The 144179-nt window shown below is 38.3% G+C and overlaps 1 protein-coding gene and 1 pseudogene across 4 annotated transcripts; one reads left to right on the top strand and one right to left on the bottom strand.

The window, feature by feature from the left end:
* Positions 1-34724: 34724 nt before the first annotated feature.
* On the bottom strand, positions 34725-36924 carry LOC306648550 (small ribosomal subunit protein uS7m-like; annotated as a pseudogene). Its single transcript has one exon. The product of its transcript is annotated as a small ribosomal subunit protein uS7m-like (transcript).
* Positions 36925-58076: 21152 nt separating this feature from the next.
* Positions 58077-143665, top strand: BLM (BLM RecQ like helicase; the record flags this gene model as incomplete). 3 transcript variants are annotated; one of them, XM_079126793.1, is made up of 21 exons in its annotated part: positions 58077-59378; positions 60355-61067; positions 62827-62989; positions 67709-67836; positions 71716-71848; positions 72167-72828; positions 75095-75286; positions 78253-78371; positions 79087-79200; positions 88206-88304; positions 88518-88666; positions 115198-115304; positions 116279-116439; positions 121620-121815; positions 125071-125261; positions 129397-129544; positions 133371-133570; positions 134013-134205; positions 136969-137091; positions 139120-139321; positions 142950-143665. In XM_079126793.1, the coding sequence occupies 21 exons, from the start codon at positions 59281-59283 to the stop codon at positions 143125-143127; spliced, it is 4269 nt and encodes a 1422-aa protein (XP_078982919.1). In that variant the 3' UTR covers positions 143128-143665. The 3 variants fall into 3 exon arrangements, with proteins under 3 accessions (XP_078982919.1, XP_078982920.1, XP_078982918.1); XM_079126792.1 differs by having other exon boundaries at positions 59281-59378; positions 136969-137109; XM_079126794.1 differs by lacking the exons at positions 136969-137091; positions 139120-139321; positions 142950-143665 and having other exon boundaries at positions 134017-134192.
* Positions 143666-144179: the final 514 nt, after the last annotated feature.

Genomic DNA, 144179 nt, shown 5'->3' with positions numbered 1-144179 from the left:
GCCTCATGCATGCTAGGTGAGTGCTCTACCACTGAGCCACAACCCAGCCCCAGAATATCTTTATTGAGGATAACTTGGGCCAGACACTGAGGAAGGCTGTTGGTATACACTTTATAAATGACACAGATGTGGTCTCTCCACCCTCATGGAGCTGTCTGTCTAGGTATTAGTCAAAGAGTCATAAAAATACACAATGCCAACTGAGATGATTGACAGAGGAAAAATACAGAGTATATACAGTGAACTCTGATCTGACTGGAAACCAGAGAAGAGATTTTTAGGCTGGGATGTAGTAGATGAGTGAAATTAGCTGATCCAGGAGGAGCGTGGGAGAAGGAGATGATAAAAGGATTGGAGGAGTAGGGAGTGACACATGTCTATAACCTAGCAATTTGGGAGGCTGAGGCGGGAGGCCAGCTTGGGCAACTTAGTAAGACCCTAAGCAACTTAGTGAGACACTGTCTCAAAAAAATAAAAAGGACTGGGGATGTGGCTCAGTGGTAGAGCACCCCTGGGTTCAAACCCCAATGCTGAAAAAAAAAAAAAAAAATGGAGGGAAGAGATTCCAGAGTAGAAAGGACCTGAAGCAGGTAAGTGGGAAAGGATGAGGCAAGCTGGATAGAAATTAGATTTTTCCTCTGTCCCATCCTTTTTGTGCCCAGCTCTTCTCCAGTTTTGCTTGCTTATTTGTTTGTTTTTGGTATTAGGCATTAAATCCAGGGGTGCTTAACCACTGAATCACATCCCCAGCACTTCTATTTTTCACTTTCATCTCATTAAGTAGCTTAGAGCCTCTCTGAGATGTTGAGTCTGGTTTTGAATTTGCAATCCTCCTGCCTTGGCCTCTTGAGTAGCTGGGATTACAGGCATGAGCCACTACACCTGGCTATGCCAAGTCTTCTGTCTCATTCTGAGGGACTTCAGCACCTCCGCGCTCTCTCTCTCTCTGATTAACCTCTTTAGTTTCCCTCTTCTCCCAGGACCATGTGTTCTGCAGGCTAGATCTTGCATGTTCCTTTTCTAACCTGACTGGGAGTGTCCCAGGGGCTTACCCAGTTGTTTCTCTCCTTTCCCATTTTTTTTTTTTTCCAATACCCACACTGGGGATTGAACCCAGAGGTGCTTTACCACTGCCATATCCCCAGTCCATTTTATTTTTTACTTTGAGACAGGTCTTGCTAAGTTGCTGAGGCTGGCCCTGAACTTGTGATCTTCCTGCCTCAGCCTCCTGAGTTGCTGGGATTACACTGTGCAGGCTGTCAAACTATCACTTCTAACAGACTTCCGATCCCAGAACTCTCCCCTGTGATCCAGGTTTATGGATTTATTAACCCAATGATCGCCTCCATGTGGATACCCTGTTCTCCATCTTAAACAGCAGATAGTAAAATTTGAAAATGTAAGTCTCGCTTTTGTTGAAAAATGTAGAAAATAATACAAAGCCTTCTTTTTTTCCCCCTTGATTAAAAAGGGATCAAATAAAATAAAGGATCTTGAACAGAGCCTAAGTATGTGACCAAGACCTATGAAACTTGCTGCAGCTGGTGAGTTGTGAATAGCCTTTCTTTGCCGATAAGGAAACTGAATTAAACAAAGAGCTTTGATTAGTTGACTAATGGAGTTGAAGCAAGCTCCCAGTAAAGTTAAATTTAACTCTGCCCTTCTCTAGATCCCTCTGCAGACTTCCTCTTTCACAATTCTTTCCCACTCAGTGAAACTGGATTGTTGAGTGTGGGTGATGGGTATGTGAGTGGTCTGTCCCACTATTTTTCTGTGCATGTTTGAAATATTTCATAATGAAATTTTTCTTTTTTCCCTAGGAACCACTCCATCTTGATTTATTGATCAATGCTTATGTGCAATATAATCCTTAACTTCCTGCTTTGAGAGAATTGCGTGGACTCATAAAGTGGGTGATCTTGCAGAAAATCAGGTGATATGGGATACAGAACTGTGCTCTGAAGTTGCAAGTGACATTATCAATGAATTATTTTCCTCTTTGCTCCTTTTCTTTGTTCTTCTAACCATATGTGCATGTGTGCGTGTGTGAGTGTGTGTGTACTCCCAGAATTTCTGAGCAGGGAGGAAGTGGTTCAATCTGCTCGTTTCTGAGCAGCTGTTGGTTTTTAGAATAAAGAAGTGGTTCTGTCTTGTCTCTGATTCTGATGCAACATGAGACTAGCTTTCATCCACGATGTCTAAATTTAAACGCCTGTTTTCTCCCCCTGTAAAACTTAATCCTCTCCCTCCATAATATTGTAGGAGAAAAAAATTTGGCTTTCCATGGTGTTTAGATTAGATCTGCAAGAACAACTTAAGTGGTGAGTTAAGAAACTTCAAGGATAGAATGCAAACTGGCATGGAAACCTAATGCAGTTCAGAAAACTGCATGTGGCAAGGACAGCACCTGATTGATGTAGGCATCCAGGTCAGAAGGGCAGCGCACTGGAACAAAATCGGCCCAGGACATGGTTGGGGTGCATCTGAAGACTCACTCCTCTTAATTCTTCCACCATAACTCTGTTCCCTCCCACGCTTCTTCCACTCTTGTCTTCATCTCAGCAGAAAAAGATAATCTCTCTTGATCAAAATTGGAAGCCTATCATAGTATAGGTTTGCACATTCCACCTGTTTTGTTTAAATTTTTATTTTTATATACTTTCAAACACACAGAAACTTTGCAGTAACAGCATAAAGAACCACTGAAAAGCATTTATGCTGGTCCTACTTTTATTTTCTCCCTCCCCACCCCCCACTTCTCTCTCTCTCTCTCTCTTTCTAAGTCTTGCTGGGGTTTTGGATTTTTATTAATCTTTTCAAAGAGCCAAATTTTATTTTCACCCATTTTGTTGGTTTTTCTATTTCACTGATTTCTGCCCTTGTTTTTATTATTTTCTTTCCACTGTCACTTTGAATTTATTTTTCTTTTTCTAGCTACTTGAGGTGAAATACTAGATCATTAATTTGAAACTTTTCTTCTTTTATAATATAATGATTTAAAGCTATAAACCTCTCTCTAAAATCAGCTTTACCTGCATCTCATAATATGGGTATAAACAGCAAGACCCTGTTTCAAAATAAAAAATTAAAAGGACTGGGGCTGTAGCTCAGTAGTAGAGTACCCCTGGATTCAATCCCAGTACTGGGGGGAAAATGTTAAAATGAGATCATTAGCGTGGGTTCTAGTACAGTATTACTGGGTCCTTATAAGAAAAAGAAATTTGGACACAGACACCAACAGAAGGAAGAAGATGTGAAGGAACAGGGAGAAGATGGCCTTTGGAGGGAACCAACCCTGCCAATTTCGTGGTCTCAAATGTCTAAACTATGAGAAAATGTATTTCTGTTGATGAAGTCACACAGTCTTTGGGACTTTGTAACAGCAATCCTGGCAAACTAGTACAGTTAATAAGTGTACACATTTAGGATCGTTAAGTCTTCTTGATGAATTGACCCTTTTATCAGTATGAAAATTCTCTCCTTATCTTAAAGCTTACTTTATTTGATATTAATATAACCACACCTGCTTTCTTTTTTGTTCTTATTCTTTTGTATTTCTTCTTATTTCCTGTATTATGTCTATATAATATATTATACTTTATCTGTCTCTATGTATTTAAAATAAGTCCCTTAAGACAGAATAGATTTGGATAATTGTTATTTATTTGATAATCTTTTTACTTTAAAGTGATTAAACCATTTACGTTTAACACAGCAATTGATATGACTGTTTAAATCTACCATCTTGATATTTTTTACTTGCCCCACGTGGTTTTTTTTGTTGTTGTTCTTCTTCTTCTTTTCCTCCTTTCCTGCCTTCAATTTATCAAATATATTTAATAGTCCACTTTACTTTATTGGTTTTTTAGCTCCAACTCTTTATATGCTATCATCAGTTTAGCAATAAGTGATTATAGCATACACTATAATTTATCACATTCTGCTTAGAATTAATTTATATCAACTTCAATAAATTTATAACCTAAAAAAGAATAATTCTTCCAGTAATCTGAGTTACTCAAGAGGCTGAGGTAGGAGGATCTTGCAAGTTTGAATTCAGCCACAGCAAGTTAGCAAGACATCATCTCAAAAACAGAAAAGAAAAGAAAAGGCCCCTGTCTCAAAATTTAAAAAGGCAGGGGACCATCTCAAAATTTTAAAACTCAGAATTGGAGATGTAGATCAGTAGTACAGCACTCCTGAGTTCAATATACAACCAAACAAAATAAATAAAAAGTAAAAAGAATAATAATTTCATTATTGGGCATAGTGTGGCACATGCCTGTAATTTCAGTGATTCAGGAGTCTGAGGCAGGAGCGTTGTACGTTTGAGACCATTCTCAGCAATTTAATGAAATCCTGTCTCAAAATAAAACATAAAAAGGGCTGGGAATGTAGCTCAGTGGTAGAGAGCCCCCAGGTTCATCCCCAGTAACAACCACAACAAAATAATAATAATAATAGTAATTTCATTTATAATCCCTTATGCTGTTATGTCACATATTTTACTATTACATGTTTTAAACCTTATAATAAATAGTTGCTATTTTTGCTTGAAATAGTTAAATGTCTTTTAAAGAAAATCTCAAACAATATAGTGCTTTATATTTACTCAAATGATGCAAAATTCTTTCCTGTAGATACAATTTTTTACGTGATATTCTTGCTCTTCAGCCAGATGAACAACCATTAGCACTTTTTGTAGTTCAGGTTTGTTGAGAATGAATTTTTTCAGCTTTTGTTTATATGAAAATGTCTACATTTCACGTCATGGCTTCCAAGAACTGTAAGTCCTATGGGAACACAGCCAGTAAGAAAAGATGTATAGCCAGGCTCAGTAGCACACAATTGTAATCCCTCGGGAGGCTGAGGCAGGAGAATCACAAGTTCGAGGCCGGTGTCAGCAACCTAACAAGACACTCAGCAACTCAGTGAGATCCTGTGTCAAAATAAAAAAATAAAAAGGACTAGGGATATAGTTTAGTGGTAGAGCCCCTCTGTGTTCAAACCCCAGAACCCCCCGATACACATACATGCAAAGATGTCAAAGTTCTTAGCATGCTGGTGTGTCAGTTAAAGCAAAGCATCATTTTCTCTTTTTTGATGAGGTGATGAGTGAAAAATGAGAGTTATGACCAAGTGGGTGGCCAATATTGCAGGATACAGTGTTTTTTCACAAACTTGTTGGGTTGGCAAAAAATCTCTTTGTTTTGGGGTTGCAAATCCTCTTCAACCAAAGAGGCAGTTAAAACAGAGATCTGGGATCATTCCATAGCAATAAGGAAGAATAAAGTCACACAGACAGCCCCTAGTGACTCCTCCTCATGAAGCATAAATAACAGCAGTGGTTGTTTCCCCAGCTGCTCTTGGTTTTTGTTTTGTTTTTTACTTGTTAGGGGCAGAGCCATAAGCACCACTGTGCTGCCTCGACACTCCCCACTCCCCACATCGGAACAGAAGTCCTTTTGCAGTGATGGAGTCAAGGTCAGAGATCCCTTTTGTATAGTTTCGATGAAGTTTTTTTTCCCCCTTCCTGGTGAACTTTGATGTATATACCAGCATTAGGCTACAGAGCAGTGTGGTTTATGTGGGATGGTTTCTTAGATTGGGCTTTTGAAAGCAAATATTGAGACCGAAGTCATGTGTAAATGATTTGTTAAGGAAGTGCTCCCAGGAGACACAATTAAGGGAATGGGAAAAAGAAGTAAAAGAAGGGGAAGAAGCCAAGTAAGGACACGAAGTCAGCCAAGTCCTAACCTCAGCCCGACTGGGTTGGAGGGGAGCTCTGAAGGGTAAATTACACTTCAGAGTTTGTTCCATTTTGAACAGGGGAGCTGGGCCCTGGACATAGGGAGGTTGTGCCCATAAATTCTCAGGCAATCCCAACTTCCTCTGTGTGTTGGTGTGCAAAGCAAAGTAGCCCAAGGGTACAAAAGCCATTGGAAACAAAGTGTTCAGTGCATGAGGCCCTGGATTCAATTCCCCCTACACCAAAGAGAAAGAAAGAGAGAAAAGAAGTGAAAAGAAAAAGAATCAAAGGACCCAGAAGCTGGAGAATAACAGAGCAGAAGCGGTAAAACTCGCAGGGTCAAAGGGGAAGTGCCAACAGCATTTGCTACAGCAGAACTTGGGGACAGAAGCCCTTAACACACTTCTTAAAAAATGCTTTGCACTAATTTAGTAAACTGTCATTTAATATGTGATTTCTTTTAAGTTGGTCCCCCGGGGAGTATAGTGGGATGCATCGTGAGCCAACCTATGAATGAATATTTCATTGGTCCTTTGATAATATGCATCTTATACTTGCAGGGACTCTAGGCAAGATCTAGGCTGCTTGAATCAGGTTTCTGCACACATCTTGACCAATTTAATTTTCAAAATCCTATTTTGTCATTTTTCCTCCCACCTTAGCTGAATCTATAGTGAAAGTCTTATTATGTCTGAGGGGATTCACAGACTTTGTTTCCTGTTTGACCTATTCAGTATATATTCAGTTACATTAAAGGACAGGGCTATTTCAAACCTGAGGTATGAAAACTTTTAATAATTCTGATGACGATGGCATATTCTATTTTGTATATGGTGGTATTTCTGTATATCACTGAACATACATTTCTATTTATGTGGTCATTTGGATGAAATAATAATACAATTGCTGGATTGTATGGAAGAATATATTTTGTTTTATAAGAAACTACCAAATATTCCAGCAACTCACGAGGTTGAGGTAAAAGGACCATAAGTTTGAAACCAGCCTTAGCAACTGGGCCAGACCCTGTCTCAAAATAAAAAATAAAAATGACTGGGTATATAGCTGAAGGGTAAAGTACCTCTGAATTCAATTCCCAGTTCAAAAGGAGAAGGTGAAGGAGAAGAAGAAGGGGACGGGGGAAGAGGAAGAGGAAAGAGGGAAGGAAGGAAAGAAGGAAGGAAGGAAGGAAGGAAGGAAGGAAGGAAGTCAGCCAGCCAGCCAGCCTCAGGAACTTAGCAAGGTCCCAAGCAACTTAATGAGATCCTGTCTCAACATTTTAAAAAAAGGACTGGAGATGTAGCTCAGTGGTATATTGCCCCTGAGCTAAATCCCCAATCCCCCCCATCCCCCCCCCCCAAAAAAAAAGAAAAAAAGAAAAGAAACCACCAAACTATCTTCCAAAGTAATAGTACCATTTTGCATTTCCAGCGACAATGAATGAACTCCACCTCCTTGCTAGCATTTGGTGCAGTGTTCTGGATCTTGGCCATTCTAATAGGCATATAGTGGTAATTATTTTTGTTTTAATTTGCATTTCCCTATGACATATATTGTAGAGTATCTTTTCATATGGTTATTTGCCAACTGTTTTGGGGAGGTGCCTGTTAAGATCTTTGGCCCATTTAAAAATCAGATTGTTTTCTTTTTGTTAGTTTTAAGAGCTCTTTGTATATTTTTAATAACTATCCATCACCAGATACGTTTTTTGCAAATATTTTCTCCCAGTCTGTGGTTTGTTCTTGCCTTCTCTTGACAGTATCTTTCACAGATGGGTTTTTTGTTTTATTTTGTTTTGTTTTTTTCCTTTTGGAGAGAGAGCCTAGGCTGGCCTGGAACTCCTGGGCTCAAGTAATTCTGCTTTAGCCTCCTGAGTAGCTGGGACTACAAGAGCACAGCCTGGCTCATGGAACAGAAATTTTTTAATTTTAGGGAAGTTCAGCTTATTAATTATTTTTCTTTCTTTCTTTTTCCTTTACAGTACTAGGTATTAAAGCTAGAGCTTCACACATGCTAGGCAAGTGCTCTACCACTAAGCTATGTCCTCAGCCCTTTTTATTTTTTACTTTGAGATAGGGTCTTGCCCAGGCTGGCCCTGAACTTGTGATACTCCTGCCTCAGTCTCCAGTGCAGCTGAAATTATAGTTGTTGTTTTTTTTTTGTTTGTTTGTTTGGTGCTGGGGATTGAACCCAGGGCCTTGTGTGAAATTATAGGTTTTTACCACCATGACCACACCCAGCACAGTTTGTTCATTGTTTTTCATGGATCGTGTCTTTGATGTCATACCTAAAATGTCATCGTCAAACCCTAGTTGGTCTATTTTCATCTGGGACAACTCAGAAGGCTTCTTTACAAGATACTTGTAAGGCATGTAAAAGTCATTAATGCAAAGATATTTGGGAATTTGTTTCTCCTCATTGTTTTCCCATAAGCACGAGCAACCCAAAAGTTATAGTTGAAATCAATAAAAATACTGATAAATTTATTGGAAGGGTATGTGTTTTGATGAAAGCAATCAATTCACCATGTGGGCAGAATATCAGAAAAGTTATGACCTGAAACCAAGGAACAGATCCATATATGCAAAAGATAATTGTAAGATGACTTTAAAGCCAGTACAGGTTCAGTCAGGTGAACAGTAACCCCATATACCAGTCGGGGTCTTAGAAGAAGAGAGATGACACACTCAAAAGAAGACATGTAAGAGAGGCTGAGGAAAGGGCTCTTTACAAATATATAGACAGGGTTCAAGGAACCGAAAAGGGATGGAACTGGTCATAGATAAAAACTGCCACCACACTTGATAGGGTAAAGGAAAGGAGTGGTTACTGGAATCTAATTAGAAGAAGAGTGCTATGGTTTAGATATGGCTTGACTGTGTCCCCCCAAATGTTCATGTGCTGGAGGCTTTGTCCCCAGTGTGGCAGTGTTTAGGTGGTGCAAACTTTAAGATTCGAGGTCTGATGGAAGGTAATTAGATCATGGAGGCACAATCCTCAGAAGGGATTAGTGATGGTCTTACAGTTAGTTCTCATAAGGACGGGTTGTTATAGATCTAGGCCACACCATGGCTTGGCTCTGTGTATTGTGACACAGCCACAGGGATGTTTACCTCTGACCAAACAGCTGAGTCTACCTGATCTGGACTTTCAGGCCCCCAAACTGTGAGTTAAATAAACTTCTTTTCTTTTCTTTTCTTTTTTTTTTTCTTTTCTTTTCTTTTCTTTCTTTCTTCCCATTCTCCAGTTCTGGGGATTGAACCCAGGGATGCTCTACCACTGCACTATATCCCCAGTCATTTCTATTTTATTTTGAGACAGGATCTCACTACATTGTCATTTGTCCTTGAACTTGCAATCCTCCTGCCTCCACCTCCTCAGTAGCTATGGTTATAGGCATGTGCCACCTCATCCAACTTAAACCTCTTTTCTTTATAAAGTACCCAGCCTTGAGTATTTTGTTATGAAAACACAAAACAGACTAAGATGCATAACTATACCAGAAAGGCCATCTGGCAAGAATTATAGCCTTGGTCAAAGATGTGGCCACTATTGAACCATGACCTGGCTCCTACCCTTTGATCTACAGCAGATGTAAGCTACTGGCCAAATCCAACCTACCAATTCTTGGAAAGGAGTGAAAAGAGAACCTAAAGATTCAAATAGAAAAAAATATTGTATTCTCAACTTCATTTTGGCTTATAAAAATTAGAACAAGCTGGGTGTGGTGGCATACACCTGTAAACCCAGTGACTTCAGAGGCTGACAGGAGGATTGCTAGTTCAAAACCAGCCTCAGCAACTTAGTAAGACTCTGTCTCAAAATAAAAAATAAAGAGGGCTGGGGATGTTCCTCAGTGTTTAAGTCCCCCTGGGTTCCAACCCTGATACCAAACAGATAAATAAACAAACAAACAAATAGTGCATTTTATTACCTCATTGAGTAAGATTTCCTGAAACAGAATTGGTATATGCAGTGATATCGTGGAGGACCCAGAATCCTATCTTTTTTCTCTACCTTTCCCAAGCTAGACTCTGTCCCAGTCATAAGAAGGCTACTACAGTTCCAGGGACAATATTCAGACATTGATCAGAAAAAGAGAATGGGAGTCTCTTCATAGAAATGAAGGAACCTTTCTTGGAAGCCTCACTGTGAGATTGCCCTTGTATATGTCATTGGCTAGAACAATATCACATGTCTATACTGGACTAATCCCCATCCAGGAGAAGGTGCCTGTCCAACCAAGACTCACCCTTATCAGGTGTGGTGACTCATGCTTGTAATCGCAGTTGCTCCGGTGGCCTAAAGTAGAAAGATCACGAGTTCAAAGCCAGCCTCAGCAACTTAGTGAGACCCTAAGCAACTCAGTGAGACCCTGTCTCTAAATAAAATATACAAAAAAGGGCTGGGGATGTGGTTCAATGGTTGAGGTGCCCCTGAGTTCAATCCCCAGTACCAAAAACAAACAAACAAACAAACAAACAAAAAAAGACTTATCCTTTAGCTGGGGATAGCCTCAGTTGGAGGTGGGAGCATAGAAGTCCAGACAAAAATCAGAATTTTGTTAACAAAAAGGTGTCAGGCTGTGGTGGCCTGAGTACCTGTCATTCCAGTAACTCCCAAGGCTAAGGCAGTAGGATCACAAGTTCAAGGGCAATTTTGCTAGACCTTGTCTTAAAATAAAAAATAAAAATGGGCTGGGTTTTATCCCTAGTTTCTTCCTCCCTTCTTCCCACTCTTCCCTCCTTCCTTCTTTTCTTCCTTCCTCTCTCTTTCTCTCTCTCCTCCCTCCCCCCCAAAAAAGGAGGTAAGGTGTGTGAAGGCAGAAGTATATGAAAAAATCTGCAAAACAATTTTCCCTGTTTATGGATAATGTCATCAACAAAGATGAGAAAAATGAAGTATTTACTTAGTAGATAAGAATTATGTTTTCTTATTTTTTGTTTTTGATTTTTTAATACATAAAAACATCACACAGTGCAAAGAAATACAAAATTTGTCATGAAGTTTTTTGATGCTTGTCTGAAGGTGACTGACAGCAATGGCTGAGATAGTCATGCTGCTAATTTACCTTTAAGTTTGTTTAGCACATCAGTGTGTTTTGGTTTTTAGATGAAGAGCTGTACTTGAGGTGAGCAGTCCCATTTAGAGAGGAGCCAGGAAGAAAACTGAATAACAGGACGTGTACCAGGATAGATATCCTTACCACAGAACACAGGCTGATGGCACAGCAGATGCTTCCACAGCAAGGCAAGTTATGAGGGGTTATAGGGAGTTGCTCTGTTAGTCTGGCTCTGTATGACTAAGGTCAATTCAAAACATTTTTTTTTTTTTTTCATACTGGGGATTGTTGAACCCAGGGGTGCTCTACCACAGAGCCCTTTTTATTTTTTTATTTAGAGACAGGGTTTCGCTAAGTTGCTGACATTGACCTTCAACTTATGATCCTTCTGCTTCAGCCTCTCAAGTAGCTGGAATTACAGCTTCTTGGAATTACACCAGTTCTTTTTTTCTTTTTTCTTTTCTTTTTTTTTTTTTTTTAATGATAGAAAAGAACAAAGTCCTTTCTGTAATCAGTCATACCTACTGCTCAGATTGCCAGGACTTGTTTAAGTGAAGAAAAAACTTTTTAGGTTTTAAGACCAAGGCAATTATTTAATGCTTTTAGCTTGATTTAAATGTAAGAGAGGTCTTGTATTTGAAATATACTTTAATTTTGACCGTCAGCAAAGGCGAGGCATGTCCAAGAAGGTATGCACTTGTGAAATCGTGTGAGCCTGGGTCCCTTGAGGATAGCTAGTTCCCTAGAAGAAAGTGAGTATCTCTTTTTCATTGATTTATTATCTCCAAGTAATGGGCTTGAAACAAACATAATTATAATTTATTTTAGCAGCTTTGTGACCCCTTAAGGGCACAGAAGAAAGGCAGATTAAGAAACCTCTTTTGAGGCCTTTTAATGAGGGGGAGGCCAACAGAAGGTTGCTAACATATTGGATGAGAACAGTTTTCAGGAAATGTTATGTAAATTATTTTTAAGAATTAAGGAGTAGGGGAGTTCCTTGTTGAAACTGCACATTAAACGCAGAAATCTAGATTTGTTCCCTCCAAACCCCTGCTAAAGGTGTTTACTTTATAGTAAAGTGTTTTTTTGTTGTTGTTGTTTTTGTGGTGCTGGGGATTGAACCCAGGGCCTTATGCTTGCGAGGCAAGCACTCTACCAACTGAGCTATATCCCCAGCCTCAGTAAAGTTTTGTTTGTATGTTTGTTTGGTTCTGGGGATTGAACCCAAGGGTGCTTTACTGCTGAGCCACACCCCCAGCCCTTTTTTATTTTTTATTTTGGGGCAGGGTCTTTGCTAAACTGCTTAGAGTCTCTCCAAGGTGCTCACGCTTGGCCTTGAACTTGCAATCCTCTTGCTCAGCCTCCTAAATTGCTGGGATTACTGGCAGGCACCACAAGGATAGGCTCCACATTAACTTTTATAACAAACCCACTTTCATGATAATTAAACCACTTCTGAGATAATGACATTAATTTATTCATGAGGGCAAAGTCTGATTTTGCAGAATGAGGAAATCCCTTCTGTTTTACTCTCACAAAAAGTCATCCAAGTCAGGTGTGGTGGCCCATGCCTATAATCCCAGCTCGGGAGGCTGAATCAGGAGGATCCTAAATTCAAAGCCAGCCTCCGCAATTTAGTGAGTCCCTAAGCCACTTAGAGAGACCCTATCTCAAAAAATAAAAAGGACTGGGATGTGGCTCAGTGGTTAAGCATCCTTGGTTTTCACTCTTGATACCAAAAAAGAAATAAAAGTAATCCAAAATAACCTGATGTTAACCAATTACTTTCCTACTCTTCTCTTCCCTTGTTCCTACCTTACGAAACCTACCATTCTGCTGTTGCCCAGTGTGAGCCACCATTTGGTTCTGTAGAATGCTGCCTCATTCATGAATTGTGAATCCCAGGGGATTACAGGAACGTGTCATCATGCCTGGCTAATTTGTACAATTAATATATATTAACAATAATTTTTTAAGCTTCTTTTTTGGTTGTAGATGAACACAATACCTTTAGTTTATACTTATGTGGTGCTGAGGATCAAACCCAGGGCCTCAAGCATGCTAAGCGAGCGCCCTACCACTGAGTCACAACCCCAACCCCAACAGTGAAGCTTTTGAAAACCAATTAGAAGCCACGCCTGTAATCCCAGCATCTTGGGAGGCTGAGGCAAGAGGATCGAGAGTTCAAAGTCAGCCTCAGCAAAAGCGAGGCACTAAGCAATTCAGTGAGACCCTACCTCTAAATAAAATACAAAATAGGGCTGGGGATATGGCTCAGTGGTTGAGTGCCCCCCGAGTTCAATCCCCAGTACCCACCCCACCAAATTTTGACAAAGCCAAATTGTCATCAAATGAGGATATGGCATCATTGTTCTTTTGGATATATAATGCCTTCCCATTGAGGCTGCTTAGGACAATCTGGAGTTTATTAGGATATTTACCTAAATACCCAAAGCAAGGGGGAGGGAGAATTGGTTGAAGACAAACAGGAGACAAAAAGAAAAAAGTGGCGATTGAGTGGGGGTGGGGAGTGGGATAAACACTTTCACCCACCTATTCTAAAAGATTTTGTTTAGGAGAAAAAAAAAAGTGGGTGGGAGGGATAGACTAGGCTGGAGATAGGGGTCACTTCAGGAGAAGCTGAAATCTGGTGGCTCCAGGCCCTTCTCCTCCCCTTTTCCTCTTATCACCTTGAGACAGAAACTAAAAACCATCCTGTCAGGCTGCTAAAAGGCTAAAACAGGAAGAAAAAAGGTGTGTATGTGTGGGGTGTGCCCTCCATACAGGGGAAGAAAATAAAAAGTAAATCATGCATGCATAAAACATTTTAACATAAACACAGAACAGATAAATTATACATGATACATATGTGTAACCCGCATGTATCTTGCATAATTTATCTCTGTATATGACATTATTAAATAAAAATTACAGGAAACCAAAGAGTTCCTGCTCTGGGCCCCAAAATGGAGTCACTCAAGTGGAGGCTCTTTGTCTGACTTTCCTTGAAATGCAGAGTTAGAAAGAGAGAGAAAGAGAAACAGGCAAGTTTCCTCAATAGGCAAGTTTCAAATTGGCATGATAATGAAGTTCCCTTTGCTTTCATCCTTACAATCTTTAATCCTTATAAAAAGTAATCTGAAGTAATCTAATGTTAAAACGAATCAGTTACTTTTGTATTGTTGTGTTTCCGTGTTTAATTTACAAGGAAAGTTCATTTGCAATGACCAATCCCTTTTTGTAGTATGTTTCTGCTTTCTTCAGTCCTCCTCTGTCTATAAAACCAACTTCTTATTTTTTCCATATTTTATATTGGTGCATTATAGTTGTACATAATGGTGGAATTTATTGATACATATTTGTACATGCACCCACCATGATGATGTGATTTGGTCAATATCTTTCTTCAGTATTTCCCCTTTCCCTTCCCTCCTCTCTCTCTCTGGTCCCTTTCCTCTGCTCTTACTGATTTCCCTTCTGTTTTTATGAGATTCCTCCAACTTTTTTTCCTTTTTCCTCTCTAGCTTTCATATATGAGACAAAAATACAACCCTTGAACTTCTGAGTATAGCTTATTTCACTTAACATAATGTTCTCAAGTTCCATTCATTTTCCTACAAACAACATAATATTTATCTTTTTTTCCACATAAGGGAGTTTATTAAGCAAACAGAGTGTCTCCCGGCAGGGTAAGAGAGAAAATGAGAGGAGAAGAAAGAGAATGAGAAAGGGCACACACTAGAGAGAGTGTGAAAACCAGGAGAATAGAGAAAGTGAGGAGGAGAGACAGAAGGATGAGAAAAGATGGTGGGGTAGCTAGAGTAAAGCAATTGAATTCCACCGGGCTAACAGGGGACCAATATCGGAGAAGGATACTTGCAAGCTGACTGATGAACCAATAGCTAGCTAGGATGTTCACAGATTGACAAGTGGTTGGGAGGTGGGGAAAATGGCTGGAATGGAAAGGTCAGGGGGAGCAGCTTTGTACATTACATTCCCCCATTTCTGTTTTTATGAGAAAATCTTTTGTTCTCCAGTTCTTTCTGAAGCCTTCTCTTTCCTTCCTGCCTAAGTGACTGGGGTCTGGTTTTGCAGGTGAGATGTAAAAAGTCCATTCTCCCAGGGGCAGTTTTCAACTTGCAGACTTCTAGAGGCAGATGGTTTTCATGGACTTCATTTCCTCGATTTGACTGATCCCCCATCTCTACACTAACTGCCTGTCCCCAATTCTGGCTTCATTAACCCTTCTAATTTTAGGAACTCATTTGCTGTAGGGAAACAGGTCTGGCTTCTTTGAGCTGGAAGTGGGCAGCGTGGGGTAAGCAGTTTGGTGTTCCCTTTTAGAAATCAGGTCAATTGAGGGGTCCAAGGTAGAAGTCTGGTTGGGGAAGAGCAGGTTGTAAAGGCATCTGGGGATGGGTGCTTCTATGAGAGAAGAACTAAAAGACATGAGTACTGAAATGAGATTAATGCAGTATAAATGTTGCAGAATCTGGAACATGCCAATCAATATCATAAAGATGATGGAAGTCAATAATTCCTCACCAGGGGGTGGAAGAACTGAGAAGTTGTTCCCATAACAAGGTCTAGCAAAGGCTGGAGAGGACAAGGCCTTTATTTGGGAACTTTAACATTGTCCAGGTTATCAGGAATGTAAACACAACATTTAGTAGAGATCTCTATACTTCTGTTACTAGCAAACATAGATTAAGCCTACCTGTGTCTGTAGGCCTTAAACTGACTAAAACTTCTGACTCTGGCAGTTTCTCTTGATAGTTATCAGGCACATTTGCCTAAGAATCTCTTTTGTAGCTGTTTATTCTAGTGGGCTAACACAAGTGTACATCTTAAGTTACATTTAAGTATTATTTCTTTTAAATGCCCAAGAATGGCTATATTTTGGTTTTAACCATTTTGCTAGGTGTTCAAGATCAAGCTGGTCAAAGTGACCTGTTCCTGTCTGTTAAAGAGTCAGCTGAGTTCCCACAGGGGTCACTCATAGAGAACTTAAGAGCAGCTTCTTAGCTCCATTAGTGCCTTTGGTTAGGCAGGGTCTCCTCAATGAGGTGGCTTCCCTTGAAAGCACCAGGGATGTCTCCCTTTTTCCTTGACTCTCCTCTGCAGCAGGTGCATTGAGTGGCTTTTCCTCTAGTGGACTCATCAATCTCCTTAATCAGGAGGTTGTGTGACCCAGAGTTGCAAACCTCCTTAAGAGAAGTCCTCTTGTTCCCTGGGTTCAGGCTGACTTTGAGGGCAAGACTCAAATATGGACTTTTCTTGACCTCTGTATTTAATCTCAATCTCTAAGTTTGATCTTAATCATCAAGCAAATCAGTCTCACCAGTCATAAAGCAAGAATACTGGGCTTTAACTTCAATATCCATAGCTTTAGTTATTTACCCCCTTTTATCTAATCGGGGTCTACATTATCTGTCCTATAGGTGATGGCTTACTATTTCAAGTTAACTTACGGTGTACTTCTGCAAAATATTAGTCAGGCAACAGTTAGAGTTTACAAGGAAAATACAAAATGGAATTGCCAACAGTAAAACATTCAGTTTGTGCAATAGCTATCTTGAATTTTGGCTGAGTTATATCCCGTTTGGGATCACAGTAATCTTTACAACAAACATCAAACTTCTGAACACAACTTTAAATGAGTTAAAGTCTGGCTTACTTTGGAGCCACTCTAACGTGCAGCAGGGTTGTGAGGCAGAGTCTTATCTCAGGTAAGGCGGGGCTTTTCACAAATCTTAGGTAAAATGTTTTAATTCTGAAGCTAATTTTTCCTCTTTTGCCATGACCAGCATGACCAAATTCTCAAGTTCAGTGAGGGGCAAAGGAGTATTAGAAAATAAAGGTTTATAAACACAGATTTTGAAGATTAAGCTGAGATCAGTTGGAGCTCTGTTCTCTGATGGAAATGCAGATCTAAAGAGTTATGTCAGCAATCTGGTTGGGCTGGTTACTCCCTCCACACTGGCGTATGTGGGACCTTGTGGCAGGGAGACTAGGTGGGCTGGACTGGGAATGGAAGCAGATGGAGAAGCAGGGGAAGACAGAGAAGCAGGGTCTGGAGGTGCCCGAGCCTGCAGGAAGAGCCAAGAAGCAAGAAAGAAGAGTCTTGAAGATAAGGAATCCCTTTCCATCTGCCCGCTTGCTCACGGAAGCTGTGTGCCATTACACAAATGAATTTTGATGGCTTTAAGTTGGGGGTCAGGCGAAGAGTTCCCAGGGTTGAATCTGCCAGATTGGAGGACCCAGATCCCATGGTGGGGACTGATACAGCCGAGTCTGTGCCCCGGCGTCCCGAGGCCACAGAGTAGTTGACTGGAGACGAGAAGGTGGCACATAGATGGTGTCGTCACACAAACAACAATGTGGGGCCAGGCAAAAGCTGAGAAGAGTTGAGGACCTGATATCAGGGTTTTTGATTGCAAATGGGAGTACGAGATGAGCCTCAACCCTGAGAGAGAATCTCCACCATAAAATCAGGAATCCACCGTGCAGATAAGACCAACTATAGGGGGCCAGCCGTAACTATAAAAGTTGTGGCTGGGGCTACTCGCACCCCTCAGCCGCTTCAAGGGTCCCGGATAAATAGGCCTAGGGGAACCGGCCTAGAGGACTCACCAATCTGAAGTCCAGTGACGGATGCAGAGCAGAGTGTCCAGGCAGAATGGAAGATGGGGCTGTGTCTGGGGGGCACTGGGGCTTAGAATGGGTTTCCACTCGCTTAAGAGACAGTGGAAGATCCCATTCCAAGTCACAGCATCAATGTAAGGAATCCCACGAAACCACACTGGACACGGGAAATCACATAAGGGAATTTATTAAGCAAACAGAGTGTCTCCTTGCAGGGTCAGAGAAAAAATGAGAGGAAAAGAAAGAGAATGAGAAAGGGCACGCGCTAGAGAGAGTGTGAAATCCAGGAGGATAGAGAAAGTGAGGAGGAGAGACAGAGCAATATTTGTCTTTATGGTTGAATAAAACTCCATTGTGTATATATACCACATTTTCTTTATCCATTCATCCACTGATGGACACCTAGGCTGGTTCCATAGCTGGCTATTCTGAATTGTACTGTTATAAACATGGATATGCATGTATCACCATAATATGATGATTTTAATTCTTCATCAAGGAGTGATATGACTGGATCATATTGTGTTTCCTTTCCTAGTCTTTTGAGGAAAAACCAACCTCTTTTACTGGGCCCATTAGAACATTCAATCAATTTTATAGAATAAACTGTTGCCAAATTCTAGAATTGAAGATAAAGCTAATTAAGATCTTTAAATTGTTATAATTTTGTCATTTGACAACATATAACTACATTAAAACAGAGGTCTTTAATTTGATCCAACTGGAAATCCAAAATTCCTATACAAATATTTCTATACTGAATTTATATGATTAAAAAAGGGGACACTGTTTAGCTTTTGTTCCTCTACAACTTAGGTTCTGAATTAATGTTAGCTTTCCCAAAATGTACCAACTGACAAAACTTTATGGGCTAAGCAATACTGGGTTTCAAATTATAGTTATACTTGTCTGGGTATTTCACCAAATTTAAACATAATGCCCCCTATAATCTAAAGTACTAATTTAAACCAGGCATGATAGCACACACCTGTAATCCCAGAGACACTGAAGCCTGAGACAGGAGAATCCCAAGTTTGAGGTCACCCTGGGCAATTTAATGAGACCCTATCTTAAAAGAAAATAAACAGGACTGGGGATGTAGGTCAGGATAGAGCACCCCAGGTTCAATTCCCAGTACTGCAGAAGAAAAAAAATAAATTAAAAATAATTTAAAAGGTAACTTCATGTGAAGAATAGATGTACCTCACTTAAATGTAGTCTTGCCTAAATTCCCCACAGTCATTGTACCCAATGCCCTAAAAGTATCCTGTATTAAGTTGGGGGTGTAGCTCAGTGGTAAAGTGCTTGCCTTCTGCATGTAAGGTCTGGGGTTCCATCTCTAGCATGAAAGAATAGAATAGAATAGAATAGAATAGAAGAGAATAGAATAGAACAGAACAGAACAGAACAGAACAGAACAGAACAGAACAGAACAGAATAGAATAGAATAGAATAGAATAGAATAGAATAGAATAGAATAGAAAAGGAAAGGAAATAAAAGAAAAGATCCATCAATCTCTACCTTGGGTGCAGATTTAGGAAAAAAACAATCCTATCAGATTTGGACCCCACCCTTATGACTTCATTTAACCTAATTACCTCCATAAAGGCCCTATCTCTTTTTTTTTTTTAAAGCCACATTAGGTGCTAGGATTTCAACATGAATTTGGGAGGACACAAATGGTTGGTTTATTCTAGTAGATTACTACATTCTTTTTTTTTTTTTTTTGTACCCAGGGGCAATTTGATACTGAGCTACATTCCTAACCCTTTTTATTTTTTATTTTGAGACACTAAGTTGTTTATGGTCTCACTAAATTGCTGAGGTTGACCTTGAACTTGAGATTCTCCTGTCTCAACCTCCTGAGTGTTTGGATTACAGGTATGTGCCACCATGCCTGGCAGATTACGAATTTCTAATGCTGTGTTCTCATTCATTAGGACTTCCACACCCAGTATCTAATATTACTAACATTACTGAATCTATCCAATCATCAACTTGTAAATAATTTGCTTTATAGGTTTGGTTAATATGTTGTGTTTAGAAGCTATTTCAACAGGGTTTCAACTGTAATTTGCCTTCCTTTCTGAAGGAACACAATGTCTTTTTTCCAAGTATGGAGTACAGTTGGCCACTACATACAGTTTGATCTTGACTGCACTGGCCTTTCTCCAGGAACACAGGATTTTTTCTCCAGGACATTACACTGATGATGTCCTTCAAGGAGATTCATCTGACACCCCCATTACAGACATATAAACCCAACATCTTTTTTGGGTTCTGGTAGCAAAATATCGCTTATTTATAAATTTCATTTTCAAATTAAAAATCATCAGCCAATCCCATTAGTACCATCAGAAACTCCTCTACTGAAGAGGCTTTGGCAACTTCTTCTCAGGCCTCTTGCCATCTCCAGACCACATATGATGACTAGAAGTTGCCCCAGGGTTTCTGGTGCAAGAAACTACTAACACTCTTGGCCTCTTGCTGTATACCATTGAAACAAATACCTAGCTCCATACTGGGTTCTCCTGGAAATAGAGGTACTTGCAGACCTTAAGCCTGTTACCCTCCATACTTAGCTGCCTTGTATATTTTGGGTCATGGAAACTGCACCCCACAAGCTCAACACAGCCTCCTTAAGACTGAATGGATTTTAAGTTCTTTGGATATAGGCCAAGGAGTTGGACAGCTGGGTCAAATGGTTGGTCCATTCCAAGTTTTCTAAGGAATCTCCACACTGCTTTCCAGAGTGGCTGCACCAATTTGCAACCCCACCGACAATGTATGAGTATACCTTTTTCCCCATATTCTTGCCAGCACCTATTGTTGCTTGTATTTTCACTTTTTTTTTTTTTTTTGCAGTGCTGGGGATTGAACCCAGGGCCTTGTGCTTGCAAGACAAACACTCTACCAACTCAGCTATATCCCCAGCCCTGTATTCTTGATGATAGCCATTCTAATTGGGGTGAGATGAAATCTTAGGGTAGTTTTGATTTGCATTTCTCTTATTACTAAAGATATTGAATATTTTTCCATGTATCTATTGATTGCTTGTAAATCTTCTGTGAAGTTTCTGTTCAGTTCCTTAGCCCATTTATTGATTGGGTTATTTGTATTTTTGGTGTAAAGTTTTTGGAGTTCTTTATAGATTCTGGAGATTGGTCCTCTATCTGAAGTGCATGTGGTAAAGATTTTCTCCACTCTGTAGGCTCTCTCTTCACATTGTTGATTGTTTCCTTTGCTGAGAAAAAGCTTTTTAGTTTGAATCTATCCCATTTACTGATTCCTGCTTTTATTTTTTGTGCTTTGGGTGTCTTGTTAAGGAAGTCTGGACTTAAGCCAACATGATGAAAATTTTGGCCTACTTTTTCTTTTATTTGTTACAGGGTCTCTGGTCTAATTCCTAGGTCCTTGATCCATTTTGAGTTGAGTTTTGTACAGGGTGGGAGATAGGGGTTTAGTTTCATTTTGCTGCATATAGATTTCCAGTTTTCCCAGTACCATTTGTTGAAGAGCCTATCTTTTCTCCAATGTATGTTTTTGGAACCTTTGTCCAGTATGAGGTGACTGTATTTATGTGGGTTTGTCTGTGTCCTCTATTCTGTACCATTGGTCTACCTGTCTATTTTGGTGCAAATACCATGCCATTTTTGTTACTATTGCTCTGTAGTATAGTTGGAGGTCTGTTATTATGATACCTCTTGCTTCACTCTTCCAGCATACCACAGGATTGCAGCCACATCAACATTTATAGCAGCTCAATTCACAATATCTAGGTTGTGGAACTGACCTAGGTGCCTTTCAGTAGATGAATGGATAAAGAAACTATAGTATATATACACAATAGAATATTATTCAACCATAAAGAAGAATAAAATTACAGCATTTGCAGGTAAATGGATGGAGTTGGAGAATATCATGCTAAGTGAGATAAGCCAACCCCCCAAAACTAAAATAAAATAAAAGGCCTAACGTTTTCTCTGATAAGTGGATGATGATACATAACAGGGTGGGGGGTAAGAGAATGGAGGAAGGATGGATTGTGTAGAGGGAAATGAGAGGTGGGAGGGAGTTGGGGGAAGGAAAAATAATGGAATGAGACAAACATCATTACCCTATGTACAGGTATGATCACGATAAAGAACAAGACCAAAGCATCAAAACACTTGGCCAAACTTCTAGTAGTTCTCTTAATAAGAGATGCTTTGATCAGCAAATGATCCCATTTCACATTTATTATAAACTATTGGACCATTACCTTAAAACTGTCTCCTTCAAGGTAAAAGACACTGGGAACTCTTGTCTCACACTCTTGTAAATCAGAATCATGGATATCTCTGCACACGTTGAGACCACAGTACAAGCCCTTGACAAAACACTCCTTGTTCCCTTTGGAGTTACTGACATTACTGAGAGGAACCAAGATATTTGTTTCTCTTTTCAAAATTTACAATGTTGGGTTCTTGGAAAAGATATTCAATAGAATTTTTATGTCCATAATAGGTCCCAAATAGCCAGTTTAACTGAGAGACATAACAGTGTCTTCATACAGTTCTTTCAAAATTCCAGCCTGACAAATAAACCTCTAAATGAGACTCTGTCTTGATGCAGGCATTAACTTATCTTTTTTTGGTAGTAGGGATTGAACCCAGTAGGGATTGAACTTAACCACTGAACCACATTTCCAGCCCTTTTTATTTTTTGAGAAAGGGTCTCACTAAATCACTTAGGGCCTTGTGAAGTTGCTGAGGCTGGCTTTGAACTCACAGTCCTTCTGCTTTAGCCTCCTGAGTTGCTGGGATTACAGGCATGCACCCCTGCATTAATTTATCTTTACACATTTTTTTTCCACTATTAAGGATTGAACCCAGGGGTACTCTACTAGTGAACTACACCCCCAGCTCTTTTTTAAAAAAAAATATTTCATTTAGTTGTAGGTGGACACAATACCTTTATTTTATTTTTATGTGGTGCTGAGGATTGAACCCAGGGCCTCACACATGCTAGGTGAGCACTCTACCACTGAGCCACAACCTCAACCCCCAACTATTTTTATTTTTTTATTTTGATGCAGGGTCTCACTAAGCTGCCCAGGTTGACCTCACACTTGCAATTCTCCTGCCTCAGCAACTCAAATCACTGGGATTACAGGTAGGTGCCACCTTGCCCTGCCACATTTATGATCATTTTACCTTATCCTCCTGAGTATTTGGGAGTTTTGCACCTGGCTTAGTTTTTATTCTTTTTGTTGATTTTTCATACTTCACCTTGTCTATATTCTGCTTCTTACTTGGCTATTTTGCTATTACAATATGCTTATTTTAGCTAAGTGCAATGGCACATGCCTATAATTCCAACTACTTGGGAGGCTGAAGCAGGAGGATTGAAAGTTTGATGACAGCCTAAAAAATCAAATAAAGTAAAATAAAATAAAAGGGCTGGGGATGTGGCTCAGTGGTAGAATGCTTGACTAGGAAAAAAAAAAAAAAAGGCAAGGAAAAAAACACATTGGTAGGGCTGGAGAGATAACTCAGCTGGTAGAGTGCTTGCCTTGTAAGCATAAGGCCCTGAGTTCGATCCCTAGTACCACCAAAAAAAAAAAAAAAGTTGGTAGATTTCACATAGGAAAAAGTCTCTAACAAAGCAGAAACATATCTGTGGCTTTTTTGTTGTTGTTGTTTGTTTGTTTGTTTTTGTGATACTGGGAATTGAAAACAGGATCTCACATATGCTAGTCAAGTGCTCTATCATTGAGTTATACCCCCAGACCTTTCTCTCTTGAGATAGACAGGTCTAAGTTGCCCAGTCTGTCCTCAAATTTGCAATCCTCCTGCCTCAACCTCTTGAGTACTTGAAAGGATTTTCAGGTTTTTGTTTTGTTTTGTTTCATACTAGGGACTGAACCCAGGGGCGCTCGACCCCTGAGCCACATCCCCCACCCTTTTAAAATTTTATTTTGAGGCAAGGTCTTACTAAGTTGCTTAGGGCCTCTCTAAATTGTTGAGGTTGGCTTAGTGATCCTTTTGCCCCAGCCTCCCAAACAACTGGGATTACAGGCATGTGCCATCATACCCAGCAGATTTTCAGTATTTAAAAATTTTTTAAAAATATTTTTTAATTGTAATGGACCTTTATTTATTTATATGTGGTGCTGAAAATTGAATCCAGTGCCTCACGCATGCTAGGCAAGCACTTTACCACTGAGCTACAACCCCAGCCCAGATTTTCAGTTTTTTAAAAAATAAATTTCATTGTGTATATTTAAGGCATAACACATGTGTTTGGGTATATATACAGATAGTAACAAGATTATTATAGTGAAGAAAAAAAAAACACATCCATCACTTCAGTTAACCTTCCTTTTTCTTTCTGTGGTAAGAACAGCTAAAAAACTACTAAGCATGAATGCAACATATGGAATATTTTTATTACCTATAGTGCTCATGTTGTACATTAGAGCTCTAGATGTATGTGTTCATCCTACATATGTGCTACTTTGAATCCTCTGACCTACATCTCTGGATTTCACCAGTGTTTTCTCTATGTCTGTATATTTGGGGTTTTTTAGTTTTTATATTTCACATATACGATCATGCAATATTTTTCTGTGTCTGGCCTGTTTATCTTAGCATAATGGTCTCAGGGCTCATCCAAATTGTATTAAATGGCAAGATCTTTTTTTTTTTTTTTTTAAAGGGCTAATATTCTACTATATATATAAACCAGTTTCTTTACCTATTCCTCCCTTGACTAACACCCTGCTTGTTTTATCTTGGCTATTACAAATAATGCTGCAATGAACAAAGGAATGCAGATACCTTTAGGAGGTGATTTAATTTCCTTTGGGTATATGCCAGAAGTGGTGTAGCTATGTCATATGATGGTTCTATTTTCTTTAGAAACCTCCATAGTGTTTCCCATAATGGATGACTATGTACATTCCTTCAGTTTTTCTTATGAGAAGGAAGGAAGGCAGGCTGGGAAGAAGAAAGGGAGGAAAAAAGAAAAGTAAGATCTGGCATCACAGGGCCCACACTCTGGGGTGGCAACAATCAGCAGGAAGTGAAGCTTCATGCGAACTCAGGTACTGCACATGTACCTTGAAGCATTTGTTTCAAACCCCATTTTCCTGACAATGGCAAGCTACAGTTGCTCATGCAGAGTACATGTGGGACAGGGGGCCAGTGTTATTAAAGGGGACAAAGAGAAAAGACTGCCAAAACCTAACAGAGGTAGATGATCAGAACCTCAAAAGATGTGGACAGAAGCTTGGCCTGATCTGTGGGAACAGACATCTCAGCTTCTGTCTAAGGCCTGAGATTCTTTTCTTCTTTCTTTCTGTATCGGGTATTGAATCCAGGGGCGCTTAAGCACTGAGTCATACCACCAGCCCTTTTTATTTTTTATTTTGCGGCAGGGTCTAAGTGTTTAAGGCCCTTGCTGAGTCTGGCCTCAAACTTGTGACCCTCTTGCTGCAGCCTTCGGAGTCCTGGCATTCCAGGCCTGCGCCACTATGCTCACATAACGCCAAGATTTTCAACCCTGCCACAGTCCCGGACCCAGATGCTTGTTCCATGAAAAACCTTCACCAACACTAAGAAATACACAAAAAACATAGACCCCCGACAACCAGGACCGGAGGCCCCGGATTTAACTACTGTCACCTGACTTTCTTTTTCGGACTGATTGGGCTTTGAAAATGCGAGCCTCTTCAGGCACCATACGGGTCATCTCCGCCTAGCAGCCGTAGGGGGCAGGAATAAATACCAGTGGCAGTGTTATTGGTCAAGTGCCTCAGGACGCAGCCAATCAGAGCCTTCCGGCTTGTGGCGCGCAATGAGCTGGCACCCGGCGCAGAGGCCGTGGTTGCTGCCCGCGGAGTTTGGATTCTGGTTCGGGGTTTGGATCCTGCTTAAGGGTGAGTTCCTTGTGCCGCCTGTGAAATTACTGCTCTCTTGAACTCAGTTCCTGTCCTGACGGCCCGGCTCAGAGCTAGAGGCCTAACCGGTTCCTCTGTTGTTCTCCTAGGCCCTCCCAGGCCTCCCGAAACCGAGGCCAGGGGAACGGGCGAACCTTGCCAGGTCCCTCTAGTCATCGGTGGCTGCGCCGGGCCTACCACCCATCCTGTTGTTGTCCATGTACTCCAGTGCTAACACAATAATTGCACAGAATAGCCGCGGGGTGATCCAGGCCCTGCCCGCATTTCCATCCCGAGAGGAAATTAAAACGCTTTGCTCTTTTTGAGTGTCTACTGTGTGCCATGTGTCTCGCCCCCATTACCGTGCAATTGTAGCTTCACAGCACTCTAGCAAAGTGATGTGGTTTAAGAACAGGCTGTGTCAGATTGCCAGAGTTTGTATCCTGGCTCTTGACACGCCATCTCTATTCACAGGTTACTTAAACTTGGTTTCCGATTGACACAGGGGAAAAATGATCTTCTTCCTGAAGTTTTATTAGGATTAAATGATTTAATATATGCAATAAATGCTTCAAAGAGTTCCTGGAACATGGTAAGTTTTCTGTTACTGCCCAGAAGTAGGGAAAATTGTCTTCCTTTTAGACATGGAGTATTTAAGGCACAAAGAGATGGTCTCATAAATGATAGAAATCTGAACTAAGAGTTTCCTGACTCCAAAGTATCTCACACATCATCAGGTTTTCTTCCACATCCCTCTGCCTTTAAATCAGAACTTTAAATGTTGATATGAGATGGAGTAGGCATCTGGCAGCTCCTGATGCCACCAACGTAGATAAATAGCACTCCTGTGCTACAGTCTAGATTAAGGGGCAGGAATGGGAGAGACTGAGTGAGAGATAAGAAGACAAAGGGTGCAGGCAGAACTCTGGAGAACAGATTCAGCTGAATAAACATTTTGTTAGATGGTCTGCTATACTGTCAGAAAGTTGCTTGTAGTTTACTTGAAGGGAATGAGATTTCTAGGTCTTGAGTCTTTTTGAGGGAGGATGGTAGTACTGGGACTTGAACCCTCTGCCACTGAGCCACTCCCTAGCCCTTTTTATTTTATTTTGAGAGGGTCTTGATAAGTTGCAGAGCCTGACCTGGAACTTGCTATCCTCCTGCCTCACCCTCCTGAGTAGCTGGGATTACAAAGTATGCACTACCGTTCTTAAGTCACTTTCAATGCCGGTCACCATCATAGCACCTTATCCATATAATTTATAATCCTAACAGTAACCCAGAGAGGTGGTTATTGCCTTTATTTTACTGATGAGGAACCAAGAGTTGAAAATTAGACGAAGACCATCATGTTGGATGTGTAGTAAAAGAACAATATGCAAAGGAATTATGTACTTCTACTTAAGAATAGTCAGTATTAACTATGGGATATAAGGATGGGAAGGAGTGGGATTTTAAATATATCTGAAATGTTCTATGCCTTTAAAAGAGGAATAGGGCAGAATTTAATTTCTTAAGTTTGGTTGGAGGTACATGAATATCATTCTGTTGTTCCATACTTTTGTGTATGCATCTTTTAACATTTATTTTTCTCAAGGGAAGAAGGGATAGAATAAAGAGGGCCAAAGCAATTGCAAAGTAATTGTGGAAACTTAGTGCTGAAGCCTCTGAGGGTCTCAATAACCTGTAGGATAAAATCTCAACTCCTTAGCATAGATTAGGCCTTTGAAGCAGTCTGTAACAACATATTCTGTCAGTCTTTGTGCAGTCTTTGACTGCTCTCTACAAACTCAGTCCTGTCTGAAAGGTTCCACTTGTCTTTTAAGATCCAATTCAGTGTTCTCTGAAAAGCTTCCCTACCATTTTTCTGTTTTTCCTTCCTCCGAGAAACCATAATGCTTTTAAGACTTTATTGTCAGACTTACCCCACTGCATTGTAATCACTTGTTGGCATGTCTACCTTCACTTGTCTAAAAGCAGTAATTATGTCTTGCTCATCTATACTTCAGTGCCTACTGGGCTGCCTGGCACAAGTAGTTACTGGGTAAATATTAGCTGAATGAAAAATACAAGTCCAAGTTGGATAGAAGTTCTTGGAGTTATGATGTATTTACATTGTCTCTAGAATGACAAGGAACTATTGAGTTTACTTTGTTTAAAAATCCTTATGTTATTGAAACATTTTAAGTATCATTTCAGGAAAACATTTGTCATAATGCAGTGGTTTAGTCACTTTACCTGTTTTCATTTTTCATGAATCCTTTCTCCATTTTATACAGATTTTCTTAGGTAGTTATAATCATACTGTACTCATAATTTATTGTTTTCCTTTTTTCAATATTAAATATTCTATGTAGTTACTCAGTCTTCCAGGTTGTCATTTATCTTGTAAATTATCACAAAATTCTTCTCTTCTTGGTGTGAAATGGTGCCTCATGCTATTAAGAAAAGTCAGACATTTTCCGTAATTCTATTTAGTGTCTTTATGTATAATTCTGGTGCACTATGTGTTTGTTTATTTTTTTATTTTTTGATCATTTGTTCATGGGTACTTGGATGATCTTTATATTTTTTAATTTTAATTTTTTGTGATGCTGAGGATTGAACCCAGGGCCTCACATTTGCCAAGCAAGTTGCTCTATCACTGAACCACATCTCTAGTCCACATATTTTTTAAAATACTTTTTAGATGTTGATAGACCTTTATTTTATTCATTTATTTATATGTGGTGCTGAGGCTTGAACCCAGTGCCTCACATATGCTAGGCAAGCACTCTACCACTGAGCCACAACCCCAGCCTCCTAGCCCAAATATTTTTTAACATTAATCCTTTATTTGTTATTTGTTTATAATTTTTCTTTTTAAAATTTTTATTATGAGAAGATACAGTTAAAAATTATTATATATAATTTTAAAAGTTATATAAATTATGGGCTAATTATAAATTTATGTTGTACAGTATTATAACTCTTAGAGAATTTGTCTAGCAGGTTTTTCAGAAACCCTCCCCTAAAAAGAAGTTGTATAAATAGTAAATATAAATACCAATTATAAAATTACAATTATATGTAACCATCATTGAGATCAAGAAATAGAACATGATCAATACCTCAGAAGAGTCTCTTCCCTGTCATAACTTCACAGTGGAGATAACTCTTCTGCTTTTTGTGCTTATAATTTTCTTGTCTTCATAGCTCATCTCCATCTATGCATCTGTTAATAATATAGTTCAATTTTGCCTGGTTCTGAAGTGTGTAAATGTGATAACCATATGTATTCTGTCTTTCTTATTTGACTCAGCATTATGTTTTATGAGAGTCTTCCCTAGAATAGATAAAAGTTTTTTCATTTTAAATATTTTTTATGCTTTTAATATGTCTTAATTTATTTTTATTGCTGTAAAACATTTCATTACATTTCCATTCCTGTATCAGCCTCCCAAAATACCTGGGAGGACAAGTGTGTACCACTATACCTGGCTACCATGGAATATTACAAAACCTTAAAAAAGATAGAAATCCTGCAATATGAAAGAGAACAGATGAAACTTAAAGTCATATTACTATCTGAAATGTGCTAATGACAGGATAAATACTGCATGATTCTACTTATATGAGGTATCTGAAATAGTCCAACTACTATTTTTGAAATCTCCTTGTTTTAATTTTATTGTGGTAACTACATCAACTCTACCCTCTAATTAGATTTTTTAAGTTGAACAATATAATACAGGCAAAATATTATACTGTAGATCTCTAGAGTATACTCATCTTCCATTACTAAAACTTCATACTTGTTGATTAGCAGCTTCTCATTCCCCCATCCCCTTATAGCAGATCTGGGAGACAGCATTTTTCACATCTCTGATTTTGACTATTAGATACCTCACAAAAATAGAATCATGTAGGATTTGTCCTGTGATTGCCTTATTTCAAATAGCAATATGACTTCGAGGTTCATCTGTGTTGTTTCATATTGCAGGATTTCCATATTTTTATAAGGCTGTGTAATAGTCCATTGTAACCAGGTATAGTGACACACACTTGTCCCCCCAGGTATTTTGGGAGGCTGAGGCAGGAGGATCACAAGTTCAAGGCCAGCCTGGTCAACTTACTAAGATTCTGTCTCTCAATTTAAAAAGAGCTAGTGCTGTAGCTCAGTGGCATAGTGTTTGCCTAGTGTGCAAGAGGCCCTGGGTTCAAATCCCAGTCTACAAACAATATTCCATTGTATGTGTATACTACCGTAAGGGAAATCCCATATCCTGGTTCTGGGTATATTGGGGCACACCTGTAATTCTGATGATTTCAGAGGCTGAGGCAGGAGTAGCATAAGTTCAAGCCAACCTTGGTAATTTAACAAGATCTTGTTTCAAAGTAAAGTTTACTTTTTTTTTATTTTTTAGCTGTAGGTGGACACAATACCTTTATTTTTATGTGGTGCTGAGGTTTGAACCCAAGGCCTCATGTGTGCTAGGTGAGTGCTTTTACTGCTGAGCCACAATCCCAGCCCCTCAAAGTTTTTAAAGAAAAGACTGGGGATATAGTTTTGGGTGAGAGACAGAGAGAGAGAGAAATCGCATATTCTCTCTCTTCTATACCCTCATAATACTTCATTTCTGTCATAATGATTCATTGTTATGAATAGTAGTGAACTTTTTCCCCACAACAATACACCTGCTTGTATACCTAATCAATGGTGCTACATGTCTCCATCAGATAGCCACCGACCATCTACGGTTTGACTCAATTCTGTTGCTGTAAACTGCCCCCTCAATGTTAAGAGCTCATTCCCATCAGACTGCATCTCCTGCACCCTTTGCTTCTACTTCAGACTTCAATCACAAGTGGTGGATCCCTACATTACCCACAACCTCTGTCCAGATTGGCTACAAATCAGAGATTCTCATAGGCCCATTTGGGTTTCAGTAATTTGCTAGAACAGGTCATAGAACTCCAAGGAGAACAGTTTGCTTCCTAGATTACAGCTTATTAGAAAAGAATACAACTCAAACAGCCAGATGGAAGAGGCAAGGAATGTGGGAAAGGGGCATGGAGCTTTTATGCCCTCTCCAGGTGTACATGTTCACCAACCCAGAAGTTCTCTGAGCCCCATCTTTTTGGGTTTTTATGTAGGCTTTGTTGCTTAGGCATAATTGATTATGTAATTGGTGATTAAATCAATCTCTAGCACCTCCCTCCATTCCCCTCCCAGGAGGAAGTGTGTTTTAAATGTAAACTGTTGATAGGGTATGATGATGCATGTTTGTAATCACAGCTACTTGGAAGACTGAGTTAAGAAGATCGAAAGTTTCAGACCAGCCAGGGCAATTTAGTGAAGCCCTGTCTTGAAATTTTTAAAAGAGGGCTAGGGATATATCTCAGTGGTTAAGCACCCCTGGGTTAAATCTTCCCTGGTACAAAAAAAAAAAAAAAAAAAAAAAGGTGTACATTTTCCTAAATAATGCCAAGATGGAAGTACAGAACATGCCTGTATTACCAGCCCCCAATAGGAACCCTAGATTCTGAGTCTCTAATAGGCTTCCTTGGCATTGAGAGCAGGGGGCACTCTCACAGGAGGTAGAGTGCATAGGAGGCCTGCATATGAAAACCAACACACTGCACTTGATGTTTTGTTTTCCCCTTACTAATCTGGCTGTGTATTAGAGTGATGCTGTCATAAATCTCAGCTGTGAACACAACCATGTGCTGAGTCCATGAGTCCTAGCAAATTGCTGGGCATGGCGGTGGTCTCTTAGAGCTTTTAAAATTTTATTTAAGAAATTTCTTGGAGGTTATAAAGCTATTCTTTTATTATTATTTTCTAGAAACTTTTATTATTTTGTCCCTTACATTTCGATCTGCAGTTTACTTCAGAGTGATTTATATGCATGGAGTGAGTGGGATTAAGTTTCATTTCTTTCACATGTAGACATCCTATGCTCAAGCACCAGTTGTTGAAAAGACCATCCTTCCCCAGTGCTCAGCAGTGCTGCTTTTGCTTCAAGTTGGCTCTTTATGGGCTTGTTTCTGGGTTCTTTATTGGTCTGTTTGTCTGTTCTTGCACCAATACCTCACCATTTGTTTTTGTTTTTTTGGTACCAGGGACTGAACCCAGGGGCACTTAACCACTGAGCCATAACCCCAGCCCTTTTTTTTATTTAGGGTTTCACTAAGTTGCTTAGGGACTCACTAAATTGCCGAGGCTGGCTTTCAACTTGGAATCCTTCTGCCTCAGCCTCCTGAGTTGCTAGGATTACAGGCATGTGCCACCATGCCCAGCAATACCTCACCATTTTTTTTTTTTAATATTTTTTTACATGTTGATAGACCTTTATTTTATTCACTTACTTATATGTGGTCCTGAGAACCCAGTGCCTCACACATGCTATTCAAGTGCTCTGCCACTGAGCCACAACCCAAGTCCCAGTATCTCACGGTTTTTAAAATGTTTTTTTCTGTAGACTTTATGTATCTTGCTTTTTGGCTATTTTTGAAATTTTGCATCTCTGTATGAATTTGAACTTAGCTATATGGTTCCTGTAGGAAAAAAAATATCATTTTGATTGGAATTACATAAAGTCATATATCAACTTGGGAGAACTGCATCTTTTTCCCCACCCTGGTCCTGGAATTGAATCCAGGGGTGCTCTACCACTGTGCCACATCCTCACCCCTTTTTCTATTTTTATTTTGAGACAGGGTCTTGCTAAGTTGCCCAGGTTGGCCTCAAACTTTCTATCCTTTTTTTTTTTAAGTGTACTGGGGATTGAACTCACTTTACCATTGAGCCACATCCCCAGCCCTATTTTTGAATTTTATTTAGACAGGGTCTCTCTGAGTTGCTTGGTGCCTCGATTTTGCTGAGGCTGGCATTAAACTCACAATCCTGCCTCAGCCTCCTGAGCTGCTGGGATTACAGGAGTGCTGTACCACGACGGGCAAAAATTGCTATCCTTTTGCCTTATAGCCTCCTAAGACACTAGGATTACAGGCATGTGCCACCATACCTGGTAAGAATTGACAATGTTGTTTTCCAATTGTGAATATAGTTCATTTGTTTGTTTCTTAATTTTTAAAAATAATGATATATACAGCTTTCTGAATAGATTCAGTGGACATAGTTTTGTGTGTTTTGAGGAGTATTTAAATTTTGATGTTATTATAAATAAGTTTTCTAGCTATTTATTACTGATGTATAAAAATAGAATTAATGTTTGTGTATTGATCTTATTCAGCAGTTTTCATAAATAGCTGCTGTACCAAATTACCACAAACTTAGTGGCTTAAAATGACACAGATTTATCTTACTGTTCTGTATTTCAAAAGCTGAATGCATCTCACTGGGCTAAAATCGAGGTGTTGGCAGGGCTGCATTCCTTTCTGAGGACTCTAGGGGAGAATGCACTTCCTTTCCCTTTTCAGTTTCTGGAGGCTAATCACATCCCTTAAGCTTGTCTCCTTCCCACTGTTATTAGAGGCAACCACACCGGACTGAATCCTTCTCAAGTTGCCATCTCTGGTTCTGTCACGTGGTTTTCTTTCCCACTTAAAAGGGTACTTATGATTCTATGGGGACCAACTACATAATTCAGTATAGTTTTCCTATTTTTCTTTCTTGCCTTGGTTTTATTTCAGAATGATCCTATTTAAATAAATGTTTAAATACCTTTGCTATGCTTGACAAATGTCCCAAAATCAGATTCTAAAATTAAGTCTTTTCAGTCTAGAACTAACTTTGGTATTTCCAGAGGACCCCTGGAAGTACCAAAGACTTGTGTTAGGCTTATATTTGTACGAGTACATTAGATTTCTTTGGTACTGGGGATTGAACTTAACCCCCAAACCACATCCCTAGTGTTTTTTTTTTGCTTTATATTTCAAGATAGGTTCTTGCTAAGTTACTGAGGCTGGCCTCAAACTTGTGATCCTCCTGTCTCTAAGTTGCTGAGACTGGCCTTGAACTTGGGATCCTTCTGCTGCAGCCTCCTGAGTTGCTGGGAATATAGGCATGTGCCTCTACACCTGGCATGTATGAATGCATTATTATTATTTTTTAAACTTTATTTTATTTACTTATTTTTTTATGTGGTGCTGAGGATTGAACCCAGTGCCTCACACATGCCAGGCAATTGCTCTACCACTGAGCTACAACCCAGCCCTGTATGAATGCATTATTAATATGTGTTTCAAAATTGTCTGAGAGTCCTAAAATTTTCATTTGTCTTGATATATGTTTTTGGTTTTATTTTTGGTACTGGGAACTGAATCCAGGGGCACTCTTATCTCTGAGCTGTATTCTCAGCCTTTTTTTATTTGAGTTTATTTTGGGACAGGGCCCTCCTAAGTTGCCCAGGCTTACCTGGAACTTGTGATGATCCTCTTGTCTCAGACTCCTGTGTAATTGGCATTACAGGTGTGTGTTCCACTCCTGGCTGTCTTGCTATATGTTGTGTCACAATTGTAGTGTTAAATTATTGTGTGCTGCAGAAATAACAAATTTCTTTATCCTTTGTGAATGGTCATCAGATCTTTAGTCATGGCTATTTTCTGTCTTGCCACAACTAAATTGCTTTATTCTGTTGCCTTTCTGGAAGTTTTGCGAGGTGTTGTGTCATAAAGGAGGTTCACAGAAACTATGAAGAGTATTCTGACAAATACAGATTTCTAATAACTTTGGACTAGGTAAGAATTTTTCAGAACTAATGAAAAAACTAATGGGTTCGTGAAATTGCCAACCAAAATTTGGAAGAAGAGAATTAATTAACATGAGCATAAGTGAAGTGATGAAAAAGTATTATTTAAAAAATGAAAAAAAATGTGTTATCTAGTCTTACTATTTTAAGATCAGCTGTTTAGCAGCCTTAATTCCATCTGTGACAATAATTTGCTTTTATCATATAACCAAACTTATTCACAGCTTCAAAGTGTTATTATGTAGATTTTGGATCACAGGCTACAGGGCATTATTCAGCCATCCACACTCACTTATAGAATTTTAATAATTAGCCAGGAAAAAAAATAATTAGCCAGATGAGGTGGCTCATGCCTGTAATCCTGTTGGCCTGGGAGGCTGAGGTAGGACCATCACAAGTTCAAAGTCAGCCTTAGCAACTTAGTGAGGCCCTGTTAGTGAGGCCCTGTTACTTAGCGAGACCCTGTCTCAAAATAAAATATGAAAAGGGCTGGCGATGTGACTCAGTGGTAAAGCACCCTTGGGTTTGATCCCTGGTACAAAAAAAAAAAAAAAAGAATTTTAATAATTAAACTGAAGATTCTTTTAGATTCTTTTAGCTCTCTATATGTACAGTCATATCAATTGTGACTATTAGTGGTTTTGCTTCTTTTCAGTTATTGCATGTTTCTCCCCCCAACCCCATTTTTGGTACTGGGGATTGACACAAGAGCACTTTACAACTGAGCTACATCCCCAGCCCTTTCATTTTTTATTTTGAGACAAGGTCTCCCTAAATTGCCAAGGCTGACCTCAAACTTGTGATCCTCCTGTCTTAGACTCCAAAGTGCCTGGGATTGCAGGTGTATGCCACCAAGCCCAGAAGTTATTGTACCTTTTATTTATTTGTTGTTCTTGCTTTAGTGCTCTGGCTTCGATTCCCAATGCAAGTCATATAAAAGTGGTGATAATGGGCATTCTGTATTTTTTTCCTTTAATTTCCTATAGCCAATTTTAATGAATGGTAGTTATTTTATAATGTGTTACACCAGTTCAGGGTGAAGATTTTCTAATAAATTTTTTTCTGACACTAAAATGCTTCCTTTTTATAGCATCCAAAGGCCCACTCTGAGGTAGAGGAAGAGAAAACTGGACCCTGAGTTTCTTGGAAGAAATCCCTAAGTTAACATCTTACCTCTTTACAGAGAGAGAGGACAGGGAGAGCTGGTTCTAGCCCCAAATAAGGTTTAATGGAGTAAACATTCAGCTCTATTCTTCTCAAAAATTACTTTCTTAACCCTCAGGTACTTTTCAACAGTGCAGTGGCTCATGAGGGTTTTTTTTTGTTTTTTTTTTTTTTTTGTAGCATGGATCCTGAGCTCCCCTGGGAACTTTTCCTCTCCCTCTACCACCAAGTGTAGTGAGCCAGGGCTCAGTTGGCCTTGGCCCTCTTGTACATGTTGTGCTTCCTCTTGATCACAGGGCCTTGGTTGTGAAAGGCCTGCAGAAGCTCTCGTGACAGCTTCTCTGGCATCTTGTCTACCAGTGCTTATTCTCTTGGCATTGAATGAACATCCATTTCATGGCTAGGAATCAGCGACATTGGTTGGCTCGGGGCACAGGGACCTGGTAGAAATGGCTACCTCACCAACCCAATCCAGACTCAGTTTTTCAGTGCTTGATGGAAGATGGTTTAGGGGTTGTGTTCTGTGGTTGTCTATTCCTCTCCAGAGTACTTCTTAAACTGCTTACTTTTCACAGATTCCAGAATCTGGTTCATGAGGGATCTGGTCAGTACTCTGTTTCCTCTTTTCATCATTGTGTTGGTGAATTTACTGATTACTAAGTCTACAAACAGCTTGTTTTCGTCATTGGGACTGTGTTGATGAACGAGTTTATTTGAGCTCCTGGTCATATTTCTTCTGCTTGTGAGCTCAGCTACAGGCTTGTGATAAAGTTCTCTGTAGTTAGGGGATCCCTGAATTCAGGAACATAGCGACTCCATCTCACCTGGGTTTTCCCTAGAAGTGGACAGACAGTACACTGCATGCCCAGTGAGAGAGACTTCAGTGTGGAGCTCTTGTATTGTTCTTGATCTAAAAGGAAAAGCTTTCCAAAGTTTACCTGACTGTAGATATGTTCATTTTTTTTTTTTTAATCTGTTTTTGGAGGTACCAGGTATTGAACTCAGGGGCACTTGACCGCTGAACCACATCCCCAGCCCTATTTTGTATTTTATTTAGAGACAGGGTCTCACTGAGTTGCTTAGCATCTTACTTCTGCTGAGGCTGGCTTTGTACTCGAGATCCTCCTGCCTCAGCCCCCCAAGCTGCTGGAATTATAGGCGTGCACCACCACACCTGGCAGATATGTTTATTTTTAAAAATATATAAATCCCTCTGTCAGGCTAGAGGAGTTCTCTTCTATTCCTTGTTCAGTAATTGTTTTCATCATGAATGGATTTCATTGTGAGTGGATGTTTAATTATCATATGCTTATTTTGTAGATTTTGAGAAAGTGATATTTCTGATTTTTCTGCTTTCATTTTATATTGTGATGAATTTTATTAGTTGATTTTTCTAATGCTGAACCAACCTTGCATTACTGAGACAACAGAACTTGGCCTATATAGTGTTTGAAAATCTTGAATTTTTTATTTGTGAATAAGAATTAGCCTGGAATTTTTCACTGTTGAATTGCCCTTGAAGGACTCATTTTCAAGATTGTGCCTCACAGCGTGAGTTGGGAAGTTGCTTCTTCTATACTTTGGAGTAGTTTATGTAAAATTGGAATATTATTGCCATAATGCTCAGAAAAATTCACATACCACTGTCTGGTCTTGATGTTATCCTTATGAATAGATTTCTTTTTTTTTTTTTAAACTGTAGATATAACTTCTTAAGTTTCTGTTTCTTTTTGTTGGTTTTGACAAATTAATCTTTTAAAAATTTACCCATTTCATATAAATTTTAAAATGTATTGGCCCAGTTGTTCATAACAGCCAATTATTATGTGTTAATGTCTATACCATATGTAAAGATTCTTCTTTCAATCCTCAAATTGTTTGTGTTCATGTTAGCATTCTGCCACTATAACAAAGTATCCAAGAAGATTAACTTATGCAGAAAATAGGTTTATGGTGGCTGTTGATCTTAGAGGGTCCATCTATGATTGATTGGTCCGTTTCTTTGGGCCTGTGGTGGTACATCCTGGTGGAAATGTGTGGCAAAACAAAATTGCTCACTCATGGCCAGGAAGCAAAAACATGAAAGCATTTAAGATGCTGTACCACCTCCCAGTAGAGTCAACCTGGGGAGTAAGCCTAAACCACAGGGACATTTGGGGGATGCTTATCCAAACCATAGTAGTGTCTTTTCTCTTGGTTTTGTTAAGTGTTTCAACAGAACAAAATTGGTTTATTAATCCCCTCTATTACATGTTTATTGTTTTTTACTCTTCTCTTTATAAGTTCCTTTTTTTTTTTTTCTATTTCCATTAGGCTTATTTTTTCATTTTCTAACTTCATTAGTTTCTGCTCATTAATTTTCAGTCTTTTTTTTTTTAATACTGGGGATTGAACCAGGGTGACTTTATCATTGAACTATAACCCCCTGCCCAGCTTTTTAAATTTTTATTTTCTCCCAGCTTTTTTAATTTATATTTTTGTTTTGAGATAGGGTCTCAGTGGCAGAAACTGGCCTTGAACTTATGATCCTCTGCCTCAGCCTTCTGAGTAGCTGGAGTTACAGGCAGGCATCACTGTGCCTGACTTGTTTATTTTTTTAAAGCAGCTCACTTGTTATAACTGATCTATAGTAAAGTATTTGCATTTTTAATGTGTTGCATTTTGATCCATTTGACACATGCATTCTCATCATCACTACAATCAGGATAATGAACACATTTGTCACTCCCAGAAGATTTTTCATGTCTCTTTGTAATTTTCCTCTTGCTCTTTTCCCCAGTCATTGATCTGGTTTCTGTCACTACAGTTTTTTTTTGTTTGTTTGTTTGTTTTGTTTTGTTTTTTTAAGTTGTGGATGGACACAATACCTTTATTTTATTTATTTATGTGGTGCTGAGGATTGAACCCAGTGCCTCATGTGCAAGGCAAGCGTTCCACCACTGAGGTACAACCCCAGCCCACTAGTTTTTGATTAATGAAATCATAGAGCCTGTTTTTTTTATTAGACTTCTTTTACATATAAAACATACACTTCTTTTTAGCATAATTATTCTTACATCAGTTTTTGTGAACCAAGTATAAAATTATAAACAAATTAGATAAAGGTAGCACAAAAAAAAGAAAATTAAAGCTACATCACACTTACATAATATCTATGAAAAAGTTCTAAAATATTGCCAAACAGAATCTTCCATAACATTATAAAAATATTAGCTCATGGCCAGGTAAGATTTATATGAGGAATGAAAGAATGGTTCATTATTAGAATCATTAATATTATTTGTCATGTTAATAAGCTTATCAAGAACACATGCTATATAATTACCAGAGGCTTTTTTACTAAGATTGAGGAAAAGGAAAAAATACCAATTCCTATTTGATATTGCACTGGAGGCTTAGCCAAAGTAATTAGATGAGAGGAATCAATCAGAGGCATGAGATTTGGAGAATAAAAAGTAGTACTGTCCCTGTTTGCAGATGATATGGTAATATGTCTGGAATACTGCACGTGATCAATAAGGAAAGCAACTCAAGAATTTCATAAGATGACAGTAGGCAATTAACATGCAGAAGGAAGTAGTCTTTTTTTTAAAAAAAATATTTTAGATGTTGATAGACCTTTATTTTATTCATTTATTTATATAAGGTGCTGAGAATTGAACCCAGTGCCTCACATGCTAGGCAAACACTCTACCACTGAGCCAAAATCCCAGCCAGGAAGACTTAATATACAAGATAAACAATATCATGAAGGGGGAAATTCCATTATAGTAACAATTAAAAGAAATAAAATATTTAGGAATTTAAAATCATATAAAACCTAAATGAAGAAATCTTTAAAGTACTTCTAAATGACATGAAAATTGCCTTAATTAAATAAAAAGACACCCACATTCCAAGATAGGACAACACATAAAAGTAATATTTCTACAATCTCAATAAAAATATTATAAAATACTGGTGCTAGATAAGTTGATTCCAAAGTTCATATAGGAAGAAAACATGCAAGAGTAGTTAGGAAAACACAGAGAAATATTACAGAGATTAGACTTTTAGATGTTGAAACAAATTACAGAACGCTTTTCATGAAAATATTGTACCACCAAGAGAATAGACTAGAAAGTCTGTAGTCTATCATTTACTTATAGAAATGTAATGTAAAGGTAATATCTCAAGTTACTGGGTCAGAGATGGATTTTGTAATAAATGATACTAGGATAACCTTATCATTTGGAAAAACAACTTTACATCTATACCTCATATCATACTCAAGAATAAACTAAATGAATCATAATTCTAAATAACTTTAAATTTTCTACCAGAACACAAATTTTCTATCACATAGGTGTAGGGAAAGGCAAGAAAAGAAAAAAATTAGAAATTCTTCATTACATAAAAGAAAAATACCATAAACAATGTTAAAAGACAGATGAGAAACTAGGAGAAAATATTTGTAGCATTTATTCCTAATGATCTGTTATCCCCAATCTAAATTGAGAGACAAAATACCAAAATTTGATAGAAAAATGACAGATTACATGAGCAGATACAACTTCAAAAAAAAAAAAAAAATTTTAAAACAGCATTGAAATCTATTTCTCACCTATCAGATTACCACACACACAAAAATTAAGTCCACAAGAAGGGCATAAATACAAGCTAATAAATCTATTTCAAGTAGGTAACATAATCACACTGAAGTTGGGTTGAAAGGACTAATCAAGTAACTTTTGAGTATAATAATTTAATTGTATAACCACAATGTAAAGAAGAAATACAATTGAACTATTCATAGTAGGTTTTTTGTTTGCATAGTGGTGAGAGTGAAATACTTCTGAAATACTTCCTGTAGTTCAGGATTGTGCAAATGAGTAAATATGTGATTGTTGTTCTGAGTTTTAAGATTTATGGATAAATCAATGAAGGGATAGATGTAAATATACAAATAAAGGTGTTTATATGTCTTAGATATGTATACTGAGAAGGCCTGGGAGCAGTGACACTCAAATAGCAATCACCATGCCCAGTGCCTAGATCTTAGATTTTAAATACTTATTAAAAAAACCTGAAAGCTCTTTGGAGTAATGGTTGGTTCTGTGACTTGAGGCAATCAAAGTCCAAAAGACTATAAACATCTTGTTCCAAAAAAAGAGTTCCCTGTAAATGATGGGAACATGTCATAGGACAGAACCACCAATAGATCAAAGAAGAAATCACAAGGGAAATTAGGAAATACCTTGAGACAAATGAAACAAAACCACATCATGCCAAAATTTATGGTATACAGTGGAAACAATGCTAGAAAGGAAATTTTGTTATAAATGTTTATCTTAAAAAAGAGCCAGGCACAGTGGTGCATGTTCATAGCCACAGATACTCAGGAGGCTGCGGCAGGAGAATTGTTTGAACCCTGAAGTTTGAAATTACCTGACAACATAACAAGACCCTGTCTCAAAAGCAAATAAATAAATAATAAAATAAAAAGCAAAGGAAAAGGTTTCAAATCAAAAGTATAACTTTACACTGGGAGGAACTAGGAAAGAAGAAAAGCCTTAATCCAAGCTAGCAGAGAAAGGAAATAATAGAGTTGAGACAAATGAAATAGAGAGTAGAATAACAGCAGAGAAAATCAACAAAACCAGGAGTTGGTTCTTTGAAAAGATTTTTAAAATTTTTTGATGAACCTTTAGCTAGATGAACTAAGAAAAAAAAAAGATTCAAACAGCTAAAATCAAGTGAGAAAGAGGACATTACAACGGATTTTGTTAGACTTAAAAATGTTTATAAGCTGGGTGCGGTGGTGCATACCTGTAATCCCAGCAGCTCAGGATACTGGGGCAGGAGGATTGCAAGTTTAAAGCCAGCCTCAGCAATTTACTGAGGCCATAAGCAACTTAGTGAGACCCTGTCTCAAAATAAAATATATTTTTTTAAAAAAGGGCTGGATATGTGGCTCAGTGGTTAAGCTCCCTGGTAAACCACCCACTACCATCCCCCCCCCAAAAAAAAAAAATAAAGAAGACATTCCTAATCCTCCTCAAACTCTTCCAACAAATCATAGATCTGATAAGGGACTAATATATAGACTATATAAACAACTATAGTTCAACAAATTAAAAAGAAATAACTGTCTTGAAAAATGGGCTAAGGACTTCAAACAGATGTTTTTTCAAAGAACATATGCTATGGTCAATAAGCATACAAAAATATGCCCATTTTTATCAATCATTAGAGAAATGCAAATCAAAATCAGGAGATACGACTTCGTAGCCATTAAGATGTCTAGTATGTTTTAAAAAACAAAGCCATGTACAGTAGTGCACACCTATAATCCCAGCTATGTGCAGGGCTCAGGCAGGAGGATTGCAAGTTCAAAGCCAGCCTGAGCAAATTAGCCAGACCTTGTTTTACTAGGGATGTAGCTCTGGTTTATCCTAGCAGCACAAGTTCCTGGGTTCAATCCATAGTATCACAAACAAGCAAACAAACAAACAAAAAACTAACCAGAAAATAATGTGTTGCTAAGTATGTGGAAAATTTGAAAGTTTTGTTTACTATTGAAAGAATTGAAAGCCAGATCTCAAAACAAATATTTTTATACCCATGTTCATAGGAGTACTATTCACAGTAGCCAAAGGTAGAAGCAACCCAGTCATTCTTTGATAAATGAAAAGATAAATAAGATGTAATTGCATACAATAGAATATACCACTAGAATGTGACTGAGCTTTAAAAGGAGGAAAATTCTTTTTTTTTTTTTTTTGACACCTGGAATTGACCTGGGGTACTTCAGTATCGAGCCACATCCCTAGCCGCCTCCTCCCCCTTTTTTGGTAGATGGACACAATACCTTTATTTTATTTATTTTTATGTGGTGCTGAGGATCAGACTCAGTGCCTCACACATGCTAGGCAAGTGCTCTATCACTGAGTTATAACACCAGCCCAAATAGGAAATATTTTAAGCGTCAAAATACAGCTGTCCCTTGGTATCTATGGGAGATTGTTTTAGGGTATTCCATAGATATCAAAATCCAAGGATGTCCAAATCCTTTATATAAAATGTCCTCTCAGTGGCAAGCTATTAGTTTTTGGTTTTCTTAGTACTGAAGATGAACCCAGGGCCTCATGCATGATGGGCAAGTGCTGTGCCACTGAGCTATAGTCCCAGCCCAGGGTACAGGTTTATAAGAATCTGAAAATGTTTTTATTCCTCATTACTTTCAAAATGATAGCTTTATTCATATGTATTTCACATATCATAAAATTCATCTATTTAATGTGTACAGTTGTCTTTTAGCCCAAAGAGAAAGCCCACAGCCTTTGCCATTGTCCCCAGATCCTCTCATTCTTCTGAACCCTAGGCAGTCTTATTCTTCTTTCTGTCTCTGTAGATTTGTCCATTCTTGTTCATTTTATGCAAATGGAATCACATAATACATGGCTCTTTGTGACTGTCTCCTTTCACTTAGCATAATGTTTTCAAGGTTCATCATCATTGTTATATTTTCTAGTTCTATATACCTTCCTATGATCAAATAATCCATTGTGTATATGTACCCATTTAATTTATCCACATCAGTTGAGGGCTGTTTGCCTTGTTTTCACTTTTGTGTTGTTATGCATAATGCTCCTGGGAATGTTTGTGTACTTGTTTGTATACTTGTGTTATGGTTTGGATCTGCAATGTTCCTCAAAGGCTCCTGTGTTGAAGACTTGGGCTCCAATACAATGCTTCAGAGGTGGGAACTTGGGGAAGTGATTGGATCATGAGGGCTCCGATCTCATTGATGGATTAATCTGTCATGGGTTCATAATTGAATGGTCTATTTTTTTAAACATAGAAGTTTTGGTCTTTTTTTAAAAAATTATTTTGTTTAGTTATTTTTATGTGATGCTAAGGATCAAACCCAGTGCCTCACACATGCTAGCACATGCCTCACACAAGTGCTCTACCACTGAACTACAGCCCCAGCCTTCGAATGGACTATTGAGAGGGTTGGAAACTGTAGGAGGTGGGACCTAGTTGGAGGAAGTAGGTCAGGTTATATCTTGTCCCCAGTGCTCTGGCACTCTCTTTATCTCTCTCTCTCCTTCTCCCTGCTTCCTGGCTGCTATGAAGTGACCAGCTTTGTGCTGCCACACTTTCCTGGCCAATGATGTTCTGCTTAATCATAAGCCCAGAGCAACAAGGCCAAATGGATTAAAACTTCTGAAACCATGAACAAAAGTAAGGCTTTCCTCTCTGAAGTTGATTTTCTCAGGTATTTTGTTATAGTTGCAAGAAGCTAACACAAAATAGATGTGTATTAGTTGGGGTTCTTTAGACAAATAGAACCAATTGTATATTAAAAGGGAATTTATTAAATTGATTCTTGTGATCAGAGGCTGGATAGTCCCACAATGGTGCCTGTACACTGGAGAGCCAGAGAAACCAGTAGTTGCTCAGTCTAAGAAGCTAGAAACCTCAGAACCAGAGGGATTAATGATGTAGCCTCAGTCCCAGACTGAAGGCTTAGAAGCTCCCTGGAGAGTTTCTGGTGTGAATCCGTATTGAAGGGCTAAAGAAGTTGAAGTCCGATGTTCCTGGGTAGTGACAGCCATAAAAGACACACCTGTACAAGAAGAATTGAGTTTGTACCTGCTGACAAACTTCCTTCTTCCATTTTTGTTCCAACCAGGTCCTTAGCTTATTGGACAGTGCTGCCCATATTCGGGGGAAATCTTTCCTCCTCAGTTTGTCAGTCATCTTTGGAAACACTCTTGGAGACACCCAAGGTGGTATTTTATTAATTTCCTAAGTATATCTCTCAATCTAGTTAACAATCAAGATTAACGATTACAGCTTATTTTCCATTCTTTTGGGTACACACCTAGGAATGAAATTGCTGTGTCATATAGTAATTCTATCTGTAGCCTCCAAGAGTACTGTACAACTTCACCAAACTGGCTAAGCCATTTTACATTCACACCAGCAGCACTTGAAAATTTTTATTTTTTTCCACATCCTCACTGACATCTGTTGAATTTGTTGTAGCTAGGTTTTAAAAATAATAGCTTCATTGAGATATTGTTTATCCACCATGAAATTCACCTTTTAAAAGTATACAATTCGGCCAGGTACACTGGTGCATGCCTGAAATCCAAGTGACTCAGGAGGCCAAGATAGGAGGATCACAAGTTCAAAGCCAGCCTCAACAACAGAGCAAGACCATCAATAACTTAGTGAGACCCTGTCTCAAATAAAAATAAAAAGGGCTGCGAGTGTTGCTTGGTGGTAAAACACCCTGGGTTGAATCAAGTATAATTCAGCATGGCTGGGGATGTAACTCAGTGGTAGAGCATTTGTCTAGCATAAATGAGACCCTGGGTTTGATCCTCAGCACCATGAAGAAAAAGTGTACAATTAAGTATCTTTTTTGTTTGTTTGTTTATTTGGGGAGAAGTACCAAAGATTGAACTCAGGGGAACTTGACCACTGAGCCATGTCCTCGGTCCTATTTTTGTATTTTATTTAGAGACAAGGTCTCACTGAGTTGTTTAGCACCTCACTTTTGCTGAGGCTGGCTTTGAACTCCTGATCCTCCTGCCTTAGCCTCTTGAGTCAATCACTGGGATTACAGGTGTGCACCCACCAAGCCTACCTTAATTTTTAAAGGATATTTGTGGAGGATGCTGGGGATTCAACACAGGGCCTTGCACATGCTAAGAACATGCTCTACCATGAACTATCACCCCAAGTGAGAGATCAATATTTTGTCCAAATGTTACACAATGATATTTATGTCTCCTGCTTGGAATTCCTTGGCTTTCTTGAATCTGAGGACTTATGTATTTAAAAAGTTCCAGGTATATTTTCAGTTATTAAGTCTGCCTTGTTTTCTCTCTGGAACTCTTGCTAGATTTATGTTAGACTTTCTTACTCTACCAGGTCTCTTCTTGTATTTTCTGATGTCTTTGTCTCTGCATATGCCTCTATTAAATCAGACTATGAAAGGTCTGAATTGTATTCTACTTGCAAGCTAGCAATTTAGCCTGCTACTATTTTACACACACACTCACTGACGAGATACAAGATTTCCAGGTCAGATACAGATGGTATATTACAGAAAAATGCACCAGCAATATCATACATTACTTCACCTTGCCCCGGTTCCTACAAGGTTTTATGAGGAGGACTGAAGAATAGTGCAGATCTGGTTCAGTGAAAAACAGGAGAGGAACCTCAAATTAGGAGACTCTGAACTTTTATGGAGTTGCTGGTACATCTGCATACCCTCCCCTATACATTACTCTGCAATGGAGACAGATCTACCCTGGTTCTGAAATGGAAGGTACTTTGATTGTTTCCCCTCTGACATGTAAAGAAATGTCACCTAGGAGAGACGTGAGAGGGCTTTATCATCACTACTCAGGATGTCTTTGGGAATGTATGGCCCAGATCTCTCTGGAAGGATCCACTATTATCTCTAGCTTTCGAGGTCATTTGCTACTAAACGTCCTTTGCTCAGAAGTCTTGGACCACAATGTAGAAATGTAAGAAATCCATGAAGAGTGTTATGGTTTTGATATGAGTTGTCCCTCAAAAGCTCATGTGTGAGACAATGCAAGAATGTTCAGAGGTGAAATTAGTAGATTATGATAGCTGTAACTTAATAAGTGGATTAATCTGCTTGAATGGATTAACTGGGTGGTAACAGTAGGCAGATAGTGTGTGGCTGAAGAAAGTAGGTCATAGGGGTATGCCTTTGGGGCTTTTGTCCCTAGTGAGGGAAATGCTCATTCTCTGCTTCTTGGCAGTCATGAACTGAGAAACTTCCCTCCACCACACCCTTCTGCCATGATGTTCTGCCTCACCTTAGGCCCAGAGCTATGAGGTTGACTGGCCGTGGACCATAAGCCAAAATAAATTTTTCCTCCTCTCATCTTTTTTTTTTTTTTACACCAGGAATTGAACCCAGGGGCACTCAACCTCTGAGCCACATTTCCATCCCTTTTATTTTTTATTTTGAGACTGGGTCTTGCTAAGTTGCTGAGTCTGGCTTTGAACTTATAATTCTCCTGCCTCAGACTCCTGAGCTGCTACTGGGATTACAGGAGCACATCACCATGTTCAGATCTAAATTGTTTTGTTGACAATATTGGTCATAGCAATACAAAGCTGCCGAACACAAAGAGGATCCTTAATGCTTTCATGTGCCTTTTCTGCTAGCCTACTAATTATCTCTTTAGCTTTGTGTAATCTGGCAAATCCATGTGTTAATTTTGGTTATTTTTTCATTCTTTAAAGTTCTTTTGGCAAGGTAATTTTTTCTGGTTTTCTGTTTCTTGCAGGTTCTTTTTTTTTTTTTTTTTTTTTTTTTCAGATTCTTATTAACTTGGATTTCCTTCTTTTCTTCCTCTTTCCCTCTCTCACAGTAATAAGGATTGAACTCAGGAACCCTTTACCATTGAGCTATGCCCCCAACCCCAACTCCCCACTTTTTGAGACAGAGCCTCACTAGGTTGCTGAGGCTGGCTGACCTTGAACTTGCAATCCTGCCTCAGCCTCGGAGTAGCTGGGATTATAGGCATGCACCACCACACCTGGCCCTTGCCTTTTATTTCTCTCAATGTATCCGGTTGCTCTATATTTTTATGTCTCAAAGTATTTGTCTCTGTTTACTAATTCTTTCTCATTCCTAGTGTCTTGTTTCCATGCTGCTTGGGTATGTTGCTAGCATTCTCCTTGAAAAACTATTCGTGATATTTAATTAATGCCTTGGAGAAAAGTTTATTCCTCCAGAGACAGTTTTGCTCTTGCCAAGTGCCTTGAGGTTAAACTCATTTTAATCTAAATTCATTGCTTTTTTTTTTTTTTTTTTTAATGATCCAGGTGATGAAAATTGGTTTGAAAAGTTTCAGGAGTTTGTGATTTGGGCATCTTCTGTAGTCATTCCTTCAGGAATAGATAACTTGTTTTATTTTCCTCTCTCTCTCTCTCTCTCTCTCTCTCTCTCTCTCTCTCTCTCTCTCTCTCTCTCTCTCTCTCTAAGTTGCCCAGGGTGGTCTGGTTCTTGTGTACTTTTTCTTCTGAATTCTTGGGAGTGCGGCTGGGGTTGTAGCTCAGTGGTAAAGTGCTTACCTAACACGTGTGAGGCACTGGGTTCTATCCTCAGCACCACATAAAAATTATTAAAATTCTTGGAAGTGGAAGTGGGAAGCCAATTGTCAATAAACCTTTTCTATAAAGGGTCAGATAGTAAATATTTTAGGCTTTGTGGACCAGACAGTCTGTATTGTAACTACTCAATTATGATGCAGTAGCAACCATTGGCAGTGTATGAACAAATGTAAAACTTTATTTACAAAAACAGGCAGCAGCCCAGATTTGACCTGAGTCATAGTTTGCACATTTATGATCTAGAGTATATTGCTTACTTATTATCCTAAAGACATTTGTTAAATACTGATTCCTTTTCCTATTTTCTTGTTTCATTATGCATCATATTTTGGGGACTATGTCTCCCCCCCTTTTTTAAGATATATAACATTCTTTTTAAAAAAGATATACACATTTCTAAATCATCTAAGTAACACCATCCTGGTGTTATTTAGAATTTTTGTCTCATGTTTTTGTCAAATTAATTTTAGAGGTACTTTTGTTAAGTTTTGTGAAATATTCTTAAGGTGTTTTAATTGGGAATTTTGTTGTTCCAGGAATTACTTCATGAAGAAATTTTATCTTTATGATATTTAGATCTTTCTTTCTTTTCTTTTCTTTTTTTTTTTTTTTTTAGATACACATGACAGTAGGGTCTATTTTGACTTATTTATACAAACATGGAGTATATCTTATTCGAATTAGGATCCCAGTCTTATGGTTGTGCATGATGTAGACCTTTCATTTAAGAACATGAAGTGTTCTCTGTCCACATCTTTATTTCTATCAGTCAAATTTGGTCACTTTTTTCATATCAGGTATGAATATCCTTTGTTAGGTTAATTGCTATATGTTTAATATTTTTCTTTGCTATTGCTAATTGAATACCTTTTAAAAACTGCATTTTCTAGTTATTATTACTAAATGAGAATGCATTGGCTTTTGGGAATTTATATTTATCTTTTATTTCACTTTCCTGAAGTTTTAATTAACCATTGTTATGACTGATTTTCTTTGGATTTTGTTGGTATATATATAATCAAGTTGTCCACATGTAATGATAATCTTCTCTTTTCTAGTTTTTCTATTTTAAACATTTTTGCATTGGCAAGAAAGTTCAATATGAGAGTGAAAATGAGAGAATAGTCTTGTTCCCGTCTTTTCCCTGGTTTTAATGGACATTCTATTGGTTCTTGATTTTAAAAACTTCTAATTCTGTTTTAATATGTTTGCTTAAAATGGTCTGAGTTTTATCTAATATCTTTTCAAAAATGTACTGGCGATAGATACTGTATGATTCCATATAGGTGTGTCAAGAAGTTTAAGAATAGCAAAACTACTCTAAGAAAGAGCAAAAGGAAGCCTCCTGTAGTGCTGAGAACATTGTGTGCTTTGATTTGATTGTTGTTTACTCAGTTATACACATAAGTGAAACTATTGAGCCATACACTTAAGTGCATTTTACTGCAGGTAAAATGGTAGATGTGTTTTTTAAATCAATTGATCTGATTGTATTGATTTTTATTCATTAAACTGTTGAGATGTTACATTATTAGTGATTTCACTTAATGTTGTACCAGCTTTCATTTCTAGGATAAGCCATAATTGATCACAGTTGTAAGGATCTTGATCTATTTCATATATTCTTTAACATTGTTTTTTAATTCTCATTCAGTAAATATTGCTTAAGTGCTAAGCACTTAGAAATCCTATAGGTTAGAAGACCAATAATGGCCCACATTTGCATGGTATTAATAATCTAGTAGAAAAAAATGGCCAAATAATTACAAAACTGAATGTCAAAATGCAGTTATGAGGAGCTGGGGCTGTAGCTCAGTAGTAGCACATGAGGGGCACTGGGTTCAGTCCTCCGTACCACATAAAAATAAATAAATAAAGCTATTGTGTCCATCTACAATTAAAAAATACTTTTTAAAAATGCAATTATGATAAGTAGTACAATTGCAAACTGTTATTGTAAGTGTATTATAAGGGAACTTTCCTTTATCAGACTTAATTTTACTTACTATCTGCCAGACACCATTCTTAGCACTTCATAAATATTAATTTATTTAATTTGCATAATAACTATATGAGGTGGGTAGGCATTTTAGAGATGAAGAATAATGATTTGTTCAGGGACACTTAGCTAATGAGTGGTATATTCAAAATACAAACCCATATAGTCTGCCTCATAGCCCCTACTCCTAACCACTGTTATGCTACTGCCTAAATTGACATAAGGACAAGTAGAAATGAACTGTGAAGAGCATCTGAAAGAAGGCATGTGTTTCAAGGAGGGTGGTGTAGTCAACTGCTTCATGTCCTAGTAGGTCAGGACAGATAGGAATGAAAAGAGTGTGTTGAATTAATTAATATGGAGATCATATTGACCCTATTCAGAGTGTTAGCATTGTGATCAGGTTAAAGCCAGATTTGTAAGAGAAGAGTCCTTGGGGGTAGGGGAATGGAGAGTGAAAGCTTCTTAAGAAGTTTGGCCCTGCAAGTAAAGAGACAGAGATCAGTAAGTATAGGAGACATAGGGGTCTTGCAGGTGTTGTGTTTTCTTTTTGATTTTCCCCAAAGGAAGAGTCTCTCATAAATATACAATCGAAAGGAAAACTAGTTGAGAAAGAGGACTAATTATACAGAGTAAGAATATTAAGTGTAAGTAATAGATTACATGTTTTGAGAAGATGGGAGATATGTTTGGGACCTAAATTTTCAGGTAGAGAACTTGAGATAGTCAAAGACAGTATGCTGGGTCCATCTAATGGTGGTCTTGCATGTTTGGCAGCTAGAAAATGAGTGAGTTCCATGTGGTGGTTTCTGCTTCCTCTGTGTCACAGAAAGGAAGTCATCTGCTGGAGAGCAAGGAATAGGAAATTTGGGAGGGTGTTTGTAGAAAGGGAGAGAATAAGTGGATCGGAGAAACAGTTTTGTGAGGCAGAGTTACAGGCTTCTTGGAGGTTGGCAAGCCTGCATTTATGTTTTTTTATTTTGTTTTATGAAGCTTTAGGATCAGACCATGTTTATTTTATCGAATGAATTTTGGTACTTTTTTTTTTTTTTTTTTTTGCGGTGCTGGGGATTGAATCCAGGGCCTTGTACTTGCAATTCAAACACTCTACCGACTGAGCTATCTCCCCAGCCCTTGGTACTTTTTTAAAAACCAAAGGCCGAATGTTTTCCCTGATAAGTGGAGAATGATATTTAATGGAGGTGGGGGTGTGGGGAGTGAGAGAAGAATGGGGGAACTTTAGATTATGTAGAAGGAAATGAGAGGGAGGGAGGGTATGAGAAATGGTGGAACAAGACAGACATCATTCATTACCCTAAGTACATGTATGATTACATGAATGGTATGAATCTACCTCATGTACAACCATAGAAACAAAATGATGTACCCCATTTGTGTACAATGAATCAAAATGCAGTCTGTAAAAAATTAAAAAATAATTTTAAAAACCCAAAACACTATTTTTAAATTCTTATGTTTTGACAGTTCATTTTGGTTTTTTGTTTCTTCTGTCAATATTGATGATTTATATGTTTATGAAAAATCTATTTAATTTAAATTTTAAAATCAGTGATTACACCATGATACTTAGGTTTCTGTTTTCCTTATGTTACATTTCACTTCTTTGTTACTTTTATCCTTCATATTTTATTTTACTATTTGCCCTTTTATTATCTTTTGCAAAAAATGATCCCTTGATATTATCAGTTCCCTTAATTTTTTCTTTATTGACTTTTCTGCCATTTCTCCCAAATTTTGAATAGTTATTCTTTACTCTAAGAGCTGTAACTTAAATAATTTATTCATTGTTTTCCTCTCCTTTGTCAAAGGTTATAGACTCCTGGTAGGACTTAGAAACCTATGAAACTGCTAGCCATGGTGGTGTAGACCTATAATCCCAGCTACCTGGGAGGCTGAGGCAGGAAGACCACAAGTTTCAGGGCCAACCTGGGCAATTTTGTGAGACCCTATCTCAAAATAATAAATAAAAAGGGCTGGAGATGTAGTTCAGTGGTTAGAGCATTCCAGGTTCAATTCCCCCAGGACTGGGAGGGGGGGGGGATCATTAAAATCTATGTGGAGCTGGGCATCATGGCACAGGCTTGTAATCCCAGCATCTTTGGAGGCTGAGGCAAAAGGATCACAGGTTCAAAGCCAGCCTCAGCAGTTTAGCAAGGCCCGAAGCAACTTAGCAAGACTCTGTCTGAGAATAAAAATAAAAAGGGCTGGAGATGTGACTCAGTGGTGAAGTGCCACTGGGTTCAAACCTGGTACCAAAAAAAGAAAAAAAGAATTTAAACCTGTGTGGAAAAAAAAAAAAAAACCCTCTGAAAGATCCTTGGAAAAATAGGCTTGGAGGCCAGATGATACCCAGTTTCTTTTCTTGTGGGAAATAATGAACTTATAAATTTTGACAAAATTAAGTCACACATTATTTATTTATTTATTTATTGTTTCAGGGGATTGAACACAGGGGTGCTTAACCACTGAGCCACATCTTCAGCCCTATTTATTTATTTATTTCGAAGCAGGGTTCTGATAAATTTCTTAGGGCCTCACTAATTTGCTGAGACTGGCTTTGAACTTGAGATCTTCCTACCTTAGCCTCACACGGGAGTTACAGGTATGTGCCACCAGGCTGAGCTAAAACCTCCACTTTGAGCACAATACAGGAAACAAATATCTGAGTGTTTCTTGTCACCACATGCTTTAGAATAGTCTTTTTGGCAGTCTATCACTTGATATCTGGAAATAACCATTTTATGACAACAAAAAAGAATGAAAGTTTGACCCAGAGAGGGAATTAGTTCTCATTTTGATAGATTCAAAAATGGTTACATCTAATTTCATTTATTTGAAAGAAAAGAAATTCTGCCCCCACCTTGTTTTAAACTTTGTTTTCTCCATCCCACCTGTTTTGTTTTTGTTTTTGTTTTGTTTCAGGGATTGAACCCAGGACCTCTTAACCACTAAGCCACATACCCAGCCCCCACACTTTTTTTTTGAGACAGGGTTTTGCTAAGTTACTTAGGGCCTCCCTAAGTTGGTGAGTCTGGCTTTGAACTTGCAGTTCTCCTGCCTCACCCTTCCCAGCTGCTGGGATTATAGGCATGTACCACCATCCTGGCTCACCTGTATTTTTTAAAGGTTATTTTATGTCTTATTTTTGTTGTAATAACTATGTATTTCTAGCAATAATCCTTTTCCCATTAATATTATACAATGTGTTTAATAGATTCAGTTAATTCAGATCATCAGTTGCCTTCACTTTTTAAAATTTTAGAACAGTATTACTATTTGAACAATTCTTAATAGCTGGTTTTAAAGATAAGACTTGAAACTTACTATGACTAATGATTAAAATCTTTTTCTATCACCTTAAAACTCCATAAAGATATTTCTCTTGAAAGTTGCCTGGGCCTTTTATCATGACAGTCTTTTTTTGTTGTTTTGTTTTTTGTTTTTGTTGTTGTTGTTTTTGATGAACCCAGGGATGTTTTACTACTGAGTTACATCCCCAGCCCTTTTTATTTTGAGATGGGTCTTGCTAAATTGCTGAGGCTAGCCTCAAAATTGTGATCCTCCTGCCTCAACCTCCTCACTGAGATTACAAGGGTGTGCCACCACACTGGCTTTCTGATTATCTTCATGGTAGTCTGCTTTGTGTTGCCGTGACTGAAATACCTGACAAGAACGATTTAGAGGAGAAAAAAATTTATTTTGTTCATGGTTTAAGAGGTTCAGTTCATGATCAGTCAGCCCACCACATTACTCTGGGTGAAGCAGAACATCATGGTGGAAAGGTGTGACAGAGGAAAGCAGCTTAGCTTCTGGCAGCCAGGAAGCAGAGAGGGAAGGGAAGGGTGAGAGTGAGAGAAAGAAAAAGAGATAGGGAGTGAGGGGAGGAAGGGACTGGGACAGATATAGTCCAAGGCTTATCACTGGATTAATCTAGCAATTTAGATTAGTTCACTGATGAGGTCAGGGCCCCACTCATTGCCTAACCTCCAACCTCTGAACCTTGCTACCTCAGGGATCATGCTTTCAAAACATGAACTTTTGGGAGGACATTCCAGATCCAAACCATAACAATCTTATAAATGTTCTCTGTATCTCTCAGAAGTAGGAGTAATTCCGTTTGTTACTTTTATTCTGATTTTTTTTTTCCTGCTTAGCTACTTGTAGGATTTAATTTTTTTTCTTTTAGTTTAATGTCACAAAACTACCTCTTATTAACATAATCTGGTTGTTAAATGCAAGTCCTCTCAATTTCTGGCCTAAGTTCTTTTTATTAATTCAAGACATTGTTCAGATAGAACTCCTTTAATCATTTACTTTTTGTCATTGATTTCTGTTACTATTCCAAGGAGTCTCTTGCTGTATGTGTGTGTGTGTATTTAAATTCAAGCTCTAGATGATCATTCTTTCATACCATCTTTTTACTGATTTATTTTTTTTCTTTCTATGTATGGATATATTTTTATAGCTTGGTTTGTTTTACTTATTACATTTTTTGTATTATTGAATCAGCTTTTTGCTTATTTCTATTACAATGGCATAACTTCTTTCCTATATATAAAAGAAAATTTTAATCATTTTCCAAGTTGTACTTATGATTCTTGTGGTAAGTCTAATTCAGAGTTTTATTTTTTAAGTTTCTGTGTTCTCCTTACTTTCTTCCTTTTTTTTTTTTTGGCAGTACTGGGGACCAAACTCAGAGCCTTGTGCTTGTGAGGCAAGCACTCTACCAGCTGAGCTATCTCCCCAGCCCTCTTCCTTTTCTTTAGTATTGTGAAGCTTTTCACTTTTCACTAGTCTCAATTTATTTGTTTTCAGTGAATTTTTCTTCTTTAATTTTATCATTGATTTTTGTGTTTGGGGTGAAAAGCTTTTATGTGTTTCAAATAATTTTATTAATATTTTAATAGAATTTGTACCCTGGACATACCCTATTGCTTCTCAGTGCTCACCAACTTCTTGAAAGCATTCCCATTGAAGGATTTTGGTAGGAAAATTCTATGTTGACTACCATGCTTTGGATTAGGACTATGGCTGGAGTAATACCCAAAAAGTAGTACATTTTAAAACTCGGGAAAGGTACTCCTAGAGCAAAGGCTGGAACGCATGAATCCATAATGTATCACTATAGTAATGAGATAGTTAATCAAATATATTACTGGGATGAGTAAATATACATACAAAATCATGCTGTGATATAATATAGAAAATCTCTTTTATTAGAATACCATGGCTGATTTTGATCTGAAAATAAATAAGATGTGGGAGGAATATCGAAAACTGTAAGGAATGATGCCATGGACCCTTTTGTTCTGCTTAGTGTCTGAAGGCTGAAAGTGTTTGTATTTCTGCCTCTTTGTCAGCAGTCTGCTTGTCTGATGTTGAAATTCTGAGAGGGCAATAGTCTGAGTTTACTCTATCATTTATGTTGGGAAAGACTTTCACATTGGACAGGACCCTAGAGACAGCATGCTTCAATAAAAGACCGGTGTTTTTAAAATGGGGAGGTGAGTTGGGCAGTTTTGTGCACCTATACACAGCTACTCAGGAGTTTCAGTTGGGAGGATTACTTGAGCCTAGGAATTAAAGTCCATCCTGGAAACACAGCAAGACCCTGCCTCATGGGGCAAAGGTGTGTACAAAAAAGTGTTAGACCTGATGAATGAATTCACTAAAGTCAATTCACTAAGTATTTAACTTGTAGCTTTTTTATATACCAATAACAAAATTACTGATAAAGCAAGCAGCCCCATTCACAAGCGAGAGAGCGCTTTCCCCCCCACTCCCTCCCTTTCACACACACACAAATAAATTTTGTCAAGGAAGTTAATGATCTCTACAATGAAAATTACAGAACACTTAAAAAAAGAAATTTTGAGAACATCAAAAACTGGAAAAGCATCCCATACTTATGGAATAGAATACTTAATATTGTTAAAATGTCATACTGTTCAAAGTGATGTACAGATTCAATGCAATTCCTAGTAAAATACCAATGATATTCTTCACAGAGTTAGGGAAAAAGCAAGGGGGGCAGTCACAAAATTCATATGGAACCACAAAAGACCTTAAATACCCAAAGCAGTCCTGAGCAAGAACAACAAAGTGGAGGCATTGTGATACCTGACTTCACAATATACTTATGAAGCTATAGTAATCAAAACAATGTTATTGGCATAAACACATAGACCAATGGAACAGAATAAAGGACCTAGAAATTCACACACTTACAGCCAACTGATTTTTGACAAAGGTAGCAAGCGTGTACATTGGAGAAAGAAAAGTCTGCAATAGATGGTGCTGGAAAAAAAAAAAAAAAGAGTGGTACTGGGGAAACTGAATAGCCACTTACAGAAGAAAGAAGTTAGATCTTTATTCCTTGCCATATACAAAAATTAACTCAAAATGGTCAAAGACTTATATGTAAGACCTGAAACTTCGAAACTATTAGAAGAAAATACAGGGAAGACGCTCCAGTACATTGGTATGGGCAGAGATTTTTTGGATATGATCCCAAAAGCACAGGCAGCAAAAGCAAAATTTGACCAGAGGGATTATATCAAACTAGAAAGTTTCTGTACAACAAAGGAAATAATCAAGAGTGAAGATACAACATACAGAATGGGAGAAAATATTTGCAAATTACCTATCTGACAAGGGATTAATTTCCAGAATATGTAAGGAACTCAGCAGCAAAGAAAGACAAATATTCCCATTTAAAAATGAACAAATCACCTGAACATACATTTTTCAAAAGAGGATGTATATATACACACACACACACACACACAGACGGCCAACAAATATGAAAAAATGCCCAACATCACAAGTTATCAGGGAAATGCAAATCTAAATTACACTGCTATATCATCTTACTCCTGTTAGACTATTATCATGAAGACAAAAAAATAACATATTAATTAGGATCCAGAGAAAGAGGAACTCTCACATACAATTGGTTAGAAATGTGATGAAAATAACCACCAGGGAAAACAATATGGAGTTTCCTCAAAACACTAGAAATAGAACTACTACATGATCCAACAATCCCACTACTGCATGTATATCCAAAGAAAATGAAATCAGTATGTTGAAGAGACATATGCACTCAGTAAACGTTGCAGGACTGTTCACAGCTGGGATATGGAATCAACTTTGGTGTCCATCAGTGGATGAATGTTTAAAGAAAATGTGGTATAATTTGCCCAATGAAGTATTATTCAGCCATAGAAAAAAACTAAATGCTGTCATTTGTAGTAACATAGATGGAATTGGAGGACATACATGAGATAAGTCAGACACAGAAAAAAACATTGCCATGTTCTCACATATAGATGGAAGCTAAAGTTGATTTGAAAGAAGTAGAGTATAGAATGGTTATCAGAGCCAGGAAAGGTGTTGGGTGAGAGAGAGAGAATAGTTAATGGGTACAGGGGTGTAGTTGGAAAGGAGGAATAACTTCTAATACTCTATAGCACAGTAGGATAACTGGTTGACAACAATTGAATGTCTCAAAAATAGGGAATTTTAAATGATCTGATTGCAAAGAAATGATGTGTCTGAGGTGAAAGATACTTCTGTCTGATGTCCTTATACTTTGCATACATGTATTGAAATGCCATGATGTACCTCATAATATGTACAATTAATATGTGTCAGTTTTAAAATATATTAATTTCTTTAAGGGCGGAGATGTAGCTCAGTAATGAGTGCTTGCCTAGCATGAGTGAGGTTCTGGATTCAGTTCCCAGCACTTTTTTTTAAAATGGAGAGGTTTATCAGTAAACATAGGTTCAGGCATAGTAGTAAATGCCTGTAATCCCAGTGACTTGGGAGGCTGAGGTGAGAGGATCATAAGATTGAGGCCAGCTTCAGCAACTCAGTGAGACCCTGTCTCAAAGCAAAAAGTAAAAAGGGCCAGGGGTGTAGCTCAGTGGTAGAGCACCCCTGGTTTCCATTCCTAGTACTGAGAAACAAAAAGGAAACACATGGATTGTAGTCTTGAAATACTATTCTCCAATAAAAGGAACTGGAAGTGACTGATTCCAAGCCTGGGGTAAAAAAATGTACAAGATGAGCGTAGAACATCTTTTCATACCATATAGTAAGGAATCTGACTAAGACAACTACGGTTATGGCATAAGGACTAAAGAGCCTACCTGAAATGCTCCCGCTGACCCTCCATGAAACACTTTCTCAAATACCTTAACTATTGGACTGAAACATACATAACATGTTTAATCTGTGATTTCTTAGTGGTACTGGAAAAAAATTGGTTGCAGCAGGGAACTTATTGTGAAACTGATAAGAGTATTCCAGCTAATGAATGAAGAAGGTATGACTAAATTTAAATGTCACCCTTTTCATAGGTGGGCTTCTAGAATGGTGGAGTGTGTGTGTGTAGGTTAATATTGGATGCATTTGATAATTGATGAATCTGGGTGATAGGTATGTAGGGGTTCGTGATACTTTCCTGACTACTTTTTAAAATTTTTGGTAATAACTTTATTGAGATCTAATTCACATACCAAGGTGAGTTACTCAGTGTTTATTAAATAATTACCTTTATTACCTAAAGCATCTTGAAGAAACAGCAGAAGAAATAATTCTTCTGGAGAAGGTAGGAGGAACTCTGTACCATACTCATCCTCATCCAACTCAATGTGAGTTTCCTCAAGTGAGTACAATTCAGCTTCTTTTCACTATCCTCTAAATTAAAACAGTTGATAAACATAGGTTATTTATGTTTGGAATTTGATACTGATGTACATATTTATAGGGTACAGTGTGATATTTGGAGAAATATTGAACAGGGTAATTGATCAAACAGGGTAATTAGCATGTCCATCACCTTGAACATTTATCATTTCTTTGAAAACAGGTTATTTTAATAATTAATGAGTGAAATGCAATTTATGCAAAACTTCATATTTTCACTAATGTCATCTAGTATTATTTAATCCTTCTAAAATACATGGCATAAAAATAAAAGTAGGTTTGTGGTAAAGATAGAGTGGGAAGGGCTAGAGATGTAACTCAGTTTTAGAGTACTTGCCTAGGCCCTGTGGAAGGAAGGAAGGAAAAAAAAAAGAAAGAAAAAATAGAGTGGGAAAAGGGGTTATAACTATAGCTAAAATTAAAATGTCTTCCTATACATAGATTACAACCCAACATTCCTTCCTCTCTCTCTTTCTTTCATCTAGGTTCGAACCCTGGGCACTTTACCACTGAGCCACATCTCCAGCCCTTTTTATTTTTTATTTTGAGACAGGATCTCACTGAGTTGCTTTGGGCCTCAATAAGTTGCTGAGGCTGGCCTCAACCTTGTGATCCTTCTGCCTCAGCCACCTGAGTCCCTGGGATTACAGGCATCCTCAGCACACCCAGCTAACTCCAGTAATTTTAAGGTGCCTTGAGCTGTACATTATCCTGGGCAATAATAGCTCAGTACCACTACAGTTTGTTACACAAGGATGTAAATGTGCTTGTAGAAGCATTCTTTTAGGTTGAAACCAGATGATTATAAAGCATGGTATCTTGCTGGTAAACCTTTGCACTCATTGGTGGTGGTATTCTAATAGCTATCGTGTTAATTTTAGTGTGTATGGAGGAAGATGGGGGAAAATAGGTAATTTTCTTATTCATGTGAGCCTTCATTTGGTTAAAGATTATATATTTTAAATGTCACCAAATGTAAATATCAAAACATTCTGTTGGCCACCCCCCCCCCCAAAAAAAAAAAGTCATTACTTGGGTATAGGAACAATGCCTGTTTGAATCAAGGCCTTTCTCTCAATAAATATTGTGACTAATGTAAAGTTTCTAAGTTCACTGACATTTTTCCCTCCTCACCATTTAGGATCATGGCTGCTGTCCCTCTAAATAATCTACAGGAGCAACTAGAGCGTCACTCAGCCAGAAAACTTAATAATAAATTAAGTGTTTCAAAACCAAAATCTTCGTAAGTATATTGACCGTTTTGCTGTCATAGGCACCACATGTCCTATAAGTAAGATCTCTTGTCTTTCAACTTCTTATTTGTACGTATGAGGAAATTAAGCTGAGAGGTTCAGTGATTTTTCCCATTTTGCAAATTGATGGTAGCATTAATTTAGCAGCATCAAGTAATAATTATGCAGCACCTTTGCACAGTTCCTGGTACATTATACTTGCTCAATAAGGAAGTAATAATGAATTTTCTTGTAAAGTTTTAAAACTAGGTATATAATATTTTAATATAATTTCTTTCCATTTCCAAAAGAGAGTATAATGAAACTACAGCTCTTCAGTTTTGTAAACTATACTCTAAATTCCCAACAATAATTTTTATTATATACTGTGCCCTCACCATTTACAGACACTGTTCTGGGTACTTGAGTGTAAAGTTACTATAGACTTTTGTGCCATTAAATCCAGCAGATAGTCAGGACTCCTGCCTCTTTACTTCTTCAGATCTCAGCAGAGCTAGTTGTTTATAATTCTTTTTCCCTTGACATTTTTATCAGAGTAGCAAAAAGTAGCCACATTTGAGTCTCTTTTCACATACGCTGTTACTTCCTTATAGAAGTGCTAGGGCTAGTAGCCTGAGAATAAAGTGTGGAAATGGCCTGGGAATCTCTCAAAACCGAATAATTAGCCTCTGAATAAGAAGAATCAGCATACAAATTATAACTTGTTACCTAATAAATTTTAAAATCACAGAGGGACATACATTTTTTTCCCACTTGTAATGTAACTAATATAACTTGTCATTAATTAGTAAAAAAAAAAAAAAAAAAATAGAGTATTGTAGAGTGAGTGGGTTTGTAGAATTCATCTAGGGGTTGGGGTTGTAACTCAGTTGTAGAAAGCCTGCTAGCACATGAGAAGCCCTGGGTCAGTCCCTAGCACCAACAACTAATGAATTTATCTCATTGAGTTTTTCCATTATTTTTCAGAGGTTTTACTTTTAAGAAGAAAACATCTTCAGATAACAATGCATCTGTAGCTTCTGCAACTAGCGTATCTGTAGCAAAAACGCCTGTGTTAAATGATAAAGATGTGAATGTGTCAGAGGCCTTTTCCTTCAATGAGTCTTTGTCCCACATCACAAATCAGCAGAACACAATCAACAATTTCTTTAAAAATGTTCCAGCAGGACAGCAAACCAAGGCTACTAGTTCAAAACCATTATTGCCAGATACATTGCAGATTCCACAGGAAGTTTTGTGTACTACCCAGAACACACCAGCTATAAAGAACCCCCTCAATGCTGCTTTCAAGAGATTAGAATTTAGTTCTTCATCAGATTCTTTCAGCATTATCAATGATTGGGATGATATGGATGATTTTGATACTTCAGCGACTTCAAAAGCATTTGCTACACCACACAAAAATCACTTCGTTAGAGTAAGCACTGCTCAGAAATCAAAAAAGGCTAAGAGAAACTTTATAAAACTACAGCCTCAAAAAACAAATACAGTAAAAACTGATTTAACTCCCTCCTCCTCTGAAAGCCAGCGAGTTGATCTGGCTAAGGACCAGAAGGGTGACTCAGAATGGTTAAGGAGTGGTGTGATCTGCATCGACGATGACCCCATTTCTGAAGCGCTTATAAATGAAGATACTCAGGAAAGTTACTCTTTGAAAACCCATTTGAGAAATGAACAAGGTAAAAGTTATTTTATCAATTAGTTTACAGTTACGTTGACTATATTTTTGTTTTTTTTTTATTTAAAACTAAGCATTGGGAACAGTAGTGAGAATAGATAGAGCTTTTATCCTTAAGGACTTTAGGACCTATTGAGATGCTTGTTGAATAATCTGTTGACTGCATTCTTGAGGCAGGACATACTGATGAATTAGAAAGTTTTATTCTGCTAATGTGATTTTCATATTAACACCACAGGCAGGTCTGTGAATTTATACATGAAGAAAATAAGGTCCACCAAGGTTAAAATGACTGGTTACTGATAGAACTGGAAAGTGAAACTAAGCCTTTCTACATATATAATTCCTTTTCTACATATGTAATTCCTTAAGGGCTTGTTGCCATAAATAATACACCAAATATTGATGTATAATATGATCTAATCATGCTGCTAAAGGGTAGCCAGGCACACTTAATGACAATATATTCTAAGAAATGTATCATTAAACCAGTTCATTGTTATGCAACCATCATAGAGGAAATTTACACAAACCCAAACGGTACAGCCTGCTACACACCTAGGAGTAGCCTGTAGCTCCTAGGCACAAACCTGTACAGCATGCTACTGGACTTACTACTATAGATGATTGTAACTGTAGTGCTTAATATTTGTGCATCTAAAAATACTAAATATAGAAAACATTGTAAAAATATGATATAGAGGCCAGCCTGGGTAATTTAGTGAAACCTTGTCTCAAAAAGAAAGGTATAATATAGTAAACACATAAACCAACCAGTAACAGATGTTTATTATCATTATATCAGGTATGATGCACAGTACTCATCACCATAAACACATGAGAAATAAGTTGTACCATGACACAATATATCTCATTTTAATCTTACAGGACCACCATCCTGTATGTAGTCTGTTGTTGACCAAAACATCATGCAGTATGTGGCTATATTATAAATTACATTCAAAGTATTTTCTGGATAGGTCTTAGTTATTAGATGTCCAAAATGTCCTAACTTTGTAAATATTACACTAAAAAAAAAAAAAAAAAAAAAAAGTTTTTTAAAGAGAAAGATCCTGCTATGTTGCCCAGACTGGTCCCCAAACTTCTAGACTCAAGCAACCCTTCTGCCTCAGCCTCCCTAGAAATACGGGTATGCACCACCATGCCTCAAGAGTAAAATTTTTTTTATATTTGAATCCCTTACAGGTTGCTGTAAGGTAAGAGAGAACTGAAAAGTGATAATAAGTGAAACTATGATCAACTGCATTTCTATTTCTGAAGAGAACACTTGGTGATAGGTAAACTAGAGAGCACTATGTGATACTCAGTTGAGTCTAAAAGATACTTAAATAACTAGGAAGTTTTCATGATAAAGTAGAGGCTGTTTATCTGTAAAGGCAACAGTGTTTGAGCTATTAGACTTTTTGCTGCATATTACCCTTATTTAAATATGAGTGAAAAACAGAAAGATGAAAATGCTGATGCTGAGCATGACTTTCATAATTTAACTGGAGACAGGCATAAAAATCCCTAAGCAAATCTTCTACCTCAATCCAGCATACATTGGACTTAATCCAGTGACTCACTAATTATTTATAAAAAAATCAGCAAATATTCCCGTGTGGAATGAGAGGACTCCTGTATAGAGTGGTGTGATTATTTATAACTTGTCCAAAGCATTCGCTTGTAAATGCTCATGCCTAGTTTTTTGTCTCATTAATTATTAAAATAGCCTATGTTTATCAACTGTTTTACCTTAGATAATGATGAAAAGAAGAAAAATGTGGAAGAAGTTGAATTATGTTCAACTGAGAAGGTTCCATGTATTGAGCTTGATGATGATGATTATGACATAGATTTTGTTCCACCTTCTCCAGAAGAAGAAATTATTTCTGGTGCTTCTTCCTCTTTGAAAAGCTTTAGGTAAACTAGCTAATGATCAGTAAACATTCTTTCTGGATGCTTTAAATAATATAACTTAGTTATGTATTACCATTTCTACATAAACGTATTTTGTACTTGAGATAGAAGAGAGAGAGAGACAGATCCGGATTGCACAGAGCATGACAGAAGCATGATAAAGGGCAACAGCGTGACTACTGGATCCCTGCAGTTTGGGTCAGCAAGAAGGGGCTCATATAGTGATCAGAATAAACATGACTTTCAGCCAAGCTGGAATGTACTTGGTTTATCTCAAGCTAATATTAAAGAAGTTGGTCACCCTGCTGGGGTTGTAGCTCAGTGGTAGAGCCCTTGCCTAGCACGTGTGAGGAACTGAGTTTGATACTCAGTACCACATAAAAATAAATAAAGGTATTGTGTCCATCTACAACTAAAAAATAATAAGTTGGGCACATTCTTGGCACTGATGGTACCAGGGTCCTGTGGTAAAGCTACACATATCACTCTGATGGTTTTGTTGATTTATAGTGTGCTGGGAAAGTACATGGGGAAATAGATCAGTGTTACTAAAGAGCACTCGTGGACAGCAGGACCCAGAAAACTGAGGTTGTGTCAAACTAAATCTCCACACTCTCCACTCTCCAGCCAGAGACATTTGCTGTTATCTGGAGATATTTTGGTTGTCACAACTTGGAGAGGTGGTGCTGTTGCTGTCTAGTGGGTAGAGAGCAGGGATGTTGCTATGCTGCCAAAAAGAATACATAGGACAGCAGCCCCCAACCACAAAGAATACCTGACCAAAAATAACAATTGTGCTGAGATTCAGAAACTCTATTATAGAGGAAGTGAGATATTGCCTAGCATGTGCAAGGTCCTGGGTTTGACCCCCAGTACTATCAAAAAAAGGCAGATTTTAAAAAGGTGGACACAGTGTCACAGGTCTGTAAACTAAAGTGGCTGAGGCAGGAGGATTACAAGTTCAAGGCCAGTCTCTGCAACTTAACAAGACCCTGTCTTAAAATAAAAACAAAAAGGGCTAAACTCAGTGGTAAAGCACCACTGAGTTCAATTCCCATATCTCAAGAAAAAGAAGTAGAGCTGAAAGGATTTGAGTTTAGACATGGGGAACGAGAGAAAGTAAAATCAAATGTGATCTTAAGAGCTGGGCACCTTGGCACATACTGGTAATCCCACCTACTCAGGAGGATCATAAATACAAAGCCAAACCACGTCCAAATGAAAGCATCAGAAAATCCCCATTTATACATTAAGTTATTAGTAGTCTTTTTTTGGTGGGGGGCAGATACTGGGAATTGAATTCAAGCGGTGCTGAACCACTCAGTTGCATCCCCAGTCCTTTTTATATTTTATTTTGAGGCAGGCTCTCACTAAGTTGCCAGGGCTGACCTTAAATTTGTGATCCTCCTGTCTTAGCCTAGTCACCAGGATTGCAGGTATATTGCACCCAACCTGGCAATTAGTAGTGTTCTTATGATGTAAAGTCTCATTCTGGCTAATTACATGGGACCTCAAAAGAAAATTTTTTTTGGTACCTGAGATGAACTCAGGGGCACTCGACCACTGAGCCACATCCCCAGCCCTATTTTGTATTTTATTTAGAGACAGGGTCTCACTGAGTTGCTTAGTGCCACGCTTTTGCTGGGATTGGCTTTGAACTCTCAGTTCTCCTGCCTCAGCCTCCCCAGCCACTGGGATTACATGTGTGTGCCACCATGCCCAGCCAAAAAATTTTTAGGTAGTTTGTTTTTAATTTTGAGTTAGGGCCTCACTAAGTTGCTGAGACTACCCTGGAACTTGCAATCCTCCTGCCTCAACCTCCTGAGAGGCTGGGATTACAAGTATATGTATGTATGTATGTATGTAGCCTGTCTATATAGTTGATTTTGACATGAGAACTATATTCCAAAAAACATATTTCTAAACTCCTGGACTTGAAATTACATAAAGTTAATGCATTGTTTGGGAATAAGTCAATATATAACATTACATTTTTAATCCTCTAAGAGAGAATTGATCATTGTATTTGTCATTTACTGAATTTTGACAAATTAGTGACACAATTGTTTATTGGTAATATTAAGGCAAAAATAGATACTCCATGTGGTTCCTTGATAGCATAAATTGCTAATTAACATTATTACCATCTTCCTCCAATTGAAATCACAGTTCATTTGAATAGTGGAGTATACGCTATATTATTTAGCCAATATTTTGATGAGAAATAGATCCCTATAGTATATCATTTTAACTAGGAAAGAAATGAGATGTTTTATGTATGACCTCAGTTAGTTCTCCTGGTTTGTTCTTTAGCTGATGTGTTTGAAGAGGAGAGAGAGATTTAAGTGTGGTTACCATTTGATGACAAAACTAAAGAATCATAAGAACTTCCCTCCTGTCTTCCTTTCTGGTAGAAATTCAGACAGAAGTATAGAAAATTACAAAACAGAGCAAAAGTTCACATATGGTCTGGACTTTAAATCAGAACTCCCATTTAACAGGTGAAACAGCTGAGGCTCTGGGAGGAACAGGCAATTAATTGTCCGGGATGAAATATTTGATGGCGAATGGACAAAGATCCAATATAGTGCTTTCTCCTGTGCCATCCTGATTCCTTGTTGAACCCTGGCTTTTTTCTTTATTAAAAAAATGTGTATTGCACAAATGACATTGTAGCTACTTTAATAAAGATTTTAAATAAGAGAGAAGAAATATTTGTAGTTCCACAATTCGAACAAACCATCTTCTTTATCCATGGTTTTGCTCCTTCTCTATGTATGTTTGAATTTTTGCATTGTTGTATTCAAACTGTAACTATAATTCCATATTCTACTTCTTTGCATATTCCATATTGCTACATATTTTTTATTCCTTTTAATGACTTTGTAATTTACTGAGTTGTAATGCCTTAAATGGCTTTACCTAGCCTTTTTTTTTTTTTGCAGTGCTGGGGATTGAACCCAGGGCCTTGTGCTTGGGAGGCAAGCACTCTACCAACTGAGCTATAACCCCAGCCCCTACCTAGACTTTTGACAATTGGAAAATGACTATTTACAAGGTTGATTGTCTTTAAATTTTCTATTATAATCTAGTATACATATTTGTTTTTATTGTAAAACTTATAGAATTTCCTCAAATGATATTTTAGGTATAGTATACATTTAAAAGTTATGTGCATTTTTTTTTCCTCTTTTATTTTTTAATGCTGATTGTAACCCCTGAATTTCAGAGGTTGAATGGACAGACAGTATATAACAGTAAAGAGGATTATGTGTTTATCTCTATTTCAAAACCTATTTAGCTGGCCCTAAAAATTCTTCATCTTCTGGCCTCAAATTACCTTTTTTTCAGCTATGTTTTTTGTTTGTTTTTGTTTTCTTTTGAAGAGACAAGGTCTTGCTGTGTTGCCCCGGTTGACCTTTAATTCCTGGACTCAAGTAATCCTCCTGCCTCAGCCTCTGAGAATGTCTGGGACTGCAGGCATGCCACCACTTCCTTCTTCAGTTTTATCTCCAATTACACTGTTGTAATAGCCCAGAGTTCCAATGAACCTAATGAGTCAAGCCAATAAGAAAGAATTGCTAAAAATATGACCTTTTATTATATGTTATTATTTGAAAAGCAATATAAAAAGTTATTCATCACTATTTTGATTTAGTTAGAAAATTGCATTTTGAAATCCTGCTTTAGGAAAATGTAGTTGATTCCTGGATATCAAGTGAACAGATGTCCTTTTTTAAATCTTTCCTTCATAGTCTGTCACTCTTCCTATGCCTATCATTGAAGTTTTTCTCAAATCCCATCTCCTCAACAAGACTTCTCAAACTCTAGAAAGTGTTATCTTTCCTTGAGTTTCCACAGTATCCTCTTTTTAACACCCAGTTCTAATTTATTTTGTTATTTTTAAAGTATTTTTTTATCCAGTTACACTGATCATGCTTATAGTTTACACATTTTTGGATATTCTGTGTGAAATAATTACATACACACATACATACATACATACATACATACATATATACATATTGGCATTACATAAGAAGTCCAGATAAAGTGCTTTGGAATCTCAGAAGAGAGAAATGTTAATAACCACTTTCTGGGGAAAATAGAAGTAACACTTGGGCCAAACCTATGAGAACAGATGAGATATGATTTGGTACAAAGAGTTTAGGATGGCAGGTTTTTTAAATCGAGAGAACAGAGGCAAAATCCCTAAAATAGACAATACAGGATTTGTAAGGAATATAAATGGTACAGTGTGATTGGAGCCTGGTGTTACTAAAAGGTTATAATTGGAGATGAAAGTTGAAAAGTATTGGGACCAGAAAATGGAAGACTTTGAGGACCAGCTAAAGAGGCTTTAGAATACAGAAGACATAAAATAGTTTGTCTTCTCTATTGCATACTCTCTGACCAGTTGTAGAAAAATGTTAGGGGAGCTGGATGTGGTGGTGCATGCCTGTGGTGGCTTGGGGAGCTGAGGCAGAAGGATGGCAGGTTCCAAGACAGCCTCAGCAATTTAGGGAGACCCTAAGCAACTTAGCAAGACTTTGTCTCAAAATAAAAACTAAGAAGGTTTTTAGGGGATGTGACTCAGTGGTTACGTGCCCCTGGGTTTAATCCTCAGTATCAAGAAAAAGAAAAATATTAGGAGAAAAATAATATATTTATTTGGTCAAGTCTACAGTATGATTGGTTTAACTTTTTTTTTTTTTTTTTAAGTATGTTAAAGGATCTTGATGCCTCTGACAGAGAGAGGGATATTCTCAGCACATCAAAAAACCTTTTGTCGAAAACAGAGAAGATGACTACTCAGGAGCCCAATCCAGAAACCAGTAAAGACTGTGATGGTACAAAATATAATTTAGACATATCACATATTTCAGCTACTTACTTTTGAAAACAAAGATTGTATTTTCATCCTGTGGCTGTAATGGCTAATTTATTGTGCCTTTTGTTCTAATATCATCGAATCATTCCTGCTCATTGGTTAACCAGCATTTTCTTAAACACACATAAGCTCATAGTCTCACAAGATTCATTCTCTATCTTGAAAATACTGCTCGTTAAAAAAAAAAAAATCATTTTACATATCCTGAGTTTACCTTCCTATAACTTTAATCCTTGTGAGGTAAATATAGAGGAACTCTTAGAAGTCCCTCTTCCCCCAATCTATTACTGAATCTTTTATAGATACTAGTTTGTAGACCTTTCATCCTCCTGGTTCTCCCTTATATATACTCTGGATTTGGTCTTGATGTTTATTTAAAATTTTACACTTTTTGCTTATTGGCTTCAATCATTTCTGAGAGATTTTGCTTGTCTTTGCGGGGAGGGAGTGCAGGGTAGTGGTACTGAGGATTTTTGAGTCCAGGGCCTTGCATATGCTAAGGAAATGCTATACCACTGAGCTACATCTCCAACATTTTTAAATATTATTTTGAGAGAGTCTCACTAAATCGCTGAGACTGGTATTAAACTTGGAATCCTCCTGCCTCAGCCTCCTAAATAGCTGGGATTATAACTGTACACTGCCACACATGCCTCATTTTTTAAAACTTTTCTATTAAATATCTAGTATAAATAATCCAGTAGTTCCATAAGTCTTTGAAAAATAGCAGTCCCCTTTTCCACCCTTGATTTCTTCCCAAGACACTTTCTTCTTCTTTTCTTTTATTATTTTTAAACTTTTTTATGGTGATTAAAAGATGGGGGAAAGATCTTTTTTTCCCCTCACATTTTTTTTATTAATGTGTGATAGTTGTATATATTAATGGAATTTGTTGTTACATGTTTGTACTTACATGCAATACACAATATAACGAAATAATTTGGCCAATATCACTCCCCAGGAATTCCTCCCTCCCTTCCCCACCTCCCACCCTTCTTTTTTTATTTTTTTATTTTGAGACAGGGTTTTGCTAAATTACTGAGGCTGACCTTGATCCTCCTGCCTTAGCCTCCTGGATTAGCTTCCTGCCTTAGCCTCTAGGATTATAGGTGTGTGCCACTGCAACCAGCTGCCAGAGGCACTTTTGTTCTAGAAATTTGTGTACTTCTATTCTGTAAGTTTTTCTGATATTATTTCTTTTTATTTTCTTTTTCTTCTCTTTGAATCTTCCTAGAATTTCTATTATTTGGATGTTAGACATCCATTAATTACCTTATCTTTTATCTCTTGGTTGTCTGCTTTTTAGGAGATTTTCTCTGTTTTATCTAACTTTTCTATGAAATTTTTCATTTTTATCAGTTCTACTTCCCAGAGCTATTTTTGTTCTCAGGATATTTTTGTGAAACACAATACTCTTGTTTGACAGATGCTGAACTTTTTCTTATGGGATCTGTGTACGTGCATGTGTGTGTAGTGTTTTCTGTTCTGTATGCTCCATGTTTTTTATTTTGGTCTCTGAATTTATTGTTAGAGATGTTCCTGAAATATCTGATCTTCTCAGCACTAATTTAGACCTTACACCAACCCTTGGAGATAGTTCTTTTATCTCCCTCGTACATTTAAGGAATCTAAGGTACAGGAGAGTTAAATAATTACACGTGTTCACAGAATTAGATAGCAGCAGAGCTAGGATTCAACCCAGCAATCTTGAGGCTCTCGAGCTTACATTGATAGCTACTGCACTGTTTGTCTCTGTATCATTAAGTTTCACTGATAAAATTATTCCTAGGATAGGGGCATTGACAGGGCCCTACAGAATGCCACTAGAGGACTCTTCTTAGTTGACATTAAGCCATTCATCACCACTTCCTGTTCAACTAGTTACATATCTACCTTCAGATTATATTACCTTCCTTTTCCATGGAATGCAAAAGACTCAAGGTCTTAATTCAAAAAGGTCAAAGTCTGTAGCAGCAAGAAGGAATGGATGGGCATCAGCTCTAGAGTAGGTAGAGTTTCTACCTACAGGAGAAACCTATCTATTCCTGACTGTGTGACTGTGACAAACTAGTTAAACTTTTCTGGACCTCAACTTTTTCTTCTCTAAAATGAGGAGAATAATGTCTACCTTGCTGGGTAATTTTTGACCTTCTATAAATGGTGGCTATTGTTATCTGCCAGTCTAGTAATTCTTTCAAAGATGGTAACACATTATGAAGGCTGCTTTTCTTTTATGCTAACTCCATAATCGCTTCTACTTTTTAGAGCTTTGTGAGCAGCCATTTGAAAAGATATTCTAGAATTTTACCTTGAATTGACATTAAGATCACCAGCCTATAACTTTTGGCAATCACCTTCAATATTTTTTTGAAAATTAAAAAGCAATGTCTACCTTCATTTTTCATCAACTCTCTTATTCACTGAATGCCTCGTATATCAGCAACAGGGGCTCTGAGATCTTGCTTATGGATTCCCTGTGTAGTCTGAGGTGTAATGTGTCTGGCAGGGAGACCTGAGCTCCTTCCCAGTCACTAAGTACTTATATCTGTCTTTGAGCCTGTCTTGACTTTCAGTACCTTCAGACCAGTACTCATTCTCTTCTTTCCAATCTGATACTCATTCTCCTTGCGTAGAAAACACAAGTGATGCAGGAATTGAGCAGTTTTACTTTTACCATCTCATGTCTCACATCCCTATTTCCTCACAGTCACCAGTAGAAACCAAATTTCCCACATCATTCTCACATAGATGGTTGTCTCCACACTGTTCTGTTCTCCCCAGTTCTGTCCTCTCTTCCTCTCCTCCTCTTCTTCCTACCCTTCAAAGTTTTCACCAATAGCTACTGCTATTGGCCATAGCCTCTGTGGCCTCATTCTCTTCTTTGAACATTTTATACTTTTCTTTCTTGGTACCCTGAAAATACCATTTCCCCTAGAGCCCCCCAAACTGATTTTTTTTTCTCCTACGTATCACAAGCCCTTGAGATGGAGCAACATCTTCTTTGCTTCCCATTGCTACCCTGACTGTTTTTCATCCTTTATCCAGAACCTCAACTCCTTTTAAATTCTATTCCCTAGTTATATGACTTAATAAAAATAAAATTTTTTTAAAAAGTCTGTGAAGCTTGTTGGTTGAATTCCAAATGTTTTCATCATGTTTTCTCCCATACACTTACTTGCCTTTTCTCTCCACTCTTCTGTCCCATCTCGTCATCTCAGCCATATTCCATTCTGTTTCTTCTCTATTTTCTGCTTTCCTTTGTGTGGGTTTTATTCGTAAGCTGTCCTTCCCTGAGTGATAGCAGAGATGACCACCAGCAGCATTTTGGGGTTGTTGAAAAGAGGTCCTCTTTCTCAGTGAAAGTTGAAAGATTTCCAGAGCTCATTCTCCTTGAGCTTCCTTATACCAGATGCTCACTGAAGGAGTAGGACAGAGGAGGCCTCCAAAAAAATCCAGGTACCATGCTGTGAGTGTTCAAGGGAAGCCTGGACATCAGGCAGGCCAAAACAAGTCGGGCTCTTGCCTGTCCAGCCCTTACCTATATATAATGACATTTATATATGTAATTAGTCAAAAAATCATAGTGAATTGATAAACCTTTGTATCTTCTATTGACCTTGCTACCTTAAGAGATGTATTATTATCATGAAATTAAATGAAAACAGTTATGAGCTCTCATTAGAGATAATCTGATCTCAAATCACAGGCAGATGTTAGGATACTATATAGCTGTTTATGGTCTCATTTTTATACTGTTTGACATTTTATATGTGTGACTTTTAAAGTCTTAAGTCTATTGTTTTCAAGGAAAAATATTAACAACATAATTGTTTTCCAGCTAGACAGATAAATCTACAGCAGCAGCTTTTTCTTGTGATGGACCACATCTGTAAATTAGTTGATACAATTCCTGTTGATGAAATGAAAGCTTTGAATTGTGGGAATGAGCTGCTTCAACAGCGGAATATAAGGTATCTTGATTTTTCTCATTCTGAAAAAATATCTGAATGCATTTCTACCACTCTTAAAAAAAATTAAAAAAAGCATAGGGCCGGGGCCAGCCTTTCTGACCTGGGAGTTACATAAGGATAATCGTCATGTCACTGTGTTTTAAATTTGTTTTGCTTTTCAAACCATTCCTTTTACATGTGTATTCAAATTTTTGAGACTGGAGAAAAGAGGATATATTTTGCTACAATTTCTATTTGGGTTGAAAACTGAAGATAAACTTTTGTGACCTACCATAGTAAACTACTTACATTGACTGTTGTTCTCTTTGCTCTCTTCAGAAGGAAACTCCTAACTGAAACAGATTTTAATAGAAATGATGTCAGTCTTTTTGGTTCAGTGTGGAGACACAGACCTGCTTCACTTGGTAACACAGTGGAGGCTGATTCCTGCCTTACGGGAAATTCTGTTAAAGAGTTAAATTTTCCACACCTTCCCTCAAATTCTCTTTCCACTGGGGAATATTTACTGACCACCACCCCAGAGAAGAAAGAATCTTCAGCCACCTCGAAGAATCTCTTTGAAAGACCGTTATTCACTTCCCATTTACAGAAGTCCTTTGTAAGTGGCAACTGGGCTGAAACACCAAGGATAGAAAAAAGAAATGAAAGCTCTTATTTCCCAGGAAATGTTCTTACAAGCACGGCTATAAAAGATCAGAACAAAAACACTGCTTCAAAAAATGACTTAGAAGGAGAAATCCAGGCTTCCTATGATATTGATAATTTTGACATAGATGACTTTGATGATGATGAGGAGTGGGAAAATATAATGCATAATTTAACAGCCAGCAAATCTTCCACAGCTGCCTATCACCCTATCAAGGAAGGTGGACCAATTAAATCAGTTTCAGAAAAGATTTCTTCAGCCAAGACAAACTGTTTTCCAGTGGCATCTACTGCTCAAAATAAAAGCTTTTCAGAGTCAATTCAAAATCACACTGGTAAGTTTAAAATAAATTGAATGCTTAAATATTATAGGAAAACAAAACTGTCCAAAATAGGAATTGTCTAAGAAAAAAACCCAGCAAAAGTCATCATTGCCTGAAAACTACATTGTTTCTATGCAAATTTCTACTGATAATATGCATTACAAATCACAATTTCAAAAGCAAGATGCTCTTTTGTCTCTGTAGCAGCTGTAGTTTTATAAAATGTGTAATTATAACCTATTGTAGTAAAGCTCTAAAGTCATTTACAAATGTGCTTTGCCTTTAACATTTTTAGTCCCTAAAACAATAAAGCTCATAAGGGTCAAATTTTTATGGGCATAAAGAAAAGAAGAATTTATATGTTAAAAATGTATGTAGTTTTTTGAATTCTTGATTGATGAGAAATATTGATGAGAAAGATATATTTTATATCTTAAAATATAGGTGATCTAAAGAGGATATGGAGCTGGGCACAGTGACACACACCTGTGTTCCCAGCAGCTTGGGAGACTGAGGCAGGAGGATCACAAGTTCAAAGCCAGACTTGGCAAAAGAGAGGCACAAAGCAACTCAGTGAGACCCTGTCTCTAAATAAAATACAAATTAGGGTCCAGTGCCCCTGAGTTCAATCCCCATTACCCAAAAAATAAAATGGATATGAAGTCAGAAATTTCTTAAAGAATCAGATTACTTCTTTGGGCCTAGAATCTTTTTATTCATTCAAGAAGTATTTGTTGAGTGCTCACAATATGTCATGTACTGTGCTAGGTTCCAGTAATACTATAAAGATGGATAACAAATAGTTCCTCCCTTCTTGGAGCTAACACTTTAATGAGAGGAGTTTTTGGAGGAGTGAATTAGCTACTTTAAAGATCCAGAATAAAGCCAAAATTAATTCTAAAACTTTACATCAGCCCTATAAAGTTATGAGACAGTGCTTTTTAACTGAAGCAAGTGTACATGTGCAGTTTTATAAACTACAGCCTCCCTATTTTTGCCATTGATGACTTAATACCTCGGAGGTTGTTCTTGCAGTTATGCCATTGACCTTTAAAATAGTCATTAATGGGTTTATTTTGGTATGTTAGAATGTGTCATACTTGGTGTTTGCAATTATCTTTGAAACAGTTGAGTGTTGGGGTGAAGGTAGCTGCCAGAGCTGGCATGAGAACCTTTGTTCACTACTGAGCCAGAGTTGCCACATCAAGGATGCAGAGCCAGAAGTGGATGTGAGAAACATTGTGAAAAGAAGAATCTGAGAAGTTCAGATGACTCTTGAGTTTTCAGGTCCTGGTGACTACGAAAACTATGACACCATTCACAGAAATAGGGGAGTCAGGAGGCAGAGTCAGATTGGAGAAAAGCTGAGGAGGGTTATTTTAAGACTTGTTGTTGGTAAGTCATTCAGGTAGAAATATCTTGCAGACAAGTATAGATGGTGCAGGATGGGAACTTGGGAGGGTGTTAGGAGACATCTAGGCATTCTCTGTGCATGTAGGTTATTTAAGATCATAGAACTAGGAAAATTCCAGAAAAGAATGTGTAAAGAGCCCAGACCCAGGAATCTGGAACCCTCCCAAATTTAAGCGACAAGAAAATAAATTAGAACCAGAAAAGGGAACGTAAATCCAATAGAGGGGTTCAGGAGATAGCGCTGTTGAAGATTGTGGCTTAATCTTCAGGAGGGCTGGCGATGTAGTTCAGGAGACTGTTGGCCTAGCATGTATGACCCCTGGGCTTATGCCTCAGGATCACAAAACATAAAAATGCAGCAAGAAGGAAAAACTCAAGATTAAAAGGTCAAGGAAGAAGAGAAAGGGAATAAATAGTAAGGATAGGCACTGTAGAAGTCAATAAAAGAATTGATTTGTTCCCTTAAGAATTTTCTGAAAGCCAGGCATGGCAACATGTGCCTGTAACCCCAAGGACTCAGGAGGCTGAGGCAGGAGGATCGCAAGTTCAGCGCCAGCCTCAGCAACTTAGCGAGGCTCTAAGCAACTCAGTGAGACCCTTTCTCAAATTAAAACATAAAAAAGGGCTGGGGGTGTGGCTTAGTACTAAAGCACCCCTGGGTTAAATCCCCAGTACCAAAAAAAAAAAGGAATTTCCTGAGATTTGTTGAGAAGGAAACCATGTGAGCAGTTAAGGTGTGCTGGAGAGAACTAGGTGTACAGTGATCCTGCAGGGGGAAGGGTAAATGCTAAAACGGTTGTTATCTTAATGCACTGATTTTTCTTAATGTTGATTTTTTTTTTTTTTTTTTTTTTTTTTTTTGTAGACAACTTGGCGCAGAATTTAGCCTCCAAAAATCTGAAACACGAGCGCTTCCAAGGTCTTAGTTTTCCTCATACAAAAGAAATGATGAAGATTTTTCATAAAAAGTTTGGCCTGCATAATTTTAGAACTAATCAACTAGAGGCGATCAATGCTGCACTGCTTGGTGAAGACTGCTTTATCCTAATGCCCACTGGTATGTATTTTTAGATATAAATTGGCAGGAATCCATTGGCACATGTTAAATGAAAGCTCTTTAATAGACATAAAAAGAACACCTACACAGTATTTCTATCATTCCGGGACTTCTTAACCTCCCATGCCATAGTAAGAAAGTGTTCCACCTCCTATCTGTTCTAGTTGTTGACAGGATAAAGTTTGTAGCCCTTTAAGATCTTTTTTCTTTTTTTCTTTGTGTGTGTTTATAGGAGGACAGGTACGGGGAGTTGAAGCCAGGGGTGCTTACCACTGAGCTACATCCCCAGCCCTTAAAATTTTTATTATTATTTATTTGTTTCTTTCTTTCTTTGTTTTTGGAGACAAAGTCTCTAAGTTGCCCAGGCAGGTCTTGAACTTGGAGTTTTGCCTCAGACTCCCAAATGACTGGGATTACAGGCTTGTGTCATCGCTCCCGTTTTTAACTCAAAGTTCATTACATTGGTTTGATCTAGAATTTTTGTTTTTTTCTAATCTAAATAAGCCTGGAAATGAACAAAAAAAATCACTGTCAAAGACTAGAACCAGCACTGGGGTTGTGACTCAGTAGGAAAGTTCTTGCTTAGCACATGTGGGGTACTGAGTTCTATCCTCAACACCACATAATAAATGAATGAATGAATGAATGAATGAATGAATGAATGAATGGTTTTGTGTCCATTTTCAACTAAAAAAAAAAAAAAAAGACCAGAACCATTTCTGGTAGTTTCTTTGATATAGTCTTGTGTTACATGGTGGTTAAGATCATCAGGTTTGGTGTAGTGGCCTGGGATTAAAGTACAGCTCTGCTGCTTATGAGCAGTGTGACCGTGGGCATGGCACTTCACCTCCTTGACCCATTTCCTTTGTATATGATGGGGATAAATAATAAAGTTCTTGCTTCACAGTGTCATGAGGATTAAAGAGCATTTAATGCTGTTTTTTTCTTGGCTCCAGTTTTGAAAAGTCCAGGACATTTTGTTGCATTCGTAAAGCTTATAACAGCCATCCAGTGATTTATAGCCATCCACATAAGAATATGAAATAAGGTGTTAGGTAGGAAGTAGGGAGAACTTGGAGTCCTCTCTGTTATTTGCTTGCCTTGTTATGACCTTTAGCAGGTTAGTTATTGTTAACATTATTATGTAATGTTGAGTGTGCATCTGAATTTATTCAAACTGATTTTGAAATTTAATTGATATTAGCTTCATAATCAGCATTTCAGATTTTATTAACATGTTGGTCGCTCTGCCTTCTACTTCACCCTTAATTTACTTGAAAACTCTATCACTGGAAAGGACCCTGGCATGATCTAATCCACTGATTCTCAGAGGTTTCTGTGGTCCTTTAGGGTTTTAAGGTCCTCTCTGTGGGCTGATGGTGTAGCTCAGGGGCAGAATGCTTGCCTAGCATGTGCAAGGCATTGAGTTGGACCCTTGGCAGTGCAAAAAAACAAAGTAAATTAAGGTTCTTCCTTAATTTCAACCTCTTCATTCACACATGTGTGCACGTGCACACACACACACGCACACACATTTCAAATAAGGTTTCTTTGAGACAAAATTTTTTTAAGTACTGATCTAGTATGTTTTACAAATGATAAAATTTAGTAAGGTTAAATAGCATGTCTAAGTTCATACAACAAAATAAACTAATAAGCAGGTCTCTTTATTCTCAGTATCCTGTTTTCTTGACATTTCCACATGTATTCCAAAATGAAATTAACTTACTATTTATATGAAAAAGAAGGAATATAAAATATAGTTTGAAAAAAGCTGAAGTCCTAAAATTGCAGCACCAGCCTCTGCCATTAATAGATAGGTAAAATTGAAAATTAAATGCTGCATAATCATTTTAGTTACTTTGAAATGCGTACTTTGCGCTGGAGCAGTTGCCTAGCACAGGTGCCTTGTTATCACACCATCTCCAGCACACAAGCAAAAAACAAAAAACAGTGTGTACTTACTGTCCTCTTGATGCGAACAAGAGTGACACTGCAAGAATTGTATTGGTTTTGAAATTCCTTTTCATCTTCTGTTAGTACATACAAATGTAGTTTTTCCTTTTATTTCAAAGAAAGATTGGGACTATTCTCCTGATGAGAGTACTAGGAGTTTGAGCTGTGACAGTTGGTGTCAGAAGGCTCATAATGGTTTAAAAAAGCTGATATCGTGGAAGTAACTTCTGGATAATCAGAGAAATACTGAACCATGTTTTTTTGGTTTTTGGTTTTGTATATTTTATTATATTCTAGTTCTTAAAAATAAATTTTATAAAAATAATAAATTTTATATAGGAAGTAATTACTTTAATCCTAGAATCATGGTTTTCAGAGATCCCTTATTTTTCTAGAAATAAACACTTGCTGTGTTTAAATGCCCCAGGTAGACCTTTTAAGCAGTTCCATTGTATTTAAGTTTTTTTGCCCTGATCATGCTTTTGCTCTTACATGTGCCTATATAAGAAGTCCTAAAAGACATTTTTATGCTTTATTTAAATTGCCTTTTCAAAGCCAGCCTCAGCAACTTAGCAAGGCCTTAAGCAACTTAAGGAGAACATTTCCAGTAAAAAACGAGAAGGAATGAGGATGTAGCTCAGTGGTAAAGTGTCCCTGGGTTCAGTCTCAGGACCAAAATTAATTAATTAATTGCGTGATATTTTGGCTCATTTGGTCCAGCAAATTGTTGGACCACGAATGATATCACTTGATATCCTGTCAACTATTTTAATTATTATATGTGATGTCCCTTGTAACTTTTACCTTCATTCTCTCAAGATAGAAGCTGAAAGATTTTTGGTTTAGGATATTAGAACACTTTATGAAACAATATGTAGCATGATTGTATAGGATTTATTTTATCAGCACTCTACATGATCAGAGAAACTTCTGTAGTAATACATTATAGAAATGATCCTTGAAAGTATAGTCTTGCTGACAGATTTTTTTTTTTGTTATTTCTCTTTTAGGAGGTGGTAAAAGTTTGTGTTACCAACTGCCTGCCTGTGTTTCTCCTGGGGTCACTATTGTCATTTCTCCCTTAAGATCACTCATAGTAGATCAAGTCCAAAAACTGACTTCCCTGGATGTAAGTTATAACATAAGAATACTAATAAAAGTATACCTTCAAAATAATTATATTTCAGTATGCTAGATAACTTTTTTATTAAATAATTCATGAATTTTAATAATAAAGCACAACAATTAAGTTGTATAGATAAACATAAGCATTTGAAAATTCTGGTATAATGGTGTGTAATTTCAATCTGATTTTATTCTTTTTTGAGATTTATTTTAATAAGAGCTTTTAATCTATATTTTACTAGTATAATTTTTTTTTTACTAGTATAAGGGGATTTCTCTTTTTACTATGAATAAGTGAGCATGGTTCTCTTTCCATTGTGTCTTGAAAAGCATGCATGTATGCATGCTCACATACATATGTCCTTTTTCCTCATGACTGAGTTTAAGGAAGTTTATAACTGCATTCTACTAAATTCTTCATATTAATATAGCCAGACATAGGACTCAAATCTCTTGAATACTAAATTCATATTTGTCTTATTTACAAATATGAAAAGTAAAACAAGTAAAGAAAAGGTAGTAAGCACTGGGAAGACTGTTGTGAGTTATGCTTAATAGGGTTTTTCTAAAATGTGTGCCTGATTATTTGTTATTATAGTGAGATACATTTCCTCTGATAGGTCTGATATGACTTATAAAATACTTGTAAGACCTAAAGGTAAATAGGATTTTGTCAGATTAATGTATAAAATTTAAATGTTTGTTACTTTTACACTTAGATTCCAGCTACATATCTGACAGGTGATAAGACTGACTCAGAAGCTACAAGTATTTATCTCCAATTATCAAAAAAAGATCCAATTATAAAACTTCTATATGTTACTCCAGAGAAGGTTTGTGTATTTATATCATTATTTTTATTTTTATTTTTATTTTTTTTTGTTTTTGTTTTTTTTTCTATTGTAAACAAATGGGATACATGTTGTTTCTCTGTTTGTACATGGCGTAAAGGCATACCATTTGTGTAATCATAAATTTACATAGAGTAATGTTGTTTGATTCATTCTGTTATTTTTTCCCTTCCCCCCACCCCTCCCACCTCTCTTTACCCTCTATACAGTACTTCCTTCCTCCATACTTGCCCCCCTCCCTAACCCTAACTCTAACCCTAACACTAACCCTTCCCTCCCCCCCATTATGTGTCATCCTCCACTTATTAGCGATATCATTTGTCCTTTGGCTTTTTGAGATTGGCTTATCTCACTTAGCATGATATTCTCCAATTTCATCCATTTGCCTGCACATGCCATAATTTTATCATTCTTTATGGCTGAGTAGTATTCCATTGTATATATATACCACAGTTTCTTTATCCACTCATCAATTGAAGGGCATCTAGGTTGGTTCCACAGTCTGGCTATTGTGAATTGAGCAGCTATGAACATTGATGTGGCTGTGTCTCTGTAGTATGCTGATTTTAAGTCCTTTGGGTATAGGCCAAGGAGTGGGATAGCTGGGTCAAATGGCGGGTCCGTTCCAAGTTTTCTAAGGAATCTCCACACTGCTTTCCAAAGTGGCTGCACTAATTTGCAGCCCCACCAGCAATGTATGAGTGTACCTTTCTCCCCACATCCTCGCCAACACCTGTTGTTGCTCGTATTCTTGATAATCGCCATTCTAATTGGGGTGAGATGGAATCTTAGGGTGGTTTTGATTTGCATTTCTCTTATTACTAGAGATGTTGAACATTTTTCCATATGTTTGTTGATTGCTTGTAGATCTTCTTCTGTGAAGTGTCTATTCATTTCCTTAGCCCATTTGTTGACTGGATTATTTGAATTCTTGGAGTAAAGTTTTTTGAGTTCTTTATAGATTCTGGAAATTAGTGCTCTATCTGAAGTATGATTGGCAAAGATATTCTCCCATTCTGTAGGCTCTTTCTTCGCATTGCTGATAGTTTCCTTTGCTGAGAGAAAGCTTTTTAGTTTGAATCTATCCCAGTGGTTGATTCTAGCTTTTATTTCTTGTGCTATGGGAGTCCTGTTAAGGAAGTCTGATCCTAGACCAACAAGGTGAAGATTTGGACCTACTTTTTCTTCTATAATCTGCAGGGTCTCTGGTCTGATTCCGAGGTCCTTAATCCATTTTGAGTTTAGTTTCGTGCATGGTGAGAGATATGGGTTTAGTTTCATTCTGTTGCATATGGATTTCCAATTCTCCCAGCACCATTTGTTGAAGAGGCTATCTTTTCTCCATTGCATATTTTTGGCACCTTTGTCTAGTATGAGAAAATTGTATTTATTTGGCTTTGTGTCCATGTCCTCTATCTATACCATTGATCTACCTTTCTATTTTGGTACCAATACCATGCCGTTTTTGTTACTATTGCTTTGTAGTAGAGTTGAAGATCTGGTGTTGCAATACCCCCTGTTTCACTCTTCCTCCTAAGTATTGCTTTAGCTATTCTGGGTTTCTTATTCTTCCAGATGAATTTCATAATTGCTTGCTCTATTTCTGTAAGGTACATCATTGGGATTTTAATTGGAATTGCATTGAATTTGTATAGCACTTTAGGTAGTATGGCCATTTTGACAATATTAATTCTTCCTATCCAAGAACATGGAAGATCTTTCCATCTTCTAAGGTGTTCTTTAATTTCTTTCTTTAGTGTTGTATAGTTCTCATTGTAGAGGTCTTTCACCTCTTTTGTGAGATTGATTCTCAAGTATTTTATTTTTTTCGAGGCTATTGTGAATGGGGTAGTTTTCCTAATTTCTCTTTCTGAAGATTCATCACTTATGTATAAAAATGCGTCGGATTTATGGACATTGATCTTGTAACCTGCTACTTTACTGAATTCACTTATGAGTTCTAAGAGTTTTCTGGTGGAATTTCCAGGTTCCTCTAAATATATAATCATGTCATCAGCGAACAGGGATAGTTTGAGTTCTTCTTTCCCAATTCGTATCCCTTTAATCTCTTTGGTTTGTCTAATTGCTCTGGCCACAGTCTCAAGAACGATGTTGAATAGAAGTGGTGAAAGAGGGCATCCCTGTCTTGTTCCAGTTTTTAGGGGGAATGCTTTCAGTTTTTCACCATTTAGAATGATATTAGCCATGGGCTTAGCATAAATGGCCTTTACAATGTTAAGGAATGTTCCCACTATCCCTATTTTTTCTAGTGTTTTGAGCATGAAGGGGTGCTGTATTTTATCAAATGCTTTTTCTGCATCTATTGAAATAATCATGTGATTCTTAACTTTAAGTCTATTAATGTGGTGAATTACGTTTATTGATTTCCTGATGTTGAACCAACCTTGCATCCCTGGGATGAAACCAACTTGATCATGGTGCACTATCTTTTTAATATGTTTTTGTATGCGATTTGCTAAAATTTTGTTGAGAATTTTTGCATCGATGTTCATTAAGGATATTGGTCTGAAATTTTCTTTCCTTGATGAGTCTCTGTCTGTTTTAGGTATCAGGGTGATATTGGCTTCATAGAATGAGTTTGGGAGGGTTCCCTCCTCTTCTATTTTATGGAATACTTTGAGAAGTATTGGAATGAGCTCTTCTTTAAAGGTTTTGTAGAACTCGGCTGAGAACCCATCTGGTCCCGGACTTTTCTTTGTTGGTAGGCTTTTGATGACTTCTTCTATTTCAGTACTTGAAATTGGTCTATTTAAATTGTTTATGTCCTCCTCGTTCAGTTTAGGCAATTCATATGTCTCTAGAAACCTGTTGATGCCTTCAAAATTTTCTATTTTGTTGGAGTATAGATTTTCAAAATAGCTTCTAATTATGTTTTGTATTTCAATCCTGTCTGTTGTGATATTTCCTTGTTCATTCCGAATTTTAGTGATTTGGGTTTTCTCTCGTCTTCTCTTTGTTAGTGTGGCTAAAGGTTTATCAATTTTGTTTATTTTTTCGAAGAACCAACTATTTATTTTGTCAATTTTTTGTATTGTTTCTTTTGTTTCAATTTCATTGATTTCAGCTCTGAGTTTAACTATTTCCTGTCTTCTACTACTTTTGGTGCTGTTCTGTTCTTCTTTTTCTAGGGCTTTGAGCTGTAGTGTTAGGTCGTTTATTTGTTGAGTTTTACTTCTTTTATTAAATGCGCTCCATGAAATAAATTTCCCTCTAAGTACTGCTTTCATAGTGTCCCAGAGATTTTGATATGATGTTTCTTTGTTCTCATTTACCTCTAAGAATTTTTTAATTTCCTTCCTAATATCTTCTGTTATCCATTCATCATATAATAGCATATTGTTTAATCTCCAGATGTTGGAATAGTTTCTGTGTTTTACTCTTTCATTTATTTCTAACTTCAATCCATTATGATCTGATAGAATACATGCTAGTGTCTCTATCTTCTTGTATTTGCTAACATTAGCTTTGTGGCATAATATATGGTCTATTTTAGAGAAGGATCCATGTGCTGCTGAGAAGAAAGTGTATTCGCTCTTGGTTGGATGGTATATTCTATAAATGTCCGTTAAGTCTAAATTATTGATTGTGTTATTGAAATCTATGGTTTCTTTGTTCAATTTTTGTCTGGAAGATCTGTCCAGTGGTGAGAGAGGCGTGTTAAAATCACCTAGTATTATTGTGTTATGGTCTATTTGGTTTCTGAAATTGAGAAGGATTTGTTTGACATACATGGATGAGCCACTGTTTGGGGCATAGATGTTTATGATTGTTATATCTTGCTGATTTATGCTTCCCTTAAGCAGTATGAAATGACCTTCTTTATCCCTTCTGACTAACTTTGGCTTGAAGTCCACATTATCTGAAATGAGGGTGGATACTCCAGCTTTTTTGCTGAGTCCATGTGCATGGTATGTTCTTCCCCATCCTTTCACCTTTAGTCTATGGGTATCTTTTTCTATGAGGTGAGTCTCTTGCAGGCAACATATTGTTGGATCTTTCTTTTTAATCCAATCTGCCAGTCTATGTCTTTTGATTGATGAATTCAGGCCATTGACATTCAGGGTTATTATAGAGATATGATTTGGTTTCCCGGTCATTTGGTTCATTGTTTAAATTTTATTTATTTATTTGTTTGACACAACTTGTTTCCTCCTTTATTTGACAATTCCTTTAGGATAATTCCTCCCTTTGCTGATTTGCTTCTTTGTTTTTCATCTCTTCCTCATGGAATATTTTGCTGAGAATGTTCTGTAATGCTGGCTTTCTTTTTGTAAATTCTTTAAGCTTTTGTTTATCATGGAAGGATTTTATTTCATCGTCAAATTTGAAGGTAAGTTTTGCTGGGTATAAGATTCTTGGTTGGCATCCATTTTCTTTCAGGGCTTGAAAAATGTTGTTCCAGGCCCTTCTAGCTTTTAGGGTCTGGATTGAAAAATCTGCTGATATCCGTATTGGTTTCCCCCTGAATGTAATTTGGTTCTTTTCTCTCACAGCCTTTAAAATTCTGTCTTTATTTTGTATGTTCGGTATTTTCATTATAATGTGCCTTGGTGTGGGTCTGTTGTAATTTTGTGTATTTGGAGTCCTATAAGCCTCTTGAACTTGATTTTCCATTTCATTCTTCAGATTTGGGAAATTTTCTGATATTATTTCATTGAATAGGTTGTTCATTCCTTTGGCTTGTTTCTCTAGGCCTTCCTCAATCCCAATTATTCTTAAATTTGGCCTTTTCATGATATCCCATAGTTCTTGTAGATTCTGTTCATGATTTCTTACCATCTTCTCTGTTTGTTCAACTTTGTTTTCAAGGTTAAATATTTTGTCTTCAATGTCTGAGGTTCTGTCTTCCAGGTGTTCTATCCTATTGGATATGCTTTCTATGGAGTTCTTAATTTGGTTTATTGTTTCCTTCATGTCAAGGATTTCTGTTTGGTTTTTTTTCAATATCTCTAACTCTTTATTGAAATGATCTTTTGCTTCCTGTATTTGCTCTTTTAACTGTCGATTGGTGCGATCAATCAAAGCTTGCATTTGCTCTTTCATCTCATCATTCAGTGCGTGCATTTGCTCTTTCATCTCATCGTTTGCTTCTCTGATCATTTTAATTATGTACATTCTGAACTCCTTTTCTGTCATTTCTTCTGCCATGCTGTCACTGGGTTTTATTGATGTAACATCTAGATTTGTTTGCAGCATTTTCTTTCCTTGTTTTCTCATATTGTTCAGGTATCAGAGGACCGCTGAGATATTGCAGATTTCCTCTATTGACTTACAATGTCCCTGAAGATTTCTATATATATCCCCCCTTAGCCTTCAGTAGGCTGAAGTCTTGGAGGAAGTTGATAATGCGGTGCTCCACAAGGAAGCTGCCTCTCTAGGAGTGGTGGCCTTCAGGTGGGGTATAATCCCTGCTAGTGGGCAGAGGTGCCTCCACTTGTTGACCAATGGTCATCCAAAGGGGACCTAGGCTGTGGGCTGAGGCAAGGCCTGTTTGGGCCTGAGTCTCTGGTTTTACCGTCCTTGTGGGGAAACCTCACCCAGCAGGGAAGACTCACCCGGTGGGGAGGTCTCGCTGGTCAGTTCCCTCCTAGAGGTTCCCCTCAATTTACAGCTACCGCCTGGGCTGGGCTGCCTTCCTCTGCAAAGTTCCCAGGGGCCCGGCCCTACCTCCTGGGCCTGGGAGCCTCACCCTTTGCAGATGACTCTCCTTAAGCTGCCCTTCCTCAGAGAATCTGCCCGCAGGCCTGGAACCTTCGCTCCGCCCTAAGCCTGTCTCTGTGCGGCTCTTCCACCAAGAAGCCTCCTAGATCCTGGGACCCTGCTCTGCACCTAATCACCTGGCTATGCGGCCCCTCCTCTGAGCAGCCACCTGGGGCCCTGTACAATCGCTCTGAATCCCAGAGACCCGCCACATGCCTCTGCCTCCAGACAGCTGCCCAGTATTCCGGTGCGGTCACTAGGAGTCCAAGAAACTCACTCCGTGCCTCCTCCTCCCACCAACCCCCGTAGCCCTGGGCAATCAATCACTCCGAGTCGAAGTGACCCTCCCCGTTCCTCCTCCTTCTCCAGATAACCCCCGGGGTGTTCAGGAGCGGTCGCTCTGAGTGGCTCTGAGTCCACGTGACCCGCAGCACAGATCCTCTGGGCAACCGCCCGGAGCTCTGGTGCGGCCACTCAAGACCAAGCGTCCCACCACGCTTCTCCTCCAGGCAGCCCCCCTGTGTTCAGGAGCTGTCCCTTTAAGTCCAAACAACTCACCACTCGCCTTCTCCTCTGAGCAGCCGCCTGGAGCGCTAATGCAGTCACTGTGAGTCCAAAGGACCCGCCGCGCTCCTCCTCCTCCTCCTCCTACTCCTCTGGGCAGGCCCCAGGGTTCAGAAGTGGTCTGAGTCCAAACAGCTCGCCACGCAGCCCCTTCTCTGGCAACCGCCTGTAGCTCTGGTGTAGTCACCCGAATCCAAGCGGCCGCGCTCCTCTTCCTCCTCGTCGTCCTCAGGGCAGGCCCCGGGGTTCAGAAGCGTCGTTCTGAGTCCAAACAGCTCGCCGCGCAGCTTCTCCTCTGGCAACCGCCTGTAGCTCTGGTGCAGTCACTCCGAATCCAAGTGGCCACGCTCCTCCTCGTCCTCAGGGCAAGCCCCGGTGTCCTGAGTCCACACAGCTCTCCTCGCCACTCTTCCCCTGGGCAGCCGCCGGAGCCCCAGTGGTTGCTCCGAGTCCCAGCGCTGTGCTGAGCGGCTTCCTTTACGACGCTCCCAGCTGTCCGAGTTCACTGCTCCAGCGGGGGGAGGGGCGTCTCGCCGGCAGTTCTACTTCACAAAGTTTCCTGCGTTCCGGGACCACCGTCCCATCCGGGATGCCTCCCCAGGGGGTGAGAGTCACCCGGCTGCTTTGAGTTGGTCCCAAGCGTCTCAATATCTCCTCTTTTGAATCCTGAGTCCTGGAGCAACATGAAATGCAGCCACCCTCTAGGCCGCCATCTTGAAAACCCATCATTATTTTTAAATATAATATTTAAAGCTAAAATTATATATTTTTAAAACTTTGGCATCATTTTTGATGTATAGTATAGTTCAAAGAATTCCTGCATGCATTTCACCCAGAAACCCTAATGGGTAACATTTTACTCTAATTACTTTATCATTCTTTTTTTTTTTTTTTTCTCAAACATTTTGATTAAGTTGCAGTTGGACATGGTTTTGCACACCTGTAATCCCAGCAACTCAGGAGGCTGAGGCAGGAAGATCATGATTCCAAAACCAAAATATAGCGAGGTGCTAAGCAACTCAGTGAGACCCTGCCTTTAAATAAAATACAAAATAGGGCTGGCGATGTGGCTTGGTGGTTAAGTGCCCCTAAGTTCAATCCCCAGTACTGAAAAAAAAAGGAAGGGAAGAGGGATAGGAACAGGAAAGACAGTGGAATGAATCAGACATAACTTTCCTATGTTCATATATGAGTCCATGACCAGTGAAACTCCAAATCATGTACAACCACAAGAATGGGAAGTTATACTCCATGTATGTATAATATGTCAGAAACCCCTCTACTGTCAGAATATCTAAAAAGAACAAATTTTAAAAAAGAATAAGTTGCAGACATAATAGTCTTTTAACCCTAAATACTTCACGGTTTATTTCCTAAATATAAGGAATTCTGTTATAAAACCTTAGGCAGTTATCAAAATCAAGACATGCACATTGGGCTGGGAATGTAGCTTAGTGGCAGAGCACATGCCTAACATGTGCAGGGCCTGAAGAAGAAATGAAGAAATGTACATTCATACATTTATGAAGGTTGTCTTTAAACCTTCTGGTTTCACACATTGTCCCAATATTGTCCTTTGTAGCAAAAGAAAACCTGAGAGTACTCTCCTTTTATCTATAGAATTTCTCACTTTTGTCTTTCATGAGTTTGACATTTTTGAAATCTGAAGGTTAGTTGTTTTGAGAACTGTCCCTCAGTTTGAGTTATTTTGTGTTTCCTCCTTATTAAATATATGCCATTCACTGAGTCAGGGATATCTCAGATGTGATAGATTTTATGTGTTGTATCAGGAGGCATTTGATGTTGATTCATTCTGTTACCAATGATGTTAGTTAACTGTTCTCTTGGTTAAGGTGGCACCAGCTGGACTTCTCCATTGTAGTTACTCCTTCCAGCCCCACCCCCTGTTGTAATTAGCAGATATCTTGTTGTGGGATACTTTGAGACATGTACATACCCTGCTAGACATCAAAGTTTACCCATAAATCTTAAGCATCCATTGATTAACTCTTCCCCAGGTCAGTTATCATTGTAATGGATGCCAAATTTTGATTTTACTAATATAGTAGGCATTGTACCACAAGGAAGAGCTTTCCTTTTAATCCCACATATTTATTTATATCAATATGAACTCACAGATTCTTAATTTATTTAGTGGATTATAGTTAATTATCATTCTGTATTTTGACATTCTCTTTGTCCTAGATTTAACCAGTGATAGTGCTCCATCAAGCTGGTTTCTATGTTCTTTTCCTGTGTCCTTGTCAAGATGTGGATATTGCATGTGCTTGTTGCTACTGGGATGTCATTTCTACTAGGCCTTGTCATGGACGAAGCTACAAAGTACATACATACTTATATCTGTATGTACCATATATACACACTTATGTAATTTTTTCCCAAATAACATGCACAAACATAATACATATCATTAACCCTATTACCAGTGTAAACTTGTGTTGGACCATGTATTGAGGCAGAAAAAGGTTTTAGAACCACTTACCTAATAAGTAAACTGTTGGCTAAATGTGGGGGAATGTCTAAAATATCTGATTTGCTATTTTGTATTACTTCTGCTATTCTTTTCATGGATTGAAATAAGAGCCAATTTTATGTCAAGGTTTCAATACTGCTTAATTGTAATGGAACGTAACAAACTGTTTGGGTACTGTATTTAAATATCTCATGTATTTCTGGTCTAGGTCTGTGCCAGTAACCGCCTGATTTCCACTCTAGAGAATCTGTATGAGAGGAAGCTCTTGACACGTTTTGTTATTGATGAAGCACATTGTGTGAGTCAGGTAAATACTGTTTCTATGTCTTAGAAAATCATTAAATTTGTGCTACCAATTATATATGTGTATATATCTTCAGAGTCAAAGAAAACCCCACACTGAGTGAACTGTTGTGCTGTTTCATTGAAGAATAAAGTAGTTCTTAATATATTCACTAGTGTTCTTTTTATATAAAGAAAAGCCAAATAATCTGAAAAGCAGTATTTTTTTTCCAACTAGTGGGGACATGATTTTCGTCAAGATTACAAAAGAATGAATATGCTTCGTCAGAAGTTTCCTTCTGTACCAGTAATGGCTCTTACTGCTACAGCCAATCCCAGAGTACAGAAAGATATCCTCACTCAGCTGAAGATTGTGAAACCTCAGGTGTAAGTTGTTTAAAGTCTTGTATTTTTAAAACCTTAGGGCAGTGGTTAGCAGAGTTGCTGCACATTAGAATCACCTGTGGAGCCCAGCATCTCAGTACCCAGGTTGTACCTAAGCCAGCTAAATCAGAATGTTTGGTGCTGGGAGCCAGAATGGGCTTTTATTTGTTTTGTTTTGTTTGTATTTTGGGGTTTTTGTTTGTTTGTTTCATCTTCAGATGATTCCGAAGTGCAAGTTTGGCAACAAGGGCCCTAGGGTTTTTCTTCACTTACCAAAAGTAAAGTTATCCCAACACTACTCTGGAAGTGAGGGTAAGTTGCATACTGCATCCATGGACCCTGGTGTAGTCCCAGTAATAAGTTACCTTTTATTTATCTCATGTGTGAAAGCACCCAGAAACCACCCTGGGCGTGGGAACTCACACAGGAAACTTTATTAGCAGGCACAGTATCTGCTCTTAAGGGCGAAAGAGAGAAGAGCGAGAGAGTGAGCGAGATGAGAATGAAAGTGAGAAAGAGAAGAGAGCAAATAGCAGGGGAATTATCCTTAAATAGTGAAAGCCCATGGGCTAATTGGACCAATGACTGACAAGAAAGTTAACAATCTAGATTACAAAATGGTGTGTGGGGAGGCGGCAGCATCAGGGGAGAAATAGCTGCATCCTTGTTCCTTACTTTCCCCCGTTTTTGTTTTTATAAGAAGATCTCTTTTGGGCATATGGGCGAAAATCCATCTTCAGTGACTGCTTCCTGCTGGACATGAGCATAGAACTGATTCAGGGGAAGGAGATGTCATTGCAGTAGGCAGGGGTTGGGGACTGGATAGTTCACCTAGGGAGTGCCCTTATAGCCAGGCTCCGATTCCTCCTTTGTAAGGTCCTGATAATCCTGTAATACAAACTGGACAGATCTATTAGGAAAAAATCTGTTAGAAAAATAACAGACAGGGTAAATGGCAAGAAAGGCAAGGATGTAGCTGACAGTCCAGTCTTCATGGCTGAGTGTAGTAGTCTGGTGCCCTGGTGTTCTAGTCCTCGGCCTCTGGAATGGGAAGAAGGGTAAAGGGCTCAATGGCCTTCAGCCTAAGGCAGAGAGGTCCCACTGGGGTGGCCGAGTATTGATTGGAAGAAGCCTGAGGATTAGAAGCTGGTAAGGAGTTTGTGGATTGAGAGCAGAGCTTAACCCAAAAAATGTATAGCCATCCCGGTAAACCTCGCACCTTGACAGATGTTGGTGTAGCCAGAATCACCGTATGGGGTCCCTGCCATTTGAGAGGTAGAGGGGCTGTGGCCTCCTGAGGAGGAGAGATAAGAACTTGGTTTCCTATTTGAAGAGGTTGAACCAGGAGGCCAGACAAAGGTCTAGGCAGGGAGGAATCGGTGTAACCCCATGGGAATGCCTGAAAGTGGTTTATGATAGGAATAAATATATGAGAGGAAGGGGCATTATCCCAGGGGGAAGGATGGGATGACCGTACATCAGCTCGAAAGGGAAAATATTGGTAGGTTTCTTTGGGAGTGAACACAGACGCAAAAGAGCAAGAGGCAGGAGTTTAACCTAATCAAGCTGAAGTTCTAAAGAAAGTTTGGTTAAAACATTTTTCATGAGACAGTGTTTGGCCAAAGAAGTGAAGGCTGTCCTAAAATCCCTGTAGGAGAACTGTTCACGTCAGCTGAGAAGAAACTCAAGTGAGACGGTCAGTCCAGCTAAAAGCATAGAGATCAGGCTGAAGAGGGACAGTAAAAAAGGCATCCTGCAAATCCAACACAGAAAAGTATGTGGTGGAGGAGGGCATAGAGGAAAGCAAGGTGTAGGAATTGGTCACGATGGGGAAGATGGGAACAACTGCTCAGTTGATGATGTGGAGATCTTACACCAAATGGTAAGATCCATTAGGCTTTTTAACAGCCAGTATAGCAGTGTTATAAGGTGAGTTGGCAGGGTGCAGGAAGCCTTCTGCCTTAACTCCTAGATGACTGGTTGAAGCCCTAAGAGCCTCCTTTGGGGAAGGGGATATTGGACCTGAGCTTGGTAGGATGTTGGATCCTTCAAGTGAATGAGTACAGGCAATCATGTAGCTACAGAGGGCGTGTGTGTATCCCAAACCTTGGGGTCAACAAAGGAGGGAGGAAGGGGATATGAAGGCTCAGGCTGAGTTGTATGTTCCTCCAAGGTCATGAGAAGAGGAATAGCAAAGGAGTCTTGATGGAGATGAAGATGGTAGGTGAGAAGGAAATAGAGGTACCCATTTTGCTTAGGGTGTCCCTTCCCAGGAGGAAAATGGGACACATAGGAATTATCAAAAAGGAATAAGTGAAGCAGATTTGTCCGATATGGCAACTTATTGGAGGGGTTTGTAGGTCATGGTATGGTTTTCCTTCTACCCTAACAGTAGAGGATTTGACAGGGGAAGTGGGTCCTCAAAATTCACATAGCACTGAAAAGGTGGCTCCAGTGTCTAAAAGGAAAGGGAGCTGCCTGCCTACCACCGTAAGGGTCACCCAGGGCTCCTGAACGGTAATGGTCATCAGGTGTAAAAGTCCCAGGCCCCTTCAGTCATCCATTGCCAATCCCAGTAAGTCACTGGGGGAAGCGGACAAGGGCAACCTGGTGCTCTCTGAGCACCAGGACAATCCAGTGCCCAATGTCTCAGCCAATGGCATCCTGGTCAAGGACCTAGGGGCTGCCAGGGGTCTGGGCAGACTCATGCCCAGTGGCCCTCTCCTCCACACATGAGGCATGGGCCCGGAGGTCCTCTGGGATCTAGGGTGCCCCAAGTAGTAGTCAGCTGGGCAGGTCTAGCTGGCTGAAAGACCTTGACTAGATTAGGTATTTTAATTTTTGTGTTTTTTTTTTTTTTCTTCACTTCTGTTATATACTTTGAATGCCATCACTAGAACTTCTGGCTGTGGGGTGAGGGGCCCTCCATCCAATCACCCCAACCTAGCCTTTATGTCCAGGTAACTTTGAGAAAAAAAAAAGTCATGAGTAACTGTCGTCCCTCTGGAGTTTCAGGGTCCTGGTTAGTATATTTGAGCATGGCCTCTGTGAGGCAACTCAGAAAGGGAGATGGGTTTTCAGTCTTATCATGTATTACTTCCTGAAGCTTATTGTAGTTAATAGTTTTAATAGCAGCCTTACAGAGACCTGCAAGGACACAACTTTGGAACTTGTCCCGCCACAGACACCTGATCCTTGTATTATAGTCCCATTGGGGCTCCCTAACTGGTACTGCTTCAGCCCCAAAAGGATGGGTTGGGGTCGATTGGTGAACCTCATCTGCATAATTATGTGCCTGTTCCAAGACTCTCCACTCCTCAGGGGTCAAGGTATTGGATATGATCATATAAGATACTGAAATTCTTTGATATAGTTAACGGAATTGGAAGTGAAGGAGCCTAGCCGCTTCTCTATCTGGGAAAGATCAGAAAACAAAAAAGGAACATGGACTGTGATTACTCCCTCCACACCAGCCACTTCCCGTAGGGGAGCTAGAATATGTGCGTGAAACCATGTGATGGGAGGACTAGGCAGGCTGGTGGCTGGGGGTGGAAGCAGAAACAGCAGGGCAAAGAAGATGGAGGAGGCCGATATGGGGGTGGTTCACAAAGTTGGAGAAGGAGGAGGGATTAGGAGGGGGAGAAGAAGCCAAAAGGAGGTGTTTGGGTTTGCAGGAAAAGCAAAAATCAAGTTTAGTGTACAAGAAAGAGAAAGCTTGCATGTAAAGAATTTCTTTCCTCTTGCCCGCTCATTCACAGTTGTACAAATCCCTCAAAACATTAGTATCCAAAGTGCCATTAACTGGCCACCCAGATTGATTATCCAAAGGATACTGTGACCAAATATTATACAAGTAAATAAGTCTTGGTGGCTCTAGGTCAGGGATCAGGTGAAGGGATTTAAGATTTTCTAGTAAACGTCCCAAGGATGAGTCTGCTGGAATGGGAGACCTAGATCTCATGGCAGAGACTGAGAAACAGCCAAGTCAGTGTCCAAGGCATCTTGAGGTCACAGACTAATTAGCTGGAGACGAGAAGGCAGCATAATGATGGGAGTTGTCATTCCCATCAGTGTGTGATGGGCAAAAGCCGAGAGAATTGATGACCTGACGTCAGGATTTCGAGAGGACCCTCAACCCTGAGAGAGAATATCCACCTGTCAGATAAGGTCAACTAAAGGGGCCAACCGTAACTGTAAAAGTCGTGACTGGAGGAACTCCCACTCCCCAACTGCCTCCAGGGTGCCGGACGATCAACGGTCATGGCTCAGGTCAGCAGAGGAGTGTTTAAGTCGACCTAGGGGAAAACTCAACAATCTGAAGCCCGTGGCGGATGTGCAGCCGAGCATCCCAGTAAATGGAAAGTGAGACCAACATCAGGGGCCTGGGGAGTCTGATAGGATTCCACTCACCTAAGTGGCAGAAGAGCCCATCCAAGTCACAGCACCAATGAGAGCACCCAGAAACCACTCCGGAAGTCACACAAGAAACTTCATTAGCAGGCAGAGTGTCTGCTCTTATGGCGAAAGAGAGAGAAAGAGTGAGTGTGAAAATGAGAAAGAGAAAAAGAGAGCAAATAGCAGGGGGATTACCCTTAAATAGTGAAAACCCGTGGGCTAGTTGGACCAATGACTGACAAGAAGGTTAACAATCTAGATTACAAAATGGTGTGTGGAGAGGGGGCAGAATCAGGGGAGAAATAGCTGCAGCCTTGTTCCTTACAATATGACTTCCGTATGTCCCACAATATAGTTCATGAAATGGTCAGAAGACTTTGCTTTGTCATTTTCTCCTGAAATCTCAATTATATCCAAATTGTTGAAAGCAGTCCAGAAACTATGTAGAACTTTTTTACTCTTCATCTGAGCCACAACATACTTGTTGCCACCAAATCCATCATTATTCAGTAACAAAAACCACTATAAAAATTATTCCCACTGGGCACAGTGGCATATGCCTATAATCCAAGCAACTCATCATGCTGAAGCTGGACGATTGTAAGTTTGAGGCCAAACTCAGTGAGACCTAAGCAATTAGCAAGACCCTGTCTCAAAATAAAAAGGACTGGGAATGTGACTCAGTGGTTAAGTGCCCCTGGGTTCAATTTCCAGTACCCCCTCAAAAATTATTCACATATGTGGATCCAAGTTGTCCTGGATTATTTTGTATCTCTACCTGAGTTTGAGGAGTCTTGCATTCTTCATTGGGTTCATTCACTCAGCAAATATTTAACATTCATGTATGGTGCTGGACTTGGTGCACTCCTGTAGTCCCAACAGCTCGGAAGGCTGAGGCAGGAAGATTGGAAGTTCAAAGCCAACTTCAACAACTTAGTGAGGCCCTAAGCAACTTAGTGAGACCCTGTCTCAAAATGAAAAATAAAAATGTCTGGGGATGTGACTCAGTGGTAAATGCCTCTGGGTTCAATCCTAGGTACCACACACACACACACACACACACACACACAGACACACGTGCATTGGTGAACCAAGGTCTAAATATTTTTTCCTTCTAATTTATTAGCATGTGCTTTGAGTTTGAGGAATAGACATTAATGTGGAATGCCAAAAGAAGTAATGACAAAACAGAATATTGAGGCAAATTTTTAAAGTACAAATTTTGTTCATTTGAAAATAGACAAATGATACGGTGGCACACGTGTAGTTCAGCTCCTCAGGAGGCCAAGACAGAAGGATCACACTTGGGGTCATGAGTTTGAGATTCACCTGGGCAACATAGCAAGACCCTATTTTTTAAAAAAGAAGAAGAAAGAAAGGAAAAGGAAAAACGAAAGACATAAAGCCTGGTGTGGTGGTGCATGCCTGTAGTCCTTGCTACTCAGGAAGATCACTTGAACCCAGGAATTCAGGGCCAGCCTGAGCAAAATAGCAAGACCCTCTCTTAAAAAAAAAAAAAAAAAAAAAAAGACCAGTTGACTCTATAAATAGTGTAAGAAGTAAAAATAACAACAGTATCTCTCACAGAGTTAAGAGCAGAACTGAAAGTTCCATGTGAAGGATATGAAAGAGGTCATGAGATTAAGATAGCTGCAAAGGCCTTTGCAGATTAAACTGATTCTAAATTATCTGATCTAAAACAAGAACCAAAGCAGTTTGGATTTCTTCCAGATTTAAGTTGTTTGGTTCCAGCCTAAAATACTTTCTTTGCAATACCACTTTTTTCTTTAATTTTTTTTTTTTTTTTTTTGGTTGCTATAGATGGACACAATTCCTTTATTTTACTTATTTATTTTTATGTGGTGCTGAGGATCCAACCCAGTGCCTCATAGGTGGTAGGCCAAGAACTCTACCACTGAGCTACAATCCCAGCTCCTAATACCACTTTTTTATAGCACTAATGACCATACTCAAGGGCAAGAATATATATATATATTTTAATTTTTTTATTTTGGGGGGGAACAGGGTCTTACTAAGTTGTTTAGGGCCCTGCTAAGTTACTGAGACTGGCTTTAAACTTGTGATCCTCAGGCTTCAGCCTCCAGAGTTGCTGGGATTATAGGTGTGCACCACCATGCCTGGCATTTTTTCCTTTTTGTAACAGGCACTGTTTTTAACTTTTTTCTACACAATTATGCCAAATGCAGTCTCTAGGTTTTTGTTTATTTGTGGGGACCATGGGCATGTTAGGCAAGTATTATACCACTAAGCTGCATCCCAGCTCTGGTTTTTGTTTTTTTTTTTTGGTTTTTTTTTTTTTGTTTTGTTTTTCTGTTTTTTATAACCCTTGCTGCTCTACCACTCCAATGTATTTTTTTAATTAAAATATGTTTTATTTTTACAGATTACATTTTGATTCATTGTACACAAAGGGGGTACAACTTTCATTTCTATGGTTGTACTCAATGTAGATTCACACCATTCATGTAATCATACATATATATATAGGGTAATACTGTCTGTTTCATTCTACTGTTTCTCCATCGCCACCCCCTCCCACCCCTTTTTCCTCTACACTATCCAAAGTTCCTTCATTCTTCTCTTCCCCCCGCCACCCCCACCCCTCATTATATATTGTCATGCACTTATAAGAGAAAACATTGAGCTTTTGGTTTTTTGGGCTTGGCCTGTTTCACTTAGCATGATATTTTCCAACTTCATCCATGTACCAGCAAATGCCATAAATTTATTCTTCTTTATGACTAAGTAATATTCCTTTGCATATATATATGCCACAGTTTCTTTATCCATTCATCAATTGATGGGCACCTAGGTTGTTTCCACAATCTAGCTATTGTGAATTGAGCTATGAACATTGATGTGGCTGCATCACTGTAGTATGCTGATTTTAAGTCCTTTCGGTATAAACCAAGGAGTGGGATAGCTGGGTCAAACGGTGGGTTCATTCCAAGTTTTCTGAGGAATCTCCATATTGCTTGCCAGAGTGGCTGCACTAGTGTGCAACTCCACCAGCAATGTATGAGTGTGCCTTTTTCCCCACATCCATGTCAACACTTATCATTGCTTGTGTTCTTGATAATAGTCATTCCAATTGGAGTTAAGATGAACTCTTAGAGTTGTTTTAATTTGCATTTCTCTAATTACTAGGGATGATGAGCACTTTTTCATATATTTGTTGATCACCTGTATACCTTCTTCTGTGAAGTGTTTGCCCGTTTCCTTAGCCCATTTATTGATTGGGTTCTTTGAATTTGGGTGTAAAGTTTTTAAGTTCTTTATAAACTTTGGAAATTAGTGGTCTGTCTGAAGTATATGTGGAAAAGATTTTCTCCCACTCTATAGGCTCTCTTTTCACATTATTGATTGTTTCCTGTGCTGAGAAAAAAACTTTTTAGTTTGAATCTATCCCATTTATTGATTCTTGCTTTAAATTTCTTGTGCTATGGGGATCTTGTTAAGGAAATATGGCCCTAAGCCAATGTGATGGAAATTCGGGCCTACTTTTCTTCTGTTAGGTGGAGGATCTCAAACCTAATTCGTAGATCCTTGATCCTTTTTGAGTTGAGTTTTGTACAGGGTGAGACATAGGGGTTTAATTTCATTTTACTGCATATGGATTTCCAGTTTTCCCAGCACCATTTGTTGAAGAGGCTAGCTTTTCTCCATTGTAAGTTTTTGGCATCTTTGTCTAGTATGAGATAACTGTACTTATATGGGTATGTCTCTGCGTCTTCTATCCTGTACCATTGATCTACCTGTCTATTTTGGTGCCAATACCATGCTGTTTTTGTTACTATTGCTCTATAGTAGAGTTTAAGGTCTGGTATTGTGATACCTCCTGCATCACTCTTCCTGCCCAGGATTGCTTTGGCTATTCTGGGTCTTTTGTTCTTCCAGATGAATTTCATGATTGCTTTATCTGTTTCTGAGAAATGTCATAGGGATTTTAATTGGAATTGCATTAAATCTGTATAGTGCCTTTGGAAGTATGACCATTTTGATAATATTAATTCTGCCTATCCAAGAACATGGGAGATCTTTCCATCTTCTAAGATCTCCCTCAATTTCTTTCTTCAGTGTTTTGTAGTTTTCATTATAGAGATCTTTCACCTCTTTGGTTAGATTGAGTCCCACGTTTTGTTTTGTTTTGGTTTGGTTTGGTTTGGTTTTTTTTTTTTTGATGCTATTGCATATGAAGTTGTTTTCATTTTCCTTTCAAGTGTTTCATCACTTATGTATAAAAATGCTTTAGATTTATGTGTGTTGAGTTTATATCCTGCTATTTTGCTGAATTCATTGATGAGGTCTAGAAGTTTTCTGGAGGAGTTTTTTGGGTCCTCTAAATAGAGAATCATGTCATCAGCAAATAGTGATGACTTGAGTTCCTCTTTTCCTATTCGTATCCCTTTAATTTCTTTAGTCTGTCTAATTGCTCTGGCTAGTATTTCAAGTACAATGTTGAATAGAAGTGGGGAAAGAGGGCATCCCTGTCTTGTTCCCATTTTTAAAGGGATTGCTTTCAGTTTTTCTCCATTAAGAATGATGTTGGCGTGAGCTTAGCATAAATTGCCTTTATAATGTTTAGGTATGTTCCTACTATCCCTATTTTTTCTAGCATTTTGAGCATGAAGGGGTGTTGTATTTTGTCAAACGCTTTTTCTGCGTCAATTGAAATAACCATATGATTCTTATCCTTAGGTCTGTTGACATGATGGATTACATTTATTGATTTATGGGTGTTGAACCAACCTTGCATTCCCGGAATGAACCCCACTTGATCGTGGTGCACTATCTTCTTAATATGTTTTTGAATACGGTTTGCCAGTATTTTGTTAAGGATCTTTGCATCTATATTCATCAAGGATATCGGTCTAAAATTTTCTTTCCTTGATGTGTCTGTGCCTGGTTTGGGTATGAGGGTGATATTAGCTTCATAGAATGAGTTTGGTAGGGTACCCTCCTTTTCTAATTCCTGGAATACTTTGAGAAGTATTGGAATGAGTTCTTCTTTGAAGATATTATAGAACTTGGCTGAGAATCCGTCTGGTCCTGGGCTTTTCTTGGATGGTAGGCTTTTGATGAAATATCAAGCTATTTCATTGCTTGATATTGATCTGTTTAAGTTGTGTATGTCCTCCTGGTTCAGTTTGGGAGGATCATGTCTCTAGAAATTTGTCGATGTCTTCAGTATTTTCTATTTTGTTGGAATATAGATTTTCAAAGTAACTTCTCATTATGTTATGTATTTCAGTGGTGTCTGTCATATTTCCTTTTTTTTTTTTTTTTTTTTTTTTCTTTTTGTGGTACTGGGGATCAAACTCAGGGCCTTGTGCTTGTAAGACAAGCACTCTACCAGCTGAGCTATCTCCCCAGCCCATATTTCTTTTTTCATCACGAATTTTAGTAATTTGCATTTTCTCCTTCTCTTTGTTAGTGTGGCTAAGGGTTTGTCTATTTTGTTTACTTTTTCAAAGAACCAACTTTTTGTTTTGTTAATTTTTTGAATTGTTTCTTTTGTTTCAATTTCATTGATTTCAGCTCTGATTTTAATTATTTCTTGTCTTCTATTACTTTTGGTGTTGTTCTGTTCTTCTTCTAGGGCTTTGAGCTGTAATGTTAGGTCCTTTAGTTGTTGACTTTTTATTCTTTTCTTGAATGTACTCCATGCAATGAATTTTCCTCTTAGTACTGCTTTCATAGTGTCCCAGAGGTTTTGGTATGTTGTATCCTCATTCTCATTTACCTCTAAGAATTTTTTTTATCTCCTCCCTGATGTTTTCTGTTATCAGTGTTTCATTCAGTAGCATATTATTTAGTCTCCAGGTGTTGGAGTAATTTCTGTTTTTAATTTTGTTATTGATTTCTAATTTCATACCATTAAGATCTGATAGAACACAAGGCAGTATCTCTATTTTTTTTGCATTTACTAAGGACTGCTTTTGGCATAACATACGGTCTATTTTTGAGAAGGTTCCATGTGCTGCTGAGGAGGAAATGAATTCGCTCATTGATGGATGAAGTATTCTATATATGTCTGTTAAGTGTTAGTTATTGATTGTGTTATTGAGTTCTATAGTTTCTTTGTTTAGTTTTTGTTTGGAAGATCTATCCAGGGGTGACAGCAGTGTGTTAAAGTCACCCAGAATTTTTGTGTTGTTGTCTATTTGATTCCTGGAATTGAGAAGGATTTGTTTGATATACATGGATGTACCGTTGTTTGGGGCATAAATATTTAAGATTGTTATGTCTTCCTGATTTATGATTCCCTTAAGCACTATGAAATGTCCTTCTTTTATCCCTTCTGACTAACTTGGGCTTGAAGTCCACTTTGTCTGAAATAAGAATGGAAACCCCTGCTTTTTTACTGAGTCTGTGTGTGTGGTAGGTTTTTCCCCATCCTTCCACCTTTAGTCTGTGAATGTCTTTTTCTATGAGATGAATCTCTTGAAGGCAGCATATCGTTGGGTCTTTCTTTTTAATCCATTCTGCCAGTCTCTGTCTTTTGGTTGATGACTTTAGGCCATTAACGTACAGGGTTATTATTGAGATATGATTTGTATTCCCAGTTATTTGGGCTTATTTTTGGTTTTTAACTTGACTTGGTTTCTCCTTTCATTGGTTTTTCCTTTAAGGTAGTTCCTCCCTTTGCTGACCTACATTGTTGTTTTTCATTTTCTCCTCGTGGAATATTTTGTTGAATATTCTGTAGTGCAGGATTTCTATTTGTAAATTTATTTATTTATTTATTTATTTATTTATTTTAATTAAAAATCATAAATTTACATAGGGCAATGTTGTTTGATTCATTGTTATTTTTTTCCCTTCCCTCCACCCCTACCACCCTTCTTTTCCCTCTATTCAGTCCTTCCTTCCTCCATTCTTACCACCCTCCTTATCCCTAACCCTAAACCTAACCCTAACCCTAAAGCTATCCCCTCCTACCCCCCCTTATATGTCCTCATCCGCTTATCAGCGAGATCATTCGTCCTTTAGTTTTTTGAGATTGGCTTATCTCACTTAGCATGATATCCTCCAATTTCATCCATTTGCCTGCAAATGCCATAATTTTATCATTCTTCATGGCAGAGTAATATTCCATTGTATATATATGCCACAGTTTCTTTATCCATTCATCAACTGAAGGGCATCTAGGTTGGTTCCACAATCTGGCTATAGTGAATTGAGCAGCTATGAACATTGATGTGGCTGTATCTCTGTAGTATGCTGATTTTAAGTCCTTTGGGTATAGGCCAAGGAGTAGGATAGCTGGGTCAAATGGTGGGTCCATTCCAAGCTTTCTGAGGAATCTCCATACTGCTTTCCAGAGTGGCTGCACTAATTTGCAACCCCACCAGCAATGTATGAGTGTACCTTTTTCCCCACATCCTCGCCAACACCTATTGTTGCTTGTGTTCTTGATAATCGCCATTCTAATTGGGGTGAGATGAAATCTTAGGGTAGTTTTGATTTGCATTTCTCTTATTACTAGAGATGTTGAACATTTTTTCATATATCTGTTGATTGCTTGTACATCTTCTTCTGTGAAGTGTCTGTTCATTTCCTTAGCCCATTAGTTGATTGGGTTATTTGTATTCTTGGTGTAGTTTTTTGAGTTCTTTATAGATTGTGGAAATTAGCGCTCTATCTGAAGTACGAGTGGCAAAGATATTCTCCCACTCTGTAGGCTCTCTCTTCACATTACTGATAGTTTCCTTTGCTGAGAGAAAGCTTTTTAGTTTGAATCTATCCCAGTGGTTGATTCTAGCTTTTATTTCTTGTGCTATGGGAGCCCTGTTAAGGAAGTCTGATCCTAAGCCAACAAGTTGAAGGTTTGGACCTACTTTTTCTTCTATAAGATGCAGGGTCTCTGGTCTGATTCCGAGGTCCTTGATCCATTTTGAGTTGAGTTTTGTGCAGGGTGAAAAATAGGGATTTAGTTTCATTCTGTTGCATATGGATTTCTAGTTTTCCCAGCAGCATTTGTTGAAGAGGCTATCTTTTCTCCATTGCATATTTTTGGCCCCTTTGTCTAGTATGAGAAAATTGTATTTATTTGGCTTTGTGTCCATGTCCTCTATTCTGTACCATTGATCTACCTGTCTATTTTGGTACCAATACCATGCCGTTTTTGTTACTATTGCTTTGTAATAGAGTTGAAGATCTGGTATTGTGATACCCCCTGCTTCGCTCTTTCTACTGAGGATTGCTTTAGCTATTCTGGGTTTCTTATTCTTCCAGGTGAATTTCATAATTGCTTGCTCTATTTCTGTAAGGTACATCATTGGGATTTTAATTGGAATTGCATTGAATCTGTATAGCACTTTTGGTAGTATGGCCATTTTGACAATATTAATTCTTCCTATCCAAGAACATGGGAGATCTTTCCATCTTCTAAGGTTTTCTTTAATTTCTTTCTTTAGTGTTCTGTAGTTCTCATTGTAGAGGTCTTTCACCTCTTTTGTGAGATTGATTCCCAAGTATTTTATTTTTTTTCGATGCTATTGTGAATGGGGTAGTTTTCCTAATTTCTCTTTCTGAAGATTCATCACTTATGTATAAAAATGCATTGGATTTATGAGCATTGATCTTGTAACCTGCTACTTTACTGAATTCACTTATGAGTTCTAAGAGTTTTCTGGTGGAATTTCCAGGTTCCTCTAAATATATAATCATGTCATCAGCGAACAGTGATAGTTTGAGTTCCTCTTTTCCAATTCGTATCCCTTTAATTTCTTTGGTTTGTCTAATTGCTCTGGCTAGAGTCTCGAGAACGATATTGAATAGAAGTGGGGAAAGAGGGCATCCCTGTCTTGTTCCAGTTTTTAGGGGGAATGCTTTCAGTTTTTCACCATTTAGAATGATATTGGCCATGGGCTTAGCGTAGATGGCCTTTACAATGTTAAGGAATGTTCCCACTATCCCTATTTTTTCTAGTGCTTTGAGCATGGAGGGATGCTGTATTTTATCAAATGTTTTTTCTGCATCTATTGAAATTATCATGTGATTCTTAACTTTTAGTCTGTTGATATGGTGAATGACATTTATTGATTTCCAGATGTTGAACCAACCTTGCATCCCTGGGATGAAACCCACTTGATCGTGGTGCACTATCTTTTTAATATATTTTTGTATGCGATTTGCTAAAATTTTGTTGAGAATTTTTGCATCGATGTTCATTAAGGATATTGGTCTGAAATTTTCTTTCCTTCATGTGTCTCTGTCTGGTTTAGGTATCAGGGTGATATTGGCATCATAGAATGAGTTTGGGAGGGTTCCCTCCTCTTCTATTTTATGGAATACTTTGAGAAGTATTGGAATGAGCTCTTCTTTAAAGGTTTTGTAGAACTCGGCTGAGAACCCATCTGGTCCCGGACTTTTCTTTGTTGGTAGGCTTTTGATGACCTCTTCTATTTCATTGCTTTAAATTGATTTATTTAAGTTGTGTATGTCCTCCTCGTTCAGTTTAGGTAATTCATATGTTTCTAGAAACTTGTTGATGTCTCCGAGGTTTTCTGTTTTGTTGGAGTATAGATTTTCAAAATAGCTTCTAATTATGTTTTGTATTTCACTCGTGTCTGTTGTGATGTTTCCTTGTTCATTCCAAATTTTAGTAATTTGAGTTTTCTCCCTCTTTCTCTTCGTTAGTGTGGCTAAGGGTCTATCAATTTTGTTTATTTTTTCAAAGAACCAACTATTTATTTTGTTAGTTTTTCCGATTATTTCTTTTGTTTCAATTTCGTTGATTTTGGCTCTGATTTTAACTATTTCCTGTCTTCTACTACTTTTGGTGTTGGTCTGCTCTTCTTTTTCTGGGCTTTGAGCTGTAGTGTTAAGTCGTTTATTTGTTGATTTCTACTTCTTTTTGTTGAATGCGCCCCATGAAATAAATCTTCCTCTAAGTACTGCTTTCATAGTGTCCCAGAGATTTTGATATGATGTGTCTTTGTTCTTATTTACTTCTAAGAATTGTTTTATTTCCCTCCTGATGTCTTCTGTTATCCATTCATCGTATAGTAGTGTATTATTTAATCTCCAAGTATTGGAGAAGTTTCTGTTTTTTATTCTGTCATTTATTTCTAATTTCAATCCATTATGATCTGATAGAGTACAAAGTAGTATTTCTATCTTCTTGTATTTGCTAACAGTGGCTTTGTGGCATAAAACATGGTCTATCTTAGAGAAGGATCCATGCTGCTGAGAAGAAAGTGTATTCGTTCTTTGTTGGATGGTATATTCTATATAAGTCGGTTAAGTCTAAATTGTTGATTGTGTTATTGAGATCTATGGTTTCTTTATTCAATTTTTGTTTGGACGATCTATCCAGCAGTGAGAGAGGTGTGTTAAAATCGCCTAGTATTATTGTATTGTGGTCTATTTGATTTCTGGAATTGAGAAGGATTTGTTTGACGTACATGGATGAGCCAGTGTTCGGGGCATAGATATTTATGATTATTATATCTTGCTGATTTATGCTTCCCTTAAGCAGTATGTAATGTCCTTCTTTATCCCTTCTGACTAGTCTTGGCTTGAAGTCCACATTATCTGAAATGAGGATGGGTACTCCAGCTTTTTTGCTGTGTCCGTGTGCATGGTATGTTTTTTCCCATCCTTTCACCTTCAGTCTATGGGTATCTCTTTCTATGAGATGAGTCTCTTGCAGGCAGCAAATTGTTGGATTTTTCTCTTTAATCCATTCTGCCAGTCTATGTCTTTTGATTGATGAGTTCAGGCCGTTAACATTCAGGGTTATTATTGTGATATGATTTGTATTCCCAGTCATTTGACTCATTTTTGTTTTTTGACATGATTTGGTTTCCCCTTTATTTGGCTATTCCTTTAGTCTAGTCCCTCCCATTGCTGATTTGCATCGTTGTTCTTCATCTCTTCCTCATGGGATATTTTTCTGAGAATGTTCTGCAATGCTGGCTTTCTTTTTGTAAATTCCTTTAGCTTTTTTTTTATCATGGAAGGATCTTATTTCATCGTCAAATCTGAAAGTAAGTTTTGCTGGGTATAAGATTCTTGGTTGGCATCCATTTTCTTTCAGGGCTTGGTAAATGTTGTTCCAGGCCCTTCTAGCTTTTAGGGTCTGGATTTAAAAATCTGCTGATATCCGTATTGGTTTCCCCCTGAATGTAATTTGGTTCTTTTCTCTCGCGGCCTTTAAAATTCTGGCTTTATTTTGTATGTTAGGTATTTTCATAATAATGTGCCTTGGTGTGGGTCCGTTGTAATTTTGTATATTTGGAGTCCTATAAGCCTCTTGTACTTGGTTTTCCATTTCATTCTTCAGATTTGGGAAATTTTCTGATATTATTTCATTGAATAGATTGTTCTTTCCTTTGGTTTGTTTCTCTAAGCCTTCCTCAATCCCAATAATTCTTAAATTTGGCCTTTTCATGATATCCCATAATTCTTGTAGATTCTGTTCATGATTTCTTACCATCTTTTCTGTTTCGTCAACTTTGTTTTGAAGATTAAATATTTTGTCTTCAGTATCTGAGGTTCTGTCTTCCAGGTATTCTATCCTATTGGTTATGCTTTCTATGGAGTTTTTAACTTGGTTTATTGTTTCCTTCATTTCAAGGATTTCTGTTTGGTTTTTTTTCAATATCTCTAACTCTTTATTGAAATGATCTCTTGCTTCCCATATTTGCTCCTTAACTGTTGATTGGTGCGATCATTTAATGCCTGCATTTGCTCTTTCATCTCCTCCTTCAATGCCTGCATTTGCTCTTTCATCTCCTCGTTTGCTTCCCTGATTGTTTTAATTATGTACATTCTGAACTCCCTTTCTGACATTTCTTCCGCTGTGCTGTCATTGGGTTTTATTGATATAGTATCTAGGTTTGTTTGGGACATTTTCTTCCCTTGTTTTCTCATATTGATCAGATGTCAGTGGGTCTTCGTGATGTTGCAGAATTCTTCTATTGGCTTATATTGTCCCTGTAGATTTCCAGTGTATCACCTTCCTGCCTTCAGTAGCCTGAAGTCTTGGAGTAACTTGATAATGCAGTGCTTCCAAGGAAAGCTGCCCCTAGTCCTCTACTGGTTCCCGGACTTGTAGCTGGCTCTGTGCGGAAAGGCTCTCACTGGGGGGTCTGCACCGAGAAGCTAGCCTGGAAAGCCCCTTCCCGCCAGAGGGGGCCGGGCTGCAGGCTGCTTGGGGAAGTCCCTGGCTGCCCTGTCCTGGTCCCTGAAGCAACCTGTGGGCAGGAACTCGCCGCCGTGGTTTAGGGACTTGAAGATTGGTTCTGTGCAGAAAGTCTCTCACTGGGGGGCCTGCTCCGAGATGCTGGAGAATCTGGCCCTGTGGGAGGAGCCCACCGCCAGAGTGCACAGGGCCGCCTGGGGAGGACTCTAGCTGCTCTGCCCTACTCTAATAAGCCACCCGAATCCGGGCCTGCCGCCCGGGCAGCGCTTCGCCGGGTGGGGGGAGACTCACCCCGAGGCTCTATTTAGTCCGAGTCTCTCAGTGCCTCCCCTTCTTGAATCCTGGGTTCTGGAGCGACTGGAGATGCAGTCACCCTCTAATCCGCCATCTTGGATCGCCCGTGGAAAAAGCCTGCGGCTGGGGGGGCCAGGGGCAGGTCCACCTGGAGAGGTCTCTGGCTGCCTTGCCCTGGTCCCAGAGGCTGCTTGCGGGCCGGAGGTCACCGCTGGCTTCTATTTGTAAATTCTTTTAACTTTTGTTTATCATGGAAGGATTTTACTTCATCTTCAAATATGAAGGTTAGTTTTGCTGGGTATAGGATTCTTGGTTGACAACCATGTTCTTTCAGAGCTTGAAATATGTTGTTCCAGGCCCTTCAAGCTTTTAGAGTCTGAGCTGAGAAATCTGCTGATATCCATATTGGTTTTCCTCTGTATGTAGTCTGCTGCTTTTCTCTCACAGCCTTCAAAATCCTATCTTTATTTTGTATGTTAGGCATTTTCATTATAATGTGTCTTGGTGTGGATCTGTTGTGATTTTGTGCATCTGGTGTTCTGTAAGCCTCTTGTATTTGATTTTCCATTTCATTCCTCAGGCTTGGGGAATTTTCTGATATTATTTCATTGAATAGGTTGTTCATTCCTTTGGTTTGTTTCTCTGTGCCTTCCTCAATCCCAATAATTCTTAAATTTGGTCTTTTCATGATGTCCCATAGTTCTTGGAGATTCTGTTCATGATTTCTTATCATCTTCTCTGTTTGGGCAATTTTATTTTCAAGATTTAATATTTTGTCTCATTGTCTGAGGTTCTGTCTTCCAAGTGGTCTAATCTATTGGTGATGCTTTCCATTGAGCTTTTTATTTGATTTATTGTTTCCTTCATTTCAAAGATTTCCATTTGTTTGTTTTTTTTTTGAGAATCTCTCTGTTGAAATGATCTTTTGCTTCCTGCAGGTGCTCTTTCAACTGCTTATTGGTATGATCATTCATTACCTGCATTGGCTCTCTTATCTCATCCTTTGCTTCACGAATCACCTTAATCATGTATAATCTGAAGTCCTTTTCTGACATTTCTTCTATCATACTGTGACTGGATTCTATTAATATAGAATCTAGATTTGTTTGGATCATTTTCTTCCCTTGTTTTTTCATGTTGTTCATGTGCCTTCCCCTCTAGCAGTGCAGATCTGGGGTATTGCAGATTTCCCCCTATAGGCTTATAGTGACCTTATAGGTTTCCAAAACCTTTTCTTTAAGGGGGAGATCAGTATTAGCAGTGCCCAGTTCAGACAGTATGCAACCCAAAACCAAATAGCCCCTATGAGGACAATAGCAATATTGTCATAATAAACAGAATTAGTTCAGGTATTATCTTCAGTATAACAAATAGATTTGCAATAAGGTCTACAGTTTCTAATGGAGGACAAAGAGGATGTAGAGGGTTGTAGGTTGTAGCTGTTAACGGGATAAGAAAAGAATATATAGAAGTTCTAGATCATAGAAAGTGTGAGAGTATAATCAAAAGTCAATTGTTAGCATGGGAAAAGGGAGAAAGAGACTCTGAGGGAACAGGTAAACAAAAGGAAAAGAGAGCGAGAAAGGTAAAGAAAGAAAAACTTAAAATTTTTCAATAATGAGAAAAAAGAAAATCTACACTATAACAGTCATATAGTAGTCAAACCTCCCAGTGTTCAGTAGCCTGATGCATGAGAGGTACCTAACAATGAGCTTCCAGTCTCCAGCAGGTGTCTCAGGATGGGATTTGCCTCACCTAAAGATGGGAGATATGGCTTCCAGGATTATCCAAGATGGCCACTCTGGCTTCCAAATGTGTTGGCAAATGGGGAGCTGCACCTTGGGGTGTGGACGTGATGGACGTCCTGGAGGCAGGATGCGGTTGGTTGGGCAGGGTTCCTGGAGGTAGGGTGTTGTCTGTCTGGTTGCAGGATCCTGGAGGCGGAGTGCAGTCATTCGGTCTGGGAGTCCCAGTGGTAGGGCGCAGTCAGTTGGTCTGGGGGTTCTGGTGTTGGGGAGCAGTCAGTCAATGTTAGGGCTCCGGAGGCAGGGAGTGATGGGTAGGGCTGAGGGATCCTGGATACCGGGCTCAGTCAGTCCGGCCAGGTGTCCTACAAGTCCTGGCTATTGTCTCAAAATGGCGGCAGTCACGTGTAACTAAACCTGCAGGTACTGTGACAGTGCACTTCCAGACAACAGGCAGCTGGGGCTACACTGGTGGTCTGTGGTCAGTTTGCTGACTGCTGTCAGACGATAGGGAGGTGAACCTCGGACGATGGGTGATAGATAGGTGAAAGGCAGGCGGTGGATAGGCAAGCAGCAGGCAAATGGCAGATGGTAGGGGCCAGACAGTGAGCAATCTGCACTCAAAAAGTAGTCGAGGTCTGGGGATATGGCTGTTGGTAGAGTGCTTGCTTTGCATGCGCAAGGTCCTGGGTTCTATTCCTGGCACCACAAAAAAAAAAAATGTAGTCGATATGCTGGCAGACTGCAGGTGATCCCAGTAGATAAATGGGGTAAACAGCAGGGGATCGATAAACTGCAAAAACTGCCTTGCCAAGAAACAGATATCCTAGGCTGGAAACCCGAGTTTTGGAGCGACAAGGAACGCAACCTCCCTGTAGACCACCATCCGACTTTAATACCTTGTTTGTATTTTAATAACTCAAGTTTTCAGTTCTTTATAGGACAAGGGGGAGGAAGAGGATGAAGAAATAGCAGGGGGAAAGTTTACCTCTTTGGTAGGCAGGTATTTTACACTTTTCTCATTTTTCTTTGAACTCATATTTTCATTTCCCCCCCCAGAATTTTATCCTAAGTTAATTTATTTTGTATATGAAATATTTTTGCTTACTTTGTCATTCTTACCTGTAAGGAAAAATATATATATAAATTAAAATTTGTCTTCTAATCTTATACCAAAATTTTCATCTGGATTGAATTATTAAAATCATTAGTCATGCTGAACACAATGGCTCACACCTGTAATCTCAGCAACTTGAGAGGCTGAGGCAGGAGGATTGCAAGTTCAAGGCCAGCCTTGACCACTTAGCCAGATCCTATCTCAAAATAAAAAGGACTAGGGCTGTAGCTCAGTTGTAAAGTACCCCTAGGTTCAATTCTTAGTACCAAATAAAATAAAATCATTAGTCCATACATTGAACTAATGGATACCTTAAGTATATTTTTAAAATAATTCTTAAGCATAAAGTTTGAGAATATGTCTCCTAATAAGATCATATTTGTGTTTCAGTTCACATATCTACGGATGAATTGAATCAGTTTTTATTTCTTATAAGCACTGAGAAATGTTGCTTACATAAATATGTGGATAGGAGTGGAAGGCATTTTATTATAGTACTACCATTCAATTTTTTGAATTCCTTCTAAAGTATATGCCAAAATTATGTCATGATATCATCAAAAATTATTTTTAATATTCTTTCAGCTGACAATTAGGTCTGACTTTATGGGAGGCAAAGAATTGGAAACTATTGGGCAAAATAAGAAAATCATTAGTTATTCACTCTACTTTTTCTGGGAAATATACCCTTTAAAAAGTTTTTACTAGGATTTATCTAATGACTATGAAGTATTTTTGTTAATCTTTCAATAAGAATCCTGTACCTATATCCAATATATTTGTAAGAGGGAAATCAAAATCCTGTTAGTTTCAGTATACCTTATAAAATGTTGTTTTTGAAACAAAAAAAAATGCTTTTTCTTTTTCTTCCTCTCCTTCTGTCTCCTTCTTCAGTAGGGATTGAACCCAGGGGTACTTTACCACTGAAATATATTCCCAGCCCTTTTTTGAAAAATTGAGACGGTATCACTAAGTTGCTGAGGCTAGCTTCGAAACTTGGAATCTTCCTCCCTAAGCCTCCCAAGTCACTGAGATTGCATGATGTGCCACCATGCCTGGTGACAATGCTTTATGTTTTGTGTGTGTGTGTGTTTGTATGTGCTGAACCCAAGGCCTTATACATGCTAGGTAAATGCTGTACCACTGAGCCATATCTCTAGCTGTAAGATGCTTTATTTTTGGTGGTGGGGGGGAACGGAATTGGGAATGAACCCATTAATGCCTGGTGCTTAACCACTGAGCCACATTTCCATCCGTTTTTTTTGTTTGTTTGTTTTTTGTTTTTTTGTTTTTTTAAATTTTGAGCTGGGGTCTCGCTGAGTTGCTTAGGGGCATGCTTAGTTGCTGAGAATGACCTTGAATTTGCAATCCTTCTTCCTCAGCTTCCAAGCTGCTGGGATTACAAGCATGCCCCACTACATCTGGCTGTGATATGCTTTTAAATGTAACTGTCAAAACTTCTTGACTATAGATTAGGTCTTTCTAATAATGGAAAATAACTGACATAGCCTAATTAGCAAAGCCCATTCTTCATTGCCAAACCAATCAGCACAATTAGATATATTTCCTTATTTAAAAATTTCTGATAAAAATTTAAAAATTTCACATAAACTACTTAGTAAATAGCCCTTTGACTACTGTCTCAGTTCCCAAAACAACCACAGCTGAGCACAAGTTGACTGCATTTTTGCCACACCTCATTTTCAAATGACACAAATTGGAAGCCCTGGACCTGGTACTATTCACCATGTTAATTGCAGCATTCAGTTTAAACTTAGTCAAGATATAGTGGAATACAGAAGGTTTTTTAAAAAATCTTCAGTGTGATATAATTCATACATGATAAAATTCACCAATTTATAGGGTACAATTTAGTGAGTTTTTTTGTATTTTGACAGAATTTTGCACCTGTCCCCACAATCTACATTTAGAACACTTTCATCGCCCCCAAAAAGAAATCTAGTGCTCACTAGCAGCCACTTCCTGTTCTCCCATCTCTTTTGGACCTGGTTTCTTTAACCCAGCATGATTATCCATGTTGTAGCACTGATCTGTACTTTCTCATATGTACTATTGGGGATGGAATCCACAGCCTCACAAAGCTAACCAAGCTCTCTATCACTGAAAAATTTCTTTGTAGTCCACATTTTATTTATCCATCCATCAATTGGTGGGAACTGTCTCTAGTTAAATATTTGATAATTCCCAACATCCTGTTTTCTAATGGACAAAGTACAGGTAAGATTTGTTACCTGTAATAAAGTCTGAGGGTCTGTTTACTTTTCCATTATAACAAATTGTGTGAATATTACCCTTCATCAGTTACCTACAGCACTTTTGTGATAGAGATAGTTGTCTTGGTTTAATTGGATTTGCTTTATGTTCTAATCTATCATTTTATTACTTTTACTAGAAGTAATTTATTTGACTAAATTAATTAGTAAACAGTTGTCTTTTCACTTATAAAAATTCAAATTCCGTTCCAGATTTTTTTATAATGATTTTATTGAGATATAATGCACATATCTTACCATTCACATATTTACGATCAATCCAGCAGTGTTTGGTGTATTTGGAGTTGTGTGACATCACCACAGTTTTAGAACATTCTATCACCCTTCAAAAGCACTGTTAACTGCCAGATACAGTGGCACATGCCTATAATCCCAGTGGCTTGGGAGGCTGAGACAGGAGGATTGCAAGTTCAAGATCAGCCTCAGCAACTTAACAAGGCCCTATTTTGAGACCTATCTCAAAATAAAAAATTAAAAAGGGCTGGAGATATGGTTCAGTGGTTAAGCACCCTTGTGTTCAATCCCTGGTACAAATAAAAAAGAAAAAAAATACCATTATCCAATAGCAGTCCAATAAACTTGCCCCTCACATCTCCCTACCAGTCTTGGACAACCACTAATCTACCTTCTGCATGGAGATTTGCCTCTTCTGGATAGTTTCTGTAAACAGAATCACTCTATGTAATCTTTCGTGACTTTCTTCTTTTACTTGACATAATGTTTTCAAGGTTTGTTTCTGAATAATAGTCTGTTGTATGGGTGTATAACATTCTCTTTTATCTATTTATCATTGGTGGATATTGAGGTTATTTCCATGTTTTGACTATTATAAATAAAGCTGTTATGAACATAAATGTATAAGTTTTTATGTAGACATGTGTTTTCATTTCGCTTGGGTGTATTATACCCAGGAGTGGAATAGTTGGGTTGTATGGTCACTCTGAGTTTCCCCTTTTGTTTTGTTTTGTTTTGGTTTGGTTTGTTTTTTTTTTTTTTTTTTTTTTTTTTTTTTTTTTTTTTTTTGGCGTTGGCAATTGAAACCAGGGATCTTTTACCACCGAGATGCATCCCCAGTCCGTCCGTCCATCCGTCCTTTCTTTCTTTCTTTTTTTTTTTTTTTTTTTTTTTTGCAGTGCTGGGGATCGAACCCAGGACCTTGTGCTTGCAAGGCAAGCACTCTAGTGACTGAGCTATCTCCCCAGCCCTATTTCATTTTTTTGTTGTTGTTTTTGTTTTCTTTTGAGATAGTTCTTGCTAAGCTGCTAAGTGTCTCACTAAATTGCTGTCACTGGCCTTGAACTTGTGATCTCCTGCCTCAGCCTTCCAAGTTGCCGTGATTATAGGCATGCACCACTGTACCTGACTATGTTTCATCTTTTAAAGAAACTACCATGCTTTTTTCCAGAGCACTTGCACCATTTTACATTATCATCAGCAGAGTATGAGGGTTCTGATTCCACATCCTTCTAAACTTTTTATCTCTCCTTTTGACCCAAACCATTTTCTTAATGAATAAAACACTTTCTGAGATAAAACTGTATTTTTCAGTGGACAGAAAGTCATAGGCCGTTCTTGTACATTGTTACTACAGTATTCATATCAGCGGAAGACTTGTGCACCATAGCCCAAATCAACTCAAATAAATTTCAAGACTTTTTCTTCATCATTTGTATTTGTTGTAAGGCAGATCTTTTATGCCATATATATATATTTTTTGAACTGCAGTTTCCTTTGCTGTAACAGCAGTTATAAATAATTACCTAAGAATAATCAAAATAGTCTTAGAAGGAGTTGAGGGTGTAGCTCAGTGGTGGAGCACATACTTAGCATCCCCAAGGTCCTGGATTTAATCCTCAGCACCAAAAAAAATAGCCAATGGATATATCAGCCTTTTATCTACCACCCTTTTTTGCCACAGTCTGCTATCTGCTACATAATCCTCTACCATTTGAATTCCAGCTGTTCTGTACATATAAATGAAAGCTGATTTTGAAGTGTTGTTGAACAATAGTTTCAAAAGTGACAGTGGTCAGAGATGAAACAGCATCTGAAAGTGAAGATCATCTGCACTTCACTACTTTATTTTCAGTGTATTTGAAGTCAGAACTCCAATGAGGGCCAAGATGCTTCATTTCCAGTGTTACTCTTTAACCTTAATAGAAATAGATAAAACACGTAAAGACGTGAAAGCCCACCAGGATTTCTGGTGCTTTGATTAAAGAAAGTTTCACCCACACCAGTACTATATTTCAGTTTGCTTTGTTTGGTGTCCTGGAGGTTTTTACCTCCAGAAACAAGGCACGGTGGTAAAATTCAAAATGGGTACAAAGTGGGATTGGTTGATTTGTATTTAGAAAGCTGGAGGACAACTATAAAAGGGAAGACTGGAAAAAGATTAGTCAGCAAAATGTCTGATCTGGAGAGGTATTCTCAGATCAGTCTTTAACTGCATGTAAAACTGAGACTTCAGATTCTTTAAAATTATCTTTGCCCATTTACCCTTAGAAAGTCTTCGTGTACTCCTAGGGGAATGTATGCCCCAATTTTAGACCACGGACCTAAAAATTTGTTGGAATGTGGTTCAGAACTCTGAAAAGAGGTCTAAGCTGGGGCAAGAGTTGGGACTCATTGAAATGATATTTGGGTGCAGGTTAAAATAGACTGCTGAAAGAAGTATTGCAGAAGAGAAGAAAGCCAGGCATTGGGAGTGGGGGTTGATTCTCACTTCAGGTGTAAGCAAAAGGAGAAGATAGAGAAATCAGAGACATAAGGGTTGAAATTCCCACAGAAGGTGAAGTCATGAATGTTAGCAGAGTTTTCCATAAGGCTAGCCAACAAGGTGGAGTAGGGAGAGCTCAGAGAGAAGGAGGTCTAAAAATGGCCCCTACAAATACCAAATTCGCATGAAAAGGTATTGCTGGCTAGGCAGTGGCACTCACCTGTACTCTCAGCAACTGAGGAGGCTGAGGCAGGAGGATAGCAAATTCAAAGCCAGCCTCAGCAACTTAGCAAGGCTCTGTATCAAAGTAAAAAATAAAAAGGGCTAAGGATGTGACTCAGTGGTTAAGTGCCTCTGGGTTCAATCCCTGGTACCACAAAAAAAGAAGAAGAAAAGTCAAGTCAGCATGAAAGTGATGAGAATTGAAATTCAATTTATGGTTAGTTGGTTGGAGATATAAGGATCTTCTGAGAAATTTGCCTTAGGAAGGAAAGCAAGAGGAGAAATAGAATCTGGAATCAAAAGAAGCTTTTATTGCTTTTGGTCCTAAAACATATTCTGAGACAAAAGGGAAGAATTCACAGAAAAATCTAAAAATATAAGAGAGAAGGTAATGAAGAGAATGAGCTCCCTGAGGAAGTGTGAGGGAGGAAATGGGATGCCAAAAGTGGTAGGCCAGAGAAGGGGGAGCACCAGTGTCAGGCAGCCATATTCTCTGTGGGATCCAGAGCTCCTTCTGTTGCCCTGCGATTAGCTCTTTATGTGCATAAAGATTATTTAGCATGAGTCAAAATTTGGGAACATTGGTGGCCTAAAAGAGTATATTTCCTCTGTGATTTTCTTAATCACTCAAATAATTTTTTAGTCATCTCCAATTTTTGTCAACCTTACCTTGGAGACTGGGCTTCTGACTTATCTTGTATTTTCTCCATGTGTCTGACTCTGTGTGCATGCAGCACACTGGGGATTGGACCCAGGGCCTTGTGCATGTTAAGCCTGTGCTCTACCATGAAGTATACCCCACACTTGAAAATGTTTCTTCTACAGTCCCAATTTTTTATCATCTAATTCCATAGACTTTCCCTCCTTATCACTATTCTTTCTCCCTACTCCCAATACTGGAGATTAAATCCAGGGTGCTTTACCACTGAATTACATCCCCAACCCATTTTATATTTTAGTTTGAGATGTGGTCTCACTAAGTTGCCCAAGCTGTCCTAGAACTTTCTATCTTCCTGCCTCAGTCTCCTGAATTGCTGGGATTGAAGTTGTGTACTACCACACCCAGCAACCATTCTTTTCTTTAACCTTGAACCTAACTTCATTTCAGTGTTCTATTATATAAACTGCCAGTGATGATATTCAACTTAATTAGGCTTGCAATGTTGAAACTCGGTATTAATTTTTGAAGATGTTGGATTTCATTCATGCTAACATAACAGAATATCATAGGCTAGGTGACTGAGACAAGAGCAGTTTATTTCTCATTGCTGTACATATTGGGAAGTCTAGGATCAGGGTACTGGCAGATTCCATCTGGTGTGGTCCCTCTTTCTGGTTTCCAGATAGTGCTTTTCTCATTAAAGCCACACTTAAAACTATTGAGGTCTCTACTCTTATAAGGGCACTAATCTCATTCACAGTTTCACCCTCATGACCTAATTCTCTCCCAGATGCCCCACCTTCTAATAATATCTCATCCTGAGTAATGATTTTGAGGTATACATTCAATTCATGCCAAAGGATAAATCCATATTTTTCATAATAACTAAATTTTGTTTGGCACTTCTTTTAGGTTCAGCATGAGCTTTAACAGACATAATCTGAAATACTATGTGTTACCAAAGAAACCTAAAAAGGTAGCATTTGATTGCTTAGAATGGATCAGAAAGCATCACCCATGTGAGTACAGTCATGTGATAAATTATGTCTAAAAATAAAAGATGTCTTTTTAGTACCACAATAGAATATATAAAATGGCATATTAAACATTTCTCTTTGCTTTATGATAACATTAACTTGTTATTTATAGAGTACGATATTGTAACTCTCATTTGAGAATTTATAAAATCTCATTTGGTTAGATAACAATAAACCTTAAGAAAGTACATTAAATACTCCCTCCTACAAACCTGTTATCATTCTTGGTTTCAATGTCTTTCCTCTGGCTTCTGTCATTATATGAATATAACCCTTTGTTTTAGTGCCTTCTCCCAAATGTGTTTGCCTTTGAGTTATACTAACTAAAATGAAATTCTGAAGTTCATAGCAGTTTGCCATGTAACTCTGTTTCTACGTCTTGAGCATTTCTGCATGCCTTTTATAACTTAGAAAACACTTTTTTTAAAAGATGTTATAGGTCAGTTTATGTTTTTTTCTCAGAAAACACTTGATAAAATATATTTTATTTCACAACCTCGTGTCTTAATTATTGCTATAATGTTTCCCATAAAAATCTTTCTAATTTTTAAAATTATAAACAAAACTTTTGGCATAAGTCCATATATCACTTTATTTCCTAGGTTATATTCCTAGAAGGAAACAGGGTCAAAGGTATTTCTAAAGCTCTTGATAAATATTGTCATGTGTCGCCTTGAAACTTGTATAAGGGAGCGTTCCCATTTTTAGAGCCAGTTTGAAATAGAGCCTAGGATTAGTCCAGGTCCATCTCACAAGGCATTAGCAGGGACAGAAGTAAAAGTCTCATCTTATTGTGTGAATTCCTATCCTGAATTATTCTATGTGATTGTCCTGTACTGTAAGTGCACTACAGAGATCTGTTTATGTTTCATACGTTTCTAAGAACATAATGTAAATCATATTGTTATTTATGTTAAAAGCCTTCATTTCTCAATGCTGTTTTGGTTTCTTGACAGATGACTCAGGGATAATCTACTGCCTCTCCAGGCGGGAATGTGACACAATGGCTGACACTTTACAGAAGGATGGTCTTGCTGCTCTTGCTTATCATGCTGGCCTCAGTGATTCTGCCAGAGATGAAGTGCAGCACAAGTGGATTAATCAGGATGGCTGCCAGGTAACATTTTTTTAAAAAGGGAAACAAAAGGAACCATTTTTTATGTATATAAACAGACTTGTGCATATAGAATGCAAATTGTTTTTGTCTTAATGATAGTAAACATCAAAATAAGACTGAAAAGGAGCCGGGCATGGTGGCACACGCCTGTAATCCCAGTGGCGCAGGAGGCTAAGGCAGGAGGATGATAAGTTTGAGACCAGCCTTAGCAACTTAGCAAGGCTCTGAGCAACTTAGTGAGACCCTACCTCAAAATAAAAATAAAAAAGACACCAGGTGTGGTGACGCACACCTCTAATCCCAGTGGCTCATGGCTGAAGCAGGAGGATCGCAGGTTCAAAGCCAACCTCAGCAACTTAGTGAGGCTATAAGCAACCTAGCAAGACCCTGTCTCAAAATTAAGAAAGGACTGGGGATGTGCCTCAGTGGTTAAGTGCCCTTGAGTTCAATCCTGGAAGGAAGACAGCAAGATAGTTAAAACAGATACCATGGTCAAAAATAAATTCATAATATATATGCATCAAAAACAGGACAGTCTTCTGAATCAGAAGAGAGAAGAATAGCTGGGCATGGTGGCACCACCTTTAATCTCATCTGCTTGAGTGGCTGAGCCTGGAGGATTGCAAACTGAAGGACAGCCTGGGCAACTTAGTGAGACCCTGTCAAAATTTTAAAATAAAATAAAGATCTAATCCTTCACCAAATAGAAGAAAAAGTAGGCCTAAATCTCCATCACGTTGGCTTAGGGCCATATTTCCTTAACAAGATCCCCATAGCACAAGAAATAAAAGTAAGAATCAATAAATGGGATAGATTCAAACTAAAAAGTTTTTTCTCAGCACAAGAAACAATCAATAATGTGAAAAGAGAGCCTACAGAGTGGGAGAAAATCTTTTCCACACACACTTCAGACAGACCACTAATTTCCAAAGTTTATAAAGAACTTAAAAACCTTACACCCCAACTCAAAGAACCCAATCAATAAATGGGCTAAGGATATGGGCAAACACTTCACAGAAGAAGATATACAGATGATCAACAAATATATGAAAAACTGCTCATTATCCCTAAATTAAGAGAAGTGCAAATTAAAACCATCCTAAGATTTCATCTATCTCCAGTTAGAATGACTATTATCACAAGCAATGATAAGTGTTGGCGTGGATGTGGGGAAAAAGGCACACTCATACGTTGCTGGCAGAGTTGCAAATTGCTGCAACCACTCTGGAAAGCAGTATGGAGATTCCTCAGAAAACTTGGAATGGACCCACCATTTGACCCAGCTATCCCACTCCTTGGTTTATACCCAAAGGACTCAAAGTCAGCATACTACAGTGATGCAGCCACATCAATGTTCATAGTAGCTCAATTCACAATAGCTAGATTATGGAAGCAACCTAGGTGCCCATCAATTGACGAATGGATAAAGAAACTATATATATATATATATCACAGTTATGATATGCACATAACAGTTATGCAAAGGAATATTACTCAGCCATAAAGAAGAATAAAATTATGGCATTTGCTAGTAAATGGATGAAGTTGGAAAATATCATGCTAAGTGAAATAGGCCAAGCCCAAAAAACCAAAGGTCGAATGTTTTCTCTGATAAGCGCATGATAATATGTAATGGGGTGGGGGTGGCGGGGGAAAGAGAAGAATAAAGGAACTTTGGATGGTGTAGAGAAAAATGGGGTGGGAGGGTGTGGGCAACAGAAAGATAGTAGAATGAAACAGACAGTATTACCCTGTGTATATGTATGATTACATGAATGGTGTGAATCTACATTTTGTACAACCATAGAAATGAAAAGTTGTACAGTGGATCAAAATGTTGTCTGTAAAAATAAAAAAGATTTTAATAAAAAATATTGTATCCATTTATAACTAAAAAATAAATAAATAAAATATATTTAAATAAAAAGAAAAGGAAAATTTAAAAAATAAATAAATAAAGATCTAGAGCACTGTTGGGTTCAATCCCCAGTATCAGGGGAAAAAAAAGAGGAGAAAGACTTGTTGGACAGAAGTATTTCATACCCAGCTCACTGTCATATATTTTGAAAACAACAAAGGCATTTTCAAATATGCAAAATATTTAGAAAATGTATCACTGGTTTGTCTTCACTAAAATAATCTTACAAGTCAATTTTTTTTTTCTTTTTTTTTTTTTTTTTTTTTTTTGTTACTGGGAATTGAACCCAGAGGTACTTAATCACTGAGCCACATCCCCAGCCTTTTATTATATTTTATTTAGAGACAGGGGCTCCCTGAGTTGCTTTATAGCCTTGGTAAGTTGCTGAGGCTGCCTTTGAACTCAAGATACTCCTACCTCAGCCTCCTGAGCCACTGGGATTATAGGCATGTGCCCCTGCACCCAGCTCAATTTTCTTCTTTTGATAAAGTTTGCCTGGAAGAATAGTCAAGTGAAAATAACTAAGAGAATTTGGCAAAAAAAGAAAAAAAAATAGTACATGAATACTGGTTTGTAGTACATTGTATATAGGTGAGTGAAACAAAAATACAGAAATAGGCTGAAATTTTTGAACAAACAGTAAATGACAAGGGAGGCACTAAAAATTGGTGAGGTCTATCCCATAGTGGTGACACACTTCTGTAATCTCAGCAGCTTAGGAGGCTGAGGCTAGAGGATTGCAAATTCAAGGGCAGAATGGGTAACTTTGACCCGGTCTCAAAAATTAAGAGGGTGGGGGATTTAGCTCAATGGTAAAGCACCCCTGGGTCTAATCCCCAGTACCAAACATAAATAATAAAATTTAAAATAAAAAAAAATACAAAACTGGAGGTATGGCTCAGTGGTAAAGTACCCCTGGGTTCAGTCCTTAGTCCCCAAAGGAAAAAATAATTTACAAAACCTCAGCCATACAGAGAGAAAATTGAATAAAGAAAAAGACCCAAAAAAATCAGGCATGGTGGCTACTGCCTGTAATCCCACAGCTTGGAAGTTTGAGGCAGAAGGATCTCAAGTTCAAAGCCAGCCTCAGGCCCTAAGCAACTTATTGAGACCCTTTCTCAAAAAAAAAAAAAGAAAAAAGAAAAAAGAAAAAGAAGAAATCCTGGAAGGAAGAATAGTCTAGCATTTAATATTGATTTCTCCTAATCATGTAATTAAGAATAATTTGTTTCAAGTTTTAAAATCTTTATATTAATACAGTATTCTACAATGAAGATGTGTGTTCATTTTTTTTTTTTTTTTTAATCTATTTGTTGCTGTTCTCAGACTGTCAAGATACAGTGTTATACCAACTGGATAGCTTTGATATTTTTAGAATTTTGAGATAGAATAAAACTTGAACCAGGAATGGTGGTATATACACGTGTAATTCCTGCTACTGGGGAGGCTGAGGCAGGAGAATCCCAAGTTTGAAGCCAGCTTGGGCTACTTAGTGAGACCCTTTCTCAAAACTGAAAAAATAAGGACTGGGTTTATAGCTCAGTGATAGAGCACTTGCCTAGGATGTGTAAGGCACTAGGTTCAATCCTCAGCACCACATAAAAATAAATAAATAAAATAAAGGTATTGTGTCCATATACAAATAATTTTTTTTTTTAATTTTAAAAATAAATAAAAATAGCAGAGGACTGGGGTTGTGGCTCAGTAGTAGAGCACTTGCCTAGCATGTGCAAGGCACTGGGTTCAATTCTCAGCACCACATACAAACAAATAAATAAATATTCATCAACAACTAATAAAAAAAAAAAATAGAGCACCCCTGGCTTCATCCCCAGTACAGGGGGAAAAAAGAGTAAAACTTGGTGTTTTCCTTTGAAAAGAATGAATATATAACCTGAAGTTTAAAAACAACACAGAAATAAGGAAGGAAGTACAGTTCAACAAAACTGGTTTCCTAGTTAAAGAAATAAGAGCTTTCAGAAAGAGTCAGCATCATTGTGGCCTTACTCAGAGCCTACAGGATGTGCTTCACAGCCATGTGCCCGTCCCACACTGGGAGAAGCACCAGGCTTCTAGGAAGCCTGTAGGCCATGTTTGCAGAGCTCTGGTCTGGCACATCTCACTGGGCAGCTCTCCGCCTGCACTCCATCACCAGAGGCCACAATAGACTTTCTCTTTTTGAGATATCCTTTTGATCAAAGTGCCATAAATTTAGATGGATGACTAACCTCTAGTACAGGCCACTGCCATTCCCAATGTTGATAAATGTACCCATTTGCTGTCCATGTACCCCATAGCTTGTAGTTCCTTTCTGGTACTCATGGTTACTGAAATCATGTCATTAGCCTCAGTCTGGCTGCCAGATATTTTCCATTGCTTTTGAAATACTGTTCTTGCAGTAGCAATTCATTTTTTTAAGTGCTAAAAAAAGACTTGCAGCTTTATTTGTATAATGTAATTTTGCCTGGAGATATAGCATTTTGGTTTGGGTTAAATAGGTCCTAAATTTGCAACTAAAATGGATATTCTTGAAAACTGATTTGTCAAGCTCCTAAAATTTAACTACCACCTTGCTTCCACTAAGTGATTTGTATAAGCCAAAAGCCATAGACCCTGGCCTTTTTTTTTTTTTTTTTTTTTTTTTTTTTGGTCTCCTTCCTGTATAAGCTGCTCTTTTACCCATATGAGTTTCAATTAAAATTTTACAAGCTTGACTTTGAACTCAGCTGATAAATAAAAGGAGTCAGTGTATGTTTCAGCTGGTGCCACAGGTAAAACTGGAGCAGGTGAGAGTGCCATTGTCCTGAATCATCACGGAGCTAGTGGCAATGACCTCTGAGAGCCAGAGCCCTGGGAACAGCCTGGAGCTCCTGAGGAATGCACTGCTTATGAACACAGGCCTGGATATCATGGCAGTATGAGCAGTACCCTCACACCTCCATATCAGAAACAGAACAAACACTGACAATACATTGAAAGGCCGACGGATGCAATTAATCCCTCACATAGTGATACCAACTCACATAAGAAAGTACCTACCACACTGAGCTTCTCTTTCCCTTCATTGGCTTAATAAAATTGCAAGTGAACAATATGAAAATCTCATCTTAGTCATGCTAAATAGTGGGACCAAGTTAAGGCTCAAGTTTGTGGTATAGAGTGCATTTTAAAGTAAAATAAGGGATAGAGCTTTCAGAACATCCATTATTAAAATGTTCCTTTAAATGAATTGTGAATCTAATGGGCTTTTGCTTTATATCAGGTTATCTGTGCAACAATCGCATTTGGAATGGGGATTGACAAACCTGATGTGCGATTTGTGATTCACGCATCTCTCCCTAAATCTGTGGAGGGTTACTACCAGGAATCCGGCAGAGCTGGACGAGATGGAGAAATATCTCACTGCCTGCTTTTCTATGCCTATCATGATGTGACCAGACTGAAGAGACTTATAATGAGTAAGCTGAGCTCTGCTAGAAACATTCTTCATGTTCAGTTCCATGAGATTAATCACTCCTGCTATTGTGATACTTTGGGTCCAGTTTTCCTTAAATAGTCATGGAGAAATAGAGGTGTTTATATAAATTGGAACTTTTTTTTCAGTTCCACTTTTATTATAAAAGTAATACATGCTTGTTATATAAAATGACACAAACACAGGTAAGTCCGGAAATTATTAAATCATGCCTAGTAGTCTTGGATCAAGAAACAACTTGAGTTATTGATTTCTTTTGTATCTTTCCAGACCCAATTTTCTCATGCATCCTTGCATATAATATATATTTCAAAGAAAGATAAAAAGGAGAAAATAATGAAATCTCATGAACTACTATCCAGTTTAAGAAATAAAATAAAACCAGGTGTAGTGGCTTATACCAGTATAGTCCCAGCTACTGAGGAGGCTGAGGCAGGAGGATCACTTGAGCCCAGGAGTTGAGGCCAGCCTGAGTAATATAATGAGACCTACTCTCAAAAAGAAAGAAAGAGAGAGAGAGAGAGAGAGAGAAAGGGAAAGAAAGTGAGGGAGGAAAGGAGGGAGGGAGGGAAAGAAAACAAAGAGAACACCAATAGAACTGAAGCCTTCTAGATCTCTCCTGTCACATCTCTCCTCCCCCATTAAAGGCAGACAAGTACTTGTATTTGTGTTTACCTTTCTCAAATACTTGTATTTTAAAATGCAAATAGAATTATACATTCTTTGCATGTGTGTGTATGCACATACACACCCATGTATGTAGTGACCTGTTTTTTTCAGTCAGTATAGGTTGTAATTATCCCTAGAATTAATATGAATAGATTGGCTACATAGAATTGCATAGTATGGTTGTTTCATGTTTATTAATCCAGTCCCCTCTTGTTAGATATTTAGATTATTTATTGTTTTTTACTGTTACCAACAATGCAGTATTGAACATCCTTGTATTGATATCTCTAGGCATTTTTGCAATTATTTATATAGGAAATAGTTCTAGACCAAGGCTTCTTGGGTCAAAGTGAATACATATTTTAGAATTTTATTATATCCTGTTCCCATCTTTGTACTCAGGTATGATAATTGAATGTATTTTGTAAATAGCTATTTTGAGAGCACTCTCTCATTTACTCTGGCAGAGATACTCAGTATGGCAAACTGTTATCACCTTACTTTATTTACCCATACAACTAGCTTTTTTTGGTACCAGAGATTGAACCCAGAGGTACTTAACCACTGAGCTACATCCCCGGCCCTCTTTTATTTTGTTTTGGAACAGAGTCTCTCTTAAATTGCTTAGGGTCTTGCTCAGATGCTGAGGCTGACCTTGAACTTGGGATCCTCTTACCTCAGCTGGTGGGATTACAGGTGTGTACCACCGTGCCCAACAACATCTACCTTTTTAGGTAGAGCTACTCTCATGAGAACAGCAAGCTTCAGAAAGGTTTTTTAACTTGCCCCCAAGATCTCTGAGGCAGCAGCTACAGTAGCAGGAGCAGTAGGAGTAGTGGCCATTGTGCAGGGATGGTAATTGTTATAGATAATATTTCGTTAGCACTTGCCACATGCTGTTTTAAAATACTTTACACATATCAACTCATTTTTCCTTCACAACAACCTTAAAAGATAAGACTATTTCCTCATTATGCAGAGGAGGTAGAATGAGATACAGAACTAATAAGTGTCAGAACCCCGACTGAGCACAATTTCATCTGATGCGAAAGTTCAAGATTCTTTCACTAAACCAAAATGGGTCTTAACCAAAAACACCACGTTTACACTTCATTTTCCCATCTTTATTTTTAGACAAAATCTGTACAGTCTCCTACTTATGATAGTTTGAATGATGATTTTTTTTTTATTTTACAGTGGTATGAAAGTTATATAAATTCAGTAGAAACTGTACTTCAAATTTTTAATTTTGGTCTTTTCCTGAGCTAGTGATATGCATTCGGAACCCTGTCTTGCAGCCCCACAATGAGGGTGAATAAGCAACACTCTACAGCGTGCTCTGTTGCTAAGCTAGGGTATTCAGTATTAAATATATCTTTAACATATATTTTCAGTTTACAATGGGTTTATCAAGATGTGACCTCCTCATAAGTCAAGGAACATCTACATTGTTAGATCCAAATAGTTTAGTAAATATTTAAATCCTAATTATTATGACTAATAATCAGGACTTAAGTATTAAATTATTTGAAATATTATTTAATATTAAATTATTTGAAGAATACTAATACTCATATTTTTATTTTATTCTTAAGTAACCGTATCGCTTACTAATGTAAAGTAAGCACTTGCTGTTTTTAAACTTTGAAGTCAAATTGGACACTGCCATTCTCATTTTCTGTTTCACATTCATTTTCTTGAGGATTCAGGGATTTGACTCAGTGGCAGAACACTTGCCTAACATGCATAAAGCCCTTGGTTCTGTCCTCAGCCCTGGTGTGGGGACAAAGAAAAACAAGGTAACTTTCATTTGCTTGAAGTATTTGTTTTTATTATAGCAACTGTCAATATTCCAACTTCACAAAGATAATGATGTTACTGGAAGAAGTAAAGCACAATCTATTCAGTACTGTCAGTTATTGGTGTTGACCTTAAATTTAAAATAACCTGCACCTAGGAGTTCACTGCAGTACTCCAGGCTTCTTGGCATCATGATTTTGTTTGTTTCCCATGTGGTGCTGGGGATTGAACCTGGGACCTCAGGCACTCTGGGCAGGAGCTCTGCCATTGAACTACACCTCTAGCCCTTGGCATATAGTTGTGGAGCCACTGGCTTAACTGCTTAGACCTCACAGATTCAGGAAGGTATACAACCCACTGCCATTGTTCCATGTCATGCTTCCTTTGGATATTCAGTTCTGTATATGCCTATCTGATGATATAGGAAATATAAGTCAAACCTTCATCATTGGAGATAATAAAAATTTGAAAAAAATTTCCAATTCAGGATCTGAGGCTATGGTTCAGTGATAAGAGCATGTGCACCCTGTGTTCATTCTCCAATTTGAAAAACAAAATCTAAAATGTATTCCTATAAAATTAAAATCTTGAGATAAACATAAATCCCAGTTAATTATAATATGAAATTGTTATACTGATAGAATACTGATAATAGTAATTTTCTTATTTAATATTAAACTTCTGTGACTATTCTAAGTATTTCTGTGATATTCTCCTCTAGATTCCTAATGTGATAAGTATGTTTTACTATGCTTTTCATCTCTTTTAGTGGAGAAAGATGGAAACCATCATACAAGAGAGACTCACTTCAATAATTTGTACAGCATGGTACATTACTGTGAAAATATAACAGAATGCAGGAGAATACAGCTTTTAGCTTACTTCGGTGAAAATGGGTTTAACCCTGATTTTTGTAAGAAATACCCGGATGTTTCTTGTGATAATTGCTGTAAAACAAAGGTAAAATGAGTATTTTTTAAAAATTCTTTCATAATTAAGGAAATTGCCAGTATTTTTTTTCCTCTGAATTTAAAAAAGTAGATACAAGTTAGATCCCAGAATATGAACCACAAAAGATGAAATAAAAGAAAGAGCTTGTCCTCCATATCATAATTAGAAATAGAAAAATTCTTAAACTATTTTGTAGAATGTCATTTTTTAGAATTAGAAGACTAAAAAATATACTGGATATCCACCTGTCAAATATTGAGGTTACAGATGTACACTGATACATATGGAATATTTTAGAAATATCATTAATACACAAGCATGCCAAATGATCCAACATGGACAGGTAGAATATTTTAAATACAACTATAACCTATGTTTACAGATTTCATTCAATTGAGAGATACACACCTGTAATCTCAGCTGTTTGGGGGGCTAAGGCAGGCAACTTAGTGAGATCCTGCCTCAAAATAAAATTTTAAAATGAACTTGGGGGGTAGCCTGGTTGTAGAGCACTTGCCTAGTATGTGGGAGGCTCTGGTTTCAACCTCCAGTTCACAAAAAAAAAAAAAAAATTTTTTTTTAAATCTTATTCTCAAAAGAGTAACATTAGTGTGTACTGTGTTTAAATTCAAGTAATTTAAATTACTCTTTTTTTTTTTTTTTTAAACTATGAAGAATGGCACTGACACAGTGGCACACACATGTAAACCCAGCAATTTGGGGGGCTAAGGCAGAAGAATCACAAGTTCAAATCCATCTCAACAATTAAATAAGACCCTGTCTCAAAATTAAAAAGTCCTGAAGGTGTAACTCTGTAATAAAGTGATCCAAGTTTAATCCCCAGTACTAAAAATAATTATAATACCACTAATAATAATGGCAGTGGCTTCTGAGTTCAGTATGATCTATTCTCAAATAACCTTGGGAAGTTGTTAAATTCAGTCATTAGGTACTTATTGTACCTATCCCAGCAATTTTATGTTTTAATATCTGCAAGACTGTTTACAGAGCATTTTCACATTTCATATCTTTTTAAAAATATTTTCAAAATGCTGGAGACTCCCAAATGAACACATTGTAGACCAATTCATAGTCTGGAAGGGAGAGACATATATGTGTTCATATAAGCGTAGTTATGAAGATTTGCAGCATTAGCTAGAGCCAAGAGAAGTTTACTCTTTCAGTGTAGAATCTACAGATTCACAGCCATTTCTTCCCACTCCACCCTATAAACAGTGCTAATCAGTTCACTCGGCCAGCAAATACTTGTTGAGGACCTGTTCTATAACAGATACTGTTCTAAGAATTTAGGATACCTTATTGAACAAAATAAATAAAAATTCCTGTCCTTGTAAAGCTTGCATTCTAGTAGGGGAAGACTGATAGCAAAAAATATACACAACAAGAATATGTTAAGGGAGAATAGCTTTGGTGAAAAGTACAGCAGAGTAAGGAGACAGGTGCAATGGGTGGGATCCAAGATGCAGTATTAGATAAGATGGCCCATTTGAGTGAAAACTTGAAATGAGAGTTAGCCAAGCAGCTATCTGAATATGAGCATTATTAGCAGAAGCATTAGCCAGAGCCAAAGCCCTGAAGTGGAGAGTAGTTCTGGAGCACTAGAGAGACAGCAGGAACCCACGTGACTGAGCAGGGTTGAGAGTCTGTGACAGGAAGACGTATAATGGAGGGCCAGAGCAACAACATGAAGGCTAAGGGACTAGAGGAACTGGAAGAATGGAGTTACCTGTAGCCAAAATACAGAAAGCTGTTTGGCAAGAAAGACCAAGAGTTGAGTTTTAGAACTGATATATGAGTGATATAGGTCTGTTTGATTCAGGAATTCTGTTAAGAGGTTGATGGTACATGTGAAGTTGGGAGTAAATGACATGGTATCAGAGATGATACTTAAAGCCATGAGACCAGCTAATATCTTTAGGGATATACTTGGACAGAAGGGCCAGGCAAGGTGGCGCACACCTGTAATCCCAGCCAGCTACTCGGTAAATGGAAGAAGGAGGGTCACAGGGTTGAGGCCAGCCTGGGCAACTCAGTGAGACCCTCTCTCACAATAAAAAAGAACTGGAGATATAGCTCAGAGATAAAGTATTCCTGGGTACAGTCCTCAGCACTCAAAAAAAATATCAGGCAGAACATAAGAAAACCAAAGACTTACCATGGCTCCTAAGAGGTTAAGGAGAAAAGGAAGAACTATGAAGGGAAACCAAGAATGAGCACTAAGAGGAAAACCAAGGAAACCAAGTACAGGAAGTGTTTCAAGTGCTGCTGCTAAGTCAAGTACAGTAAGGACTGAGAATTTACCATAGGATTTAGCATTGCAGAAATCTTAATGAGCTTGATTTGACCATTTTCAGTAGAATGGGGGCAAAAATTGGAGACAGTGACAGTGAATACAGACAACTCTCCCAAGTGTCTTCCTGCCTCTGGTCCTAAGGATTGAACCCAGGGGTGCTCTACCACTGAGCTACATGCCCAGCACTTTTTAAAAAACATTTTGAGACATAATCTCACAAGTTGCCCAGGTTGGCCTCGAACTTACAGTCCTCCTGCCTTAACTTTCTGAGTAGCTAGGATTGCAGGAGTGCACCACCATGACCAGTAGCAAACTTTATATTAAGGAACAGAAAGTAAAATACTTCAGACTTTATGACCACAAGATTTCTGCCAGAAATATTCAGCTCTGCCATTGTAACCCAAAAGTGTACATAATAAATATATCAATTTTCCAGTCATGTTCTATGACTGTGTTCCATAAAACTTTATTTTTAAAAACAGGCATCCAGGTGATGGGTCATAGTTTGAAGTTTTTATTGTAAGAAAATGGAGGAATAATAGATGGGCTATATTACCAGCAACATTAAAGGACCACTTGAGATTTGTAACCGTATTTGAAAGTAAAGATATTCTACATAATTTATGTGTTTGTCCAGCCAAGTTCAGACACAGGTACTGATGTGTTGAAGCTAATGTGCTTTGCCAAGTAATATAATAAACTGACCTAAGAGCAGGTTGATAGTAAATGCAGTAATGATAATAAGGAGTGGCTGTGGGATTTAAACTGAGTTAGGAGGACATCTAAGGTTGACGATCAGTGACTGGGCAACCCCAGTGGATTATTAGAGTCAGAATGCTAGATGGCATGAGTTAGAAGATAGCATGTGATAGTCTGAGAATGAAGGGTTGCCATTATTGATGTGACATGAAAGCAAGTGACCGATATAGGTGGAAGACAGAATCATTGGAGCAGAGGAGATCCAAACACCAAAGGCCAAAGGTTGGAGAGTCATCTCTGCATATTGAAGTCACCAAGAATTAAGGGAGGGGTGATATTAGAGTGAGGGGATTCTTTAGACTTCTCTGAATGGGACCTTAGAATGACTACTGATTCCTCAGAACAACTGCTGATTGTTGTTGTAACATAAGAAACCTGAAAAAAAAAAAAAAGAAAAGAAAAAAAAAAAGAAACCTGTTCATCATCAAGTTGTCAGAGTGTGGCAAGGGAACAAGGGTTAAAGGGAGGAAGAGCCTCTAGGGCCTAGCTCAGTGGTAGAGTGCTTGCCTAGAGCATGTATGAAGCCCTGGGTTCAATCCCCAGCAACAGAGAGAGAGCACTATGTGTGCAAAGACAGAGAAGCATGGTGCAGATTTTTAGAGCTACAAGTGTGCTGAGCATTGCTAGTATAGAAAACTAGGATAGGTGAAAGACCATCCAGTAAAAGGGACTCAAAAAGTGGGCAAGGTTTTGGGCCACCTGAGGGAAATGAGAAAGTGAACTGATGGGAGATAATAAAAAAGAAGACCCCCAAAGCAGTTACAACTCCTAAACTTGCATGACTAGAGAGTGGTTTTCATCCCAAAGATTACCATCCCATAAGTAGTAGAGCATTATTCCAGGAGGTATGAAGGATTTTATTTTTTTCTTGCCCACAGGTTGTTGCAAGACAGTAATAAAGTAGATAGAGTACTAATTATACTAGAACTTTGGCAAAAAGAAACATTTGAAACTTCCTTAGTTTTTAGTCTGAGTTTTGATCTAGAAATGAGTTGTAAGTCTGCCACAGTTAATATTAAATCTAGCTTTCATTATCTTAATTATAGCAGAAGGTAATCTTTTTATTCATAGGATTATAAAACAAAAGATGTGACTGATGATGTGAAAAATATTGTAAGTTTTGTTCAAGAATATAGTTCATCGCAAGGAACAAGAAATATAAAACATGTAGGTCCTTCTGGAAGATTTACTATGAACATGCTGGTTGACATTTTCCTGGGTAAGTCTTCTGTTTTATTTTTTGAGTTAATTGAAATTAAACATCTAAAGAATTCAGATGGTCCTGGTGTGGTACACATCTGTAATCCCAGTGTCTGGGAGACTGAGGCTGGAGTATTGAAAGTTTGAGGCCAGCCTTGGCAACTTAGTGATGCCCCGTCAAAATAAAAAATAGAAAAGGCTGGGATGTAGCTCAGTGGTAGAGTAACTGTGGGTTCAATCTCCAATACAGAAGAAAGAGAGAAAAATGAGGAAGGGAGGGAAGGAAGAAGGAAATAAATAAGTGAAATAGTTAACTCTGGGAGATAGAGATAATTTAGAAAATAGGCAGTAATTTAAGGGAGAGAAGAGGGAAGATTACTCATTAGTATTATCACAAAGATTTAAATAACAATTGAATGTTATGGAAAAGAAAGAATAAGAAAGAGCTGTTAAACTTTTAACAGAATTGACACAAGTAAATTTAGTGGAAAGGTTGGAAAATGAAGTCAAGAAAATCTTCTAAGACCCAAGTAAAAAGTTTGGAAAGCTCAGGGCTGGGGTTGTTGTAGCTCAGTGGTAGAGCACTTACCTAATATGTGTAAGGCACTGGGTTCGATCCTCAGCACCACATAAAAATAAATTAATTAATTAAATAAAGGTATTTAAAATGATTGTTTAAAAAATAATTTTGCCAGCCCTTAAAAAAAAAAGGTTAGAAAGCTGAGCATGGTGACACATGCCTGCAGTCCCAGCAACTGAAGGCAGAGGCAAGAGATTCGGAGATCACAGGTTCCAGGCCAGTCTCAGCAACTTAGTGAGACCCTATCTCAATATTTTAAAAAAGGACTGGAATGTGCCTTAGTGGTAAAGTGCCCCTGGGTTCAATTCCCAATACCACAAAAAATAACAATAATAATAAACTATGGAAAATATGAGAGAAAACAGAGGATCAGTGTTGAGACATAAATTCCAACAAACATTTTGGAGAATAAAGGGGTAATATCAAGCCAAAAAATATAAGAATATTTCCTAGTGTGGGCAAGAAAAAAATAGCTTTTAGAATAAAATACCTACTGAATGTCAAATAAGATACCTTGAAAGAAAAAAATTTTTAAGATAAATTCCTATGAGATTTGAGAATACCAAGAGTAAAGACCTGTCAGGAAGGCCAAATTTTTCCTCTCATATTCAGTAATGGAGCCTGTGAATTTTACTGACAAAAGACTGATTAGCAAGAGAAAAGTCAGATTTAATCATGTATGGATAGAATGACCCAGAGGGGCGATAAGAATTTGGAGCTTATTTATCATCCTTTCTTGTTGTTTGGAGGTACTAGAGATTGCACCTAGATGTACCCTATGCTGCTTTTTATTTTTTATTCTTGCCTATTGTCTCGCTGAGTTGCCAAGGCTGGCCTAGAATTTGAGATCTTCCTGTCTTAGCTTCCTGAGTAGGTGGGTTGCAGGCATGCAGATGCATGTGTCACTGTCCAAGCTTAATGACATCTTAATAGGGAAAGGGAAGGGAGAAGAGCACTTATAGGAAAAAAAGTTGACTTTTAAGAAAGATAAATGGGCCAGGTACAGTGACAGATACCTGTAATCCCAGTGGCTCTGGAGGCTGAGGCAGGAGAATTGCAAGTTCAAAGCCAGCCTCAGCAACTTTAGTGAGTCCCTAAGCAACTTAGTGAGACTTTCTCTCAAAAAATAAAAAGGACTGGGGATGTGGCTCAGTGGTTAAGTACCCCTGGGTTCAATCCCTGTTATGAAAGGAAGAAGAAAGAAGGAAAGAAAAGAGAGACATACAGGGGGCAGAGGGAGAGAGAAAGGAAGGAACGAAGGTAAGTGGGCCCTTCAGAGACTAGATGGGAGATAGAACATTTTTGTGGCAAGTATGGTGTGCAGACTTCTTATCTTTGCTTATAAGATCAACCTTCTCTGGTTTTTCCCAGGGAAGGAATTGATGACAAGAAGTGAGTTCTTTCGAGTTATTTGGGCAGACTCTTCTTTTTGGCAGATAAAAGATTTCAGGAACTCAAATGCCTTCTGCTCAAAATAATTTCTGTGCCACAGTGGCATATTCTGGACCTCTTTAGAGATAATCTTGAAAGCTTCAAAAAGAAAAAACAGGAACTAAAACCAGACTAACATCAGATTAATATCAGCAATTATGGAGACTAAACAAAAGGACCACCTATCACAAGACAATAAATAATGGTAGTCCACTGAGAAGAAATCCCATCATCACAGCTATGCTGCAGGGCTGGTAGCAATCTGTACAAATTATAAAAAAGTCAAGAATAACAAGTCCCCACCAGTATATAGAAAGAATAAAAAACAAATTTTTTATTGATTATAGTAAATAACAGAAAATTACTTCTTGACCAAAAAAAGACAAGGTGCCTAGAAACTCAAAGGGAGAAATTATGTAAGAGCCATGATCAAATATAAAACAAAAGAAATCATAACTTGATCTTGAAAAATTGGTAAAACTTATAAAAAATAATCCATTTGACATGGATACAGTAAACATTCTCCTTTGGATTGCATAAGAGTCAGGACATTGTTCCAAATACAGAGGAAACTTGTCATAAAATAAGTAATTAGAATCCACATATAGACTTAACCATGGTTACAGACAGGCCAGCATGTAAATGCTAATCTCAACATGTTAAAATTAAAGTAGGATAAAAGGAGTATGGAAGGGCTTCATGTGCACATAACCTTTTACAGAGTTTTTTCTAAAGATTGAAATAATAGCAGGGCACAGTGGCACACGCCTGTAATTCCAGCTCCTTGGGAGGCTGAGGCAGGAGGATCACAAGTTCAAAGCCAGCCTTAGCAATTTAGCAAGGCCCTAAGCAATTTGGTGAGACCCTGTCTCTAAATAAAAAAAACAAAAAGGGCTGGGGATGTTGCTCAGTGGTTAAGCACCCCTGGGTTCAATCCCTGGTACCAATAAAATAAAGGTACAAAAATAATCAATAGATGGCCAAGCATGTATGCCTGTAAACCCAATGACTTGGGAGGTTGAGACCAGAGGATCGCAAGTTCAAAGCTAGCCTCAGCAATTTAGCAAGGCCCTAAGCAACTTAGCAATATACTGTCTCAAAATAAAAAACAAAAAGGACTGGGGATTTGCTCAGTTGTTAGTGCCCCTGAGTTCAATCTCTGGTACCAAAAAAAAATATCAATAGATGAGCCAATAGGGTACAGCTAACAAATCTGGGAGAATGAGAAAGTGAAGGGAATAGTATAAATGGTCTTTCATAGTGGGGGTTCAGTAGATAAATTTCAAGTGGTGATCCTGGTTAAAAATAAAAACTACTAGGGCTAGGGATATAGCTCGATTGGTAGAGTGCCTGCCTTGCAAGAACAAGGCCCTGGGTTCAATCCCCAGCACTGCAAAAAAAAAAAAAAAAAACTACTAAGTGATTGCTGCCAGGCATAGTGTCACATGCCTTAATCCCAGAGCCAAGAGGCTGAGGCAAGAGGATTGCAAGTTTGAGGTCAATCTCCGCCACTTAGCAGGACCCTGTCTCAAAATAAAAAGAGCTGATGGTATAGTTCAATAGTAGAGCACTTGCCTAGAATGTGAGGCCCTGAGTTCCCTCCCTGACCCCAAAAACAAAAAGTACATGCAACCACAGAAATTTTAGAATTCCACCCAGATATTCTCATTATACAGAAATGAGTGTTGATTTGTATCACAGACATTCCTGTGAAATAGATGATCTATTGGTCAAACATGTTCATTAATGACTTCTTAGCCTCTTCTATATGAGTGGTAGGGCACCTATATTTACTCATATAACTTCTAACTTTTAACTTTTTCTGCCTTATTAGGGAGTAAAAATGCAAAAATTCAGTCAGGTATATTTGGAAAGGGATCTGCTTATTCACGACACAATGCCGAAAGACTTTTTAAAAAGCTAATACTTGAGAAGATTTTGGATGAAGACTTATATATCAATGCCAATGACCAAGCAATTGCCTATGTGATGCTGGGAACAAAAGCCCAAAGTGTACTAACTGGGCATTTAAAGGTATGGCATTTTAAACATTTATTTTATTATCTTATAGTGAGTGGACCGAAGTATATTACTGCAAAGTGCAGTGTCTCTTCCAAAGCTTACAGATAATGCATTTCTGTATGCTATCCTATACGAACATATTCTGATCTCTTTAATTGGAAAGAGATCTTAAAATTGAATCCAAGTAATTTGACATCTGTCATCTGGGTTAGTTATCAGGTCACTAAATCTTCCTATAATCATTTAATAAGCATTTTTCAAGAGGCTATGCTATACCATGCCCTGGAGATAGAAATATGGAGAATGGACAACCCCTATTTCCATGGGGCTTACTGTCTACTTAGAAGAACAGAAATACAAAAATAAGTAAATGCAGTTAATCATTAAATAAAGACCCTGTTTGGGAGCAAGTGTTCATTTATCCACTCCTATGATTTCTTTCTCTCTCACTAAGGTAGACTTTATGGAAATGGAAAATTTCAGCAATTTGAAAAAACAAAAAGCTTTAGTGGCAAAAGTATCTCAGAGGGAAGAGATGGTTAAGAAATGTCTTGGAGAACTTACAGAAGTCTGCAAATCTCTGGGGAAAGTTTTTGGTGTCCATTACTTCAATATTTTTAATACTGCTACTCTCAAGAAGCTTGCAGGTAAGTATATGTGTATCTTTCGTTACATGGCACAGATTAATAGGTCAAAATTCACCTTACTAAGGAACTTCTTAGTGATAAATCTGTTGTCTATTTAATTCTTTTTATTTAATCTCTGATTTGAAAACTCAGAGAAACCATTTAAACTCATTCTTGAGATAAAAAACATAATTCTTAAAGATATGTACAGTGTCACCAGGTGTGGTGGTTCATACATGTGATCTTAGTGACCCAGGAGGCTGAGGCAGGAGGATCAGAAATTTGGGGATGGTCTCAGCAACTTAGCAAAACCTTGTCTCAAAAAATATAAAAAGGACTGAGGATGTAGCTTAGTTGGTAAAGCACCCCTGGATTCACATACACATACACACATAACAGTTTTAAGGACTGAGGTATAGCTTAGTGATAGAGCATGTACCTACTATGTTACAGATTCTACCCACAGCACTGGAAAAAAAAAAAAAAAATATATATATATATATATATATAAAATATATATATGCATGTATGTGTGTTATGATTTAAATTTATGCTTTGCTCTAATGCTGGATGTTAAAGATATGAGTAGTTGTAATATGTAGTCAGTGTCAATTATCTGTGCTGATTATTTGCCTGCCTTACAATGTTTAGCTTTATTTATGTGTAAAAGTTGTTGCTGTGAAGAGCTAAGTTCTTTATAAAAAGAGATTATGTTTTATGCTTCTTTAAATCTGTATCTAACATACTGCTATGTCTTTACTTAAGAAGTACTTACTGTTTTCCATGGATTGAGATAGATCAACCTAGAATTTCAGTAGTAAAATCTATGAAAAATAAGTTGTTCATATAACTGATACACATTTCCTCCAACATAAAGTCTCATAATCATCACCTGTCTCATCCACTTTACCCCTACTGCTAAATCACTCCTGGACTCAGTTGTCCAGATCCTTGATTTTCCCATTCTGGTTTTTTTTTGTGTGTGTGCTATGGTTCTGGGCATTGTATCCAAGGTCTCATGCATGCTACAAACACCTGCTCAACTACTGAGCTACACTGCAAGTGAGCTACACCAGAAGGTGTCAACAAAAGGTTGCACATCTCTTGGTAACAAAAAATATAATACTGCTTTATCTACTCTGGAAATCTCTTTTTAGGTCACATAAAAATATTGTAAGAAACTGAAATTGTGGTCATTTCCTCAAAGACAGTAAATTAATGCCAAATTTATTCCCCATTACTGTGTCTCATAGCTTTTCTGCATTCATAGTTTTTTTTTTCCATAATTACTTTTTTAATGCTAATTACTGTATAATCTTTTTGACAATACTTATGTAGCAGTTAAAGTTACATATGTAAGAAACCAATAATAGAGTGACTTTGTTTAACCTGCCAACAGTATTAATAGCTGGGACCAAGCTACCCAGACAGGCAACAACCAAAAGATAGCAGCCGTTTGGCCATCAGAAGTTGTAGGATGCATCTTGAATTCAGGATTGCTAATATGTGAAAAAGGATTAATATGTGACTTAGAATCAATGAAGAATAGCATTTTTTCTCAAGATTATTAGTGTAGTTTCCCAACTAGTCTCCTTACCTCCAGATGTGAGCATGATATACATTTTAATCTTTACAAAACCACTAAAACTACAACAACTTTCCAGATAAAATACAAATTCTATCAAGGGTCTACATTTTACTTGCCTCTCCCACTTCATCTTCTACTAGCCCCCTTCATAAACCTTCTGTCCCACAGTCTGTCGCTTTTCCTCTAAACATAGGAATGATGTGAAAATCACAGATTTGGAAAGGATCTGAAATCCATCCTTTACTCAAGTCAGATATTTAGGAATTATTACTCCCTTACTCCCCATAGCCGCACATCAATAACCCTAGATCCAGCCTCCAAAACTTAGCCAAGTCTCTCCTCTCTTGACTCCACTCCTACATTCTAGTTTGCTGTATCCTTACTTGCTCTTGTACTGACTCCAACCAGGCTCCTAGTTTCCATTGTTTCCCTCAGAGTCCATTTTCCGTACAGCAACCCAAGTGACCTTTAAAATGACAGACTTGTTCAGCTGCAAGATAGATATGGAATCTCTCTGCAGAAGACTCTGAACTGCCTGCTCATTGCTCCACCCGACATGTGAAAGACTGGAGGAAGAACGAATTTGGGCTGGGGGCAGTAGCCATTTGGTTAGACCTCCTTGGGTGGGGTGTACAAGTCTGGAGTGCCAGGAAGAAGTCAGAGTTGGAAATAGAAATGTGGGTGTTCTCATCAAATAGAGGGGACAATAGAGTCCTATAGACTCAAATAGTCTTGCAGCTGGACAAGTCTTGGCAGTGGGGACCATGGCAAGAGCAGAGTCTGTTTAAAGTTTAGTATATTGCCCAGATCCCACCCTCTAGCTTCCCCTAGGCCCTTGGCCCTCTCCCACTCACTGCCCTGGCTTATGTGTCTTCTCTGCTGGAATTGGATGATGGCTTCTACCCTTTGGGCCTGTCTGCTGCCTCTGTGGTACCAACTTTGCCTTTTAGAAAATCAGCCCATGTGGGCTGGGGATATAGCTTAGTTGGTAGAGTGCTTGCCTAGTGTGCACAAGGCCCTGGGTTCAATCTCCAGCACCACAAAAAGAAAAAAAAAGAAGACAATCGGCCCAGGTGCCCAGTACACTGTCGTTAGTTGGCACTTAGCAGACGCGAACTAAAAGAGTGAATGAGCATGAATTCAGTGGATTTTCTATGGGTGGTAATTTAAATTCCTACTTTTATACCCATGCACAGAATCTTTATCTTCTGATCCTGAGGTTTTACTTCAAATTGATGGTGTTACTGAAGACAAGCTGGAAAAATATGGTGCAGAAGTGATTCCAATATTACAGAAATACTCTGAGTGGACATTGCCAGGTTCAGTATTCAGCAAATGTGTGTTTTACAAAAACCTGTTTAAAAGTTAAGCAATGCATCTCACTGGATTAGAATTATGTGGTTTCCGGGTTATGTTAATGGTTTCTATACCCTGTTACACTGAAGTTCAAGTCCTCAGAACAGCCTCAGTTGTATAGCAGGCACTTCTGAGAGAACACTCATGTTTAGGTTCCCAGGGAAGCCAGTTATTAAATCTGCTAATAGGGCCAAAAGTGAACCTTTGGGCCCAGTCATTGCTGGTTCTGGTAAAGTAAGTACTGAGAAATAGCAGCCCTGGGTGCCCATCTCATATCTGTGATCCTTGGCAGGCCACCAGCAACCTCTTTGTGCTTCAGTGTACTTATCTAGAAAGGAACATGTTATCTAACAAGTACGTCTAAAGATAAAATTTAAGAGTCCAAATGTTTTGGAAAAAATGAACGGGTCATCAGAATGCTACTGTTATTAGTCATTGAAAAAATCTGTCCTATTAGTGCCTCATCACTGGGCTGTGGAAAGCACTGACCGAGGGGGAAAACAGAGAACACGGAAATATTTTGTTGTAGGAAATAGTAAAAGGGCAGATGTATGCCCTCTACTAATATATTGCCATTCAGTGAGATCCCACAGACCAGCCAAGTTCAATGTTTTCCTGTTTCTATAACAGGCTAAGGTAGGAAAGTCTTCTCCAGGCTCATGTAAATGGTGAGCAGAAAGAGAAATAAGTGGACACGTATTTTAAGCTCTCATGCCACAGTATCTTTTATCCATTAACAAAGTGCTGAAAAGTAGGTTCCTCATAAATTCCTTTATAAGACATGCTCTGGAGCCATGTAGTTCTGGGACGTAGTTAATTGGTAGAGCACTGGCCTAACGTGTGTGACTCTGGGTTCCACCCCAGTACCACAAAAAATAAAATAAAAACCATCCTCTGATTATATTTGACAATCTCTTGGTAGGAACTTCACATTTGTTTCATATCATAATTAGTTTGGAAGGGGCTTTTGTGGACATAGACAGGGTTGCTCTGGGGAAACATCCCAACAGCATGGTGACTATCACTCCCCATGCCAAGAGCTTTGCCTGTTTTATACCATCTCATCCTTACAGCCCCCTTTTTACAGGTGAGGAGAGTAAAGCTTTTCATTTTTCCAGAGTCACACAGCTGGGATGTCAGAGCTCTTTACCCCTACACTGCTGCTTCTCCCCATGTGAACCAGTCTTGGAAGGTACCCTGGTGGAGCCCCAGGCCCTCCATGCTGCCCATCCCACTAGGCAACAGGGTGACCTGGAGGGCATACCAGAGCAGCCTGAAAAATGGAGGAAATGGATCCCGGTTACTATGTAACCTGCTTTTAAGATGCCTTGCATGCAAATACAGATACCTATGGAAATTACCATAGGTATTCTTTGCAAATGTGTGCTCTTATATAGGCCCCTTTCCTACCTAAGATGTGAAATATTCAAATTTATGCAAAGAAGTAGCTTTTGTCTATGAAGAATTATGGTTTAGAATTTTGATGCCCATTTATTAAGAAACTTGTTCAAAGCAAAGGCAGAACATAATTTGTGTTTCCCTTTTGTTGACCTTATTTTTTTCAGCATGTTTAAAATGATAAATAAAATTGCTTAACGTTTATAGCACTATACTTTTTAAGTCACTCACCAGAATTAATGCCCAGTTTGTCACAGGAGCACAGGTCGCAAAAGGTAGAATATGAGCTAAACCTGATCTCTGGTGGAGTTAAAGCCTATCACAGATTTTTTTTAAATAATGAATTCTGATGCCCTTTCATTAAAAATAATTGGTCATTGAGCACATTGTGGGTTTTTTGAAATGAAGAAGAAATGTTTGGTTCTTACTAAATTGTTGAATCAATATGGCAGGAAGGCACCAGGGAAGTGGGGGATCGACTGAACTGTGTAACTGTGTGTCTGAACTGTGAAGCTGTGTATCTTCATCCAGACAGTAGGAACACCTGGGCCAGCTCCATATCATCTATAAATGTCTGCATTTCCCATTTGTAGCCGAGGACAGTTCTCCAGGGGTAAACCTGTCAGGCAACAGAGGCCCTGGAAAGAATGACCTCGAGGAGCTTGATGAGGAAGTACCTGTGTCTTCTCACTACTTTGCAAATAAAACCAGAAATGAAAGAAAGAGGAAGAAGATGCCACCCTCCCAAAGGTCTAAGAGGAGAAAAAGTAGTTATGGCAGTTTCAAGGCAAAGGGGTATGTTCTTTGACGTCTTTTGCAACATAGAGTATAATGAAGGAAAGGACAAAAGTATATATAACTTCTTTGGTTTGCTTTGAAACATTTATTAAAATTAGCATTGTTAAATGTTGCCTTTCCAGTTAATGAACTGATGGTTAAGGTCTGATCCAAAACAAAAGCATTGCTCCAGATTTTTTTAACAATCTACTCCTAAATTGATTATGACTAACGTTTTCTAATTTGTAAAAGCTCCTCCAATTTGTTTGTTTGGTTTGCGGTACTGGGGATTGAACCCAGGGGCACTCTACCAGTGAGCCACATCCCTAGCCCTTTTATTTTTTGAGACAGGGGCTTGCTAAGTTGCCCAGGCTGGCCTCAAACTTGTGATCCTCCTGCCTCAGCTTCCTGAGTAGCTGGGGTTACAGGTGTGAGCCACTGCCCAGCAAAATTTCTCCAATTTTGACCTTGCCTTAGAAACCTTTTTTGTTTGTTTTTGGATAACTGCACTCAAGAGATTTTTCCACCAAAAAATACCATAAACCATGTTCTAGTCAAATAAATAGGAAAGAGTTTTGTGCCCTCCTGGCTTCTGTGTTTCTGCCAGTACTTGCTGCACTACTTTGATGGCTGCAGAATTCTGTGAACCTCCACCTGGAGATATGCAAGTGCTCCCTGCTGTTCATTAACTGCCATTCAAGGAGCCAGCCTTTGCAGGGGTTGCCGAGAAGAGACCACAATGAGGAAACCAAAAGGTCAGGCGAGCCAGGCTTCTTAGGGGGCCACATAAATGACTTTCGTCTTCCCTTTCCCACTTTGCTCTGCCTCTGGACTGGGATGTGTCTGCTCTGGGGGCTGTCAATACCAAGCAAAGAACAAAGCTAGCATGGTTATATCTTGGCAGCATAGCTTCTGGTAGCCCCTCTTTCCTGACTTCTGCCAGGGCACATCCACCTTCTGCCTTGTAGGTAAGGTCTGGCAAGATGGAGAACAATCCCATCAGTCTGGAGAATGTGGCTCCAAAATGACTGTGTATTGTAACAGAATTGCTTGCAGAAACAGGGAAACCAGTCTGCAGTCAACTTTTGCAAGCTGTTGTGTTTTCTTTTGTGGTTTTTCTACCTCTTTTCCTTCTGGATAATAAAAAACAAAAGTGGAGTAGGGTAAGAGAAAGGAAAGCAAACGTTACCAAATTGTCATTTCTTGTTAAGTTCATAAACAAACATCTTGTATGTGCTAATCCTTCTGCCAGAGTACAGAAATTGAAGGCATTAGTAAACATTAAATTTTGTGGTTTTTAATGCGCAAGTGACCAGCAGATATCCTTCACTGAGGACATTTTCTTATTTCCTTCATTTATTCCTCTGCCTTGGGAAATACTTGTTTCCTCACTCACACAGAGAAGGAGACCTTAAAAGGCTTCTGGTCCAACCCCCGCGGGTTTATGATGGGGAAGCTGTGGCCTGGCTGACGTGGGGAGGGTTTGCTTGAGGCAGTCCCAGCCCGGTCTCAGTTTCAGAAGTAGGACCAGACCAGCCTACAGCTCTTTCATTTCTGCACTTAGTCTGTGGACATTCCTTAAAAACGTGCATGATCTCTGCTCTCATTTTTGCTCATTAGAACAAAGCAAACTCTGTTATATTATTCACCACTATTGACTCCCTTATTTAATTTTCACAACATTTGTTTCTAAGAGTGAAACAATTTACTCTGTCACCTAAAACCTAATTTAATAAGTAGTCCAACTCATGCTTGTCCAAAAGCCAGTGCCAGTTTCCATGCTAGGTTCTAATTGGCCCGTGTGTTTAAGATGGAATTCTTTTTAATCCTCACTGGCTGACACCAGTGCATTTTGTAACTTTCTTCACCCTTGCCACAGCCTCTTTGTATCTGCACTCCATTCTCCTGGCTTCCCCTGGTCTCTCTAGTGCTCACCTGGTTGAGCGTCCCAGCACAGTTAGAGAATAAACGTGGCTCTTTGCCAGAGACCTTAGCTCTCTACCCTGCCCTCAGAGTCTTATATCTCCAGGATAACACACAATGAGCCAGTTGTGTTCCTGGATGTCTGAGTGGGAGGAAAATGGATGGCCCCAGTGAAATGGAGGCTGCTGTTGGCAGATTCATTCTGTAAATCAACATAAACAGCAGGTTTTCGCTCAGGGCTTAATTTCTCAGCAGGAAATCAGTATAGGAAAACTTCAGGCTGCTTCTCTGCTGCTTTAGCAGATCTTTGCCAGATCTTCAGTAAAATTGCCCTGGAGCAAGAGTTTTAAAATGTTGAAAAACCACTTTTCATCCAGCTGCACCAGAATGTCTTCCCCCAGAGGCTGTGGCCCTGATTCTTGACCCTCAGAGCTTGGAGGCTACTGCCTGCCCTGGTGCCATGGAAGTAGTAGTTGTGGGCCTATCTTGGGCACTTGGGTGGGTTGCTGAGCAGCAGGAAGGACTTCTCTAGGTAATGCTGCCTGTGTTGCACTGTTAATGAACTGGCCTAATGGGTTGGTTGGTTTTGGTTTTATCTGGGGGGAAGAAAGTTGTTATTAGCGAGGGAAGCAATGTGCTGGAAGGACTTTGTAATAGGCTGAGTCAGGGACTTCTTCCCTGGTTTTAAGGAGCAGTGGAGTGGCAGGGAAGCCTGGCAAATCTTTAGGTGTAGGCAGGTTAGCTCCTGGGAGAGACTAGTGGATGAGGACATGCTCACCTCTCCCCAGGGAACCACATCTGCAGCCTTCCCCTGGGCTAGGTCTGGCCCGGAAGAGGCTCAGCCCTGCTTCTCCTGGCCAACCAAGGGGCTGTGGCAGCAGGGCCAAGAACAAGAACCCAGCTCTGCTCCATTTCCACTCGCCCACAAAGCTGCCTTGCTCAAGACTGCACAAGTATAACGGTTCCAGGGTATCACTTGGCCAGGGATTCAGGGCATTAAAAAAAGTATTTTTGTGTGCAAGGCACGGTGGCCCATACCTTTAATCCCATCTACTCTGGAGGCTGAAGCAGGAGGATCACAATTTCAAAGCCAGCCTGGGTAACTTTTTTTTTTTTTTTTTTTTTTTGCAATGCTGGGGATTGAACCCAGGGCCTTGCACTTAAAGGCAGGCACTCTACCAACTGAGCTACATCCCCAGCCCCCAGCCTGGGTAACTTAGTGAGACTCTGTCTCAAAAAAATAAGAAGGGCTAGTGTATGTGGTTCAGTGGTAGAGCACTCCTGGGTTCAAATACTGCCAAAATAATAATAATAATAATAATAATAATGATTTCCTTTATTTGGTTAGAATAGATCTGGCAATGTGGATTTCAACTCTTTTCTCTGCAGGGTGGGGCTCTGATAGTGGGCAGAGGACGGAGTGGGCAGAGAGAGGGTCTGAGGGCTGATCACAAATCACAGAATTATAAAATAATCCTTGACACTTTAGAAGGACAAATTCAGGATAAATTTGTATGATGGGAGGTGGTCCTTTCTTCCTTCAATAGTAAAGGAAACTTATCCAGGGTGACAGATACATGAAACCAAGGAAAATCATGAATTGCAGCTCCAAGCAGGTTAAGAAAAAGAAGGCTGTTCACTTTTATTTTTGTTTACCATTTTAATTTTCTTTCTCTCTTTCTTTCTTTCTTTTTTTTTTTTTTTTTTCTTTGTCTCATTTTAGGGGGACTACCACATGCAGAAAGACATCTTCTAAAAGTAAATCCTCCAACATAATTGGATCCAGTTCAGCCTTGCATGGTTCTCAGGCAACATCAGGGGCCAGTAGAAAATTGGGAATTATGGCTCCACCAAAGCCTATAAATAGACCATTTCTTAGGCCTTCCTATGCATTCTCATAACAATCAAGTCTCCATATACACAGATCTTCTTTGTTGTCTGTCAGCATCTGACCACCTGTGAATATAAAGCAGTTAGTCTTATTATGCCATTTTGAAATTTTTACTTATATCTACTAATATTTAAATAAATGCTTAGGAGTGATCATTCTTGTTTTTTAAATAAATAATTTTTTTGAATAGCATGTTTTGCTACCACTGGAAATATTGTGACCATTGTTTCTCAGAATGTCTAAGCAGCAGCTAAATCATCTCTCAGATAAATCCTAAGCATAACATAAAACACAGAAGTCAAAGGAAGAGACACCCATGGGACATTGTGAAATTGTGCAGCAAAATTGAAAGACAAATGACAGAAAATATTTTACAAAGGATTAATGTCCACAGTATACAAAGAGTATCTATAAATCATTAAGAAAAGCTCAGTACAGAAGACAAGTAACAAAGAATGTGAATGGGCTAGTTCCAGAAGAAGAAATACTAATGGCCCACAAATATGTGAAAAATCCTCCATATCCCTAATTAAAAATATAAATTTAAACCATGAGATGCCATTCCTTTGTCTGTCAAATTGTCAACACTGGAGCTGGGTGCGGTGGCGCATCCCTGTAATCCCAGCTACTAGGAGGCTGAGGCAGGAGTACTAAAAGTTCAAAGCCAGCTTGGGCAACTTAGTAAGATCTTGTTTCAAAAGATAAAAAGGGTCATAGGTGTAACTCAGTAGTAGAATACTTGCCTAGCATGCATGATGCCCTGAGATCAGTGCCCAGTACTAGAGAAAAAACATTTTGTTTTGTCAACATTGGATAGAGGGGCTGGGGCTGTAGCTCAGTGGTAGAGCACTTGCCTCACATGTGCAAGGCATGGGGTTCTAGCCTCAGCACCACATAAAAATAAATAAGTAAAGATATTGTGTCCTCCTACAACTAAAAAAATATTAAAAGAAAAAAATTGGATGGAAATGGCCAGATGGCCAGATTCTATTAATAAGAATATATTAAATATTGACTTAGCTCTTGGTTTACCCTTTGTTTGGTGTCCCACCCCTTGACTTC

This window comes from Sciurus vulgaris, assembly GCF_902686455.1.
Source record: "Sciurus vulgaris genome assembly, chromosome: 2".
NCBI lineage: Eukaryota > Metazoa > Chordata > Mammalia > Rodentia > Sciuridae > Sciurus > Sciurus vulgaris.
This window is presented reverse-complemented; position numbering and strand designations above follow the sequence as displayed.